The following is a 144,179-nucleotide window of genomic DNA, read 5'->3' on the forward strand; positions in this document are numbered from 1 at the left end:
TTATAATTTATTCTAAATCTACAAATTTGGGGTTTTATTAGGAATATTGAGGAAAATCCAAATGACTGATGCACCCACACACAAAATAAACTTATTTCTAAAGCAATGAAGTGCCATGCCTTAAAATAGCAAGTATCTTCTGGCCCGAAAACTTCCAGAGCCAATTCTTTTTTTTTCTCTGAATTCTTTTGTCTTAGAATTGCCAGCAGCCTAAACATTGTTAGACCTTTTTATCCTGCCTCTCCCTTTGCTGTGCTCTTTGCTGCCTGTGGTCTCTGTCAGCTCCAGCACACTGGAGAGCCCAAGCTGCTCCCTTCAATCCAATTAACCCCACACAATTACAGCCATGTTTGGTGTCACATTTGCAACTTTTTATTCTTTCCTTATTTAAATGACCAATTTGATTCCAGCATCTCCCTAGTATTGCTTCTCTCAGATAATTGGTCATTATTGCAACTTGCTTTCAAATCTTTTCCCTTTTGAAGTTTACCTATTGCAGAAATATAAAGAATTTCTGTACCTTTTACCTGCCATTTTAATAAATTTAATCTAATAGTCTTTTGCCTGGTTAGAAAGACAGCCAAAATTGAATTGCAGAAAGTGATTATAATATCTCTTTTCACCATCCTTCTAGGTACAAACATACTAAAAGCTTAAGCAATTGTAAATAGGAAAAAAATAATGCTTTGCCACCTCAACAGCTTTCTCAGGTGGATTGATTTTGCAGGTATGCCTGCACACAGAAGATGCAGTGATTTGACTGTTCCACACTAGTTTTGTCATTGCTCCTTTAAATAACAATCTTGTACTGTGTGCCTTTCTTTTTCAGGTGAAAAGATTTGTGACAGAAAATACAGCTCTTCAAAGATTTCTGGTATTGACAGAGGTGTTTGAGAGGAATAAAGCATGCACAAATTATCTGGGTTCTTCAAATTCAGGTACTGTGCTCCCCTTTCTAAATTTCCTTTCTTTCTTTCGAAATACGATGCAAGTCAGCAATTCTTCATTGGCATTGAAGCTCAGACCATAACTTGGACTGTGTGGGCATCATAATCGTGATTGATCTCGTGCTGCAGCCAGCTCTCAACTCAGACTGGAATTCAGACACACAAAGAGTAAATACAACCCTCTTTAGTCAAAAAAAAACCCAGTGCAGAGATCTGGGAAGGAGAGGAGAGAACCAGAAATGGCGATCCCATTACTCCTCAGATGTTTCTTCTGCTCTTCTGCATTATCAGCAAGAGGTTTCAGGACTGTGTGGTGGTTTTATGGATGCATGTGAGGGAAATTCTCCTTCTGGGGAACAATCCTGGGTGCACAGCTGTCAAAATGGATTGCCATTATGGCTTTGAAAAGTAAGTAAATATTATTTAATGAAATGAGCAGAGTGGAGCAGAGACGGTTAAATGTATCCTCCAGAAAGTTATACAATATCTGGAAAAAATTATTGGGTGAGTTCCCTCTGACTGCTAATTGCATACAGTATTAAGACATCATTTTCTTTCCTTTCTCATTTGCTCTGTGCTTCAAGGTAAAAGATGGAACACGGGATTATGACAAATTCTCCTCTGGGATCTGTGTAGTGGGGCTTGTCTTTGATCTTCCTTTTCTCCTGCCCTTGGAGACCAAATGGATTTTTGCACATGGCAAATGCACAGAACTGTGGGGCTCAGAACTGCTGTGCTGATCAGAGAGAATTTCCCTGAAAGGTCTGTGCTTTGCAATATTGAAACATTAAAAAGTATAGTGCAAGTTCTTTGGACCTTGAATCAGACCTGGCTTTGTGTCCTGCCCTGGAAGCTGTGGTCTGGCTTGGGATGAGGGGTGGCCCCAATTTTGGATGTGACCTGTGTTGAGTCATGAGACAGTTAGATTATTTTTTTTATTATTTTTATTTTGTATTTGCTGCCATGAACTGGTGGCTAATATGGGAGATCCCTGTAATTTTTGTGAGCTGTGCTCTCCTGATAACAGTTATAATGTATGCTAAGGATTAAGGCTATAGTGGGCATATATTTCAAATAGCTTTATATTAGAGAAGCCAATCCTGTCAATCAAGTAGTTGATAGAACAAACTGGATATTGAGAACCTCAGCTTAAAGATATGGGAGCTCCCTAAAGCTGTCTGTACCACGTTGTGCTGGGTCAACAGCACAAAAAAGCAGCACTGAGCTGTGTGCAGTGGAGATAAAATGAAAAATAGAGCTCTTCTGCAGCACCATTGGTTCACTGACACTGCTGTGTGCTGGGTGTCTTGGAGCTGCTAAATTTAACATGTTTTGTGCAAGGTGTGTCAGCACCCTCAGAGAGCTCTGCCATCATGGGAGATCTTGGCAGGGTGGTGCTGAGTGAAATACAGGATTAGGAAATGTGGGAGAGAACTGGAGATGGACATGGTCCATTATGGTCATCAACGATACAGGGCTTGTTCCACCACAAAGTGACCTGGAGGTGTACTCGCTGTTTATCTTAAATTGATTGAGTAAGGGTATATTTGGGAAAGACAGGACTTTACTGAAGACTTGTTCTGTGGGATTTTCTTCATTTCCCTGGTATTCCTTTTTTTTTTTTTCCTTTTTTAAACGAGGGTAAAGGAAGGAAAAGATGACCGAAGGTTTTTATTAGATTTTCATTAAATGTATTATATCTGAGCAAGGAGAACTTGTATGGTGCTATCATGGTGCAAATAAACCCTATAGTATCATTTGTAACAACCAACAAATAGATGGTACTTTAAGTTTTTTCAGTTTGCTTCTGAAGAAGGCCCAATAATTGAACAGGATTTGTTGTAGAGAAAGCAACTACTGATGCCTCTTTTGGTCGATTTCTTTTTCATTTGCCATTTTTTTCTCTCCACAGTTTACTTATTTTTTGCCCATCTGTTGCCTTCACTTGGAGGCTAGGAGTGATACTGTGTTTTTCCAAGAGAAATGGTTCTTACAATCATGAGTATCAGTTTTCAGTACAGTTCAGATGGGCCTTCAAATGTAAACATTTTTTCTTATGAGAGTGGAAAAAGCAAGTTGTTTAAAATAGCCTGTATTTTGTCTAAAAAAAGGACATGAACACATGAACTATTCTGCCTTTCCTCCCAAACCCCCAATATGGATATATTTAAAAACCTCTTAGGCCAAAGAAGTTCATGGGGATACATTTGCTTTTCAATGCACATATCACTCCCTGATCCAATTATTACTGCATTTTTCAGAGGAAGAATTAATTAGCAGTTTGTCACTGTCCTTCTGACTCCTGGAGTTCCAGTAATGACTTGATTTTTATAGAACTGAGCTTATTACATGCAATAGACAAGTCTGGACAAAACAACTTATTTGGTGCAGCTTCTGAAATCTTACTGCTATTATCAGCATCCTCACTGTGACTGCAGAGCTGACAGATTTTAGGACTTAGAACAGGATGCAGAATTCACATTATACCTTATTATTTCAGAAAAGGTCTTATATTTTTCATCCACCTTCATCAATTATCATACTACCAAAAAGTATGATGGACATATTTCTGGTTAAGGAAAAATTAGCAAGGAGAAGTCCACACTTGAAAAGTCCACACTTGAAGGAGAGGTAGTGTTAAAATTTAATTTTCAAATCTGACAGCTTAGTTCCGCAGGGGAGCATTCAGCTTTTCATATGTTAAGAGAAATACCACGAGGATATTTTCTTCTCTGTAGTACACAATAGGTTCATGTATGGGTTTAGTAGTGCTTTCTCTAGTTAAATGGAGATTTTTCTCCTTTTCAGTATGTATCAGTTTCTGATATTTTCCCTGAGGTCAAAACCAGTACGATTTGCCCAGTACTTCTATTTTCCAGTCTTTTTGCTACCTCTGCAGCAAAGCTAAAAATTCCACACATTCAGACTTCTGCCCTCTTCCAAGCCTCTTCACCTTTGAAGAGGTTCACAACTCTTCAAAATATTACATTTCCCAGGACAAGGGGACTTTTGGAAGGCCCGTGACATGTGAGCTATCAATAGCTACTTGTCTTACCCTGCATATTGCATTGTGTGGACACAGTGGAAGCAGATTTCATCTGAGGTGTAGCAGTGAGTAATCTCTGAGCAGGAGAAATTCAGAGCAGAAGACCAACAAGTCTCAAGCAAGAAGCAAATGTTCTTCACCAACCTCCCATCTTTGGGGGTTCCCTGTTCAAATTCCTCCCACCTCGGCTTTCTAGGCATCTAATATCCTCAAACACCTTTGGGAACTGAATACCTTTGATGTTCAGATGGGAATGGAATCCTTTGTAGAAATGATACATAGAGAATAATTTATACAAGAGGTTTTACTTTCCTGGTTTTGTGATTCTAAACTTGTTTTTCTAGGTATTCAGTCATAATTAAGAGTTTTCTCTTTCCAAATTGTCTATGGTTATTTGCAAAGTGTTGAAGTTTGGTAAATTGTGTGTAAATGTTTCCAAAAGGAAAGACAAAAGTGTGACAGCATGAGAATGATTTTGCCACAAAGGTAAGAACTGTTTCTCACGCATCTATTTGCAACTTCTAGAAAGTATCACTTGAAAAACAAGGAATTCCTTAGAAAACCTTAGGGGAAATTACTTTGATTAGTCATCTTAATATCAGACATAGGCTGCTTTGGACATTTTATACAAGAGATTCAGATCCCATTCTACTGCCTATTCAAAATGGATCCACATTTGTTGAGTTTTCTAATGCAACTTCCTGAATGGGCATTGTGCTTAAAAAGACCTTTTTCCAAAGAATTTGGAGGAACTTGGGCTTCTCTGAGGAGTCTTTGTTCTGCTTTTTTCTATGCTGAGCTCTGACACTGATCCACTGATCCACTGTCCAGGAACTGGACATTTATTTCAAAGAATTCTCTATAGTCTTTGGTATGTGCTGCATAAAACTATTGCAAAATGTTTGCCACCCCACAAAACATCCAGACAAATTCAGTGCATGCAAATAAATGCAAGAAACTGCAAGAAAATGAAAATAATACCCACTTTAACTTTGGCTAAATCTTTAGAGTCTAGATACAGTATTTTGTTAAGTGCTTATGTGAAGTAGTAATTTTATTTCTCCATGCAATAATCTAGGACAACAATATGTTATTTTAGTCAGTTTCTGCGTGAAAAATAGCAATACGCAAATTATGACAACTGTACATTATTCCTTCATCATTTTATTAATTGTATTCATCAACAGAAGTTATCTGTGAGTTCATCTCCTGATCCAATTAGCAGCATGAATTTAGAATAGTAAGTGAATCTGTGGGTTACAAATTGATTCAATATGGTATATCTAAGAAAACTCCCTCTGTTATGCCTCATTTAATGCAATATGTTGTGTACTTTCTGTTCATCATGAGCACAGAGTTCACTTACCTGGCACATTTCATTTTCACGTCACCTTGGCAGAGCATGGCTGTGTTTCAAGTAAAGCAGGACAACAGATGGTTGTGGAGTGTGGGATTGCAATTTTCTCCATGGTAATACTCTGAACTTTTACTGCCCTAGAGCTTTCTCAGTGCTAAATATAGTGACACTCACTTGTGATTTAGTCACTTGAAGGTAAGCATGTGGTTTTTTTCTATGCTGCACTGCATCTCAAATCTCACTGTATGTCAGGATCTGCTGCTGCTGATCCAGAAGGGCAGAGGTCTGCCTGCAGACATCACTGCTGGCTATGTGCAGGTGTCTCAGGTGCTCCTAAAATCACCCTGGACCCCTACCTTCAGGCAATTTAGATCCTGTCCTGGAAACACACACACACACATGCACTTAGGATCTTGCTCTCGCACCCTGGAGCTTTGAGTCCACACAGTTATCTTGGAAAGTGCAGATCCAAATATTTTATTATGATTTACTAATGTCTGGAATTTATTAACTATTTTTATTAGAATTGTTAGTTGCTAGAAATCCCTTTTATTGCATAAAAATTTAACATTGGTTTCTAGTTTATTGACACCAGTGTGCTGCTCTTGTGCATGAGAGCTTTGCATACAACAGCTCCTGGGGAAGAATAAAGGAAACCTTAAAATCTCTTTTTGCTTTTGCCTTAACAAGATTTGTCAGAAATTCCTTGCACCATAGAATCTACTTGTACATGTCCTGACACCTTTTAGGGATTTTTTTTTTTTCAGCATCTTGTCCTGAAACTAATTTTCCAGCTCAACTACCTTAAGCTAAATTATTTTGGAGATGCTGATGAAATATAGAGAAGGGATATCCTCAAACTCACAGTTAGGAAATTAAGCATCCTTCATGTTTTGTTTCTGTGGCACTGTTACAATTCTCTAGGATTCTTTGGGCCCTGGCCTGTCAGAGTATTGCTGTTTTAAGAGTTGGCTTGAACTCAAAGCCTTTCAACCACCCAAGCATAGTGGGGCAAATACTACTTTTTGTCTTTACAGTAGTAACCGGTTTTCACTAATTTTCTCACTGGATTTTTTACCCCAGTGGTGGCAATATTCCCAATAATTGCAATTAAGAAAATATAGGAAATACAGGTAGAGCTACATTTCTCTGTGCTCCGATTTCTAATGCTTGCAGAATAATTTCTGGTTTCTGGCTTTTTTTTTTTTTTTTTTTTTTTTTTTTTAATGAGAAATACAGAGGTGGATTAAGAGCTCTGTGAGAATGTGCTGCCATATATATATACAATGTTGTGTAATTTGCTTTGGACAGAAGCCTTTGCAAACTCATTCTTTATTCTTAAAGCAGGTATTAAGGTATTAATGCATATTTTGTATGTGTTTGTAAGGCAAACTTACAGACAGCTTGTCAGTGCCAAATTTGCAGTGGGAAAGGACTCTTGTACTGTCCCTCTTGTAGAGACAGTGACTGATACAAATATCAACTCCCTCTGATGACATTTCCACATCTCCAGTAATGCTAATCCTCAGGGCTCACTTTTCCCTATCTCATGCTTTTACTTATCTTGGCTTTTATGCTTGACAGGAATTTACATTACCCATACATTCACTCCTCATTTATTCTCATCTTTTACAGGAATGTTTAGGTTTGGGGTTTTTGTCAGGGAGAGCTTGGCTAACTGAACTTTTTGGTTTTGAAATAAAAATAGCTCACTAGGATGATCAGATGTATGTAACTTTAAATGTTTTGAGACTGGGAAGGCTGACATGAAAAAAATGTAAACTTTCTTGATGATAACTTGAAGTCATTCAGTAGTGGCTACCTAATCATTTTTTGGAGTGGTGTTAGAGTGAAAACATATTATCATAGCTGTGGAGGACAGATAGCAGTAACAGTGACTCTTGTTTACATGTTGGAATCTGGCATTCCACACATCGAGTTATATCTAACCCCCTTCAGCACCTGTCAAAAGTAATATTCATCATTCTTCCATAAAGGCCTAAAGCGACTTAATCAGCTGAAGTTTCTCTCAGTTTTAGCTGCCTGCTCCTGTTAGAGGCAAGGAGAGCCTGTCTGGCTGCACAGAGGCATTGTATGTCTTCGTTAAATAGATCCACAACCTCTCTGTTCACTGCCCCTCCTTTTCCATCCCATCATCTCCCTGCTCCCTCCTGACTCTCGATAAATAAAACAAGCTCAGACCAGACAAAGCTGATAAGCTGCAGCCAGCAGAGAGGGATGGAAGCTGTCTTTGGAGTCATGAACTGGGCTTCCCACTGATGTGACAGCACTGAGTGCAGTCAGGCAGAGGAAGAGATCAAATAGTGAGCTTTTGAGTCCTCTTGCTTCCCAAATGCACAAAACAAAACTGCTGGTGTGTTACCTGGAGTAAAAGACAAGTCAAAGATAAAGACATAAAGGAAGTAATAAGGAGAGGAGGGATTGATGGACACTGCAGCAGCTCATCTTACATGTATATTTAATGCTGCTGGAAAGTGTGGATGGGAACTAATGAATTGCAGGCGTGTGTGTGCTCTGTGCCCAGTAAAAGGAACTGCTTGAATTATGCAGGACATGTCATCCTGTTGCCAAATATTTAACACCATTCCTACACAAAAGAGACAGCTCAGGGGATCCTTTTTTAAACATCAGTAATCAAATCCTTCTCTTATCATGGCAAACGCTTTTGCATAATTTGTGCCTGCCACATCTAGAACTCACACACAAACCAATCCACAAAGGGGTGGCCTGGTGTTGCTTGACAAAACTTACTGCTTCAGTGACAATTTGTGCTGCTCCATAACTGTGGAAGTGAGTAAAAATAAACCTGTCTGGATCCCCATTTGCTGATTATAATTGTTGTCTGTGTCTGCATATTTTACAGTGACTTATGATCACTTCCTGTCCTGGGATTGAGAAAGAATGTCTTTACCTCAAAAAATTGCCCATTCTGATTCAAAAAGAAAAATGTTGGAAATGCAAATGTTTTCCACAAGTGAAAGTCACCCCAAGCTCTCCATATCTCTTCTGAAAGTAATGCTTTCAGCAGAAACTGGCTGATCTGCCTAATGGGTACAAATTGTTCCTGCCTGAAATGAATTTTATTTAAAATTCAGTATCTTTCAAAATTTATGGTTACCAGTCTGTGGGGGTTTCTTTGCTTCTGTAAAATGCACAAAGAGAAATAACCCAGTGCAACATGTCCTCATAAGAGTTATTACATTATTTTATCGTGGATTCATGGAATAGTTTGGGTTGAAAGGGGCCTTAAAGATCATGTAGTTCCAACCCCCTTGCCATGGGCAGGGATAACTTCTTCTATCCCAGGTTGCTCCAAGCTTAGTCCAACCTGGCCTTGGACACATCCAGGGATGGGGCAGCCACAGCTTCTCTGGGCAACCTGTGTCTCAACACAGTAAAATATTTCTTCCTCAGATCCCATCTCACCCTGCCCTCTGTCAGTTTAAAGCTCCTCCTCTTGTCCCATCATTCCATACTCTTGTCCAAAGTCCCTCTCCAGCTCTCTTGGTCCCCTTTAGGTACTGGAAGGTGATAAAAGCTCTCCCCAGAGCCTTCTCTTCTCCAGGCTGAGCAGCCCAAACTCTCCCAATCTGTCTCCATGGCCAAAGGGCTCCAGCCCTCTGAGCATCTCCCTGGTCTCCTCTGGACTCACTCTGATGGGTCCTTGTCCTTCTTATGTTGGGGATCCCAGAAATGAATTCCAGGTGGGGCCTATCAAGAGCAAAATAGAGAGAGAGAATCACTTTCCTCAACCTGCTGGTCACGTTTCTTATGGTGCATCCCAGGACAGGGTTGTGAACACACATTGCTGGGTCTTGTGGAGCTTCTTGTCAATCAACACCCCCAAATTCTCTCCTCTGGGCTGCTCTCAGTCATTCTCCACCCAGCCTGTGCTTGTGTTTATTAGTTCTCTCTTATCTTGTTCCCATTTTGATTTCCTAAGAGGTTGTGATGTGCTGACCCCTCTGTGTTTTGCCCAACTGAGTGCATTTGGGTGCTGATAACTTAATAAGCATGGGAAAAGAAAAAAAAAAAAAAAAGGAAGAACAGCAGTGAAAACCTCAGGCAGCCAGTACCTTTGATAGTAGCAGATGAAGTTTCAGTGGGAATTACAAATGAGGATATGGAGCAGAATTTGTAATAAAGAAGCACGAGGCCATGCAAGTAACTGAACTTCCACCTACATATTTCAAACTTATTTCCTCAGTGCTTGAAATTCCATAATGTTAATACTGACCTTTAGTATGCAGGAACATTAGGGAAAGGAAGATGTGTCTTGCTATATTGTGAAGGCACAAAATTTAAAAAAGATTTTGAGAGCATGATTAGGAACTAATTAGTATCCTCCATAAAGTCTACTGTGTGTTTGATATATGAGTTATAAGATAGGATTCCAAATTAAACCACTACAAAATTTTAATGTGCTGTTATACCATTTTGTTAAAACCTGGAATAGAAATAACTGAGATTACAATGTGAATTTATAGGTCAAGAGTCTTGGAGTAGTTTCATGTGTCTTGAAGATTTTTAAGCTTATAAGTTCTGGAGAGGAAATATGTACCATAGACAAAAAAAGCAACCCAATGTCCAGAAACATTACTGGAAGTAAATCTGCCTCTGAAGTAGTAAAATCCAAATTCTCACATCTGATTGTTTTTGTAGAGAGTTTCTGGTTACTCAAAAGCACTTCATGTTGGTTGCTGATACACAGCAGTACAGAGAGCACATTGCTGTGTATCTTACTGAGCATTATACAGTATTTAGAGAATATATGCTATTGAGATAAATACATAAATATAGAGAAGTCTTCTCCCAGGATGTAACCTTCTGGCTTCCCACCATTCTGCTTCAAGGATTGCCTGAGCCAATTGCAGCACCAGCAACCTGATGAATCTATTTGTCTTCCATTAATCTGAATAATTTTTTTTTTGTTTTTTTTCAAGATTTTCTCCTCTAGCCACTTGTAACTCCCTGGAATTTTAAAATTTAAAAGTTATTCCAATTTTATTTTCTATTTTGAACTTCAGGCCTCATGTCACTGTACTTTCCTAACTCAGTATTTCTGCCCTTGTCTAGATACTTGCTTTGTTTTCTGGAGGGCATATATATATATATATATAAATGAAATGCTCTTTTTCAGCTTTGAAACAATTGGCTTTGGGTTAGTGAGTAGACCTCTTCTCTCCCTTTCTGTCACTTCTCCCATCTTCTCCTTCCCACATGGTGCCTGGCATATTACCCCTTCTTGTCTGATTTCTGCATCTCATTCTTCATAGCTGTTTTTCCTTCCTCTCATAATTTTCCACTTTTTGCTTTGGTCTTTTATTTTCTTCCTTTTCATTCTGTTCATTTTGACAACTGTACTCTTGCCTTACCATAATTCCTCACTGAGTTCATTTCATGTTTGATAAAGAAAAATCAAGCTTCATTTGCCAATACATTGCCTCTAATTTGTTTCAGGAGCAGTGACTGCTGCTGTTTCCTCTAGAACCTTCCTCTTTTATCCACCTCCTTTGCCATTCTTGCAGCCCTGCATGTTAAGGCTGGTGTTTGCACAAAACCCTAGTGAATGAGGATGTTTGGCACCTTGACTCTTGGTGCTTTGGTGATGAAGCACCAAATAATCAATTTACTGAACCTCCAGGTGGCTACAAATCTGTGGTTTGAGGAGTAGCCTTTCCTGCCATTAGACATTTCAGTTTTACTTGATATTTATCCAAATTCTAGCTCTAGGCACCATTTATGGCAAAGCTGCATGGAAAGCAAGCCAGGTAGATGAGAGGAGCTGTCTGAGATCCAGCAGAAGGGCTTTGAAACCAAGAAATGTTCTTTTCCAAGGGCTTTTTCTTGTCCTGCATTCAGTCAAAAATTTGATCCAGTCAAACAGGACTAATGTGGATCTGCAGCTTGCAATGACAATACAGCACCAGGGGCTGCTCTCCAGGGCCAAAAACAGAGATAAATCTCCCAGTGATTTGCACGTTATTTCTTAATCTAACCTGAAGTACAACCAGTGATCTCTGGAATACTTTATCATTCTTTCTTCAGGGACAGAAAGTATTACAGGATGAAGCCTGAGCTCCAACTGTGCAATAAAATAGCTTTGACTTGCTGGTAATGAAGGCAGAATTAAGTCCATTCTATCTAGTGGGTGTGAAATTAAGTCATTTGGTGTGACTCTATTGCATTTTCTAGAGAGCATAACAAAAGGCCTTGTTGAGAGGGACTATGAAGATACAAATGAACAAGAGATGGTTTCTTGAAACCAAATAAACTGGATTTCTGTGTGAGCAATGAGCAGCACATCACAATAGCAACTGAAGTATAGCTTTTATTGGTCCTTGTCTTGAAACTAAACTGTTAATTAATATAATGTGGTGTTAAGAGGTTTGCAGAGTACAGGTGAACAGAGAATTCTCATTTTAATCACCACACATTTTCCTTATGCTCTTACCTTTAATAGTGAACTTTAAATACTTCCTAGCACCTCTCTTTTCTTTTTTTTTTTTTTCTTTTTTTTTTTTTTTTTTTTTTGTTTAAATATTTCTATGTGGAATTAGATAAAATTATTTCAACAGCTCTACATTGGCTGCTTCATTTACATGGCAAGTGAATCAGGATGAGATTGAACTCACCTGAAACTAAAGCCAGACTGTAACAAATCTCTACTTTTAGAATGAGGTTAAGCCATACTGAGATACGAATTTAAGGATGTTTCCAGTCTATTTTCCCCCTAAAATACTACATTTTTCTATATCTATACCCTGCTTCAGTGGCAAAAACCATGTAAAAACAAGCAGCATATTGTCTTCATACCAGTTTTTCTCGTAAACTCAGGAAAAAGTGATGTCAAATAGGAGGAAAATCTTTGAGAGAGCCTTGACCAGAGTGTAAATTAACCCATACATAAACACAAAGCTCTGGGAATGAGCTGCTGATGCTGTCTGGCTTGCCTAACTACAAGCTGATATTCCTATCAGAAGGGGAGCAGATAAGGTATTTATATTTGCAGAACTCTTGCCAAACAGTGCTTTATTCAAATGGTATGAGAACTTCTTCCTTTCTGTTATCAGCTCTCCATGTGATAAAATTATGCAGCTGGCTTTCAGAGTGATTATGTGTGTGTTCAAATCTGTGTTATTTTCATTTATCTCCTGAATTCCTTCTGAGTTCTAAGTTTTTGAGTTACGGTGAGGTAATTTTCAAGCTTCCCCTCTCCTTTGCAGAATATAGAAATACTTTTTTCTCTAATGGAATTTGAGATTCTCTATTGTGAATCTATTCAGTAGATAAACCCTCAAAAGAAATAGTAATATTAATAAGCTGATGATTAAGATTTCAGCTCTTTGTGGCTTTTCTTACCCCACAAAATCAACTCCTTTTTAGATTCAGTTGAGGATCAGTTTACATGGGATTTACATGCAAGGTAAATTTGGGATTTTTCTCCTCACATACCCTGTAGAGGAATGAAATACTTGTGTGGGAAAACACCCAAAACAAAAATATGTTCCTGGAAAGACTTTTTTTCCTGTATTCTCTTTCTTCTGCCATCAGACCGTGCCATAGTCAATTATGAAAAATAAGAATAACCTCAGCAGTCAAGTTCATGGCTAACTTATAGGGGAGACTTGTGGGATGCTCTCCTGTTCTTACCTGGGGTCTGTGGTGAGGCAGACACACATTCTGGATTTTCACCTGCCTGTGCTTCAGTGCTGGGGGCTGTAGGTTTATTCACAGATGCTCAACTGCAACAGCCCAGCAACAGCTCCCCTTAAAATGCAATTTTAAAAATCCGCACAATGGAATTGCAAAATAGGAGGGGATAGGAAAATCCCTCATTTTTCTCAAAATTCCATATTTCTTCATGTCTGAGAAGTGATCTGCTGTCCTCCCAAATGCTGTAGTGTTTTCAAGCAAGACATTGGTTCTTGCTGTAACAGAGCAGCCTTCTATGTAAGTGCAGGGAAATCATCTGCACTTGAAGAGAAGCTGTAAGCCATTAGAGCAAGTAAGATTGGTCATCACTGTGCCCCAACAACCCTGTTTGAAGAAAAAATACAAAATTTGCATGTGGATTGGTATCTGTGGGATATTTTTGTTGTGTTCTGACAGTCAGTCTTGACTCAAATAATTTTCTGCACAGGTATTTCTATCATTTGGACCAATAAGTATCTATTCCTCAGCCTGTCATATTTAGTTTTGAAATTATATATTATTGCTGACATGCCTGGGAGTATGAGCAGCAGAAGTATTACATTCTATTTAATTATGTGCATACATACATATTGCAAATTTCACCCCAAACCTGGGCATGTGTCAGCCATCAGGAAAGGCAAGAATATCTGTTTATCAAAGACAGCACTGAGGCAAAAGTGCCTGTTAAATTCAATGACTCACTGACTTTAAAGAGTCTGCTGTGGCTGTGCCTTTCTTTAAATGTGGATGTTTTTTAGTCATGGATGTATTACTTCATTATGCAGGTGGTCTGAATTACTTGGGCTTTCTGAACAGTGCTTAATGCAGAAAGATTTTTGGGACCTGTGACCATAACTTGCACTCTCAATCACCTCTTTACCAGAAAGGTGACAGAAATCTGAAATTTTGTGCTGAATTTCTTTTGAGCACATACTGCTCATTTAGCTAATAATCCAATTATTTTGTATTTAGGAAACAACCCCAAAACCTCCAACTCCTAAGGTACTGTTACACAGAAGGGATATGGGTGTTTGATGGGCTCTGTATTTCCATGTTATCAGGATGCTCTACCAAGGACAGGGAGTGAAGGACTCCTGGATGTTTTGGGGTGTGTTGCTAAGGAAACCTGTGTTTCTGATGAAATGTGCTGGAAACAGCTGGCTTAGAGAGTGTCTCTCCACTGTCAGTGCTGCCAAAAGGGAAGAAGAAGCCCTAAATAGCTGTTTTAGAATCTTTACATGTGTGTGCCAGGGACCACTGGTGCCCTCATGCTTGTGAGGGTTTGTGCTCTTTTGTTGGCCAAGCCCACAGCTCACATCCTCACTGGATTTGTGCAAAATCTGTTTACAAAGAGTAAAAAGACCTGTTGTTAACAAAGAGTAAAGTTTATGAAGAGTAAAAAGACATGTTGAATTTTGAGATAAAAATGTTTGTAGGATTTAATTTGACCTTCCACTGAACTCCAGATTAAATAATGGAATGACAAAATGATCTGGACTGAAAGGGAACCTGAAGATCATTTCATTCTAACCCCTGTGCTGTGGGCATGGATGTCTTTCACTAGACCACACTTCCAGGGATGTCTTTCACTAGACCACAACTTCTCTGGGCAACCTGTTGCCTCACCACCCTCAATATTTGCCTCAGACTCAAGCATTTGCCTCAGACTTAATTTGTTGTGAGTATTTCCCTCTGCTCTTGCTTTCTCACGTTGAGAGTGCTGCTCACAGTGTGTGAGTGTAATGTGAAAAACACTGTTGAAGCTCAGTGAATTCCAACACAGTTTTCTGTGAGAGGATTAGAAGTATAAAGAATCTGCTAAAAGTTCTGTGAGGTCTCTAAAGACCATGAATGCATGTGCAAAATGGATGTTCTGAGGAAAACTGCCTTCAATCACACAGGACCTCATAGCACTTAGTATCATACTATGGCTGAAGTCTTGGGGCTGGAATTCTTCCTCTAGATTTACATAGGAAAGGTTCAAAAATAAGTCATAGCTAAGGTGTGTGTGTGTAGCAGTAGAATTCTTTCTCTAAAGCAAAAACTGTTTTTTGAGGCAGCATAACTCCAAATCACAGCAAAGACATTTTATTATAGTGCATCTGTGAACAGGACGTTGAATGTTTGACATGTTTATTAAAAAACCTGAACATGGCACATTATCCATCTGCTGTGATTGCTGTACAGGTAGGCAGCTGGGACTGTGAATGTAAAAATCTGTGGATTCTGTGCAGCCCATCACTGCTGCTGCCAAAAGCCCTCAATAATTTATCTTCATGGCGAGGCTTCTACTGTACTTTAAGGTGTAGTTGGCATTTTCCTCCTTCCTGATTAAAAGGAGCTGTTTGATATCTTGGCTGAACCCATTTGGTGAAGTTACTTGTGTCTATCAGATTTGGTGTGTGTTTTGGAATATAAATTATTGTGAAGATTCATGGCTTGTGAGCTTATTTGTGCAGGGAAGCCATACGTGACTTTCAGGAGTGGAATTCAGCTGATGGCTTGAATCGTTGAACCAAATATTTTTCTTTGGTGGACTTCAGGATTGAGTTCTCCTAATTTTTAGAAATTTTACATTTCAGAATAAAAGTGGTCACTAGAAGTAATGGTTGCCTTGGTCTGCCCGGTGTTGGTTCCACAAAATTGGATAAAAGCTGAATTCACCCTGCCCTGTTTCCTGCTTTATGCTGTCGCACCAGATGTTTTTGGTTGGTTCACTGACTTCAGAATTTTTAGTAAAGCTCAACCCAGAGCTGGAAGTGCTCCATCTCAAAGGTTTTTTTCTATAGTTTAGGTTTTGTTTGTGTTAAGTACTGTGTTGTTATCCTTTTACTGTGCACTAGAACTGTTTGTTGAAGTAGCAAACTAACATTGCACAAGACCTTTGCAATTGTCTTAACACCCATTGCATCCAACTGTGTTATTCAATACCAAAAATCAAGGAAAAAACATCCAAAAATTCTCGGGTTTTATGTGGCTACAGCCACAGAAGTAAAAGGTAAAAGCTGCAAGAAGATTAATGAGATTACTTATTTAGTAGTCCAGAAAGCAAAAAGTATTCTTCAGACTATCATCCATCATTTCTGTTGCCTCAGGCAAAAAAGATGCTTCAAGCTTGCTTCTAATTTTACTGAGTATATTCAGTTTCCTGTGTAGCTTAAGATCATTACTTGTTTCATTAATTCAAAATGACTAAATGTGACTAAAAAGTAAAAATCATAAAAAATTAAAACTTTGTTTTCAGCTATGGGATTGCATCTCATAGCAGTTGAACTGTCACTCAATTTTTCTGAGTTTTTTTGGTCTTGTTCATATGCAGCTATGAAGAAAGTTGATATTTTCTTCTAATTTATATCTGCAACTTTTTTATTACCTTCAAATATTGTTACTTTTTCTTTGATCTTTCCTAGAAAAAATTGTTCTCCTATGATTTCCTTAATCAATATTTATTTTCGTTCTTTCTTCTTCCCTGTAATTACATTCTGCAAAAAGTGAAAATATTGAAAGCAAAGTTAGGCTAAATCATAGTATCCCCATGCTGCTGGTCCACAGGAGTCTTGTCTTCATACTTCTATTGGTTACAAGGCAGTAAATTAGATAGATGCTCTTTGTCACACCCAATTTTGCAGGTGAGATCCCAAGGCAGTCATGGCAGTGCTGAGTAATTGCAGTCAGCGTTGTGGGAAAATGCACTGGGAGAGTCAAGTGGAGAGCAGGGTGTGAATCACACACACGAGTTTTCCATCTCAAACCCAACCCACAGCCTGCTACAGCAGAGCAATGGAACCAAAGACTGAAATGTTTGCTCTGGGTAGTGTTTATTTGTTGTCGTTGGGTTTTTTTCACTCTCACACAAAAATTCTGCATGCCAACAGCATCATGGTTTGATGATAGTCTCCCTTAGCTGCCACAATTCTAGTCTTTATTAAAATACTACATCAAACTCTGCACTCCTCTATTAAAGCAGAATCTTCATTTTCAGAGATTCTTATAAAGTTGTCTGTCTTCCCTCTAAAAATATCAAATTAAGTTCGTGACATTGCTAATCTAATAACAGTTATTATGTGCTCAAATTGGAAAAAAAGTGTTTTTACAAGTTAACTAACATAAAGCATTTGTAGATTCTACAAGTCAATTTGAACTGAAAATTATATTGGTAAGAACTCATGTTAGGAAATATGAAGGAATGAAACTACAGTCCTCTCCACTGAACTGCCTAAATATTTACTCACTGTACTTCAAAGAATTTTTTTTAGAAATTATGATGGAATGCTTTTCACTGCAATCTCCCAAGGGTTTTAACATTAAAAGTGGAGCCTTCATCTCTTTGATGAATTACAGAAAGTGGTCCATTTTATATGTGGAATTCTGATGCCTGTTTCTGTAAAAGTAGATGAAAATAGGGATCAGATGAAAATAAGAGGGAAAAGCTGGGTTGGGAATTCCTTTTAGGTGTTCAGCCAAACCATATTTCATTTGCTGGTTCTAACATGGAAGTTCAAAATTTATTTCTCTCTGCATAAGGTTTAAGAATTCTACCTACAGCTCTGTATACCTCTTCATAACAATAGTAATACAATGAATTCCTAGTAGAATTAAAAGATCAGTTTGATAGATACTTCTCTTCCTACAAACCCTCCTTTCTGCTCCTTCAGCATGTGGAATGAGACATTTAATACTATTTAATATCAGGCTCTGAAGTGAGGACTTAGACTTTATTTGAAATTCATTCACACCTCATACAGTTAACAAGCTGCCTAGAATCATTGGGAAATTGCTTTTGTGGCATGTATAAAATGATTTAGTGGATTAGCATGTCACAAAAGAGTCTGGCTACAGAAAGCACCCGCTGTTACTGGTGCATATACAAATAATTTACATCTCTTGGACTTGAAAAATTCTCCTGTTGTGGTTTCTAAATTAGTGTATTATATTTATCTAGGCTTGTATAAAAAGAAGGACTGATGTATTTTTAAAGGCTGTTGCAGTTTGTGATTTATCCTCTCACTGCCTTTTGGGGACATTCTCTGGAATTGGTGGACTTTTTCAAAATGGCCCCTGTATTTAATTCTACACAGCAATATAACTTGCTATGTTGTCTCTCCTCATATCTGAGTCTCTTTAGATGTTTTGAAAATGAGGTCTCATTTTTTGGGCAGTGCAGGTACCGTGCAGGTGTGGTGAGAGATCACAGAATGGGTGGGTGGCACACAGGGTTGGCATCTGTCATGCTTGTGGTACACTTTGTGTTCACCCATTTGATGCAATCTTTGTAAAAATCCACCATGCCCACAGGAAAGAAGCAGCTTTATATCACAAAAAATTAATGCCTTAGATGGAGGAGGATGCTTTTATAACTAAAATAGTGTAGACATTGAATATGTGATGTGTTATTAATAGTGTTAGGTACAATTTAACTTCTCCTTTAGCAATGAAAATCTTCAGCTTCTCACTAGCTCTGTATAACCATAATTCTGAGGCTATAACGTGCAACTGAGATTTTCTAAAATGGTACCTCAATGTGAGACCAAAGTCTGACCTGAAGTTAACTGATATTACACAGTCTATCTTCACACTGCTCTAGATGATCTTGTCTGGTTCTGATATCCTCTTCAGGAGAAAGATTGCCACAGAATCACGGAATCGTAGATAGGCTTGAATTGGAAGGGACCTTGTAGATAATCCCATTCCAATGTCTGTGCCCCCACCCAGCCTGTTTTTGAACATTATCTGTTGTATTTACTACTGCTTGTCTTTCCAAATTCAGTGTTGCAACTTTCTCTCTTTTTTTTTCTCTTTTATTTTCAAAATTGATGGATAGGCAACTAGTGATTAATGAGAATAATTTAAACCAGCCTTCAACTATTTCCAGTAAGCATCTCTGCTTTTCTGTTTAGATGAACACTCTGAATAAAAGCCCATGTATAGGGAGCATTAAGTGGGCTTCCTCTATCACATTTACCAAATATGTGAGAAAAGCATATGAAAAAGCTTTCAAGTGTTGCTGTGCTGACAGCTGCTTGCGGGGGAGGTCAGAGCCTTTCAGCGATCTGCCACTCTCCAGTAGCTGTTCAAAGAGCTGCCAAGGCTGCCCGTGAACATCCATTTAGCAGGAAGTGTTTGTCCTCCCCTTGCTCCACTGAACTCAGTAAAAAAAACATCCTTTAATGGAACAGGAGCAGGCTGTGACCTCAATACCCAAATCAAAAATTGATCTTTTGGTGCACTTTTTTGCAGTCTGTTGCTTTAGATTCTATCTATCTATATATATATATATACCTTCATAAAATCTTAGTGTACAATTCAGACCTGACTGGAGAGCTGAATAAGAATTGGAACTCTGTGCTTTAAGATTCTGCTGGTTTGGAATACTTGTTACTTGTACGTGCAGGCTTCCACAGTGGGTTCCTGTGAGAAAATGCGAGTGCATTATTCCTTTTATTGCCTGCCCCTGTGCTCTGAGTTGTGTCATGCAGTAAGGCAGAGGGTGACACAGCCCGTGCAGTGTAGAAACATCAAGCAATCTCATTCTGCAATTCAGACCAAGAAGCCCTGTGGTATTTACAGCAGATGTTAACCCCCTGACCTCCTGGCCTCCCTCTGCATGAAATGGGCTGTGCTCTCTGGAGCTCTCACACCAGCTGAGGGAGCTGACTCCTCACACAAAGGGATGGGACAAATGGAACAGTATTCAGGCAGGCTGAGCTCTGTGTGCTGCAGATCCTCACTGTGTATGGCATTGGCTTAAATTCCCTCACTGCATTCAGATGTGGAAAGGCATAAAGTGATAGCAGGCATTTGAGTGAGAGCAATACAAAGGATTAGCTATCAGAAACCTTTCGGGGCTGTTTCTGACTCCTTCGTCTTGCCTTTTGTGATTTGGCTTTTAAATCTTAATTGTGCAGGGGTGATAAGTCCAGATAAGACTAGGTGATAATCATAGTTGTAAAAAAACTGCTCTGACATAGCTTGCATGACAGCCTAATCCAAAGCAGAGCAGTAACTCTCTGTAATCTTAATGGTAAATGTTGACTTTATCCAAGCTTACAATTACAAATCCTCATTTAGACTTAACAGAAGACTGCTACAAAGGAAAAGCTAGTGACCTTAAACTTTTGTACTCTGAGTGTGTATAAATGGCTCCTTCTATTCCAGTGTGATTTCTGTATGTGAAAAAAGCAAAACCCAATGTCTCTTTTGTTGCATTTAGTGAATGATGACTGATAGCCCTTACATGCATTATATGGCATTTCTCAGTATTGTTACAAATTGCCTCCACTTTTTTTGGTGCTATCATTGATTTCTGACTGCTTCCTTGTTAAACACTGCTGAGGGCAATCTGTCAAGGGCTTCCATGATAGTGATGGGACTTTACAGTGGTGAACTGACATAATTCTTTTAAATTTCCACCAGCTAAATATCTGTTTAGTCATTTTTAGTGCAGCAAGATCATTTCAGAGAACCATTTTTCAGCTGAGTGTTGAATTTCAACTATTTAAGGAGGACTAAACTCAAAGTACAATCAAGTTCAGTAGCTACCTGTTCTTTGCACTCTTGCCTGTCCTTAAGCCTCCCCTAGAGAAAAGTAAAATGGAGCTATTTGGGTTCTTGGAGAGTGGGGGCAGTTAGCATTCAGTGTTTTGAAAGACTCCATGTAGAGAATAAAGTGGCCTTTAATTCAATTAGAACGTGGATATTCTGACCTAAATTTAAAGTCCATTTCTGGTTAAAAAAAAAAGGACTAACATTTGTGCAGATGAGCCTCAAGTCCTGCTCCGTGAGGTTTTGGAAGGTGTTCCATGGAATTGTAGTCAGTTTTATGCTGTCCTGTTACCTTTGAGCACATGCACATCACATTCATGAGTTTTGTTTTGTTTTTACAGAGACTGGGCTTTTTGGATGTCTGTAAAATATAACCCGAAATTCTGCTGGTTTCACTGCAGAATACATTGAAAGATTTCAGCTTTCTTTAGCTTCCACTTAGGAGTTGCTGAAACTTGAAATTAGTTTTCCTAGAAGGCAAAAGAAAAGATTTTAAATATTAAAAAGAAAAAATTGTTGGTAATATCAGAACAAAACTTCAGTGAGGGCTAGCCTGCTATTTAAAGCTAGTGTATCTACTTTGAATTTGCATTTTGAAACAATGGCTTTCATTTCAAATGTTCCTATTGAAAAAATTGATCATCATTTACACTGTGGCTCACAGATATTTTTTGTGCAGAAGATTTTCAAACAAAGCATTTCAAGTTGCTTTACTGGAGACTGAAGAGCAACAGGATATGAGCCCTGGTTCCATTTAAGCCTGGAGCCTAAAGTGTCTGAATATTCCAATTTTAAGCATAGAAATGGATAAGTGCAGGTAGGCACTTCCTTCATCTCCAAGTGTGAGGGATATATGGCTTTGGAATTTTATTCCACAAATATGCATTCAATTAAAAGAAACTCATTTGAGCCCTTTCCCATAGATTAAATTCTAATGAGTAGGACTGACAGGGGCATAAGAGATTTGTCTTTCCCACACAAGCCACTCTGAACCTAGGAAAAAGAATCCTTAAAGTAGTTTATTATAGTAAGTTAATATCTTAATCTATTAACAGATTGTTTTATAAAGGGAAGAACATGATATTTTATAATTCTCTGACAGTTTATATCTGTAGCAAGGAGTTTAATGAAGACAGGCATGGACACAAATGTACCATATTCTTATGACAGTCTTTATGTTGGGGTTATATTTTCTTCATTGAATTCTAACCCAAACACTTTCTGCTTTATTCCAATGAGTTTTTATGAGAATTATCTCTTGTAAGAAAAGTACAACAGAACCTATAGCTCATTGATTTTATTTCAAAATCATTAACAGCCATCTAGTTCAGAGCTTTTCTTTTCAACAGTGTAAAAAAAAATCAAATATTATTGTATTTCATTTTTTTGTAACTTAAGGAAACCAGGCAACAAATTCCCATTTAAAAGTGGTTATGACAAATAAAGAAGCAGTAATTATTTTTCACGACTTCTTGACCTATTTAATCAACTCCCTACTGCTGGAAGAAAGATCTCATTTTTGACTTTCACTTTTCTTTATTTATCTCTTATATATTTATCAGGTGATTAATGTTAAATATGCAGCTTATTCCTCCTTAGAGAAAAGCAATATTGATTTTATTGGCGGGATAATTTAATTTCCATCAGTATTTTAACTTCAGTAGGTTCAGAACTTTTCCTGAGGAATAGAAAGAAATGCTACTGAAAGGAAATGAAGTTTTGCTATTGATGAATCAGAAGGTACCACACATTAATTCATGGCAAAATTAACTGAAATGTCAGAATTTCTATGGATCAGACTTTAAATTCATGCCAGAATTTTGAAGAAGCTATGGTAATTAATATATTAAAACTAAATGTCTGAAAATTTGTAATTTTTTAAATATTTTTATACCCTGAAGATTCTGGGCCTGTAGATTAAAATGTGATTTCTTCATATGTCATTTGCCAGGAAGTTTGACAGACATGCCCACGTCTCCTTATGTCTTACTGTATGAGCATTTACCAGCAATTGCTCTCAGTAAAATGTATTAAGTATGCCTTTTAATACTCTGACAGTTAATAAATTCTCAATTGATTCAGGGACTAGAAGTGTTTGTTCATGTTTGAAGACTAATAATTGAGGTTAAAATCTGTCATTTAAAGAAAAAAAAATTCCTCCCCTCCCCACGTTATTCCAGCCCCTAAACACAACTCACTCCATGGTGTGATACTTTTGAAGTTTTACTTGAAAGCATGATTACAAAGAGTGTTTAGACTAGCAAACTCTGGGCTTTGGAAATTGCTGCAAAGGTTTAATGACTGAAACAATTTAACCCAAATTTAGCGCCTGGTTGTGATTCAGATCATAGCTGCAGGAGAGGACACGTGGCTCTGAGCACCCCCAAAGTGGCCCAAAAATTTATATGGAGAGAATTCTCTCTGCAGCAGCCTCGCTGTTGAAAACCTGCTGCCACTTGAGCAAGGCTGCAGGGACCTGTTGAGAGTTAATTTGGTGCCCTTTCCCTTATATACTTCTAGGGGAACAAAATATGGGTCTGGCTGTATCAAAAATTATTTCAGTTGCTTAATTGCTATGTCATTGTCAGCTGTACATGACACAAGTTACTGGAATCAAAGCGAGCACCAGTAAACTTTCAAATAGATTGGGCTCTCCAGGTGAGCTGCTTTCCTGAATGAACTATAGTGGGTGTTTATAATAGTCATGGAGCTTAAAGTGTGGGAGAAAAAGGAAATGAGTAAGGCTCCTAATTTGAGCAGTGATACAAGAGATAGCAGTGGCCTTTTGTGACTCATAATAAAAGGAATTATAACTTCAGGAGCCAGCTGAAAGCTGTGGCTCAGTCCGAGAGTGTTAAGTTTTCCCATTGCTGTACATCCTCACACCAAGCCATCTTTAATCTCTTGGTGTAGCTGGCAAAAGAGTAAACTGTGCAATTCTCTTGTTTCAGGATGAAAAGTGCTTAATGATTCCTAGACCTGTGATCTCTGGGATGAAGGAAAATTAGGTTACTTGTTAATTTATGTGGGTTTTTTTTTTCCTTGAGAAGTGACAAAAAAGCCCTCTTTAAGTTGTTTGAATTATTTTCTTTCTTCATACAGTGTTAACTGAAAGAAATAATTTGACCAACTGATTTTCAATTTCTAATTGAAAGTAAATGAAAGTGTGGATTGATTCTGACTTAAATAGGAAAAGAGCAGCATTCAAATTTTTACTTGGCTTTTTGGATTTGTTTTCTTTTTTCATGCAGGATTGAATAAATTTTACAATGTATTTTTATACTAAACCTAGATTTTTACATATAACTTTTTTAGTTTTTACTTTACAACTATATTTGGCAGCTTTGTTTTTCTACTCATAGTCTGAAAGAGAATAAAACAAAATATAGCTTTCAAACTGGCAAAGCAGTCCTACCTACAGCTTTTCATTGAGATTATAAAAGCCCATCAAAGCATGAGCTCTGCATCCTTTTACAAATATTTTGTTTTACTCCCTTCCTGTAAGCAAAATATGCAAACCAAAATTTAAAAAATGCTCATCAAAATGAAATGTATGTTAATGAGTCATAACTGTCAAACAAGCAGTTCTTTCCTTTTGATGATTGAAATAATTGACTTTGCTAAAATGAACATTCACACATGAGTGGCGGTTGCTGCAGGATGTTTATTTCAATTATGTCCCTAAAGCAGGACACCAAGAGATAAAGTGACCTGGGTTTAATAGGTTTTCATCCCTCCCTGCTCATCATAAGTACAAGATGTCAAAGTCCTGTGGAACTGTCTAATACAAGTTTTTTAAATTCAAAGTTTGTGTTTGGGAATTTTGAGCAGCTCCTTTCTTCAAGGCCAGAGCTCCCATCAGTACAGTGAGCTCAGACCAAAGCTGAAACCTGTGCCAATGCTTGCTGCAGATCTATCTAATATGTGACTTGTATAGGATTTGATTCCTTTCTCAGAGCCAGGTTTCACCCGTGATGATGTTTATCTGCAGGAAGAAGTGTAGCCTTGTGCTAGCAGTACTTTCCTTTGCCCAGCTTTCCTTCAGTGCTTTTTGGGTTGGGTTCCTGGCATCTAGCCCGAATTACCTGAGTTGAGCAGATCAAAGGGTAAAAACTGAGCAAGGAGGATCAGTTCATCTCACTGATGGATGGCTTTATTTACCTATTAAAAACAGCAGCCCTTTGAAGAGCAGGGCAGGAAAATGACCCAGTGCAGTGTGAAAATCTGATAGCACTGGGGATGAACGGTCCTTCTGCAGTGGGGGAGCTAAAATAAAACCTGCAGCTGTGCAGCAGGAGCCCAGCACACAGCAAGGAGCCCAGGACAGCTCCTTAGCCCAGTCCAGCTGGGGGCTCTCACACGTAGATCCCCCCTCCAAATAAATTACTTTCCCTTTGGATCAGTGAGTCATATTCCAGAAACAGAGGGAATGACTAAATCTAATGTGAGGAAAGGGTAAGGAACACGTCAGTGGAGTTAAGAGGGGAAAGGAGACAGAATTAAACCATCACTTTTGGCAGCAATGCACAGTTTGATGAAATTAGGCACAACATGAAACTGTGCCTCCAGAGAGCCTGGGTGAATTTGAGATCTTTTAGAAAAAAAATTATATGAAGCCTCTTGCTGTGAGGAGTAAGTAGTTGTACAGTGTAGTTTTGAGGCATTTCAACCAAAGGCAGAAAAATCATAAAATCTCTTCAGTGAAGAATTACATCTATGGGGATTTTTAAAAAAGGAATTTACCTGATTTTTGTGTATCAGGCTAGAAATTTTATTTTTCCAGTGGGATTTTTACCAACACCTGACCTGTTCAAGCAGTTTAGCTCTCATTTCCTATCACTTTTGGCTGACATACATCTGCAACAGCTGTTTCTGAATTTTATCAAACTGAGTTTAGTAATGGTGAATGTTAACTGGTTGTGGCTGCAAGCAGGCTGAAGCTCCAGCTCATACAACATTTGATGTCCACTTTGCACTCCTTTTCTTCATCTTCCCTATTCATTACTTTTTTGTTGCAATTCTTGCTGTCTGAAAGACCTTCCCTGTTCAGTTTTTGTGCCGTTTTATTTTTTTTTGCTCATGGCACTGTAGGGTAGCGCGGTTTTCTATAACTCAGACCTTTTTCCTGCAGAGGGACAGCGCGATCCGTGCGAGGCTCCATCCATCTGGTGAGGCACAGACAGCAGCTGACATTGGGGCAGGTCTGTAAGCGGAGCACTGAGAGCAATTAGCATTTGAATTAAAGCTACCTGTGGATAACAACAGGTGATTACCCTATTTAACAGCTGTTAAGTGGTGTTATTTGCCAGCTATAGACCGCGGAGTGAGTGAATTGTGTGCATACAAATGGGAGTTACTGTGAATACAAACGAAGGACGTTAATTAAATAATATTTTTTAAATTGCAATTGTGAAACATAGAGGTGGACTCAGAACCGGTAACCTGCAGCAAAAGAAAGGGGGTTGGAAGTGTTTTAGAATGCAGGACAGCAACTTCATAAAGGCTAAACCCCAATGTTTTGGCAGTCAGCGTTTTTTTCTAGAAACAGGAAAGCAAAGCTTGCCCTTACACTGATTCAGCTTCTGGCAAAAAAAGAGAAAATAGTAAGAAATTAAAGCACATAAGATTATTTTCTCCTTCTGTTTTATCTCTGCGTTTCCGACAAGGCTTCATCCACCTGCGTGTTCCCTGGAAAGCGCAGCGCTGTTCCCTCCGTGCGTGTGTGGGAGGAAACCCGCTCCCTTTTGGGCACATTTGTGCGGCACATGGCTGTGCACCCTCCCCTCGAGCCCGTGTGGGGTCTGTGCCACCGCTCTGCCTCGTGTCCTGCTGCACCATGTCCTGCCGGCTCTGCCTGCACCTTTCCCGTACACCCCCTCCTCTGCTCCAAAGCTTTTCCTGGGAACCCCTTCTCCAAGGGCACCGATTTTCAACGACCTGGTTTTAAAGCTTCCCAAGGCATGTGAAGGCAATGCATCTACCGAGAAAGGCTGATTAGATTTCTGCGTTGAGTATTTGCTTGCACTCCACAAGCAGAATTATTTTATCAGCTGTGATTGGTCTCATTGCTACTCCAGAACTGCTGGAGTTTTGTGTAAGTGCAACTGTCACAAATTACAAGATGAACTTCTTCCCTGTGGCACAATTATCAACTCAGTTAAAAAGCTCTCATGCCTGGTGTGTGCATATTTTCATTGCATTAGTATGAATAGAGAAGTCGAATTAATACACATAAAGATGTAGGCATTCAGTGCTTCTAGAGTACAGGAATTCAGGATAAATACTCCAGCTTAGAAGGGATCACTGTTTTTTATTAATGAGAGCTGCCTGATTAAAGCATTTGCTGTTTTAGGTATTTAAACTGAAACTAAATGCCCGTTAACAGTCTGATTCTGGCCAATTGCATGCTACATCCAGCTAGAAAATTATCATACTGACAACCTTATTTAACTGGAATTTGATGTGGTTCAGAACAGAATCCATCTGCTATTAAGAGGCTCATAATGACTTACAGAATTTTAAGTTAAAGCACCATAACCCCTCCGTCATAGCTGCATTGCAGAAGGCTTGGACTGTTTACAGATGAGTCCTATGCCATCAAAGCAGTTATTTGAATAATGTTCAGTGAGGGCTGGTTATATAAACGCCTTCAAGTATGTCCTTTTGGAGGGTTGCTCAGGGATCATAATCTGAATGGATGATGCCTATCCATTCCTCCCCTGACTTTAGGCCAGAGAGAAGCTCCATATTTGAGGGCAGACTGTACATAAAATATACATCACTCATCTTTTCTTTATTCTTTTGGAAAATGATATATTTTTTGGAAAATACAGGAAATTTTATATTTTTGGCAGATAGCTTCCTGGCACAAGAATATTGAAAAGTTGCAGAAATTTGCTGCCAACCTACCAGTACTTTCTAAAGCCACCAGCCCTAGTGACAAAATCTGCATTAGTACAGACACTTTTCAGCATGTACTGAGCTCTTGTGCTGGCCAGGTTCTTTACTTTGCTGTATTTTACAGCTGCAGGACACTCACCCAGTGTGCAGCATCCTTGCTATCAGCACGTGGGCATCGTGGCTTCTTTCAAGATTAGTGTGATCAGCACCATTTCTCTTTTTTCCTTTTGTCTCCTGTGCTGGGTGATGGGTTTTGTGTTTGGAGTTTGTTGGCACCAACAGGATGGGACTGCTGGGGTAGTTCCTTGAGCTTTATTTGCAGCCTCAGCCTCATTTAATAGTTGAAACAATAGAAAGATGTCAAATGCTCATGTACAGGCAGCAGCAGCTGAAGATTTCTTTGTTTTTGTAATAAGAAATTTTCTAGCCAATAGCATATTGTACTCACCAACAGTGCTATTGTTTAATGTCCTTGCTACACCATTGTAACTTCTATTTTCAGACTTTGCAGCTACAGCCAGCTCCCTGTTCTTTCTGTTTCCTAGGCCTGCTTTTACACCTTTCTGGGAATCTCTTTACTGTTTCCACAGGTACCTTGGGTGGACAGGAGGTCTCCTGCCACAGGAAGAGCAGTGACAAAATGAGAAGAGATGGGTGTGTCACTATGGGACAGGAAATAACAGGATGCAGACATGCAGCTCTTCCAAGGATAAAAGAGAATTTTTAAATTTCTGACTCCAACATTTATAGATTTTTAAAAGTGACAGTGGATTGGAGGGTGACAGTGCCACCTCTCCAATGACACTGGACAGACCAACAGTCCATCAAGTTTCTCCTCCTCCATAAAAGAATGAAAAACACTAAGTTATTTACATAAAGTGTGTGAGAAAACTTGTTACAAAAATGTAAACATCAGAAGGCCTAGAAAAACTTAAAAAATCAGGGTGACAGTGGGTATTCAGCACAGACAGGGCAGCTGAGTGAGGCACAGCACAAGATGAGCTGGTGCTGTGGCGGGGAGAGGAAAGCCTTGCTAAAGCTAAAGCAGCTCCCCATGGGCAGCCCTTGGCAGGGCCTCCCCACGGCACAGTGGGATCCAGGAATCCATCCTGCCTTTCTGATGCCTCCTTCCCGCTAATCTGTGCCTGACAGGATTATTTCGCACAATGCAAACCCAAATCTGTCTATTTAGAGATAACCAGATAAAGTAAAAATATATCTAGAGACAGCTTGAGATTTTTTTTATTATTTTTTATTATTTTTTTTTTTATTAATTAAAAAGGAATTGTTTAAAATGCAGAGAGAATAACAGTGTGCTCTCAATCAGGGACAAGCTTTAGATTCAATATCTGAGGAATCAGAGTGTGAAGTGTGAATTTAGTTGTTTGGTATAGACTTAAAGCTGTTTCCTACCCAGGACAAAACGTCATTTGTCTCTAAAAAGTCATGAGACAAAGGAACCCTCAAAATAACCTTGTTGCATTGCAAAAACGTGAAATTTTTCTAGGGGGAGCAGAGTATTTCAACACGGTGACTGATAAAGCTCTCAAAAAGATTGTCATTTCTGTCAGTCACATATCCACATGACTTGCAAATGTGCAAAGCTGATTCATAAACTTAGTTGTTTCTTAATTATGACATTAGGCTGCAAAGGAAATTATAGTATGTTGTAAATATTTTTATTTGCTCTCTGTTGTTGTGTTTGGCCCATCTATCATAAGCAAAATATAGAAAATGCAGGTTCATATTAACTAACAAATTTCTAATATATGAAAGAAATATGGCAATGCTGGTACTTTATTAGAGTTGCAAATCTTTTTTTATTATTGTTTTGGCTCAAAAACCTAATAAATAAAGGATGAAAGAAACATCACCTAATTAAGGTCCTGCATTGTGATGCTAGAACTACTGGTAGAATAGCTGTTTAACAAGATGGTAATGAATGTTCAACTGTCACAGCTTTGGAAGGTGTTACACAGTGGTTTAATATATTGCTTCTTTTATTCATAATTTCTTTAAACAATGCTTAGTATCAGTCATGTTTGTGTTCAGTTGTTTCCAATATTTTACAGGAAAAAGGAGGGCTCCGACATAGGTTTTCATTATTTAAAATTTAACATCCCAATGAGTTTGAAAAGTGAGAAAACAAAACCTTATTAAGCTACTGGAGTTTTTTTCCCAGTGCAATAAATAAACTAAAATTTATTAGTAAATAATACAGGGAATGCATCAGGCTGAGGTGGATTAAGTGTTCCTTTCAGAATAGAGACACATTCTTCAATGTTCAGATGCCCAGGGGTAATGTTTAATTAACCCACTCAGTTATAAATTTATGCAGACAATTCTTCATCATTATAAAACCCATAGCAGAAAATGCTTCAGAAATGATCCTCTCTCAGACACCAGCTAACATCAACTTGCCAGGTGTTTCATCAGAAAACCATTGCAAATAAGGATGGTTAAGGGCTCAGGAGGTCCTTGGAATATTTTTATTTTCATTTGCTGCTGGTGTGGTGTGTGTTATCAGAGACTTGTCAAGCAAGCCATCATTTTGTCCAGACTCACAGATTGGTTCTAGGTAGTCCTTCCCTCCCTTTCTTTGCTCATGATGTCCTGCCCAACCCCCCAAAAGTGATTCTCACACCAGACATGGCCCACAGAGCAGAGCTGTCCGACAAGAGCACAAACTGGGGACATAAACCCATCATCAACCAGACAGTCTTGGCCATTCTGATTGATTTCTGATGTGCAGAACTGCACCAAAGTTGTGGCCATAATTTACAACTACCCTTTGGATAGTGTGAGCTGGCCATGTTCACAGGATATCTAGCTGTTGAGTCTCATTAAAGCAGGTTTAATATGGGAAGGAGATGGGAAGAGAGGAAAGTCTCTTGTGTCCACTTACTGCTTTCCTGAACTACCCAGAGCCCGCTGTTTAAATAAAATCTAATCCAAACTGGGCAAAGTGCATTTGGTGCTCCCTGCTGAAACCTTCCAGAATCCTTAAACCATCAGCTCTTGTGGTTCACTGAATACCTGAATGAATTATTTTCAACTGATTTGGCACCACTTCAAAGGAACAGATGGCTCAGTCTTTACTGCAAAAACAATAACTGCAGCAGCAACAAAATAATCTGTGATTCTGCCTGGAACCTATTTAAATATAAGGGAGAGCTCTTTGACCATCTTACATTCCTGACAATTACCTCAAGGAAGAAATCTATTTCCAAGAAAATCACATGATAATTTTCTAAGCAAAGTATCACATCCATGGAGCAGTTGACTGAGACTGAGCTGTCATGGATGAGTTTCTAACAGTGCCTCCCCAGCAGTACAGCAGCTGCAAGGAGAGAGATTGTGAAAACATGGTGTTGAGGGACTCTACCAAAGCTAAAAATAAACTAATAGATGTTACAAAGGAAATGGTAGAAGAAGAAGAAGAAAATGGGGGCTAAGATCCCAGAAGCACAAATGATGTGATTAGGAATATGTAGCAAAATATGTTTCAAATAGCCAAAAATTGTCCAGACTACCACCCTCTTTCTTTTAGAGTATGTTTTTCCTGGTCATGGTCTAGAAGTGCTTGTTATAAACCAGTGTGCAGTCTGTCTTTGGAATAGGATTCTCTTGAATTTGCCTTTTAGTCTCTAATATTTCAGCCTAGGAAAAGCAATATAATTGACAAAGTAATTTTCTGCTATTATTGAAAAATAAATAGTCGGATATACAGGATTAACATTAGGGATAAAGCAACAAATAGTGCTCATTGTATTTAATACATACAGCTTTGCAGGTTTTAGGGGAATATATATAAAGATATATAAAAATGGCATTCATTAAAAACTAGACCTGTCCCTGTACAGACCAGCTGTCAAACATTAATATGAAATCTCATTTTTTCCTATGCATTTCTATTTTTAAATCCCAAGTAAATTCTGCAGAATGCTAGTGTATATTACAGAAGAGATAATCTTCTGCATACAAGACCCATGCCAGTGTCAGTTTTCTGTCTTTTCTGGGCAACTCTAATTATTGGGAGTGTGCTACAAGAAGAAATATCTGGAGAGCTACTTTAGCTGAGGCAGTACTTAAACATTTACTTCTTGGCTTTTCAGCTGCTTTTAGCCTGTGCTGTCCCTTCTGTTCAGATGGTGAACGGGGTGGGGAGAGGATCCTGCTTAAATTCAGCATGCTGAGGATTTGTCTTCTGGTCATTTTTCAGCTAAATTTGATTCCTGATCCAATCCATTGCACGGACCTGATGATGAGAATGCTGCACATGGGGAAGGGTAACCCCTAATGAGCACAGAGCCTGTGATTTAGCTCTGCTAGAGAGTGTCAGGCCATGGATAAATGTGTTTCTCTGCTCCTGAGTCAGGGAGAGCCAGGCTCACAGAGTGATTCCTGCTGGACACCAGTGGCTGTGCGTGGCACTGGGGGAGGATTTGGGAAAGGGCTCTGCATGCTGAGGGGTTTCTCTGGTTGCTGCAGCAGGCAGGCTGGCAGGGCAGGCAGCTCCTGCAGCCTGGCAGTGAACACGGGCTGTTCTCTCACTGAGGTACAGCTGCTGTTCAACTGAGGGCTTGGAGAGCCCTGAACATCTGTCACAGAGGCAAACAGGTGGAACCCAGCTGTGGCCACAGTTGCTCTTACAATTCTTGGATTATGTTAAAACCTCTGAGGTGTTCCTTAGATTCCCTGTGGAAAGCACATTCCTGGTATGTTAACATATTGCCCTCAGCCTGTAGCCTGGTCCCTGCTCAGGGAGGGCTGCATTTTCTGTTTGCACAATAGAAGCAACAGCAAGGAGAAAGCACCCCTAGGTTCTAAATAATTATATTTGCTAAGTGTACACAAGAAGCTTGACTGCACTCTCAGCTCTGATCTGACTGATTTCTGGCAGCTGCTTTGCCCTGATGCATGGAGATCAGCCTTAGTGTTCACAGGATTCTTACAGGGGCATTTTTTTTTCCTGTGTGATGAACATGATGGCAACAATTAGCAATCAGCAAACAGCCAGTGGCATGATTACTGACACAGGTAGTTTTTAAAAATATTTTGTTTGTTGAACAGAGCAATTTTAATTTGCTTAGGTGGTACCTAAATATTCCCTATATTCAAATATTCTTGGGGGGAAAAAATGCATTATATAAGAAAAAGGTTCAGGCTGTTCTTAGTGAGATCAATACAGCTCATCTGTTTATATGATTCTAAGGAGGATATGTTGGGTAAAATGCTCTGGGGAAAAGTTCTCTCAGTGAATATCAAATGATAGAACTTCTATTTCATAATTAGTCATATTTAATTGCTCCGAGACCTACATTTAAGCTTACTTTAAGAATCTGTTTTTCTATGGATTACTAAAGAAAGACCAAAGATGTTTAACAAACATGACTTGATGAAAAAGGTTTTTCCAGGACACAGAAAAGGTGATGCAAAATAAAATGTCATTTTTGTCTTTCTTGACAGTTCTTACGTTTTTTTATTTGATACCTTCTATTTTTTTGTCATTTTTCTCATGTTTCTAAATTAGTTGTAACTTTCAACAATTTGTTGTCCATCAAAATCAGAAAATAAGGAAATCTTACCAAGTGAAAACTTTTGTTTTTCAGTGCTGTCTGTTCTGTCATTCTTAGTTCAGCCTCAAATTTAGGATCTCTCAGTGGGAGAAGATGGATCTTTGGTGAAGACTGACTTTATCACAGCTTGACAGCACTTTATTATCTGCCTTAGTTTTAGTGGCTTTCATGTTTTGTGTTTATTTAGCTGAAAATTGAAAGTGAGTTGAAAATACAAAGCAAGTTGCAATCAGATCTGTAGAACAGCTTTGTTGTAGAGTGCTGCACATGTTAAACCCTTTTTGCTACATGAATTTCTTTTTTAAAAAAAAAACCAAACCAGCTAAACTTTCAACATTTGACCTCACTGCTAATGATGATGGTGGACTTAGGCTCTAAGTGCTTTACTGAGAACCCTGGAAAATGCACATGGACAGCCAAATAGAAGGGGAAAATAGCTCTGGAGTCAGTCTGTCTATGGGGTTCCAAAGCTGCCGGGAATCAGCTGTGTAGGCACAAAGGTTTTCCATACTCATAGAACCATGGAATGGTTTGGGGTGGAAGGACCTTAGGGATCGTTCTGTTCCAACCCATGGGCAGGGACACCTTCCTCTATCCCAGAGTGCTTCAAGCCCCGTCCAGCCTGGCCTTGGACACCTGCAGGGATCCAGGGGCAGCCACAGCTGCTCTGGGCACCCTGTGCCAGGGGCTCACCTGTAAATAATCAAGGCTCACTTTGCAAATAATCAAGTCTCCCTAAAAACCTGCTATGTTGAGAAATACAGTTAATAGCAAAAGATGATTTGGAGGGATGATTTGTAATTAAAAAGGCTTTGGTGCTGGTTTATTTCCTGGGCTCAGGAAAGCTCCCCTGCACAGGTGTGAGAGGTCCTGCTGTGTCTTTGGGTGATGCTGATACATACATGGGCTCTGCCTTTTAGGAAAGCTGTTCATTCAACCTCAGCCTAGAGGGCTCCCAAAACTTAGGTTAAACTGCATTTCAGGCCACTATAGCCAGTGTCTGTGGGGTTGTTTGAATGGAAATGAGCATCAGTCCCTTGCTGAGGGTGAAACACTCTGACAGAGAAAGGTTCAAGAAGAGAAACAGACATGTAGAACTCTGAAATCATATAAAAGTATTCTTTTTTTAAAGTAATCTTAAAAATTATTCTTTCTTCTGTTACATAATGACAAGATTAGATAATAACAAGAACTTGCTCTTGTTTTGATCTGTGCTATCTCAGTTTTAAAAGAAAGGTCTAACAATTTTCTCCCCTTTTCTCTTACCTATTGCCCATCTCAAGCTGTCCAGGCTGTTCAAGGTCAAGTGTGCTCTCACACTTTCAGCATGTTTCTGTTACAGTGCTGTGATGTAGGATTGTGTTTAGCTGACAGTCTTGGACAACTCAATTTGTTGTTTGGTGTTTTACAGAGATATAAAATGGGACAATGACATGGCAGGTACATGGCAGGTGTGTTCTGAAGATTGGTCGCTAATTATCTGCAGGAAACCATGGGAAAATCATAAGAAGTTTATATTTAACTTTTAATGTGCTGCAGATTGTTGAAGGAAATAAAGGGGACCAGACAGAAGGGCAAGGAGGTGGGAATTTCTGTAAAGGGTACTGCTGCTTTCACTTTTCTCTGCCTGCTTTGTGTCTTGCCTAATTAGTTTGTATTTAATCTCCTGGAGGAAAGAGTTCCCAGCTCCATGTTTGTCCATGACAATCACAGTGAGATCCTGCTAGAGGACTGTTCCAGCAGTGATAACTGTTTGCAGTGTCACATGTCCTTTTCTTTTTTTTCCTAGTGAAAATGAGCAAATTAAAGACCGTAGCTGGGATGTTTACAGCAGCAACATGGTGAACAAACAGATAAGGTAATTTTACCCCTTCTGTTAGTTACCAAAGCAACACTATAAAGATCCTTTTAATTTAGTTTAGTGCTGTGAAGATTAAAGCTTAATTAAAATGGTGATATTAAAAAAAATTAAAACCTGAAGCAGCATAGGAAAAATAGAAAGATGTAATTATGGTCCAGTGAATGCTTATCACTCGTTATGAAGTTTGAGAGAAGAGGCATTTTTTTCTCTCTATTGAGAGTAATTTTATTTTGATCATAAATTTGAATGACCAGAACAACCTAGGATCATAGCTGTTTATAAATTAATAAGGACAGTTGGAAGGAATGTGTTATTCTTCTCATAAAACAGGGGGTAGTTAGTTTTCCTTTACTGGCCCATTTCCTAAAAAAAAAAAAGATCTTTCATACCCATGAGGGATAAAGGCTCTACAAAGACAAAAAAAAATTCCTGTACTCCAGTATTTCACATGGCTTGCATAGAAATTCAGCTATTTAGTATTAAAAGACCTCTTACTTTCAAATTGTTTAATAGACATACCCTATTGTGAATTTGAGAGGTTAGATTTTCAAGTGGTTCTAACTGGCACCATTTCCTTTTATCAACAGAGCTGCACTAATTTGTACTGGGTGAAAAGATATGTGGAGGACTTGATGTGATATAATTATTAGAAATTCCTCCAGGAATATGACTTTTGTTGGCTAGTTAAACATCTGTTGCTTTGCCAGATTCCTCCTAATGAGTTTAAAATCATTGTGGGGAAGCCATATGTTTGCCCAGTAGAAAGCAAACCAGGACACGGCACAATATTCTTTCCCTGCAAAATTCCAAGTAGGAATCTCTGCCCACGACAAAGCAGGAGCACTGGAGAAGGAGCAGTTCCAGCTTGGCAGTTTTGTTGAGAGGTATCTTTCCAAATTATTCCAGAAGTGAGCTGGGGAGATGCCACAGCTGGTACCCTGGAGAAGCAGCTCCAAATACCACAGGACTCAAAATGCCCTTTTACTAACTCCCTCTGCTCATCTTGCTCAAGCATTTTAAAACTATCTTTAACCATATATCACACATTACTTCTGGGCACAGAATCATTAGCAAAATTAGACATTCAGCCTTGCATCAAAGCAGCATTATATTTATAAAATACTGTGATGTCTGCTGTTGGTAAAACTCAGCCTGGTAGTTTAACTCTGACTTTTTGCCCCAGGATGCTGTGTAAAGCAAAAGGTCACTGGACTTCAAGGACAAACTCATGGAAAATGAATCCACTGAGATTGCTGAAACTGTGTCTGGCCCTGGATGCCTGTGAACTGCAAAGGCCTGGAGGAAGGGGAGCACACAGGTGATGTATTTCATCAGTCTGCCCCGTTCTTGGACTCTTTTCTGATTGCATGCTGGAGGAAAGATATTACATTGTCTGTAGTTTTTGCCCAGGTCCTGTACAACAGTATTGCTACCAAACAATTTTGGCAAACAATTTTAGCTTTAAAAATATTGCCTTTCTTTTCCTAAACAAGGTATAAACGAAGGTATAAAGGCTTCCAGGTTGGCAAATAGATATTTATATATATATATGAGTTCTCCACAGGTCTGCAGCTCAATTAGTTATTCCAGGATACGTTTTTGATTTTGCTGGCAAATATAAATCTCTCTGATGGTGTGATATAAATCTCTCTGGTGGTGTTCCTGAAAAGCTTAAAACCCTTCTAACCAGGTGGCACTCCAGGAAACTCTCCCACACCCACTAGCTTGGATCACTGTCTTTGAGGAACCATAGATAACGGGCACATGAAGGGCTATAGAATTTAGTATCATCCTGGAGCAGGTACAGTTATGGATTATAATCAAATATAATTGCAGTCCTAAGAAAAGTGAAGTATTTTTCTTCACAAAGAATTATTAGTCTCTAATATATGCTTTCAGAAAAAAAAAAAAAAAAACACAACAGAAAAAAAGCCATGTAAATTTATTCTAGAATGCTATTGTACAATTTACCCTGCCAGGGGCTCAGGCTATTTATGTTTTTGACTGCACTGTCTTCACTAAACTTTAAAAAAAAAAATTACCATGGTAACCACTGCATCACACAACAAAGACTTGTATACACCACTTAGATCTTTAAAGAGGCAGAGTCTGGAATGAAATTATGGTCTGCATTTTTTAACAATAATATTTTTCTTAGTAAATGCCTCTTTTGTTGTTTTATCAAATAACTTTGCGTTTAAAAGCAGCAGATAAAATAGAGCATCTAAAATAGTTCTGTTTTAAGAATGTTAACTTTATGAGAGCTGTTCATGCAGCTGAGATCACTGAGCTGTAAGGGATGATAGAGGATAGGTGTGAGATGCTGATATTCTTTAATTCTGTCTTTCTATTAATTTTCCTACACATTACTTTTCCATGTGACCATTTTTATTGCAGTGCAGTGTGGATGTCACAGGAAGGTCACACTGGTGACATATATATTGATATATACTTGCCATATATATATACATATATATATATACACACATATAAATATACATATATATATATGAGACATTTTCTAACTGATTTTTAGAGTTAAAAAAAAAAAAAGTGAAGAAAATAAAACTGGAGGCCATTCCATCTGTCTCCAACTTTCTAACAATGCTTGATACTTTCATATGAGCACTTAGCCCTTTGCTCTTGCTGCTCATTCCTCACCTCTCAGTTCATATGGAACACCCCATCCCAGAGCTGCTCTGGGTGCAGGTAGGGACTGCTACAGGGAGCTGACACAGGAAAGCTGGAGTCCTGTTGGTTTTCCTGGCTGCTGCCTTGGGCTCTGCCAGGGCTGCTAAAGAGCATCAGGATTCCAGAGCAGAATATTCCAGGGCTGTTAAAGAGCATCAGGATTCCAGAGCTGAATATTCCAGGGCTGTTAAAGAGCATCAGGATTCCAGAGCTGAATATTCCTGCCTGCCCACACAGCAGCATCAAACAACTGGGGGGTCTATTTCAGGTAGCAGCAGAGAGATATACTCAAAATAATTCCACAAATTATTTTTGTGCTTCAGAACAGATGTAAGGCAGAGAGTAAGGATCCTGTCTGACACCTGGGGAGAAATCTGAAATTATGAATTAGTCCCATGGATTCTGCTGAACTGCCATGTGCTTGTAGCTTTAGAGTGTGGTCACAACCTTGTGCCATATTATACAGAGTTTCTGGCAAAAGTTCCATGTTGGTAGAGCCCTGCTTATGCTGGAATCACTTTCTCACTGCAATAAGCAGAATCTGAGACTCCCTCTCTCTCCCTGCACTCTGGAAATTCTTCATTTTTTTGGTAAGCAGAGATGCTTGCTAATATTTAGCTCTCAGCAATTTTTTTAACGACTGAATTATAAACCCAGAAAATATAAGTTTATAATGAAAATGACAGCCGGACATTAAAAATAGCAGGAGCAGTGGGCACTGTAACATTGTCCTGGTTTGGTTTCAATCCGTTTCCCAGACCAGTCCTGCTCCCTGCAGCACAGGAGGTGAAGACTCTGAGCACTTGGTGCTCTGACCATGCCAGTGCGGGTGTGTGCCTGTCCCTGATGTGCTGTCTCAGCACACAGCTGAATTTTCAGCTATGCTGCACCACTCCAAGTGGGTGGGCAGGGGCAAGAAACAAAGGGATGGGATGCCGTTATCATGGGATTAAATGCTTCCTTTTTAAAATTAGTTATATAACTAGGAAATTCCGATAATTTGACTTCTCATTGGCACATATATAACCAACTGAGTAAGGAAAGACCAGACTCCTGGTTTTTTTTGGGAAAGGAAAGATCTTTCCTTTTGCTCCTGGTGCCTGCAGCCTTTGGATTATTCCACATTTTTCTGCAGCGCTGTTTGGCTTTTTTTGGTAATCTAAGTATTTCTCAGCTTTCATCTATTGAATAATCATCTCAGACCTAATGGACATAGGATAATCTCCCACAATCTGAAATAGTTCTGGCCAACTAAAAATTGTGGGGCTGCAATAGTGATGTCTGGAAGTATAACTGCCTGGGACAGTGTGGAGGGCAGAGCAGCAAGCAGCAATTTGCCTTTGAGGGAGGGCACTTTGGAAGTTATGAAATGTTTACTTTACATTTCATTCTGCCTTTACCATCCCCGTTTCCCTCATCCTTTCATCTGCATGTGCCTACCTTCTGTCAGAACCTTATCTGACTGAATGCTGGAGTGGAAGATTAGGAAATTAGTAAATTAATGTTATTTAAATGTCTGTTAGAGTGTCACATATCTAAACACAAGGTTGGGATTTCATTGCACCAGCCACTGATTCTGGATGTGCAGGGGGTTGCTGTGTCCATCAGGCAGTCCTTTACAATTAGTCATTCTTGACTGAGAGTTATTATTGTGAGATCTGCTAATGAACTGCTTTTTGAAAGTCATTCTGATGTCAGAGTGCAGGGGGCTGTGAAAGTAAAGGCAAAGTTTACTTCATGAATCTAAAAGAGAATAGTGGAGCCAAGGGAGTAAAATATCCATGGATTAAGCTGGAGGACAAGAGGTAGTAAAAGTAAAATGGAGGAAGACTAAAAAGTGAAAGGAGTGCAGAAAAGTTGAGACATAAACAGAGACAAGCTGTGGCCTGAAGAAAAAGAGGTGGTTACATTTTTTCAGCAAACTTCCTAAAAATTTCAAAGGGCAGTGAGCAAGGAAGGACCTCTTGGAACAATACACTGCTGCTTAGAGCCCTGGCTATGCAGTTTATCCCAGCATTAGAAATACCTTCAGTATATTTAAGTATTTAAAATAACAGTTTACATTACTATGGTAACCATATAAACTGGCCACTTTCTTTCTCTGCTCCAAAACAAAAGGATATAAATTCCCCAAACATTTTTCTGCATCTCACACAGCCCTATAACCCCCTGTCAGTTAGTTCATGGTGGTTACAATTAAAAGTTTGTCTCATTGGCCCTCCCCACTTGTCTGTTCTACTTTTGTTTCTTTTCACCTGCAATATCTCCCTCAGAGGCAGGATCTCATTAATCACTGTCATTCTCAGTAGTACAACTCGACTGATTTTCAGAGATTACCTGTAACATGTAAGCAACACATTGACAAATAAGCCCTTGAAATTTCATGTTTAATCACTGCAGTAAAATGCCATTTCTGTTAATATTGCAGTCTCTTCACTTTAGATAATTGCACCTTTCTTGATTGTCAGATATTCAGTGAAATAAGTGGGGAGAGAAGAATGATTGTAACTGAATCATTTGTGAAATTCCCCAATTGCACCATCTTTATGACACAACATGGAGAAAAGGATGCTTTCCTCTCCAAGAGAAAGGAATAGGTTGGTTGACATAAGGTTGACATTCCCAGCCCTGGTATCTGAATGCTGACCACACCAGCCAGAACAGTCTTAGTCCCTACACAGGATGGTTTTTCAATAAATACCATAAAAAAAAATATATAATAAATAACAAAATATTGAATGAATCCCTTAAATGTCACTGATTGTATTAACAAGCAGTAGTTTTTGATCCAGCCTGTTTTCCTTTGCTCAGGACAATGTTTCTTCTGGCCAGCCCATGCCCGCAGCAGTGACTGGTGAAGCTGAAACAGTGTTTTTGCAGTTATTATAATTTCAGAACAGTGTTACATCTCCATACTTCTAAAGGAAGGTCCACTTCCTAAAAATGATGTATTTACACAGCTGCTGAATCTTTTATATGCAATTTCTGTGGAAACAATGTCTCCCTGACTGCTTGCCTGTCAGCTCCTATTGTGAGCAATTAGAAAAGGGCAGTGCAAGCAAGTAAAAGCGCTCTGGGTTCTTGAGATGTAATCTTTGTGAGAAAAGGACTTTGGGCTGGGAGCAGTAATGCATTGTGGTACAGCAGTGCACAAGCAGTACTTTTTTTTCCCTTGTCCTGATTAATTGGTTCAGTGTTAAGTGAGGTAACAGTTTAAAGAACTAGCTCATTATGTGAAATTACTCTGTCTGCTGTGATACTTAAAGTCATCTTGCAACACTCTGGAGCTCAATGCATAAAATATTACATTGGTAAGTAACTCTCCCGCTGGATAGAGCCTTTTCTTTCAGAAGTTAACTTAGGGATATGAGAAATCCGTCCTTGCACAGAGTGTCTGATCCAGTGCCAGTGCCTAAGGATGTTCTTGGAAGGATTCCCATCTTTAAACCCTGGATTGGGGTCTGTGGTGCAGGAGCTAAAGTGCTGAGGGTTATACTTGCAGCAATAAAATATGGCATTACTGTTAATGTAGGAAAAAGGCTACAAGAACATAGGTTGACAGTGAAATACTGACAAGAGAAAGCAGGAGCTGTGTGAAGGCAGAAAGGGGGACTTTATGGAGGAAAAACTGGGAAATCATGAAGATTAAAACAACACGTGTTTTTCCCAGCTTGTTCTCATCTGTTGCAACCTACATGCAAGGGAAGAACAAAGTGGTTTTTCTCCACTCAGACAGGCAAATAGGATACCAGTTTCAAGGGTGTGAAGGGTAGGACACAGACATCACACAGTGAAATGGAGGGTTGTTATTATGGAATAGCCAAGGTACCAATGTTGAGATGCTGTGCACTTGTTCCCCAGGCTGGCATAATTAGATAGCTGCAAGACAAGATATTTTTGCCCAAAATTACAGAATATGGTGGGAGCTGGTAAAACAGCACAAGATCTTGAAGGCACACTCAGCAGGTGAGGAGACAATTCCTGCAGGGAGTTGTAGTAGGTTTTCTAAGGTTTTTGTTCTCATCTTTACCAGCCTGAAGACAACAGGCTCATCTCTAGCTTACACCAGGGGTGCAGGAATCAAAGCATGGTGCAGAAGCTTACGTGATAAGCCCAAGATCATGTATATTATTTTGGTATTCCATTAGGTAAAAAGGCTTTTTGCTCATGTATTTGCACATTTTGTGCCATGAGTTTTGATCCACGTATCCTTGTCTCTCTGTAATTGTGACTGTATGATTTTAAAACTGACGTCAGAAATTATGAGTTCCTGGTGCCCAGTCATGTGCTTTGAAGAATAAAGCATGCATAAACAAATTAATAAAACCAGTAACCTTTCTGGACATTGTGCAAGAATTGTGGTGTTTTGCATTGGAGCAAAGCTAGAAGCCAACAAAGTGACTGGTTTCTCTCCCAGAGCTACAGCGAATTTGATGGCATTGCACAGACTTGGACATATATTAAACAGAGCCATGTTTACTTGTGCTGCATAAGAATCACAAGGGGAAGGAAAATCAATGTTTTCCAAATGGAATAGAAAGGAGCTGTGAGGAAAAGAAATGGTATTTTCAAGCTTCTTTGAAAGGTAACACAAACAATGCACAGAGTAAAAAAATCTCTGAAGAAAAAGCACTTGCCAATGTCTTCTTTATTCTGTGTTTAACTTGTTTTGGAGGATTAAGGGATGGTAGGTCCTTAGTATTATTTTAAAAGGTGGGGAGTGACTGCATGAGAATAAGACTTTGAAATTGATATTTTGAATTGGAAGCCGCACAATGCATCTATACATCTTGACAGCAGCAGAAGACAGTCAGATTTTAGAGGAGCACTGAGATGACACTGAGAGTGCATGATGCAGTGGTGTAATGAAAGAAAGATCAATGCTAAAATGAATGTAACACCACTGAGGAGTACACACAGATCAATACTCTTGTAAGCCATGGAGTATAATCCTGCTATATAGGTCCTGTTAGATAGTATACTCAATTCTGGGAAGACAAATTTTTCTGCATTTCTTGAATGTACCTCTGACTTGAATGTACCTCTATCCTAAAAATAGTTCTTCTTTTGGAATGTATAAGCTTGACTCTTTGTCTTCTCACCCATGCGTGCTAAGGAAAAGATGCAGTGCTATTTGTAAACTCCCAATCCTCAGAAATGTGGCACAGGAAGATAAGATGGACAGTCAGCAATGAGCTGTGTTTCATCAAATCTTTCAAATATTGCTTTGTTCCTGTCCCCTCTTACTGCCCCCTCTTTTTCATGAAGGAAAATATTTTAAGCACATTTATTGAAAATGCAGTCTCAAGAGAAAGGGGGAGTTCAGTCTTGCAACCTTCACTTATGTTGTGTGAAAAACTTGCATAAAATTTTTTTCCATCTCTTGATATTGAGAGCTTAAAACCATTACAAAAAGATCATAAAGTTTCTCTCATTTCTTGATGCCTGGACAGCCTTAGAGTCACTGAACCTTCATGGTTTGTGTCTAAAGTTTGCCAACTCATGCTATCCCTGCCTGGGATGTTTGTTAGTGTCTGATGGATATTGTAAAATAATTTTTCTTAGGAAGGAGTAGATTGAGGAATGAATGGGAAGATTCTCCCTCTGAATTTCATCTTTGGATCCTGCAGGGCCATGGGACACATCAGAAGCACAATCTGCCATGTTCTTATGGAAACCTGGTACCTGCTATGGAGAGAGCAATGGGAATGGCATTCCTGTCTCATTTTTGTTCTATCTTGTTTGAAAGCCAGATTTCCTTGAATAGACAGAAGTTCTTAGAATGAACAGCTCCTTGATTTAATATCTGCTGCAGATCTGACTGGCACTCTCTGTAGAAAGGGAAATGTATCTCAGCTTCTAATTTTCATCTGCCTTCTACTTTTCCCTAACGCAGGTGGGTTTTTTTTTCCGTTGCAAATTCCAAGAAAAGCTATGAATTCTTGAGTACTACTCCTCTGTTTTAGAGTTCAGTTGTTTTTACCCATTTCCTCAATGAAATGACTTTGTTTTGAATTTCTTTGCAGTGGAAAGCATGCATTTTTCTAATGACTGGAGCAGCTAAAGCAAATAAAGATAAATTAATAAATACATAATTACAGTGTTGCTTCAGGGAAAAGTTTCTAGGCATAATCTAATAACAATGACTGGAGATACTATTAGTATTGTGTGTTGATTCTGGATCCCTTGGGATAGTCAAATAATTAAGCTTGTGTTTTCCAGTCCCTTTTGGCTTTAATAGCTATTATGATCATTAAGTGTAACCTGCCATAGACTCTGGTTTCTAAATGCCTTTGTGAGTCCAAGACCAGCTCTGTGTCCCCTCATGAGGGAAATGGTTTGATGAGAAATAGAAGTCCCTCAAGACACTGTTCTCACTTTTGTTCCAAAGCTCTTTTCCTTCCAAATAGCCACAGCCAGCAACTTTCCACAGCTCTTGCTGAGCTGCAGTTAATCTTTACTCCTTCTGACACTATGGCAGCTCTAAAATGTCATTGCACTTGCCTGCATTTGTCCTCCTTTTTCCCAGTGTTTGTGACTGACCCCATCACCACAGTCCTGGCTGTGTGGGTGCTGAGCTGGAAGATTCAAACTGAATTGTCACTGCTGCAAGGGCTGCTCTTAAGTAGATGCTTTTCATGATGCAGCTCTGGATTCAGAAGCTGTAGTCAGAAAGCCTTCAGCTTAGTTTCTTCCAGAATATTGCAAACATTTCTTTTGCTTGCATGGCAAAAAGCAGACACTTGTTGCAGGGGTTGTTCCCTGTCACATTAATTGGCAATGCTGGCAGCCAACGCAGCTCCAAGGGAGGGAATTCACTTCCCCTGATGCAGAAAGAAGCAATGCAAAAGCAATACACAAACAGAGCCAGGCACAGCCTTTTGACTGATCTGTCACTCCTTGCTGAACTTGCCTGAAATTTATTGCCAGTTAGACAGCATTTCCGTCTGTTTACTGATTTGATTGAAAGGATGATTTATCAAGGCTCAGCATCACATCGAGCGCTGCTCTCTGCTCCGAAGGGTAATGAGTTGTGCACACATCTCATTCTCCTTCCCCACGTGATGGAGAAGGTGAGAGCCTGCTGGCTCTGGTGTGACACACACGGCTCTGCTGGCAGGGGCTGCTCCTGCTGCTCCCCTTCCCACAGGACAGGATGTGCTGTGTCAGGAGGACAAACACAGGGACCTGCACAGACACATGCAACCAGCAGCTGTGGCAGACAGGGAGTGCAATGGTGTGGTATTTTGGGGTACCCTGTGCAGGAAGGAAATGATGAATCTGACTCCATGTTCTTAGAAGGCTAATTTATTATTTTATGATATTATATTACGTTAAAGAATGCTATACTAGAACTATACTAAAGAATAGAGTAAAGATACTTGCAGAAGGCTTAACAAGATACTAATGAAAAACCTGTGACTCTCTCCAGAGTCCTGACACAGCTGGCTGTGATTGGTCATTATGTAAAAGCAATTCACATGAAACCAATCAAAGAACCAGCTGTTGGATAAACAATCTCCAATCCACATTCCAAAGCAGCAAAACACAGGAGAAGTGAATCAGATAATTATTGTTTTCATTTTTCTCTGAGGCTTCTCAGGAGAAGAAATCCTGGTGAAGGGATTTTTCAGAAAATATGACAGTGACACAATGGGAAAGGACAGCAGGAAGGATGATGACAGAGGTAAGAAAATAAAAAGATTATAAATACCAGAAAGTGAAATGACAGCTTGCTGTTGTCACTGCTCTTGTCCCTACTGTCTCTGGGTGCCATGGCTTGGTGCTGGTGAACATTTTTTTTTGTTAGCTGCTGTGTCACAGCTCTATCACAGCACACGGCACCAGCACCTTCTCTCTGAGTGGATATTTGTTTTGGTTGTGGGGAGTTTTCCTTAAGCAGCTCAGCTATTTGTTTCAATCACAACAAAACCCATTGTCTCACCTTAATTTACAGAGTCATAACTAGCAGTATTTCTTTTCAGCATAAAGAGTGCATTGGAACAAATACCACCATTTATCAACTGTAATGCAGTTCTTTATAAAGGTCTTACGTGAGCAAAGAATAAAAATGCAATGATAGTCTCACAATAAATACCCTAAATCCTTTATTGCCTATTTATGGTGTAATCTCTCAACAGTTGTACAATATATGACTGTTTAGAAAAATATCTAGAATACAGTTATATGGTTTATTTACCAGGAGATGGCAATGGCGATCTACTGCAGTATTAACTTTTATACAAGGCTCTCATAAGTCTTCCACAACATCACAAACTTCAGTAGGAATGAAACCAAAGTATTCCAATACTGCTTTTTCCTTCCTTGTTTCTAACTTATTTCAGTTGCTGTTATTCATTGTATTTTTTTCCTCTCATTTTTTTTGATTGAAATTGCTGTCACTACATTTTTTAAAGATGTCTAAATACAATCCTCCTGGTATTCTAGAAAACAGAATATTATTTAAAAACAGAGCAGCCAATACCATTGAATAAGATATGCCACGTGTCAGGAAAAAAAAATCAAATGATTGATGAAAGTAAAAGCTTAAAAAATGCATTTAGCTTTACTGTATCAAAATTGAACTTGAGCAGTTAATGAAAAATAAATTATAGGTTATGCTTCTAAAAAGCAGGCTATAATTTTCTATTAAGCTGCTTGAAGTATGATTTTAAAGCATGCAGATGACAAAATTTTTATATAATTTGAAATTAGCTGAGGTCTGCAATGTTGTCTTTGTTACATTACCTTAGCCTGTAGTAAGGTGCCCATCATTCTTTGTGAATGATGAATTAGTGAATTAGTGCAGCACTGATCTTCACATGAAGATCACTTCCACAAACATTGAAAGTTAAAGTTTGGCTTCTTATGGGATTGCTTGATGTTCCTTTATGTCCTTCTCCACATGATTTCTGCTCTTCTCCCCAGAGCTTGCACAAGCTGCACAGTAGGTTTGTGCATGTTTATTAGGTATTTGGCAGATTTCAACCTGAAGCTACAGCAGGTGAGTCTCACTTTGCTCCTCTCCTCAGCTACATCCCTGTCTGTTTGGAGTGATCAGGGGCACTGCTGGATATCTAAACCTGCTCTGAAGCAGATCTGGACCAATTATAGCAGTGACCATCTTTCACCAGGGAACTACTCCCATGGCTGCCTTTTCCTCTGGTATTCTGAAATACACATTGTTTGACATGTCTAAAACAATCACTGTGGGGCTCTCAGTTGGGAGGGCTATCCACCCTCAAGTTAAATAAATGCTTAAACTGAATTTGCTGTTTGCAACATCAAATACCAGCATTATTGCCTTTCCATTGCTCCTATTATAGTGTTACTAAAAAGCCAGCCAGGACCTTGGATGTGTGAGACTGTGAGAGGAGCATGGAGTAGGTAAGGAGTACTTATCTGAAGCAACAGATGGAAAAACCCCATTGTTTAACTCATGTGAAAGTCTTGATTTTCTACTGCTCTTACTGTTTCAATTGCACTTAATTTTCTAGAGTTCTTCTTCACCACAATGTCTACCTTGCTCCAATATCTTTCCATCCTCTGCTCTGCATTAAGTGGTGCTCAATCAAACCTTATCTCTACAAGGGAGAAAAAGGAAATTTAGAGCATACAGAAAGTATTTCTCTGAAGTCTGCCCTCTCCACAGCTTCATATCAGGTAACTTTTGTGTTGGGATCTGTCTGCTCAGCATTCATGATGTAGGGGAAGAGCTGGCTCCACCTAATGAGTAACAGGAGACCCCTGTGTCCACAAAAGCAATCACACATTTCACATCCACAATATCTTTCCCTCCACAGACCCTGCAGGGTACAATAGGAAGACAGAGGTAAGAAGGACCTTTTTGAGTCTTTTTTCCAATAAGGAAATCGATCCATGAACTGACAAAATGAACTGACTGAGTGAAAGCAGCAGAAGAAATACGGAGTAGAGTTTAGCGTCTATTGGCTGCTGGTTCCTGGCTGTATCAACCAACCAAACTGTTTCCCTCTCACATTTCTGTATGTCTTTAGATTCCCCTACACAACAGCACAAAGCCAATCAATGCAGTGCTGGATTCCTCCCTGTGCACCAGGGTGGCCACAGAATTCACCTTATGGAGAGGTTCCTCAGCAGCTCTGGTCTAGCACGGCTGGGAATCACGCCAGTGGTACTCATGCCTCTTCAAAGGACAAATTTTGAGAAAGGGTAAAATGATGTTCAAACTGACAGCTGCTCACACAGAATCCCTTTTCTCCTCTGCTGGGTCTCTTACTGTGAATACTCATGCTCATGTCAGCTGTGTGCAGGGAGGAATTATGAGTTTCCCTTTTCCTATCTCTTACTTAGCTCCTTTGTTTTACCAACATAGATTGTGCTTACATTCTAGTACAGACTAGAGATACCAATGTTAGCTTAAAAGGAATTAGCTCAGCCATTTCTTTACTTTGCTAAAATCTGTCCTGTAAACATGCCAGACTGCAAGCTCTTGAGAGTGGGACTGTTTACAGCCTTGTTTTTACATTGTTTAGTACAACAGGGCCAAAGAATAGATGCTTTGGGTGCCCCTGGAGTTCCAATAATTTTCACAGTGACCCAGAGGGAGAAGAAAGGTCAGACTCAGGGGTGAGTGGTTCATAATGGGTCAAGAGAAGTTTAAATTTCTGAATTATAAAGTTGTAAAAAAGATTCAGAGGGAAGTAAGGGCATACTCAGCCCACTCTTTGATAGTACAATACATAAAAACCGGATTTTGTAGGAGTATAATAAAAGATTGTATAGGAGTATAATAAAACCCAGACACAAGTCTGAAAAATTCATTAGTTTCTGCCATGACTAAAATAAGCACTGTCTAGGAAAACTACTTTGCAATGGTAATGAAAAGCAAGTGGAAAAGCAAGTGTTAGCACCAGTGCTGCAATGTGAAATAATTTCTGTATACTCAGATCTGTCATTGTGAACAATGTTGTTGATTATAAACCACATCAAATTCCCAGTCCCCCTAGACATGTGTTTTATTTTGCAGTTTTTCTAGTAATTATGAAATCAACAGAATACTATCAAGTTTTACCACAATTAAGCTAAATATATACTTAAATGATATAACATAGTTGGTAATTGCAATATCTCTCTGACTTCCTTCCAAGGAACACTCGGCATCGTTTCTGGAGCATGGGTGGCTGCTAATGGTAATGATGATGCTGAGCTCTCTCATAATTTTATACTTTCAAAGGTACTTTAAGCCAATTTAGAATCAAGATTTGACCTGCAGAACTTCAATTCTTGTGAGCTCATAAGACAAACCTCCTAGGCTGAGTGGATTTTATGGCCTCCTCAGCGTGTGGGTTTGATGGAGAGAGGGTGATGCAGACTTACAGCCCTGTGAGCATCTCACTGAGAACAGGCCTGGATCCAGTCACTTGTGAGACAGTGCTCACCTGTAAAGCCATCTCCATGCCGTTGTGCTGAACACCTTTGGGCTCCAGGAGATAAAAATGTTTGTCTTGGGCCCTCAGTGAGGGGACAGCTGTGTGCTACAGCCCTTCAAGCAATTGCTGCTTGCTCAGGGTCTGGCCAGGCTGTGGTGTTGGTGATGGGCCCGGGAGGCAGGAGGTTTGTTCCAGTACTTTTCTCAAAGTTTGCCAGATGCATAAATAGCTCAAGAGACTGCTCAGTATTCCCCACTAAAGTGGGACTCTGCCTACGCTGGCAGCTCTGTCTTCCTGTAGCTCATCATTGTTGCCATTCTGGGCACCGGAATTGAGCGCATGCTCCAAATTTATGTTTACAGACACTGGAATCCACTTTGTAAGAAAAGACAAGGCAAGTTTGTTTGTACTTCTACCATTAACTTAACATTTATATATTTCTTCAGAAAGATAAAAACTCAATGAACTTGATGTTCTAGGAGGTCTTTCCTGACCTTATTGATTATAAAATGATTCTTATTACCTCGTTTTGAATATCCTGTCTCCATCTAACCTTGCTTACTGTATATGATACCATTTGCTGAGAGGGAGTTTTCTGTCTAACTGAATACTAGCTTTTAAATAATTTGGTTTAAGAATTGACATTTTTTTTAGGTCACTGAAAGGCAAAGGTCAGAAAAAACAAAGACAGATTGCATGTACTTCAAATGCTGTTTGCCCAACTATAATTAGAAATTGTGATTGATATGGCATAAAGAAACTATTATGACCATATATTAAACAGTGTTTATTTACTGAATTAGATAGATTAGATAAGTAAAAGAGTTTATATAAAAGAATGCAGAGTTTTTAAAGTTTCTTGGTTTACAAGTGTAATGAGCCAGGTTTAATTTAATGTTAAGTAATATGCAAGTTGATATATTTCGGAACATGTGATAACGTGTTCAGATTCCTTCTAGAATATGAAATTATCACCATGATTTAAAAGCAGCTCTCACGGGTCCAAAACCATTGGAAGAAAAACCCCTTGGTAAAAGTGCACTACACGAAAAAGAAGTGCTTCCTCTATGTCTTTTAAACAACAGTAAAGAAAGGAAAAAGCATTTAATCTTTCCCCTTTTTATAATGCCTTCTGGAGGCACAGTATCCTCCTATCTATTTCCCAGTTTGTGGATATATAGAGTATCTTTTCCTTTTGCTCTTGCCTGCTAAAATCAGCCAGTGCAATTAGGTTGTGGATGTAACCACCTGGGGATTTAGTATGGTAAATATAGCACTTAAAAGCTTTTTGTTTTCTCTTTTCTTTAGAAAACAGTGAGATCTCTGCTCTTAAGGTTGTCTTCATGAAAATGTCCACTGGATGACTACGTTAAAGAAATGAAGAATGAACAGACAGAAAAGGTAATTATAAGAAAAAGTGAATTTCTAACTATATGCAGAACTACATCTATCACAGTGGATGTGTATTTTTCATTACCTACATGAGATAAAGATTTCTCAGCTCAGCTGCATGAAAGGAATTGTTTTATGTCCATTGAAAGATGTCTATTTCTATTGGACTTTCTGATTAGTCTGTGATGTTCCCTGGGTGATTAGTTCCCAAGACTTCCATATTGAGAGCTCATCATTCATACCCTGTGCATGTTCCAGAACCTCTCCCTTGACCAGGGGTAAACAGCTCATTTTTTGCCAATTATTGGCATGCACAGTCCAAGCTGAAGCTCAGAGTTTTTGTCTCTCAACCACTACAAAACTTCTGGGCAAACAGAGCTTTGTTTTAAAACCATTTCAAGCAACACTGAGTTCAGCAGAGGTCAACCTCCTTGGTTTTTTTTCCAGTTTTCTGAATTAATTTTACAGCTTGAACTGTGTGCTCTGTGCTTCTGAAGGCAGACTGCTGCCATTGGAAGTGTGACTGCTTTACATAAATTTTGGCTACACCCCTGTTACACTGCAGGGACACTCTGCTGTCCAGGGATAATCCACGGGATTGCACACTGGGACTACAAACACCCATCACTATGATTATGAAGACTTAATCATCAGTTTTGGTGTCTACCTTACATGGACCTATCTAAAACTATTTTTGTGCTATACTTCCAAAAAACCTCCACCCAGGTCCAGTTCTTTTTTCTCTCTGCTTATCTCACTTTCCATTGTCATGAAATAAGAGCAGAAGCCCAGGCACTATTTCACCCAGCTTAATAGACTTGACAGACAATATTATCCAAGAAAAATCTTGACATGTTGCATTTGTAGGAGAAATTATTTAGGTAGTCAGAGACTAGGACTTTGAAATCTTTCTCTGCTGAACATAATTTTATATTAACTAATTCTGCTAGTGCAAGAAAATATGTGTAGGCTGGTATAAGCCTTCATTTCTTTGCCATAAGAATGTGCTTTGCTTTGTGTGGAAAACCCAACCACAGTGAGCTGGGACTGCTTGAGGCAAACTTACCAAGTTTATGCTGTGCTGTCCCTCATGGGAATGTTTCTCTCATGAACAAAATTGTCTTTACTCCTCCATGCAGTTATTTTACCATAGAGATTACTGTGAGTAAGTAAACAAAGTGAACCTCTTCTTTCACTATCCTGCCTGATAAATAGGTTCCAATATATCTGCAAAGTTAAATGATAGAATCAGGACAAACAGAAAATGTTTTACATTTTATAGGCACAGAGACAAGTAGCTGGCCATTTCTGGTGAATTTATTTTCAACTTCCTTGGGAAGATTAAGCTAGCTGGAGAGTTTTCAGAAACATTGAGCCACTCAGAGGGGCTTTCTGCCTGTTGTTTTCTGTACTGAGATATTGGCTTGGGCTTCAAGAGCCTCCACACCATTTTCTGCTCTGCCTTCCTCAAAGCAGCAGCTTTCAATCTAAAGAGTCACCATTTAGTCAGAGCAGAGACTGGGCTTGTCTTGATTGCCCCACATGTGTAGTTCCTGTCTTCTTCCTAAGAGTTTTTTAGAAACCGAAAATATTTTTTTTTTAGAAAAAATAAGAAATATTGAAGAAAGAGAATCTCAGTGGGAATGGTCCAGCTACTTCAGTTTTTTGACAGCTTAACCAAGTGTAGCTGTCAGTGTGCGGGGTAACTCAGTAAAAGGCCACCTCTAAGTGCTCTTAGGTCAGCTGGGAGGAGTCAGGTGTAGCTCTTGAAAAGCAAAAAAAGGACCAAATGGGTCCAATACATTTGCATTTAGCATGACCATACAACTGTAAAATAAAGGGAATTCCAAAAGGAAACCCTTTTTGTCACACAAACACTGAGCCACTGCAAACAAATCGGCAAGGCTGAGGGTCCAGTTCCCTGGGCTGGGCCTCACAACACCATGGGTGATGTCAGCCTGTCAGATACTGCTACTGTCACCACCCTATTACTGAAAATATCTGTGAATTTCACTAGTTTGCAGAAACTGTCAATGAATATCTTAATCCATAAGCATAGAAAACACAACTATTTTACCATACAATTGTGGAAGCTAATCCCTGGCAAGGTCATTACTTTCACCACTTCCCTTGTAATCCCCCTCATACACGTACAAAATAAGGCTCTGAAGCCTAATCTTTCCAGTGCTGAAAATGAGACTTTTATGCAAACTGATAAAAGTTCTTTGTTTGATTTATCTGTAAACCAAAATAGTCTGGTAGTTTGCCTTGAAGTTAAAAGAAAAAAACATACTCTGTCAAATCCTGTGCATTCCTTTTTATGTATTTTGTCATTTCCCCTTTATTAACTCTGTCCTAAGGTTGAAAAGAAGAGTGCACTCCAGCTTCCATTTACATACTGTACTTTAGCTTTGACTTTTTTTTTGCAACCTGTTAAATTTATTGACTATAAGCCCCTTGAGCTATTGAAGAATATGCAGCTTACATTAGATATCTTTTGAAAGATGCTACTGGTAGGCTGTTTTAATGTGTTTGCTCTCTCCAGATACAATTTGTCTTACATATTCATTGGTTTTTAGTGCCAAGACCAGTTTCTTCATTGTAGCTGTTGTTTGGAAGTCTCGCTCAGATATTAAGGTTTAGTAATTTTTCAGTGCTGCTCAAGGGATCTGAGTGTCAAATGAAATAATGAGTGGGATTTTGGGCATTGAAAACCCCTAAGCAGCTGGCTTTGGAGATCTCAATAAAAAAAAAAAAAGGATATAATTCAAGATGGCATGAAAGACACTTTGGGACATCTAGGATGTTTTATATGTACAAATAGAGCTGGCCAAAAAGTAGTACTTTCCATTCCCTGACAATTATATTTCATTTTAATTTCAAGATTTCATAAAGCCTAAAAGTCAGAGAAAATTTCATTTGCAAAATGCTAGCACATGGAGCTGGGAAAACAGAATATGTTCCCTGCATACTGCAGCTGCTTTTTCTAGTGATGGAGCTGACTGGAATACTGATTTCATTAAGCAAGGGCTCTGGGTGGGAAGGGTCTCCTTTCAGATCAGTCAGGGCTTTCAGGTGCTCACTTTCACAGAGAGAGTCCAGAATCCTGGAGAGAGATCTCAAGGCACCCAGACTTCTCCTGTGAGGCTGGTCTGCAGTGTGGGAAGGGGATGCTGTGTGTTCTGGGGTTCTGGCTCTCACTGATAGGAGCCCCATTCCTGCTCCATGCTCTGATGAGAGCTTTGGAATATCATTTGTTCCACAGTACAGGTGTTTGCACCTGGAATCTGAGCAGGCAGGACACCCACACAGCATGGATTTCACAGGACAGAGTAGAGACAGCTGGATTGGGATTTTCAGATTTGTACTGCCATAAGTATCCTGCCTGATCAGCTTAAACATGAGCTGTAACATTCCTCAATTGGTAGCCAGCACCCCAAAACCTGTTGTGCCTTGGGACAGAACTTGGACATCCCTTCAGATTGTCTGCATCCTGCTCTGTGTGCAGTCACTTGGCAACAGTCCTTGTACACTTGTGCACCTGCTGTGGTGTATTTGTATTTCCAGAAAATCCATACCAAAAGTCAAACTCCTTTCTCTCTGAAACTCCAGGCACTGCCTGTGTCTCCAGTGAGGTGCAGGTGAGGTCTCTGTGCGCTGCAGCCCACGCTCCACGTTGTTACCAGCTCATGCCAAGCTTCCAGTTCTTCCATCCAGATGTTCATACCTTCCAAATCTGTTTTTCTGAGGAACATTTGTGGCCCCAACAAGGACAGAAAAAGAAAGGTAGTTCAGTGAGTGTTTCACATGGAAAATACTAATTATACTTTGGCTTTCAGTGAAAAAAGGTGGGGAGGTCACGGTGTCCCCATCCCCACTTCTTGGTTTAAACCCTCTGTGGCCACATCATTGTGGGGGTGATCTCTCCCTACAGGGAAACCAAGAGAGCCTAAAATATTTCCATGCCATTGTTTTCATAGCACCTAAAAACTTTTACAGGCACAGATGTTGCAGCTATTAATGAAATAAATGTAGTTTAAGTTACATTTACTCTATAGTAGGAGTGGAAGAGAGATATCTTTTGGCTTATAGTACACATGTCAAGTAAATGCAATTGTCTATTTCTGAAGTCTTATAGTTCCCATCATCATAATTAACTTAAGTAAAACTGTATTTAGCTTGCATATGACTTCAATTTGCTGCAAAGTAAATCACCAAATAAATCAATAATTTACAACCTAGCAAACAGCACAGAGTTCTCCAAAAGAAAAAAACAAACAAACAAGCAAGTCTTTATGCCTAGGCTTTTCTGAATGCAGCACTGCTCCTTGCCTTGCTTCTCTGAGAGAAATGTGACAATTTCCAACACCAGACATTTTCACTCAGGCAAGCAGGAATCATGTAAAACCAAACAGATAATGACACAAAACAAAGCTTTGATTAGGAGCCCGTGAATAATGATCCTTTTCACATATTCAATGTCTAGGATGTTTAACATTTATTTTACATTTAGAATATATCAAGCAAGTTGCCCTGATTAGAATTTGGTATCAAGAGAAACACATTTTATTAGACAGGGAGCGTGTCAGGGCTTGGTGCCAACCGGCTGCAACGAGTTATGTTACAAACACATCCAACACCCACATTTGGAGAAGTGCAAGAGTGAACATGTTTCTTATGTTCCTCTTTCCTGCTCTGTTTTCCTACAAAAATCATAAGAGGCAAGTAGAAGTTATCTCTTGGTTCCTACATAGGAATAAAAAGGTGAAAGAAATTTTCCATGGCATAAAGAAATCACAGGTTTACATTGTTGAAAATTGCTGTTGGGCTTGGATGCTTTTGTACAAGTCATTGCTATGGAGACTGTATTAATTGGCTGCATTTCTCATGTGGGGGTAGGTAATACTCAGTGAACTCAAAAGGTGGAGAAAAATAATTTTGATATGTGTTAAATTAGTTGGTGTTTCGTGTTGCCTGGAGTGTGGCAGGGACCAAAAGCATAACAAAACTCTGAAACTTAGGGATATTTAGAATAAAGAGAACATCCATAGGTGAAGTATTTAAAATGAGTTTGGGACTAGGGGCTGTTAATCCTGATTTCAGAAAGCAATAAAACTCCCTCATGTTTCATTTCACAGCATGAGCCACATATTTTCCTGATGAATACTGGAAAGGTATTTTGACTGTACATATCTAATTCCACATTTATCACAGAGATTTGGCACCTTGCTCTAGAAGTTCTAGTTCTGGCTAGCATTGGGGAATAGTTACTAGAAGAGATGACCCACAAACACTACCCTGGTGAGTCCCTTCCTTGGAGGAAGGATTTTATACAGCTGCTACACTGGTTGGTGCCCTTTGTGTCTTTCTCAACGTATTTGCGGCAAAAAGCTACTTATCCTACATCTGTGGTACTTCACATTTACACTGAGGTCTCATGTGGTATTACAGTAATCATTGTACTTTTAAGATAAATATTTTACAGAGGATCAATGTGAAATTATATTGATATGTATGTGTCTATAAGCAATGAAAAGACATCCTTTAGAACATGTCACATTTTGTTTTCTGAACTATATGCTAACGTGAAGAAAAATTGTGACTGCATGCAATCCCCTGAAGTCAGAAGTAGGAATATAATTATATATCAGAAGGAGAACATTTTAAAGGTTAAAATTACATTGTATTTCCATAGATAGAGATATTTGTATTTCATTAACTAAAATGACTCTTGTCTCTCAACACTTCAGGAAAGAAATTATTTTTGCATTTGTTTTGGGATGAGTGAATATAATCCCAAATATTTATTTGCATCAGTGTGCAATGTGCCATTTTCTCAAATGAGGGCTGGGTGTATTTGCAGAGCAGACACAGAAGTGTGTCTGATTACCTCACCATTTCTTTGTACCCAGCATAGATGGAGGCGAATTAGAACTCATCAGCAGGAGGGGATTTTGTTTTCTTCCCAGCCAAAGCATCAAAGAATCCCAGAGCCCAGTTTAAGCTATTCAGACTGAAAATAGACTGAATTTTTTCTTCCTCGTTCCAGTAAATACTTGTGTATTACTTACAGTGAGATTCTTTCAGGAGAGATGCTGAGAGCTCTAAACACCCGTGTTGACGATAATGCTCAGTAACCAGACTCAGGCCTTTCATGCAGCTGCAAGATTTGCTGAGCAGAGCTGTAAGAAAACAGCAGTTTTTGCAAAAGCCCAGGTATGGATACAGGTATACAGGCAAAAAAGTCTATTTGCCAATACATCTTTCTGTTTAGAGACCTACAGTACATTCCAGTGTGTGCCAGCACAGCTCCACCTGCAGACAAAACACTTCAAATATGAACAAGGTGAAAGATGGCTAATTAATTAGGCTGTATGTCTCAGAGCTTTACAATTTGGTGTTCCTTATCCCTCCTGGGGTGCAGGTTATTGATACTGAGAGATTTAGTTCCTGACTCTGCAATTTTGATTCCTGCGGTGTACATGATGCTAAGCCATGTCCCTGATTGCCCAGAGCAAAGAGAGTTTGAAGAAAGCCAAAGGAAACAGCTGGAGCCACCTTAGGGCTGGCAGCAGGCAGTGTGCTCTGAATGCTCCATGAAATGAGATTTGGGTGCATGCAGCATTTGGTGCTCTGCCACCATGTACCAGCTCCTCACTAACCAGGACCTGGGCAGGAGACACAGCAGAAGGTTGTGCCTGGTTTCTGCTGATAGTTATGAGCAGCTTGATATTTTCAGCATTTTTTGTCAGAAGTCTGTTCCCTGGAGAAATTATGGGTGTGTCTAATCAAAAAGTGATCTCTTAAAGTGATCTCTTAAAATGATCTCTTAAAGTGATCTCTTAATTTCCCAAGACCTTGTTTTCTATTGCAGAGGTACTGCCCATGGTAATAGTTAAAATTATCTGTCACAGATCACTGAAATCCTCATTTCCTGTGGAAACACACTGGTCCAGACAGCACTTTGGCAGAAAGCATTTCTTTCCTTTGGCATGTGGTGTAAAGGGGAGAGAGAAACAGGGATAGGAAAATAAATGAGATCTCAAGTTGCTAAGGTTGCTCTTCTAGAAAGCCAAGATGTGGGTCACATCTTTGGTGTGACCTGAACAGAGCAGGGGTCATTGAATTATTGATTCAGAGAATTGTGGAATCATAGAATGGTTTGGGGTGGAAGGACCTTTCAAGGTCTTCTAGTTCAGCTCCCTGCAATGAGCAGGGGCACCTTCCCCTACATCAGGCTGCTCAGAGCCCTGTCCAAGCTGATTTATCCAGGGATGGGGCAACTACCACCACCTCTCTGGGCAACCTGTTCCACTGTTTCACCACTGTAATTTTGAGGTGAGGATGTGACTCCAGCTCCTGCCTTCTGGTCATCTTTCTCTTCAGTGGAACTTGGCCATGTTAGGGGTAGTGTAGGGTAGTATGTCATGCTTCTTTTTTTTGGTTTGTTGGTTGGTTGGCTGGTTTTTGGGTTAGATTTTTAAAATTTTTTTGTTTAGCTGTTGTCAGCTTTCTGATAGAGATGAGGAGATTTTGTATCTTTAATAACTGTTGCAGGCAGGAAATTCTGCTGCCTCACCCTGGCAACCTCACTAACCAGCAATCTGCTTATTCTCTGTGTCATTTCTGTGGTGTAATGGGCATTTCTTTGTGACACATACAACATTTGTTGCTACTTTCTTGCAGCTGTGTGAAGCTCCCGTTTGACATATGTTTCCATGGAATTAGTTAAATTGTGCAGCGAACAGATTCTCTGTTTCTGCTCAGTGTAGCAGGGAAGGTAAAGGTTATCCCCACCATAGGACACGGGGAGGAGTGGTCACTCCTCCAAGCTGCTTCTGGACCTGCACTGATGGTGTTTGGTGAAGCAAATCTGCTGCAAATTACAGCATGTGGTTATAGATCAATTTATGCTCCTGCCTGCTGCCAACAATGTGCTGTGCACCAATGGAGCTAACTCGGTAAACATGCACTCTAGTAACTGAAAATAACCAAGTGTTGTTGAAAGGAATAATTAATTAATGTTTGTAAAGCACTTAGAAACTGAAAAGCACCTTATTAGCGCTAAGTGTTCAGGGGCCTGGCTTTCTCATCAGAAGGTAAAGTCCTCGTCTTTGTAAGTCTTAACTGAACAAAGCATTAAGGGTATAGAGCCTTTGTGTCTGATGTCCTCAGTCAGGTGTTTTTGTGCCTAGCAGTCATTAGGATGCAGTAAGTAAACAAGAAGAAACTATAAATGGCCTGAATCAGCTCATTTCCACTGATGCCAGCAGAATCAAGTTGATTTACATTAGCTGAAGATCAGCCAGGGAGAATCCAAAGCACAGCTCCTCTCCTTGGTGTCAGGCTCAGCCAGAGCCAGTCACTGGTTTATTCTCTGCAGCTCCTGCTTTTGTGAACCCAGCTGCCAGGAATGAGCACAAAACTGTACCAGGGCACAGGGGTCCTGTGCAGTGAGTGAGGTGGACAAATTGGATGGCTCAGATTTGCTCCCTGGGGCAGGCAGCATGTCAATGAGCAGCCTCTTGGTGGAGAGAGGGATTCCTATTGATCAGCTGTGCCACGCAGGGCTGAAAGGGAGACACCTATGGCTGACCCTGTTCCAGAGCTCAGGAACATGGAGAGTAAGAATCTCTGCCTTTACTTCAAAGGTGCCTTGGCTCCCTCAAAACAACCCCAACTCTTCCTGATGTAGAAGCCACTGACTGAAGGGGGGATTTACTGGGAAGGGTTAGAGGGATGTGAGCCACCCAGAACAGAACCATCTGGGGAGATGCGGATGTTCCTGGGAGTGTGAGCCAGCCCCAGCAGCCCTCAGCTCCTGCCACACACCGTGTGTGACACCACCCCTTCTGTGCAGCCATCCAAGGGCTGCTCTGCCCCTCCAGGAAGGGGCAGCCCACAGTCAGCATCCCTGTCTGCCCAAGAGGGTGCCCATCTGTACTTCACTCTCTGTAAATAGATCAGAAGCTGTGGGAGCAGGAAAAGAAGGGGAAGGAGAGGGGAAACACTCTTATGGCACACAGGGAGCTGCAGGAAAGGGTTTAAGACTAATTGGCCAGAGAGCACAGAGAAAAGCACTGGCCTGCCCATCACAGCACACACTTTTAAGATTTTTGTATCCTTTTACCACACAAGTTTCCTTTCTTCAGCCAGAATTTTTCAGGCTAAATATGATTATATTGGGTATCTGTTTCATATTTATGAGTATCCAGGACCTCCATCACTCACACTTAACTTCCAGATGAATGAAAAACCCAATAATGTGGCCATTTATGGTGCATGAGCAGTGTGCCCACATATGCATCACACACAATCACTGCCAGGAGTGCTGGGAGAGGGAATCCAGTCTTTGATCACTTGGGTGTTTCTTCTCACAGGAGATCAGTAGCCCCTTTTTTTCTACTGGGCTAATTGGCAGAGTAAGAAAGGTTACCTGCCAAGAAAATCCAATTAATCAGCCCTTGCTGCTCCTGAATAAAGCTCCATGGCTGATAAAGGGTTGCAGTCAGAGAGAATCAAAATAAGCCACCAGGACATCAGATATTCTGTTTTTTCAATCTCTGCACCAGCCTAGGGCAGAGCATGTTTGGCTCACTTCAGTGGCAGTGCTGGAACACAGTGTGCCAGAATTCCCCTCCATGATGTCTCTGGAAGAGCTGTGCATTACAAGGATTGGTTGACAGTTCTCTTTGTGATTAGCCATCTGTTACAGATCCGTTTATTGAATCTGAGAGGGGAGAGAACCCTTGCACGTCCTGCTTGCTCCTCACTTTGCTTGAGCTCGCCATAGGGAGTTTTGTACAAAATGCATAAAGAACAAAAAAAAAAAAAAAAAAAAAAAAAAAAAAAAAAAAAAAAAAAAGCAGCTTATTTTAAAGGGAAAAAAATTCTTGTGGCTCTGTGTATAGTAAAAGTCATTATCATTTGTCTTTATCAAGATCATAGGATTAGAGCACTGGATAATTTCTTTCTGGAGGCTGGAATAAGAAATTGAGAGGTCTCTCAGAAGTCCAAGCAAGATTCTGGAGCTGCTCACTTGGTCCCAGTAACCTCCTGCCCCACAAATCCATAGCTATGGAAGGGAAAACTTGGTGTCAAGTCCTTACATACCCTGAGTCTATTTCAGCCAAAGTATCCAAGTTCAGAAATTTAAGAGAGCCAAAGGCTTTGTTTCTAAGTAGATCTAAGTAGATTTCTGAATCCAGATGAAGTGATTTGGGTGACACACAAATGGACAAAGAGTCCAGCACAGGCAAATGACCCAATAGAAAGTTCCACAGATGTCAGGGCAGAAGGTGAATATGTGATAATTAATTCTTTCTCCTGGGTTATGTGATGCTAATTGACTTGGCAGCAGCACCATCACTGTGATTCATTGGCTCTTGGATTTTAGGCCAGAAGCAGCAAAGATGATGGGTTGGTCCTACTGCCTGCAAAAGAACCTCACCTGGTGCTTTCTCCACCAGCCCCCCAAATTCTGCTTAAATTACCATTTTTATTGAAAATCCAAGCTTATTAAATAGCTATAGAAAATGCAATAGAAAATGCATTGGGTGCTTGGGTAAGTAGATCTATAGGTAATTGGGTTTTTTTAAATTTGCAGCTTATTTTTGGTATAATATTTATATTGATATTTCCATATGATTCTATTTTTTTTTTGTCTATATGAACCCCAGGAAAATTAGGAAAACAGACAAAAAAATTTGGTTTTGTTTTTTAATTTTTAAATTAATCAGAGGCATCCTCAGTGCATGAAGTGGAACAGTTTAGCTCTCAAGCAGTTATGATACAGGTATCCAGATGAGGCAGCAGTCACAAAGATGTTATTTCCTTGTTATGTCATGATCATATCACGTACCTGTGTCATCTGTAAATAGAGTATTAACCACCATAAACCTTCAGGAGCTGAGAGAAAACATGGTGAGTTCCCAAAGGTGTAAGTGGACTTGTTTGTGTTTATAAATAAGCCACCAAACTGATGTGATTAAACAGTCTCTCCATCAGTGTCTTGGCCCTTCTTTTCTCCATCTGGTGGGCAGGCAGGCAGAGTAAATATATGCCATGTGTTTGTTTTCTACAAAATGAGCTGTGTTAGTATTTCTTGTCACTATGAGGTGGTACCTACCAACCATACCAAATATATTGATTGACGTTAAAAAATGAGGAGTTACCAGGAACACAATGACATGCCACCCAAAGCACAGCATTTTATTAAAGGACATGGCAGCAAACCATAATTTTTATTTAAAAAAAGCTCAATTACAGACTTTGGAGAAAATTAAATTTATCGTTGAGCCTCAGTGTTTTGAAGCTACCAGTTGATTCCTGGAAGTGACTTTGAAATGAGTTTTGGGAAATCATTTTAGTATTGACTTGGGCCATAATGGTTGGCTGTTGCTTTTTTGTATAAGATTGATTAAATTACTCTGAACAAGCTCCAAGTACGTGTCCCTCTCTGAGGCCAATTGTGAATATAACCATAATACACTCTCTAAAACATATTTCAGAAAGTAAATAATCTCTAAAACTGGAAGAACATCATTGCACTTTCCAAGACTAAGCAAATGAACTTGGTTCCTTGTCTCAACATACATCACTTCTTTTTTTAATGCTTCCTGCTTCCTCTAGTTTCAAAAAACTGGCGTTATTCGCTAGATTTTCTCTGTGCACTACAATAGGAGTTAATTTTTGACAAGGCCTTAAAGAAAGAACTAGTTAAGAAATAAGTGTATAATATGAGATTCCATTTTATCATTGTCTAATAAGAACTGCCAGTTGTTCTACTGATTTCAGCCTTTATCTCCCCTCTGAAATGTAGATATTCCTTCATACATCAGCAAACTCAAGGGAAATCAGAGCCATGTTGTAGCAGGTTCTATACAAGCACATGGGAATGAATGATGTTAATCTAAAAAAAGTTTGAAAATTAATGCCATATATGTGAAGATAAGACTTACCCACAGCTGCTGAGTGGGCCTGGTCTGGAGGCAGAAGAGGAACCCAGGTCTTTGAAGACCCAAACCCTATCCAGTGAGCTCTGCTCCCAAAACACTGGCTGCTCTGAGTTTTTATCAAATCTAAGGTATGTACTTCAAAAGCTAAAATTAAATGACAGTGAGATACATCACCAAGAAAACCCCAAGAGGTCACTGGTGCATGGTTGCCACAAGGACAGGAACAAGAGAGACAGCAAGTGACAGCTAAAGAATAGGAGCCAGAGGAAGGAAACAGCAGAAGTTTTGGGAAGAATTTAATGTGATCAGCTCCACAGAAAGATTCTTGAATGGTGACATGGCATTTTCAGGCAAGATTCAAGAAAAACAAGTTTGTGGGAAACAACCTTCCAAAGAACAGCCTGCTGCACTTCCCAAATTGTTCTGAGTTCCCATCTGAGATGGAGTAGGCTATTTGGAGAACAAAGCTCTTCTAAGGACATCCGGTTCAATAAGGGTAAGGATTTCTAGGGTGCTGATATGAAGGATTTCTCTTTGCCTGGCATGAGTTTCCATGCTAGAGGTGCTGCACTGGGATTTAGGCCAAAAGGTCTGGGCAAGCTTTGGTTGAGAGGCAGATGAGGTTGGCTTGCAAAGGTTGAGATTTTCTGTTCTTCTTAAGTGTCTTTAACTCCTGCTGACAAGAGAAATGTGAGTCCTCAGAGGCCTTGAGTAAACAGGAAACCTGCAGGGACCAGGGTGAGCTGGAGTTGGAAGAGTGAGTAACTGCAGTATCCTCTAATTGCTTCCAAAAATGCTCTCCTTCCAGTAGTCTCTTGTTCAAGGCAAAAATATTTGGGTACAACTCATGGGGGGAATTGTTATCTACTTCAACAGCAGAATCTATTCTCTCTTTCAGTACCTGGTGTGAAAGTTGTTTACCATTCTTCTTGGCCTCACTTTCTTTCTTGCTGAATTAGACCCTTTAACAAGACCAAGTGATGTGTGTTCTATACAGAAAACTTTGAAATGAAGCAGGATTGTTGTACCTTGTTCAAAGCCTCCTTTCAGGAAAAGCTTGACTAACACAGGGAGGCTTCCAAGAAATTTGTTCCCCAAACTGTTTTTGTGAGAAAAGAGTTTATTGTTTCTTTGATTGTTTGTTTTAATGTTTATTGTGTTTTCATTTCAAAATATCTGCTTTTCTTTTTAATATGTGCCTTGCCCACAAATATTGCTATGAAGGAGCCCAGTATTATGGTCAGCTTTACTCTACAGTGATCCAGGGAGGAACAACAGATGCTTCAATGACATTCTTTAGGTGTATTTTTCTGGTTACTAGGAGTCATTTCAATAGAGGCACTGCAATATTCAGCGTGCTTTGCTCAGAGCCTGTGCCTGCCATGGGAGATCATCCAGCTCTGTGGCTGTGAGAGACAACAGAAAAGCAAAAGGAATAGAAATAAGAGAAGGAAAGAGGATAAATGTAGGCAAGGAAAGCTCAGAAGAGGCATTTCTAGTTCTTTAAGGGATTTCCAGTGCTTGATCTGTGGAAAATTTTCATCCACTTCCAAACTGGGCAGAAATTCCTTTCAGGAAATGCCATCGCTGACCCCCAGCAGCTGAGATAGCACCATGGGCCAGGCTGCACCAGGGACTGGGATCAGACATTAAATAACACACAGACCTTACTCTGAGGAAGAAAGCGGAATAATAGGCTGGATATCTTCCATTTTTGTACTTCTGGCAGTGTCCTGCTAATGAAGGTAGTGAATGGCTCAGGCAGGATAAAATATCAGCATGTGCAGATAAATATTGCTTGGACTTGGGGCAAGAGGCATGTAAGCGATAGAAGTTTAATTTCTGGTTAAACTATAGCTTTTTTCTGGGCAGAAGAAGCAGGAAGGGTATTTCAGAAGGCAGCTGAATGTGTCCTGTGTTTTTACTCTCTTTTGCCATGTAGTCATTCATTCTTCGACCTTCCCCTATAACTTCCCATTATTTAATTTTTCTAGGCAAAAATCTGTGATCCTAGCCAGAGTCACTCCCTGATATTCTCTTTCCTCTTCAGAATTTTCTTATTTTCTGGAGAACAGCTTCTCAGTCTTGCCTTTTCATACCAACAGCATGTCACTTGCTTGGAGTTAATGCTCAGCAAAACCAAGGCTGCAAATACTCATTCCGTGTTTAAAGGATGTGTTTGAAAAGATTAAATAACAAAGAACTTGGTGTTGCTCAGCCCAAACAGGCACTGTATAAACCACTGAGACACCCAGGAAAGGGTTTTCAAAAATTCCACCAGAAGGTAGGGATATTTCCAGAGGAACAGTGCTTAGGTTATCAATTCCAAAGCTTTTCATTAAGACCAAAATTCCTAAATGCTATCTTCGTCTTTGAATACCTTTTGCCTTAGCACTCAGTGGTTATGACAGCTACTAAAGCAGTTCTGTGCTTAACATTTTGCTCCAAAATCCACCTTAAATATCTAATTATGAGAGCCCATAGGAATTATGCACTTTAATTTGCTTAGATCTAAAAATGAATACCATTTACATTTCCACCACTGAGGATACAAGTTCTCCAGTCTTTAGTCAATGCCACTGTTAAATATACAAATCAGACATGTTTGAAAAATGAAAAAAGCCCCCACCTTGGAATGTTAGTTCAAGCATTTTTTGTCAAATCTAATACTTACTGCTTGCCTTTATTAGCTATTAACTGAAAACTCCTTAGAATATGTCAGCAGAGATATTTATTGCTGTTAACAGCATTACATGGGATTCAGCATCTAAAAGCTCTTAGCCTGCATTGTGTGCCAGAAGTGTGGGAAAAAACAGCTGGAGAGAATTTTGTGGAGCTGCTTGTTTGAGGGTGGATGCAATTTTAATTCTGGTGTCTTGTCCTCAGTAATGAGAGAGGTTTTGTAGGTTGAGTCACAAAAAGGAAATAATAGTCTTTGTTTTACTATTGTGGCAAGTGTCAAACCTGGTGAATAATGCAGATAATTTTTTGGAAATTTGAAGTGGAGACTAATGTATGTTTAATGTCAGCTCCACTGTTTTCCTTCTTTGTTACTCTGCACAAGTGCCATAGTGTTTCTCAGAAGTAATAAAAGGTACAGAACAAGGTCTTGAGCAAGGACTGAGTACAGTTTTTATCTTGCACTTGTGGCTCTTTGGTTTTAAACTCATTTTATATATTTCCTAAGCAAAATAAACTGATCACAGTCTTCAGCCTTTTGGGGTTGGTTTGTCCTCAGTTGCATCTTTAGATATTTTATGGAGTATAGATTAAAAATGTACTCTTACTATCAAAATTGTAATTATTCCATCTCTCATCATCTTCTTTTCTCTCTCTCTTGTTTGGAAACAAAAGAACAAATGAAAGATGTAACTTATTCCGTCTTTATGCAGAGATGTTTGTTAAAACTCCTGTTGTTCTTGATGCTCCTCAACTCCTGCCAATTTTTCTACAGTTTTTTGTTTAGGTTTTTGGTTTAGTTTTTTTTTTTTTCAAGATACTTTAGTCCTGAGTGATGTCCTCTGGATGAAACTTTTATCAGTGCCCAGCACCAAAGAATAAAACCTCCCATGTGTTTATATGTGCCAGTGGTGTCACCAAGGAGCAAGATGAGATGTGCACAGCCCTGCACTGTTCACAGGCACTTCAGCTCTGTTCTTCTCTTGTGATCCTGAGCAGGACATTGCCACTTGCCCAAAGTCATCTCCTTGAATCTGGACCATCTTTCCAATTTATCAAGATCATTTTGAATCTTAATTCTGGCTTCAAGAATGCTGTCACCCTTGATGGTTTAATGTACACTGTAAATTTTACATGAGTACATCTTCCATCATTTAAGCTAATGAAAACACTGACAGGCCTCTATCTGATATACCTGCCTACCTTTAGATAAAGTATTCAATCTTCTGGGAAAGTGCATTTTCAGACACTTTGGTACTATTGTGGATTTGTGTGAATAGATATTTTTTCACCTAGATTTTATGAATGCTGGATTCTCAGGGTAAATAGAGAAGCTCCCTTTTGCATCTATCCTCTAAACAGTTATTTGGCCAAACAATATATTGAGTCTTTTGTGGATTTTATTTTTTTTTTTTTTTTTTTTACTTCAGGTGCTCAGGAATAAAATATTTTAATGAAATCCCTGAGTATTTTTGTTACAAAGTCTCCTGTCTGATTTCTGTGCCATGGTTGCAGCAAATAAGATGGAGGGCTTGAGGGTTTTACTGTTGTGCCACTTTAGGTGATTGAAGATATGAACAAAAAATGTTCAAAGTGTCTGTATAACCACCCACGAAAGAGGCTTAATGCATTCATTCAGGCTGCTTTCCTGAGAGTTAATTTACATTTCATATATTTGAGAGTCTCACATGGAAAGATATTTTTATGATGATTTTTAATACAGTAATTTGATGAGATCACAAAGATTTACTTTGGAAGGATTTATAATTAATTTCTGCATATAAAGAAGGCATCATTCCACAAGTGTGAAATTTATATTTATTTGTTCCCTATAATATTTCATGAAGGAGACAGAAGAATAGGTACAATTAAAGAGCCATAGGATCTTCTGGTCTCTTCTCTCCCTGTCTTGTGACTGCTACTAAAAATTTTTCAGTGGAAAATCTGTGAAGAAGGAGACAGAATCCATGTCTCTTTAAGAAGCAAGAATTAAATTATGAAAAAAATCCTGGATTCCATACACTGTGTTAAACTTCCTCTTGTCCTTTCCATGTTAATTTATATTCTACCCTGTCCTAGATACAAGATCTTTTCCCCAAACTGCCTTCAATAATACAGAACATTGTTCAAGGGAAGATTTTGCTTCCTTCTTTCTTTCTTTCTTTCTTTCTTTCTTTCTTTCTTTCTTTCTTTCTTTCTTTCTTTCTTTCTTTCTTTCTTTCTTTCTTTCTTTCTTTCTTTCTTTCTTTCTTTCTTTCTTTCTTTCTTTTTCTTTCTTCCTTCCTTCCTTCCTTCCTTCCTTCCTTCCTTCCTTCCTTCCTTCCTTCCTTCCTTCCTTCCTTCCTTCCTTCCTTCCTTCCTTCCTTCCTTCCTTCCTTCCTTCCTTCCTTCCTTCCTTCCTTCCCTCCGCCACTTCCTTCCTTCCTTCCTTCCTTCCTTCCTTCCTTCCTTCCTTCCTTCCTTCCTTCCTTCCTTCCTTCCTTCCTTCCTTCCTTCCTTCCTTCCTTCCTTCCTTCCTTCCTTCCTTCCTTCCTTCCTTCCTTCCTTCCTTCCTTCCTTCCTTCCTTCCTTCCTTCCTTCCTTCCTTCCCTCCTTCCCTCCTTCCCTCCCTCCCTTCCCTTCCCTCCCTTCTTCCCTCCCTTCCTTCCCCTTCCTTTCTGTTGAACATGTGATGAAAAAGTGGAATAGCAGTCAAGCAAATGCATTTTTAGGAAAATCTTGTGGGGGTTGGAGGACCAGGCATTGAAATCCACCTGAGTCACTTCCTCCTGCCATGTCAGGTGTCCTCAGGAACCCAGAAAGTCCTGCTGAAGGCAAAACCTGCTTCACTGGTATACCACATCTGTCTGGGGCATCATCAGAAGAATTCCTGACAAATCTTTGGGGGAAGGACAAGATAATTAAGGAGCTGACTTTGGGATGTGAGCTGTTAACTTGCGCACTGAGCTCAGAGGAGCAGGAGACTTGTAAATGTCACCATCAAACCAGATATTTATTAGTAGGAGCTGACACACTCCAACTTCCCAGTAAATGGTGAGAAAATATTCCCTGTCACTTGAGACTTTTGAAACTGCAGCAGATTGAACGTGGCCTGAAAAAAAAGTCCTTTTTGCGCTAGGGCGTACGCGGCCCTATGTCCGGCTAGCTGAAGGGGTGAGAATGGCCGACGCCCCTACGCATCAGAGGCCAGCCCCCCTTGGCGTCCTGGCCTCGGGCTGGGCTGGATCTCAGAGTCGGACTGCCTGCGCTTTAGTGGACGAATAAGGAGGCGACCACTTGCTCGGGAAACACGTCGGTTTATTGAGGAATCCCACTGCAGTGGGCAACCAACTGATGGTAGAACCCCGGGCAAATGGCAGAGAACAGGGGGAGTAACAAGGTTTTAAAGGGAGGGGGTGGAGAAGGGAGGGAAACCCGGCAAACCAATCCATGAATAGGTAGGGAGGTACATAACATAACTGACATGGGGATAAAGCCAATAAACGTAAAACAGAGGAGGGGCCCCGGGACACCAGCCAACCACGGCCCCCAAAGAGAAGAAGTTTCTCGAAGCTTGGGAGGAGTGGGGGTGATTGACTGGGCCCAGGGAGGAGAGAAAACTTACTTATAAGGTAAAATCTGGGAGGGGGAATTACATAACACAAAGGATTGACAGTGGAGGGGGGAGGGGTTACCCATGGAAACTAACCAATCGGGAAGGCAATGGCGGGAAAACCAGGGGAGGGAGGAACCATTCCACAGAACTGGGGGGAGAATACATAAAATAGGAAAATAACTGGGGAAATCAAACAACACAACACAACATCTCCCCGTTTCTTAACAAATAAAATAAAGGAACATAAAAGTCCATGTAAACTCAAGCTTCGGGGACCCGCGGCTGGTCCGGCCAATCCTCGCCTTCTTCGAGCTGGGGCTCGTCCGCCCAGGGATGGCAAACGGGCGACACGGTTGACCCCTCCTCTTCTACAGCTTCCCCGGCCTCCGAGGAGAGGTCCCCCAGCTCGACGTGCTCCTCGACGGGCACGGTGGCGTGACTGACGTTCGGCGAGGTGGCTTTTGATACCAGTCTTTGAACCAGGCCGCGAATCACCATAACGAAAACTGAAAGGACAATCAAACTCAAAACAACTTTAATAATACTTTCAATAATGGAAGTGGCCCACCCGCTCAGGCCCCAACCCTTGAAGAGGTCCCCCAGCCAATCAGATGTCTCTTGTTTAACTTGATGTACAAGGTCTTGAAGTTTTCTGATGGAGTGTCTGGCGTCCTCAGCTCGAGAGGACAGGTTCAGACAGCAGAGGCCCTCAAACTCCTCACAACGATGGTGATGGAGCAGCAATAGAAAATCTATTGCTGCTCTATTTTGGAGCGTCGCCTTCCTTGTTATTTCCTCGTCTGTGAGGAGGTCGTAAAGCGCAGCTGATGTAAGATTTGCTTGTTTAGCTACCCAACACTCTAGGCGGCCCAATTCACCTAGAGCCTTCGCTACCGATACCCAAGGCAACAGAATGGTAAAGGCAACGGATTTTGAGTGAGACCAATGCGTAATTTCATCATCACAGTCTTCGGTGAGGCCCTTCAGGTCTCTTTTGGCTCTGTCCAATTCAGCTGTGATGTTCGTTCTTTTCCAATTAATAATTTGGGTAATGTTGGGAGTAAACAGCGTCAGCCGGCCAAAAGTGCACGGCCCTCCGACCAGGCCAGAGGGGATGCCTGCCCACGCTCAGTCGCCACAAATTAAGAACACGCCTCTTGGAAGGGAGTAAGGGGTCCGTCCAGTAGTGGTGGGGCCAAGGATCTTGAGAACGGCCCGGCACCACTGTTTAGCTTGGTACTCTTTCTTGGACTGGCGGACCACCTCACTACCCTTCTCTATGGGGGTAATGCCATAATCAAACTGAAAACAAACGGAGGCGTTGGCTGACCCGAGGAGATGTAATTCAGTGGGCTCGGAGGGTGCAGGATCCAGCCTGACCACTCCGTCTCTCCAGGCGTTGGACGAGTCAAAATTGGGGAGAATGGTAAGACTCTGGGATAGGATTGGGGAAAAGGCATGTCGGAACGTAACAGGGAACTCGCCTGGAGAGGAAGGGATCCCCACAAGGCAAGACGACATCGGGTCCTCTGCTGCGCCGGTGTCTAGGCACATACTGTCCTGTCCTAACGATTGTGCCAAGGCACGCCAGACGTTGACCTTTGGCTGGGGGATGACCCACGGCTCCGAAGGTGACAGCAGGAGTCCGCAGGTCAACATAAGCATCATCAGTGAACCAGGGTTGGGAGACAGCGATGTTGATACCAGGGCCATTGGGGAGGTGCAACTAAAACAAAAGAGACAAGGAAAAGTATCACGAAATCACAGGAATGGTTCCTCACCAAATAACCAATTTAAATAAAATGCGCGGGGGGTGCTTTCTGGAGCCGGGGGAGATTGGGATGCAACATAACACAAGAAATCCAGGGGTGGAGGTGAAGAAGGAGGGGAGGGCTCCTCAGCTACTGGGAGGAGATCAGGAGAGAAAGACAAAGGATTGTTGTGTGCCTTCCTTCGCCGTCGCCAACAAGCCTGCCGGACCTGTGGTATTGCCTCCTGCTTTGTCCTCTGCTTCGGGACGAAGGGCCTGACCCATTTAGATGGTATCCACTTGGGGCCTGAGGGAGTGGACAAGCAAGCATATCCCCTCCCCCAGGTCACCAGGTCAAAAGGGCCCTCCGTCCGCCAGGTCTCCGGATCTTTTACAAGAACCGGGGGCCTGGCTTTCGGCTGCAGCTGCTGGTGACTGCCGAAGTGCCGGACCACCGGAGGATTCTGGCTGTCAAAAGAGCAGTTCAGGAAATTAAGTGTGTATAAGGCTCTTGCCAGTCGGACGTGGGGGGTTTCCACCTTCATCGCCGATTGTTGTCGAGATAAGATCTTCTTAAGGCTCTGGTGGGCCCTTTCCACCATGGCTTGGCCTGTCGGGGAATAGGGGATGCCGGTCTTATGCACTATTCCCCATTGCTGCAGGAAGCTCCGCAGCTCCTTGGAAGTATACGCAGGGCCATTGTCTGTTTTTAGGGCCCTAGGGATGCCCAAGACAGCGAATGCCTGAAGCAGATGCTTCTGGACATCCGCTGCCTTCTCTCCTGTGTGGGCGGAGGCATAGATAGCCCCGGAGAAAGTGTCCACTGAGACATGGACGTAACACAGTCGACCAAAAGACGGGACATGTGTTACGTCCATCTGCCACACCTCGCAGCTTGCCAAACCTCGGGGGTTAACCCCCGAGGTCACAGTGGGCATTTGATCTTTCTGGCACTGGGGACATGTGGCCACTATCGCCTTAGCCTGGTCCTGCGTAAGATTGAATTGCCGAACCAGGCCAGGCGCATTCTGATGGAACAGTTGGTGGCTGATCTTAGCCTGACCGAACACGTCCTTGATCTTGCCTTGAGGATCAGTTCGGCTACCAACTCTTGTGGCCTTGTCATTCTTTTGGACCGATGGTGACTGAGGAACACCCACTCTATTATCAAGAGGGGGTCACCCAGCCCTTGGTCCCTTCTCTCAATGTCCCATTGATGGATGATGCCATGGAGGTGTGGCAACTTTCCCAGAATTATGAACTTAAAGGGCAGGCCTGGGTGATACCGGTGGGCCTGCCTGGCCGAAATGGCCTTTTGGATTTTCTCCAAGGCTACCCGTGCCTCTGAGGTGAGAACCCTAGGGGAACTAAGCCCCTCTCCCCCTTTCAACAAATTGAAAAGGGGGGCTAGGTCTTCGGTCGAGATGCCCAGCCAGGGTCTCACCCAATTTAAGGACCCACACAGTTGGTGAACATCCGCTAGGGTCTGGACTTTTGTCCTGATAGCCAATTTTTGCGGAACAATGGTCCGCTTAGTAATTTCAAGGCCCAGGTATTTCCAAGGTGGCATCCGCTGAATCTTATCCTGCTGGAGCTCGAACCCTGCAGCAACCAACGCATTGGTTGTCAGGTCAAGCGCATGGGCAAGCAGACTGTGGTCGGGCGCACACACGAGGATGTCGTCCATGTAATGATGAATGATGACAACATCCCCGAGGGTTGTACGTATTGGAGACAGCAGCGAAGCGACGTACCATTGACAGATCACAGGGCTGTTCTTCATGCCCTGTGGTAATACCCGCCAATGATAGCGCTTGGCTGGGGACTCACGGTTGATGGATGGAACCGTGAATGCAAAACGCGGGGCATCGTCAGGGTGAAGGGGAATTTGGAAAAAGCAATCCTTTATATCTATTACTGCCAATTCCCAGTTTTGGGGGAGCATTGCTGGGGAGGGCATCCCTGGTTGGAGAGACCCCATATCTACAATTTTATCATTAATTTGGCGAAGGTCGGTCAGGAGCCGCCACTTATCCTTATTGGGCTTTTTGATGACGAAGACTGGAGAATTCCAGGGAGACATTGTCTCCACAATGTTGCCCTTCAGTAGCTGCTCCTGAACGAGCTCGTTGAGCGCCTTCAATTTTTGTTTATTAAGTGGCCACTGCAAGACCTGTACTGGTACATCAGTCAGCCAATCCAGCTTCCAGGTCTGGCGCTCCTCAGTGGCCACTGCCCGAAAAACCTGAGGAGCCTTCGGGAGGTCAATTCTGGCTCCCCATTGGGCTAGTAGGTCTCTCCCCCAGAGAGGCTCTGTATAGTCTAATACGAACGGGCGAACAGAAGCCAATTGCCCGTCTGGCCCCGTAATTTGGACAACGCCCCTTGATTGTTTAGCCAATTGAAGCCCTCCAACACCCTGAATCGTGCCAGCAGCGTTCTGCAAGTCCCAATGTGACGGCCACTCCCGAGAGGGAATGATCGTCACATCTGCCCCTGTGTCCAATAGACCCCTCACGATCTTCCGATCCCCGCCCAACGAAAGCTGACAAGTTAGGCGGGGCTTCTCCCTCCCCACTACCTGCGCCCAGGCCACTGTCGGAGGCGATGTTTGCTCCTGAGTCTTCTTTCAATGATCCTTTCCTGGAACCGGAATGGCCTGGGCGATAACCTGTCCTTTGGGGAGGAAGAGAGGGGGTCGGACACAGTACAACCCTACCGCGAAACGGTCCCGGTCGGTAGTTACCAAACCCGGGACGATGTAAATGTCTCGCGGCGTGTGCTTTGTATCTCCGACGACGGTCCACCTGCAACGTCCTAATTTCCTCCAGTGACCCGGATGTTGGAGGTCGACAGACACCAGCTTTAAATCACTATTAGGAAGGTGTACGTCCCTAGTGAGCTGCAGCCTGTAAGGAGAAGCAGAGGACAAGGTGTTAAGCGCAGGTGTGGGCTGAATACCACAGGTGTAGGTCACATCAGGTGCTAAGTAAGACAAGTCCGGCATGGAGTATGGCAGCTCTCCTGTATCTCCCTCCTCCCCGCTGGATGACACTCGTCCCGCCGCACTTTTATCATAGCGCAGGGAGAGGCTGCGCTCCTGGTCTAGTTTTTTTGAAGTTTGTTCTCCTCCCTTTCCCGCTTCCTGCGGTACTCCAGATAATCCAGACGCATCGGGCACTGAGGCATCCAGTGCCCAATTTTTCCGCAGAGATGACAGGGGTGGGTGGCCGCTGATCTTCTGCCGGACCCAGGTGTTGGGGGTCCAGCAACGGGGGCAGCTTCCAGCTCTGAGAAGTCCGGCTCGGGGCATTCCACAAAGGCCACTGATGACCTTTTTGGTCGTGATGTTAAGACGACCTGGCCAACCACGGCCTCTATCATGGCCTCTACCGTGGGCCGGGGACTTCGAGGGAGGGCCTTGATGGCCCTTCGACACTCCGGATTGGCATTACTGAAGGCCATTCTCCGAAGCATCTTTTCCCTGTCTTCGTCCCCGGTCGCCTGCGCCTCCACGTATCGGTAGAGGCGCTCGATAAAGGCCATGTAAGGCTCTTGTGCCCCTTGCCGAACCTCATCATCCTCCCACTGGGAGGTTACCACATGCAGCTTGTAGAAAGCCCGCTCGGCTGCTTTTGCGGTCTCCACAAGCTGCGACGGAAACAGAGCTTTAGCTTGAACTGCCCCCTCTGCCCATTGTCCCTCGCCCAGCAGATGTTCCTGGGAAATTACCAGCCCATCCGCATCATGAGATGTTGAAGGACTCCCCCAAAGACTTGGGAGAGCCTCCAAGATCTCCCTCCTCCATTCTGCCACCCAGACCCGGAACTCCATGGGTCTAGTAAGGCTGGTGAAGAGGGCCCTCAGGTCTGCGGGCACCAGATCTCCCCGCGCAAGGGCATTGCGGAGCATCCCCCGGAAGTACTCGGACTCCCGGGAGTAGTCCTTCTGCGCCTTGCACAGTTCCTTGATCTGGGCCTGTGCAAGTGGCACCCAGTGGGCCTGAGAGGTCCCCTCCCCGCTGAGGTGGTAGGTAACCGGAGCGGCTTCCAATGAAGGCGCCTGCTCCGGCTTCCGGTCTCCCACCCCCCCCCCCCCCCCCCCGGAACACAAAGCGTGGGAACCGGAAGAGGGAGCGTGGGAACCGGAACTGGAGGAGATTGAGGCGGGGTCTGGCAAAGAGGCGGGGCGAGGGAGTGGGCACGGCACACCCACCTTCTCCGCCTCCTTGATGGAGTTTGGAGGCGGAGCAGAGTACAGAGGCGGAGCGGGGGAGGAGTCAATGAGGGGCGGAACTGGGGGAGGAACCTGGGGAGGAGCCGAAGGAGGAACAGAGGGCGGAACCGGGGGAGGAACCTGGGGAGGAGCGGGAGGAGGAGCAGAGGGCGGAGAAATGGGTGGGACGGAAGGCGGATATGAAGGGGGGACAACCGAGAAATGGGTGGGGTCAAGGGAAAGGAAGGGGTTGGCGTTATGGAGGAAGGGGTTAGGGGGAGAAGAAGGAGCCCCGGCGGGAACGGCCACATGGCCACCGCCATCTTGAGCACCGAGGGAGCCATTTTGGGAGTCCTCAGCAAACCGAACAACTTTGGGATTAAGAACTGGGGACTTGGGAACAAGGGCTGAGGAAGAGGAGAGAGAAGGAGCCTGGCCAGGGCTCCTCGAAGGGGGAGGCCGAGCAGGTCGAGGGGGAGCGGGGGCAGGATGGACCCCCTGCCTCTGGTCGGCCCTTAAAATCCCCCTCGAGGGCTCCTGCCTACGGGATGTGGGTGAGGTTCGAGGGGCAAGGGCAACAGAACGAGGAGAACGAGGGGATAAACTAGAACCAGCAGGACCTTTCTTAAGCTCCCCAAGCGCGCGGAGTGCTGCATGCACTCTGCGCGCCCAATAAGCCACGGTGGCCAACTTTGCCTCCCCGGAATTTATGGCCTCGTCTAATTTGGCTATAACAGCTGCCCAATATCGTGGCTGTTTTACAAGTTCCGGGGAGGTTTCGGGGAACTTAGAAAAGATCCATTTAACCAAACAGTTCAACGCTGGCTTGGGAGGCTTCTGCCCATTCCCAAGCAATAAACCTTTAATAACATAATAAACCTCCTTTTGGGATTTCCCCAAGCCTGCACCCATGGCACCTTTCTAGCACAGAAATTACTGCCGCTAGAAAGGGGGAAAATCCTCTGATGGTACAACCACCCGCCAAATGTATAACACGAACTAAAACAACAATTCGCCAACCACCGCCCCTGCACCCCCCCACCGCCCCAAAGTCTGGGCCAGCCGGAGGGAGAAGAAAGAGATTGGGGGATGGGTCCGGGCCCCAAGTCTGGGGAAGCCGGCAGCCACAGGGAAAAGAAAACAAAAAAAGCACGGGGATGAGGAAATACCTCAGGGAAAGAGGGCAGGGAGTAGATCCCCAAGGCAGGGCATGTACTCCCAGGGAGAGATAAAAAGGCAGGGGGGGAAGCCCGGAGAGTCCCCAAAGCACGGCCCGGACTTACCAACCCGGTGGCGACGAGAAACAAAACTTGGCGGTGGTCTCCGTCCCTGGAGTCCTCCTCTTGTGGTGCTGAGGGCTGGGACTCCAATCCCCGGGGAGCGCTACCCCTAGAACGGGGTCTGCTACTACCCGAGGTAGCGTAGCGTCCAAAGGAAAACTATAATTCCGACTCCGAGGGGTCCGGTCCGTGGTCAACTGTCCAGATGTCCACTTCCAGGCCCCACGTTGGGCGCCACGCTGCGCTAGGGCATACGCGGCCCTATGTCCGGCTAGCTGAAGGGGTGAGAATGGCCGACGCCCCTACGCATCAGAGGCCAGCCCCCCTTGGCGTCCTGGCCTCGGGCTGGGCTGGATCTCGGAGTCGGACTGCCTGCGCTTTAGTGGACGAATAAGGAGGCGACCACTTGCTCGGGAAACACGTCGGTTTATTGAGGAATCCCACTGCAGTGGGCAACCAACTGATGGTAGAACCCCGGGCAAATGGCAGAGAACAGGGGGAGTAACAAGGTTTTAAAGGGAGGGGGTGGAGAAGGGAGGGAAACCCGGCAAACCAATCCATGAATAGGTAGGGAGGTACATAACATAACTGACATGGGGATAAAGCCAATAAACGTAAAACAGAGGAGGGGCCCCGGGACACCAGCCAACCACGGCCCCCAAAGAGAAGAAGTTTCTCGAAGCTTGGGAGGAGTGGGGGTGATTGACTGGGCCCAGGGAGGAGAGAAAACTTACTTATAAGGTAAAATCTGGGAGGGGGAATTACATAACACAAAGGATTGACAGTGGAGGGGGGAGGGGTTACCCATGGAAACTAACCAATCGGGAAGGCAATGGCGGGAAAACCAGGGGAGGGAGGAACCATTCCACAGAACTGGGGGGAGAATACATAAAATAGGAAAATAACTGGGGAAATCAAACAACACAACACAACACCTTTTGAGCTGAGTGCTCTTATAAAAGGGGCGGGGGGGAGTGATGAGATGAGCAGTTTTGGTCTTTCCCTCCAGATTCTGCCCTACTTTCCTGCCACCACCTCCAAGAGACTATTGGTTGTTTCTACAATCAAAATTGTTTCCAAGGCGCTGTGGAGTAAGTGGGACACTTGACTTACACAGTAATGAGTATTGGCCAAAGAGCAAAATAATGGGAACACTTTAAAAAAAATAATATTGACTTTTTTCCTCTCCTTGCTTACCAGCTGCAGACTGTGCTGTGAGGGAAACCAATCACAGACTCATTCCTAAACTGTCCAGATGAAAAAGACCTGCAGGCTACTTTGCTTATTGCCATAACTCTCTGGAATTGCTTCCTGCCATATATCTGAGTACTATATTCAGGCTAATTTGCCATAACTTTCCACTAGAAACCCATTCCATACCCTGATAAATCTCATCTCTGGCTCTTCCCGCAACTCCCATCCTGAAGAACTCAGTTCATGTTTTCATTTGTCCATTTTCATTCTGAATCAGAGATGCTGCCTGAAATATTTAAAGGCTAAGGACCTCAGCAGGCACTGGAGAATGCTGTCGATGCTTTCCCTGTCATTTTCTTTGCTCTGTGGAGGATCTAGCACTGCAATAAAAATTCCAGACAGGCAAGAATAATGATCCATATTACTGGACAATCTGCTACCCTTATCTCCTGCAGATCATGACCTTTTTACCTATAGCTCAGGAAAGCATTATTTAAAAAGTATGAAAGGAGAACTGCCTTATTACATAGTTGGTTCTACCATGCTGAATTAAAGAAATACCTTTATAGAATGTAGAGGACAAATTGAATTTTAAAATAATCTTTCAGATATGTAGATATTCTCCTGGGTCAAGAGGATGTAGAAATGGTTCAGGCTTTATTCTGCAGTGCAGAAGCCAGCACAGACTCAAGTACCCCACTTTGTGTGGTGCCATTTCATCACTCTTGCTGAGGGGGAGTTTGTGTAATGTAGGTGTGGCTGTATTTACTGAATTATGACCTCAGAGGGGACAATCCCAACTGGAAGGTAGGACATATCCTCATGAAAATCATTCTCCAGGTGCTCAGCATTTCCATTGGGTACTATATATTACCATATCATCCCTTTGTGACTCAGGAATGCTCATATCTGATTCTGTGAATGCTCATTTATCTGTTTCACCTTGTCCATGACACCTCACTTAGCCCACACTGAAATGAATGGAAAGTTTTTCTGTCCTTTAGAGGGGAATTGAATCAGACTTAGCTAGAAGATAAAATGAGGTTCAGATTCAAAGATATTGAGGATAGGAGCATAAAAGTCCTTGGTTAGAAGATATTTTGAATTTTTTTCTTATATTGCAGCATTAATTTTGTATTGAAACAAAAACATTTTTCCATTCTCAACCAGATCTTTGAGCTCTTCATCAGCTTATTTTCCAATACTGCAGCTTTAACACAGGTACTGAATCCTGCTTGTACATCTTTTAGCAGGAACTTTTGTAAGTGTCACTAAAACATAAAGAATCTGAGCTAGTGGTGATGAAGGTGTGCTGTTTTGGAAAAAATAGCACATTTTTGTGTGTGTATTATCACTTTTGAGCCCTCTCTTGGTTATCTCTCTTTGTTTCACACAAGGATGGTATTAGTAGCCTGGAGCAATCTCTTTGTGCCCTTTCAATCAGAAACACTTCTTGATTTGTATACTTATGTAGCACAGGCCACGCTGAAGTGAGAATTTATTTCCTGAAGAAAACAGATTTAATGTGAAAGGTGATCCTCAAAAGCTTCACAGCTCCAGTTGCCTTGGATAAGCCCCAAGAAAAGCAGCTGCTCTCTGAGTGAGTCTCCCACGTCTCAGAGCTGCAGACGAGGTGGGGAATGTTCTGTGCACAGCCCCCTCTCCTCAAGGACAATGCACATATTACAAGTACTAAAGGAGGATTAATGTGAAAAACAATAAACCCAGGCTTTCACTTCCTCATTCTGCATGGCATTGCTGTTCTGAGAATCTGCCCAGCACAGCCTTCAGTTCCTGCCCCTCACTAATTATATTCTCTCTCTACCCACCTTTAACTTTGCAATCCTATGACTCTCATAAAGCCAGACCTTTCTAAACTTCATTGTGTTTGTAGGGAAAAAAAATAACAACAACAACAAAAAAGAAACAACATCAGTAAAATATTCACCATCTTTTAGACCACGTAAAAGAATATGGAAATAAGAATGTTTATTGGCAATTTAAGACTGTTATTACATTTGTTAAATTAATGCGTGCAAAAATAGAGGGAAGACAGAGTAAGTAGCTTATTGTTTGGAGTGCTGAGAGCTGCCTAAAAGGACATTGTGCTGAGAATACTCTGCAACAGGAAAAGGAGACCCAGAGGCAAACAGCTATTATCTCAAGTAATCTTCAGTGAAGAGGATGTGTCTGTGAAATAACTTTTGAAGACCTTGGGTAATTCAATCCCTCAACCTCTGCTCACCAAGCTACTAGATCAGAAGAGAAATGTTCATAAACCCTTTTGAAGTGCACCAAAACATATGGAATATGGTGAATGAAGGATGGGTTAGTGTGTGACCTAATGATGAGATGAACAAAAGAGGGGAAAAACATTGCACCACCTTTTTGCAAGTTCCATTTATCCATGAAATAAAAATTGCATTTGTATTTGCATTTCCATTACACAGAATTGCTATCTTCTGATTTACCAGTACAATGGTATTGTTTTATTTATTTAAACTGGATGGTTTGCTTTCCACAGTATGACCAGCTGTGAGAAAAATAGGATTCAATAATGTGAACATTTCACAGTAAATAAAATACATTAATACAACAATATAAAAGCTGTGCTCAGCAGTTTCTCTAGGACAAAGTCTGTTCTAGAACTATGCATCCAGCTTTCTAAACACTTGGAGAACTATAAAGGTTACGTCTTGTTGTGTGAAGTAATACAAAAATATATAGAATTTCTGCTTAGGATTCTGCTAACTCACATCTCCCCATTTGAACAGTTACATGTTTAATTGTCTGTTTCAAGCAGAATATTTCTGCATCTCTATTTCTTGCTCATATTCATTACTGCAAGCTTCTCTGTAAAATCTTGCATTCTTGAAGGAAAGCAAACAGTGAAGTTATGCCTTAGTTTGAAGGGTAGCAAAACCAAAATGAAAATTAAAACATTTGCCTGCTTTTAATGCCCCCAGTAATCCTTTTTCCCCTTGACTACTTTGTAACAGCTGCAATCTTTCTGATCCAGTATAAAGGAAAAAGAAAACCCTCTTGAAAATCCAGTGCTTGATTTTGGATAAGTACCTATTTTTCTTCAGAAATTACTTAACTGTTCATATGTTCATAAAACCACCTCAAACACTTAAGTTAAAAAAACCCACACATTGTGTTTGTAACTCTTTATATTATTCATTGCAATGGGGTAGTTCAGGATGATGAAATCAAACATTTAATCTCATTGTGAACTTATGAACATAAAGTGTTAGTTAGAGTGATATATAGGTATAACAGTGTTTTATTATGAAGCATTTTTGAACTCTTTTTTAATAGATAACACTTAAAATGATTGAAATTTTAAAAGCATTAATATTAAAGTCAAGCCATGGCTGACATTTTTTGAGAATATATTTCTGCACACTTCCACAAGCATCTGGAGCACGGAGCCATAACCAAAATCTGTGGCAGAAAGGGATGGCAATCACTGTCATATTTTGTTTCTCAATAAAAATAAAAAGCACTCATACATTCTACACCTCTCATTTCTACAGTGCACACACACTGAAATACTCTCTTTATCTTTCTTGAGAGATACATTTTACATGCTGTATACATCCAGGGTGAGATAAATGCATAAATTGAACAAAAAAATACTGTAGCTATATTTATATTTAGCAAGACAACTACAGCCTGCATCCTCTGCTGATGACAATTAGTATGAAAGAGTAGAAATTATAGCAAACAAAAAACTTCTTGCACATTATGCATGAGCATCGAGCTGATTTTATTCTAATGTTCCCCGACATCCTCACAGCAGTCAGAAAGCTTGAAATGATTAAGCATAACAAAGATCTAAATACTATTTTTTCTTTTCATGCCACTGGTAAATTATAACCTTAAAAACATTTGGAATTTCATTGGTGCCATTATTTGATGTTCTTAAAAAAACCCTGAGGAATTTACATATCCAGTTCTAATTATATATGATCTTTAATTCTATTTTCGTGCATAAAAATAGAAGCTTTGCATCACCTCTTCTGCAAGGGTGAAATGCAGATTTTCTTCATGTTATTGTGTTTAAACACCCCTTAAGTCAGAGCAGAATGGATGCTTGAGCAGAGCCTTGAGCTGGGTAAGAGATGGCTTGGCTTCCTTTAATGCTCCTGCAGCTGTAATAGGTATCCTCAGGTGTGGGTCTGGACTCCAGGTTTTGGCTTTTGAGTTTTTGCTGGTTTTTTTGGTTTGGTTTTTTTTTGGTTTTTTTTTTTTTTTTTTTTACAAGAAGCAACACAGCAAAGGTTGCAAAGCACTCACTTTGAAAATCTGAGACTTCCTGCAACAAATACTTTTTTTCCCCTGTTGCAGTATCCTCCTGCCCAATGATTCTTCTGCTGACAGTAAACTAAATATTGAACAGCCCTTCAAGGGGTTTGGCACTTTACTTCTGAGCTTTTCAAGAAAATTATAAAATATCTAATTATTTGAATAATCAAGGCAATGAGTATTTGATCACTCACATCAAAGATAAAGCTGAGGTATATGCTTAATATTGCATTACTCATAACACAAAGAAAGTTATAATTCCCTTGAAAATGTGGTTTTTAAAGGTTATTTGGAACAGTGGAATGGAGAAATACTGGGAATTAAATTATATATATTTATTTAATTATCCAAGACTTGCCATTGTGTCATTTGCCAAGCTGTTGGACGAAAGAAATCATGGTCAATTAAGGACATTACCTTCAAACTTGGATACAATACAACAATGATCTGAAGTCCAACTAGACATTGTGAATAATATTCATTTTTACACACATATATTTTTATTATTATATTTCTTATTACTATTTTTTATAATAATCCAGGCGTGGATGCTGGATTATCTGTTTAGTGTCAATGAAGTAATTTTGTTTTTGTTTCTGATGGAGATACACTGAAAAGTAACCATGGAACATTATCATTGCCACTCCCTGGTCATTCCTGCTTGACTTTCTCTTTCCAGCATCCTAAAGAGAAGCCAATTTAGTCCTGATCTCCCCTTTCCCACACCATTCCTCAAGGCTCAGCACCCCAGCTAGCACTGATCATTAAAAATGCACTTTGACTTTGATGTGACCTAATGCTCAAGCTGGAGCCAGCCAGAAAACAAAGCAACCATTTCTATTTTAATATTTCAAACATACCTTAAGCAGTTTGGAGATCTTCCACCAAAAGCAGTAGCTGCCTAGAGAGCCACTGTCAACTTTATGAAGCCTTGTGCCATGACAAGTTGTTCCTATCAAGATGCCCATCAGATTTAATTAGCTGGTTGCAGATAATTAAATAATCTATTGAGACACAGGGAACTGCAAAGGCAGAAAGGCCACTTGATTGCACTTGGGCTGATTGAGGAGTGTGGGTTTGGACCCTTTCCTCCTTCTGCAGCCCCTGGAACAAACCCTGGTTAAAAAAAACCAAAGTGGCTCCCTCAGGTGTGTCCAGGTACAGGGTTTCAGTCCTGAGTTTGCCACCCACCCCCTTTGCTGAGGCAGAGCAATGAGTGCCACACTGCACAGAGAGAGCCCAGAAACATGCTCAGAGCTCAAACCCACTTCCCAATCCCTCTTTTTACACATTTCACCAGTTTCTCCTTCACTTTGTTGTGTGTGTTTCCACTGGTTAGATCTCAAGTCATGCATCTCCCACTCACATTTAATCTTCTTTGTTAGTTAGATCCTGAGTACACCAAGCAGGACTCTGAGCTTCATTTATTCACAGAAATGTTATGTATTTTCAGCAATATATCTGAACATTTTCTGCTGTGAATGTCCTCCCTGTGCAGTGCTCAGGTGTCTGAGTGATTGCCCATGCTCTTTAGTGGACTGCAGACATCCTGGTATTAATCTGAGTAACTGCTCACCACTCATATTCTCAAGAACCCCATCACTTCTGCTGCACAGCAACAATAGTTGGGCTTTTGACTTTCTGAAACGCATGTAGCAATATTTCACACCACGTGCTAACCAGGTTCTCAGGCAGAAAACAGCTGCAGTTATGCAGTTAAAAAAAAAAACAAACCCAAAACTTCTGTGTTTAAAAGTGACTTGTGGTTATTTTTTGGAATAAATTTTAATGGAAATGAAAATTCATAGCCCCACATAGAATATAAATCTTACCATACCTTCTAAAAATTTACAGCTGGACAAAGAAAGCCAGGTCATTGCCTCATTGCCCTTAGTGACATCAGGACAGTGGTTTGTGGCAGTGTCATTTGGCCACCAACCCTGTCTCAAAATAGATGTGAAAGAAGGAAAAAGGCCAGCTGTGTTATGTTGCCCACATTGTCAGTTTAAAGAATAAAATATTGTGTGGGTTTCATCTCAATTATTAGATCTATAGTGGATAAATGATCCAAGTGAAAGGCTAAGGAGATGAAAGGAGGTTTATTTACCCAAAGAGCTCTCCAATTCTATGATAGTAGAATTCTTCATTGTAAAGAAACCCCACACTTTCATCTGAGGAACAATAGCACAAATTGCAGATATTCACTAGCAGAGACAAAACTTACTTTAAAAAAGGCAACACAACTACTATTATAATTTCTGCTGTTAAGAAATATTTTAAATTGTACTTGTTCCCAAACCTCCACTTGGAGATCAAAGACCAACTTTAACAAGAAATTATCTCTTATCAAAAAGAGGCTCAATTCTAAGGAATGCCTAAAATAAAAATGGGCATCCAGACAAAATCTGTGTACAGTCAACTATCCTAGGGCAGCAAGAGCAACCCTGGAGTTTCTCACAGAGCTGCTGCTGCTCTCTTTTATCTTAGCATACCTTAAAAGCAGCTTTTCTTCCTGTCTGTGCCAGCTCTTCCACAAAAGAAGCTCAGCAGGAATCCTCAGGTTGTGATCCAGCAGCTGCCCATGGACATCTCAGTGCCACAAATCCATTGCTGATGGGAGAGAGGGCCCTGGTGGGGAGAGGAGTGGCAAAGCACAGCATTAACACACCCCACAAAAAACCTAGCCAAAGAATTGTAAGCATTCACATGAGATAAAAAAGAAATTTAAGGTAATTTAGATGTAGCTTGGCTAAAACATAAGGCAGGGAAAGCAGCCAGCAGATATTTTAAGGCCAGGTTTGCAGAGGAAATACTTAGAACAGGAATACAAAGAACTGTGAAACATGGTGTAAATAGGAGAGATCAAATGAAGGGAAAATTAACAAAATGTATTTGACAGCAAGGTTGTGTGGCTGCTTCATTGTGATTTTGTGAGGGAAGCACTCCAACCTGTTTCACTGGGTGCAGTAAAACACAAAACGAGCCGGGCAAAAGCAGAAGAAAATGTACTGCAGAAAATGTAAAGGGCAGTGGTCAGAGGTGCAGCATGAGAGCATTTCCATCCCTTATGTACCATTTTCTGACTGTTGTTTCATTGTGATTCTTTTCTTTTTTCCCTCCTGGAGCCACTAACGTCCCATCACAAAGTGATCCCAAGCCTTGGGACAAACATCCAAAGATCTGCTTGGAGCACTGATACCTCTGTAATTTACCTGTCTGTGCCATTTGTACCAAAGTCCTGCCTCTGGAAAGAGCCAGCAAATGGGGTTAGGTCCTGCAAGAAATAGCCAGAACTGCTCTGTGATAAAATATAAAAATGCAACCCAGTCCTGAGAATGTATATAATTTCTCTAGTCTATTTTCATAATTGCATAGAAAATATTCTTGAACATTTCAGGTAGATTATTAGAGAACACTTAATTTATGCTGCTAAGTACTGCCTTAAAATACCTTTACCAGTCTTCAAAATGACAAACACCTGTCTTATCATTCACACCAAGAATAGGTTTCCACAAGACCATAATAACAAAATGATAATTTGTGAGGTTCTGAAAGAAAATGGGAGTAGCAAAAATCCTCACAGAATTAATGTTTTAATATCCCAATATCACTACAGTTTAAGAAGAATGAGGTTTTGAGAATGAACTTAAAGCATAAATCCCTAGAAGAGACTTTCAGAAGCCTAACATGTAAGTATTTCATTTTTAAAAAATCAGTTGTAAGGTTTTAAATGTCTTTGTCAATAGAAAAGCAAGGAGAGGATGTAAGCACACACTATTACAAACAAGAGCAGCTCTGCACTGGAGATATTTAGGGAACAGAATTCTTTGACAATGTTCAAGGTCCAAAATTGTTCCATCCAGCATAGCAGTTTTATTAAAAAACCCTCAAATTAGACAATGGTTTATGCAAAGATCCCCCTTTGTGGAAGGCAGACTAGATGCTTAGTGAATCCTGGATGTTTCCAGATGCAGGGATGATTTCCATGAGACTTCAATTTCTGGGAAATAGGGTGGTTTATCTCAAAAGAAGACTGTTTGTCTGATGAGGCCTGACCAGCCCATTTCTGCTTCATTTCTAAAGGAGGTTGCCTAACATTGGTGATTGTTTTATTTGTATAAACTAACATAAAAAGAAAATCAAACTTCTACTTAAAAAAAAAAAAATAAATTGCATAACTGAAAGCAAATGGTCAGTTGTGTAGGAAATGGGCAGAATTTTCTGATGGTGAGTCAGAAGTGTGTGCACCATGGCATGGAAAGAGATGCAGCCGCTGTGGCTCAAGTGTAGCAAACAAACACAGAGCTCCCGCAGCATCACCAGTTTGTGTTTCACAGCAAAAGCCAGGCAGGAGACACTGAGCTGTTTGATGGCTCACTGCTGTGCTCAGCCCGGGCTGCCAGACTCATTCAGAGCAACCTGGGTGTCACTGGCAGGTCCAGAGGTGCAAATTGCAGCAAAAAGCTCCTCCGTTGGTAGAGGTGAAAAGCTATTTCTACCCCAAATCTCTCTTCCTGTGGTGGGCCATGAACACCTGCTCAGCAAGTGAACTCCTGCAGAGTTCAGTGATGTCTCCAGGCTTTGGATCACTTTTATGCACTTGATAAGCAGAAATTTGATCTCTAGACACACCTCGGTTCAAACTACACAGATACTGCAAGGTGAGATGCCATAGTTTCAATTACTTTTCTTCAACTGGGTGTGTGTAAGAGAAAGAGCAAATGAAATAGACAAAACTGCTGTTATTCAGAAGCCACCCTGAGAAACAGGGAGACAGGGAAAGATTAAATGTGACAGGGACTCCCTGGAGGGCTTTGTGAGAGTTAGAGAGGACTTTTTTTAACCCTGGCACATCTGAAACTGAGAATCTGAGGCAACAAAGGAATAACAGTATTTCAATAGCAGGTAACTTTATTTTTAATTCATCTGAGAAATGCTCTGGAAAACTATTTAAAGCACAGTGGAACATTATACAAATAATACTTCCTTGGACAACAAAAGAAAAAGGAAGGCATGCCTAATTTGTGAGAGGAAATTGCTGGAGAAGCTCAGATAATGCTGTAGCCTTTTGTTGATTTTTCTTAATAGTGACTATAATTGCAGAATGTGTCTATGTGCTATGAATAGATGCTGTGAATGAATTTCAGGTACCCTGCTAGTCAATTTTTCTTACCAACAAATGCACACCCCAGAAAACATTTCCCTGTGTGGCAAGTAGCATTTAATCAATATACTTTGCACAGCTGATGGAATTTCAGTGGGGATTCATTAGAGGCTCCCTTAAATGTGTATTTGGCACAGCTACCAGCCCAGCTGTGGGTCAGTCAGAGGAAGGATGAAGCCAGAGCCCAGCTGGAACACAGGTGTGCTGGAACAGAGGTATCAGAATTCTATCCACAACCAGAATTCCACAGCTGGACAGACACCCATGCACAGAGTTCTCTCTCAGCTTGGAAAAGTGGATGTGGAGCAGAATCTCACAGGTTTTGGTCTCTCTAAAATGAAAGGGGAAGCAGATCCTGTTTAACATGAGAATCGATATTTAGTGACTCTCAGTGACATAAAAACTGAATTTATGAATACCACATAAAACTGACTTCAGATGGCAGAGCCACATTTGGTTCAGCTGATAGTCTAAGCAATGCTTCTGCTTAGTTGCCATTGTGCTTGAAGCCTGTCATTCTTCCCAAAAACAGCTGGGCAGTTGGGTGTTGCATGGTCCCAAGTGGAAAGGGAAAGACACTGAGCTTTCTTAACATGACTTGACTGTGAATTTATTTAATTGTGTTGGATTCCACTATTTTCGTGTCCTCTCTGGATGAGTTACTGCTTAATCTGAGTTGAAATCTAAGAAACCAGAAGTGTGAGATGATGCTAGAAATAATTTTTGAGGAATCTGACTGAAAATAACACCCTGCCTTGGTTTAGCAAAGTCATGTCTGGAGAACCGTGCTTACCACCTTTGCCAGGAGCTGAGATGGAGCAGCTGTTGAATGATGATTCTTGGAAAACCACACAATTATTTCAAATAAAATTTCTAACAGTTGTTATTTTAAGGTAATGAAAAAACTTGCAAATAAATTTTCTTAAAACTTTACTGGTTATATTCTTAGTTTTCCTAAGGTCCTTCCTTTTTACTGATAGTTACAAATACATAGAGGCTCTCAGAATAAATCTGCATGGGTCATGTGACTTCAATGGGTTCCTGACAATTGGAAGGAGTTAAATTTCCAGCCTTGTGATTTAGAGCATGAGAAGATCCATGTCAGGTCTGCTTTGGGCCATCAGCCACTCTCCAGCAGTGCACACCAAGGGAGAAATTACAAAGGATAAGACTTTGCAACTGAGGCAGAAATTACATCTACTAAGTCCTCAATGGAGTTTTTTCCTTCCATCAATTCTGCTGCTGGAGTTTTAACCTCAAATATATTTCTGGCTCATAGCCATGAATTTGACTAGTTGTTTAACTAGTCTAACTAAATGGATCATTAAACTGGATGTCGGAAAATGACCTTGTGATTGTCTGGATCCTGTAACCCCAACAACCCATTTTCTGTCCTTTTGTGCTTCTATTTTGAGAAACAGAGAGCAATTCCTTTCTCCTAATTTCTTTATTTATAATTGCACAGACCTGTGCCATATCACCCCCAGTCATTTGTTTTCCAGCCCTAGGCTTGCTTGGCTGTTTCCTTTGACAAAGGAGCTATTCAATATGTTTGCTCATCCTTCTCCCTGACTGGAGTTCTTTTATTTTCTCTTTCCAGATGAGAAAAGATCTAAATAAATACTACCCAGAGACCTCTTACTTTCTTTGAAGACTGCAGTGATCTTTTTAACAGCGCTGTGTAAAAATGACATATGTGAAATACAATGAAATTTGTCGAGAGTTCCAACGCTGAAGATTAAGTAAATATGATTTTACTCTCTGTACTAAATCTGCTGATGAAGAAGCTAAATTCTGATCAGCAGCAGTTACAGTAACTAGCTCGCCTGCTTCTCTCATGCTTGGGATAATTCTGCCTCGGAGATGCCATTTGCTGATATCTCTTTGCCATGACAGATGTTTAAGCTGATACTTCCTCAGATGACAAGACTGAAAATAGACTTAACTCCATTTGATGGAAACCCCCCAGCATCAATGGAACCAGTGCAGACCTCGAGCCCTTTATCTTGCCTCTCAGACACTACTTTGGCAGCCCCATATATGATAATGTAAGAATAATTGCTTATTACATCTCTGCTGTAGCATACAAGCATTGTGTAATTCAGCATTAATGTCTGACAACCCAGCTGTCATCTTTCCAAAAATACTTGCTCTCTAACTACTGTAGCTGCTGCTGCTGCTTCTACTTCAAACCAAGGCAAGGGATTTTGCTCTGGGCCATTTTGACAGGGTGTTATCTTTTGAAAAGACAGATGTTTGTGCTGCAACTGTCTGGTGGTTTTAAGGCTCATGCACATGTTTCAATAAATAAGTGCTAAATTACTTGCCAGGTTCTGAAATAAAAGTGGACTTCTAGAGAAATATGTAGGTGAAACCCAAAAGTAAGATGTGCATGCTCACAAAAAACAGTTTCAAGTCACCTTTGAAAAAACATGAAAAGCCAAGAAGCTCTGGCTTAAAGGCTTATGAATGTGAAAAGACACTTAGAATTTATAAAACAGATGGTGGTGCCATTTTCTGCCCTTCTCCATTTCATTTCCCAAGAGAAATACTTAAAAGGGAGGGCAAATAATTCCTCTCCTTATAAGGGATTTTATTATTTGAAGTAGTACGTAGGTCCTTATTGACCCAACTTTGATTTGTAAGCTGATGATGAAATTAATTTGGCCTTTGGTGTAACCACAATTAACTTCTCCAGAAAGGAGGTGATTCCATGTCCTGCAGTAAAAAAGTCTCTTTGGAAGGAGCAACGTGGAGCCTTTGTGTTGTTGGAGGCCTCAATAGACTCGTGCCAGCTGAAGTGGATTCCCTGCCTCTGGCTGCTCCTCTGCCCTGTGTGGAAACTCACCTTGGCAGATAAATTATGGAAATTCTCTCTCATCAGAATGACTGATTATTATCTGATAGGGGAGTTTAATTCCTCATTCAGATTCCCCACAATGGACCAAAGAAAGAGCTGGAGAATGGCACTGACTGAACAGAGTCCAATACTCTTTAGAAAGCCTGGTTAACCTGTCACTGCTAAATGAATATGTGTTGTGTCTCTGTGTGCTTTAGACTCTGTCTTGTATTAATAAATGGAAGTAGGATAAACTACTTGAGGTTTAAAACAACTTACAAGGAAATATATGAGACACTTCCCTCCCTGTGGTAATCTGCAATTTCTTCTGAATAAAGAGTGGGGAGGAAGAAAGAGAAAAGAAAAATAGGGATCCCATTTTTTAAAGTATTCTGAAAGAGTCTTCTGCTATTAACTTACCAGAATGTCAGTCTGAGGACTCTGATTCTGGGAAATTTGTTCAGTCAGATCACTTCAAGTCATTCTGGAATCAAAGATAAGCAAACATAGGACAAATAATTCAGAAAATTCATATGAAATGTGGGGAGCCAGTTAAATGTACAGATCTGAAATGTTAAATGTACTCCTCCTCAGGGACTTGCTGTGCCAGCCATGCATCTGCACTGCCCTGCATCCCATCCCCATCCCATATTCCCCCTTCTCCATCTCCTCTCCATCCCACATCCACCCCTTCTCCATCCCATCCCCATCCCATCCCCATCCCATCTCCATCCCTTCCCCAGGGGTTCCCACAGCTCCTCCAGGGATGATGACTGACAGTGTCCCAACAGCAATTCCTAATAATTTTCCAGCTTTGACAATTAATGACTAATGATCCCTATATAATCAAATGGGATTTCAGGCCCATGGTTTAAACTCAATTTACTGCACTTTCATAACTGTAATTTTTTTTTCTCTTTTCCTTCCCCTGAAGGCACCCTCTTCGTTGAATTCTGGGAGGTGAAGATTAAGCTGACAGATGGTATCAGCAGAAGAATGATTATGAGTTTTAAAAACCTTGATATTTTGGCTTAGTGCACCATTTTTCATGCAAATACTGACATGGATATTAGCATCCAATTAAGAAAGTATAAAAGTGTGCCATTCTGTTACAGTTTACATTACAATCATTTAATGTTTCATTAAAAATACTAAGAAGGGCTGCTCTGAAAGGGATAAAAATCAATGATCTATATATCACTTCTGCTGCTTTGCTCTTCTGGCACAATGTGGCAGTGAAAATGGGCTATAAATGTCTAAATTATTCTGTTAATCTGAGTTGCTTTTTGAATTTTTTGTGTTCTGTCTTTATCAAAGGATTGATTCATATCAGGACACACTCCCTGGTGTTAAGGGAGTGTTAGTAACATAAAATGTCAACTCTTCTTTCTTTATAGGGTATTTCCAATTTATTTCAATAGGTTAGGTGATGTCTAAACATTCACCCTTTGTTATTTGGACAAGGACTGTCAGTGCAGTTTAAACACCAAAACCACTTGATTGTCTCACAGACAAATGTTTTTAAATGTCCTTTATTTACTGTTTAGTTTTGGTTTTTTTGAGAAAACCTATTTTCTTGACACTTCTACTGAATAATAACACACTCTGTTATTAGAAGAAATGCTCTGACTTGTTGAATATCACCACATTCACATCACGTTTTAAAATTAAGGAATAAATGGAAGAAAATTTCCCAGCCTCAGACTGCTGTGAAGTAATATATGAAATAACCTATTTTTATTATTAAAACCTCAAAATAATTATTTCACAGGAAATCTTTTCTCTGCAAACACTATTACCTAGTTAGCTTAAAATTAAAATAAATTTTGCAATGTCTTAAAAAGTTTTCTAATGAAATGCTTTGAACATTTTGAAACATGTCCCACAATGGCATTGGGACGAGAAAATTCAATATACTATGCTTATTTTCATAAATTTCAGGGATTTAATACGCTAGATTTTGTTAGTTTAACCAAGAAAAATGTAACTCAAAAGGTTTCATCCAAGTACATGTACATTAGTTTTCTTCTTTCTCACAGACAGTGACAAGGCATAAATCTCCTCCTCATAATATCTTTTATCAATGAACAAAATATGAAAACAAAAATCATTAAAATCTCATTAAATTCTGGTTTTGTGAGAAACTTTAAAAATTTTGGACATGGAGCCACATTATTTAGTTAATTTTGTAAGTGTTACATCATGAGTAAACCAGGGGCAAAGTTGTGTACACTGTGTTCAGAGATAATAAAATAACACAACTGATCCCTTCCCTCACAGACTGACCCTCAGCTTGGGGACAATCACCTGGACAGGTGTCACTTACCCAAATAGCTTGATCAGTTTAAAAAGCATTTGAGACTAAAAACCTGTGACAATCCTCCTTCCTGCTTTGTTTTTTTCCTTCCTATTAAAAGTGGACATCCATCCCAACTTTGTGGCTCTGCAGCTGCTGGATCCAGGCAGGATGGCAAACCTGGATGGCCCAGCCTGGAAAAAAGGCAGTGAAGGTTCTGAGTGCTGGAAATCAAAGAAACTCTGCCTGCCAAACAGAATTGCACCATAAATAGCAACAGCTGGTTGCAAGTATTGCTTGCAGATTGTCTTCTTTATTAGGAGATATCAAAACCTCCAGTGACAATTCATCACTTTTCTAATCCTATTAGCAACAATGGAAAAACGCCAAGTCATTTCCCTGAAATTTCCCTCTGCTTTCTTTACATCCTTAAAACACCCAAGACTGGAGTACAGGCTGAGTCCAAGAACATTGGCTGGCTCTTAGTTGACTGAAAAAACCCAACCTTGTGCTAGAGAGGCTTTGCCAAATTGTTTTAGAGGACAACAGAACACCAGAGTTGAGATTCTTAATTGGAAATGCTGAGGCTTATTTGTTTTATTTCATTTGCACATGGGTTGGTGGCAAGACTGCTCTAAAAGGCCACACTTCACCATAACTCCTGATAGTCATTGTCTCAGACACCAAAATTATTGTAAATGCTTTAAGATCTGAAACACTGCCACAATAACCAGTAGCCTGACTGACTTTGCAAACTCTTCTTGTAAAATTTTCAGACTAGTGTTCATTTTTATGGTTGGTATAAAGGGTTGAATATTGTTTAATTTCATGCAATGGCTAGAAGCTAATCCTAAAAAACTCAAATTCAAAGGAGTTTATCACAGATAGGCAGCCAGCAGGACAGTTTACCTAGGAAAGCAATGGATACTTTTACACATCAAATCTCTATTTGTCATTTCATTCAAAGAGCAAATATTTCAGACCTTTTTTCCAAAAGGTCAAAATACCATCATCTGAAAAAGCACGAAGCATCAGAACATTTCTTCTGAAGTGAAATATTTTGATATCTTTTCACAACATTGTTCCAGGTTTTTTACCAGTTCCCACAATGTATCATTGGAGGTTTTGTGGAACATTCCAAGAGCCATGTGGGAACAGAGTGTGGATGAGGCAAAAAATACCCCAGTCTATTCTGTAAAAAATAAAGAATTTCAGGATTCATGCTACAACATGTAGAACCTCCTGTGGTTTTTATTCTTCAGACACAAGGCAGCAGTTTTACAACGTCACTTAAACTAAGTGACCTGCTCTCCTCTGCTGGGATTCAGCCATACAGGACACAGAGAGGGCTGTTCCTCAGCTTGGAGAAAAGGATTTAATGAATACTCACTCTGTGGATCAGCCCAGTGGCAAGAGAGAGAGGTGAGCAAGGAGTGAAAACTTCCAGTGCCTCTTCCCAGATGTGTATGCCATTTATTTACCTCACACTGTATTCTGATATACAAAATTCAAGGGAGAACACATTAGAGAAGAACCAAACTAATGATCTGCAGAGATACTTGTGTTAATGCTATCTCTTTATACTAAAAAGATGGTGTTAGTTAAATGCCTTTGCAGTTCCCTTCCTGGGCACCTAAATGAATAAAAAGGTGAGAATGGCACTTTCATTATTTTAGGGACATATTTACACCTTAACAAAAAAGCTCTTGGGGGGCACAAAACTGAGATGCAAGAGCTTAAATTAATAGGAAAATGTTCGGTGGGTCATGTTTGAAATGAAAATATAAACTGCTATCATCTTCAGCTGAAATAAAAAACCTAAAAATGGCAATGAGATTTATAAAACAGCAGTCAAACTTCATCCCCTCATTGTACCAAAAGTGTGTTTCTGTAAGTTTTCAGGAATAAATCCACAGGAGTGTTTCTTGGACAATCAGGAACCGAGAAATTTGTTTCCATACATTGAATAATGGTTTTCTTTTGTGACAAATATCATCTCTTAAAACAAAACTTCAAGCACATACAGACACCAGCAACCTTGAGCCACCAGTCTGTTTAAAAATTTGGGGCTTTGATCTTAGCAATTTCAAAGGCATGCATTTTTAAGGAAAATTTAAATAAAGTTTATCCTTTGTAAGATATTACTTAAATTTACTTATGAATTATGGAGTGGTCAGGTTCTGGTCTCATATGCTTCTGGACGGTTTTCAGTGCAGTGTCCAGCAAGATGCAACTTCTCAAGACTAACAGAGGAACACAGGAAAATTTCTTCCTCCAGATGGTCCTTCTTAATTTGGCATTTGGTGACTGGAACAAAAAAACCCCTTAATATAACCTTAAAATAAAGAAAATTATGAAATCTGAAGTCAAAATTTAAAGCAATGCACAACACTGAAATATGCCAGCATTTGATCTAAGGATGCTACAGAATTAGCATAGTGAGCATATGTTCATGTTCAAAGATAACAGACATTTATGATAACCCTCCCTAAACTTAGCTCATCTATCATTTACATATTTAAATGTTCCATTTTTTTTTTTAATGAACTAAATCAGGGTCACCTTCATCATTTGTACAGAAATATACACACAGCTTTCATTTATATAAATGTTTAACTACAAATATTGCACCTCAATTTTTAAACAGTAAATCTGTATCAAATTGCTCATTTTCTTAGCCAACAATTTTTGTAATTTATAATTGTATTTTCTTTCTCTGCCTATGTGCCAAAACTCTGTCTGCAGAAATGCTACTTGAATCTTATTCCTCCAGACCTTAGTTGATTATTTGTTGGTTCTGTTTTTCCTCTTCTCAATAATCTTCTCCAATAAACTTCTTAGTAAAGTCCTCCTGGACAGCAGCAATCTAGCTGCTTTAAAGTTTTTATCAGAACTTCTATTTTTCCAGAAAAAAAAATTGGGAACTCATAATTCTAGCACAAGCCATTTCTAATAAACATTTCTGACTAGCTTACTATGAGCCATTTGGTATGGACAGACAAAGAGGGTGACCTACAGCATAAATCACATAATTGCATTAAAAGCACAGGTGAATGCCTAAAAACCCCCAATCACAAAATTATCTCAAGACATTTTGAAAGCATATTAAAAATGCAGATGTTTCTTTCTTTTTCCTTTTATATATGGTACTTGTGGGAACCATGGCGCTCATGAGAATGACACAGGAGCATTCACTATTTTACCTGAAAAGAACAGATTTGAAGTCATGCCTTCCTCCCATGCAGTTGTGTGGTTTGCTGTGAGCAGTTACCAGGGCCTGATGTAACATTTCAGCTGTGATAATTTCTGTCTGATTTTTGGCTGAAACACAAAGCTGTGTTTCCAAGCTGGCCTTTGCTGTAGACACATTTCCATCCAGAACAAGCTGACCCTTCTGGTTTACTCACCTCCAGCAGGAGTCTGGAATTGGAGGCTGGCAGGGCTGTGTATGGATCTAAATCCTTCTTGAAATTGATGGAAAAAGTATCTTCATTTTTTTTTTCTTTTTTTCTTTTTTGCCTAGTGAGTTGTGATTAGGTTACAAAGGCAAAATTCTCCATCAAGATACAACAAATACTCTTATTAGCATGCATAAATCTCACAGCATTTGTATGAGAAAAAGCTGGACATATACTGAGGTCAATTTTGGAGCTGTGTTTGTGTTCCACATTTAATTACCCTCCACAGGCCAGGGAAGCTTGCCAAGGGCACTGCTGTAGCTTTTTACAGCAGGTTATGTACTTACATTTTATATATGAATATCTAAAGGTACTTGAGGGCACTATTGGAGAAGCAAACTGCATTAGCTGCTGTGCCAGTGGATATGCAGCTTCCATGGCTTCAAACAATGTTTTCTCTTTATTGGGAAGCTTTAAAAGCCCTGCATCCATTTTCACACTTTGGCTACACCACTAAAAACCCCAAAATACAGCGCAGAGTGTTGGAGGGTGTACATTAGCTCTGCTATCATTCTTGCTCTTGGTTAAGGAACCCCCCAGGCCATTTGTCAGTGTTGTGAAGCTCCCCCAGCGAGTGCAGCCAGCCATGGCATCCAAGGTGCCAAGTGCTGGGGGTACCTGCCTCCCTAGAAAGGCTTGGGGCAGTGGATGAGCTCATTTCAGGGTTAGAGAAGCATTTTAAGGCTTTTTGCTGTTTCCATCCTCAGTGCCTTGCACTGGCTGCTGGAGGCACTTCCACACTGCCAGCACTAACGGGGATTAGTTTGATTCCTTGCCACTATGGAGATTAGAAAATACACCAAAGCACATCCCAGGGTTGTGATACCTTCTGTACATGCAGTAACTGGGCTTTCAGAATAAAACAACCCCTCCGTGCTTTTCCACTCCCTCCAGCTCCTGGTCCCCTCTAGCACAGCCCTTGCCATTGCAGTTCTTCCCCTCAGCTCTCGCCTGCCTCTAACTCCACATTCTCTGTGACCTCCCTGGTTTCCCCCAAAACCTGGGACCCACAGGGGTGGCTGTCCCTGCTCTGAGGTGGGAGCAGAGCAGCCATCCAGAGGGCAGCAGCAGCACTGGGGACCACACTGCCTTGGCAGCCCACCCAGGGAAAGCCACTTCAGCTGAGAACGGAGGGACAAGAGCAGACACAGGCACCCAGGGGCTGGAAAAGCACAGGTTTTGTACTCAGTTTCCTGGGAAGGGGCATGTGCAGGTTCCAGATAAGAATCACTGAATCATTAAGCTTGGAAAAGACCTCTAAGGCCATCAAGAGCAGTTATCAACCTTACAGGACCAATCCACCACTGAACCATTTGCTAAGCACCTCATCCATGTGTTTTCTGAACACTTGTTATGTGGCACAGCTATCAGAAAGGGAAATATTTCACATCAGGATGTACTGAACAATGTTTGGTATTCAGCACTCTACAGCCCATGGTTCAGGGAGACAACACCATTAAAACCAGAAGTTTAGACCCAAATGAATGTTATACATTATAGGGGAATCCCCAGTGAGACAGGCCCAAAGGACTGCACTGAGAATGGGTTAAAATTTAGCCTGGATAATGATCTTCTGCTGCTATTAATCTAGTATATGGCACAGGAATACAGCACATAAAGTTACAGATTTTTCTTTTCTATAATCACAAAAGCAATAAAATGAGATATTCCCAAGCTTCCTGCATTCATGTAAATGAAAAACAAAATTTTAAAAACAAAGACCTATATTTGAGTTCCAATTTTTTTCAGGCAGGCTTCAAATCTCAGAAGTGTAAAACAACAAAAAATTATCTCTCAACAAAAAAAACCTGCCTTTCATTGTTCCCCTTTCCACTTAGGGCCAAAAGTCTGCTGACGTTTCATTCATCTGCATCAAATTAAGTTTTGGTGGGAGGCTGGGTTTATTTGCTTTCTTTTCTCCTAGAAAAGCTGACCTGGTTATTGAACATATCTCTGTTGTAAAAAAACCTAAAATATAACTTCCTTGGTGCTGCCATTTTCCCACAGATTGCACAGTTCTGCACTCCCAGGTTATCAAAATCTGCTTAAATGAAAACTTTAAGTGGGAATGTAAAATTAAAGAAAAACCTTTGTCTCATTCCCCTGTTATGAAGACCAATTTAATTATTATTTAATCTGATAAATAAGAAAACATTCATTGAATATCTAGTCATTATATTGCTAAATAATTATGTATTTGGCTTAATAATTTAGCTGCCTTCAATCTACCAGTCTTCATTTCTCTGCAAGAGCATATCATAGTCTTCATTCCTTTATCTACTAAATATTAAACATTTTGATGTTTGCCTGGTGCCACCCTATGTTCAGTGTAGAGTTTTATTACAGAAGAACAAAATGGGGCTTGCAAATGTAAAATCTCCCAGGCTGCCCTCGGGTAAGTACAATACTTACATGCAAGAGTTATTATAATGAATCTGATAATTATACCATACACAGAAGGCAAGGAGGAGGATGGTGCAGGAGTGCACTGCACCAGAGCTGTATTTCAGCTGCAAGAGGAATGAAAGTTTAACTCTTGTTTTGCTGAATTCAAGGAAAGATTTGCCACAGAGAGCTAATGAACAGGCTGCTTCTCTCATAACACACTCCTCTGTAAACACCAACACTTGGACTAACTTCAAAGTTGGCTCTTTTAAGCCTTAAATATATGTTTATGCAAGCAGCCACCATTTTCTGCACTAGGTGGGAAATGCTGCAAATGTTGGTTGAAAAAATAGCAAAAGCTCTTGCAGTTGTGCCAGCAACAGACACTTTTCAGCAGGCATTTGATGGAGCTTTCAAGTCTCATTGGTGCTGTATTTCCATGTTTTGAGGTTCCAGCAAAGTGATCAAAATATGTATATTACCGTACTTGAAAACAAAACAAAACAAAGAAAAAATGAAAAAAAATACTAAATACATTGAATAGTTTGCATTTGCAGCAAATTACAATTCATGATATTCCTGCCTTTGTTTTGTTCTTTTTCTGGCTTCTGAAAAGTAGGCATGCTGCTGCCTCAGTAATATTTACAGCACATGGTAAAACTGATTTCTCTGTGATCAAAATCCCTCATATTTTACTTCCCTGCTTATTCTTAAACACAATATTGCTCTCAGTTAGGCTGCATAATAAAAGCATGTCTAATAACAGTGACTTCTTGTTTGTGCTCCTCACATCACTGACATTTAGAGCATAATTGTACAACGGCATAATGGGGCTCATAGAACATTTTCAATAACAGTAGATGGTCACAATTTCACTCCCACCTAGTATTTCTACTGCATTATACATTAATTATACCTTAATTAGAAAATTATATCAACTAGAGTAACAGAGTGCACTGCTTTTGCCTGGGATAGAGATAATTTTCCTCATAGAGCTAACATAGGGCTGCGTTTGGAAAGTGTTGATAGCACAGGGATGTTTTAGCTATGGCTGAGCAGAACTTACACTGGCAGGGCCTTTTCTGCTCCTCATTCCCTCCAGCAGCAAGGGGGCTGGGGGCACAGGGATTTGGGAGAGGGCACAGCTGGGAGAGCAGCCCCCAAGTGCCCCAAGGGTGTCCCATCCCTGATGGGGTGATGGAACCTGGCTTTTTGGGGATGGCTGCACGCCTGCCTGGACATGGGAAGTGGGCAATGAATTCCATGCCTTGCTTTGCACTCTGTGTTATTATTTTCCCTACTGAAGTATCTTTATCTCAACTCATGTGTTTTCTGCCTGTCACTTTTCTGGTTTTCTCTTCAGCCCTGCTGGGGAGCAGCAGATCTGTGAAACTGAATTGCTGGCTGGGGTTGAACCATGACACCATGAAAAAGTGATCCTTTCTTGAAACACAGCGTGAGCATTTTCATCTGCAAAAGGGGCAAGATCAATATTTAATTACCTCAGGAGGAGCTGGGAGAGCTGCCCAAGAACACCGTGCAAAGGGCCACTGACCAGTTAAAGAGAGAGCAAATGCAGCTCTTATTTAAGATGTGTCAACACCTCAATAGGAAGGTGTGACTTGTGCAGCCCAGCCTGTGAGACAGCTCCCCTGGGCAATGGGGACACTGGTTAAGCAGGGGCACTCTGGTATGGCCTTGAGGAGAGGTGAGAACACGAGGCACAGGCGTGGTGCTACAGCATATTCCCCCTGCTCTGCTGGTAAAGGTGCCACGAGTTACCCAAGGCTTCTGTTGTAACTTCATTCTGCTGGCAGGACTTACCTTGATATGAATTTCTGGAATAATTCCAGATGTGTCATGCACATAAGAATTGGAAACAAAGCATTTATTGAGCTACATGGTTTATACACTGCTTTGTGTCCATAAACTAAGTGAATTATTTCTTATGTGCTAAAAATATTCACTGTGTCTCAGATGCCATATACATAGCAGAGTAAGACAAAATTTGAAACAAAATAAAAAATATTTATACATATCATATTTATATACTTTTGAATTTCTTCTCTTCCAACTTTGAAACTGTGTTTTATATTTGCAGTTGAAACATTATGCTAAACTCTCCTTGGCACACAAACTCATATCCTTTTACAAGTCAGTTGGCTGCCTTATAGTGCATCACTCTATTGGAAAATCACAGCTGGTGAGAACTGGCACATCGTGGAAAAATACAGAGCATTTTACAGATATTTTGAATTCTGAAGTGGGCAGTTGGGGAAAGACAGTGGAGAACCCTTGTCAAACAAAAACTGCATATGCAGAAACTTCTCTGTGCCAAGCAGCTCTGGATAACTCAAGAATGCTGCCTGCAGACATTACACTGATAAATCAGTGTGAAATCCAGTCAGATCTGAAGGAAAGACTCACCTTGGCATGCAGTGATCATCCCCCTGCCCCATATTCATGTCCTGTGAAAACTTCAAGGCACTTCCATGTGTGGCACACCCCAGGAGCACTGGTGGGCAGCGACTTCTTGTCTCATTGCATCTCAGATGGGATTTGCAGCATTTAACATCTAACAGGGGATATGGTGGAGTTATCTGTGCATCAAGGACCTGAAATGAGGGACAAAGCAAAATATCAGCCAAAGTCTGGTCAGAAGCATAAAAACCTGAAACAAAGAAGGAAAGCATTTGGTCTGCATTGCAAGAAATCAATATTCTCTAGTGCTATTTCTTAGTGGCAATTGCCAATTCAGTTATGCTTGGAAGAGATGTCAGAAAATCATAAGCCTGGTAGGAAAAGGGAGTTGGCAGTGTTGGCTGTGAATACTTCTAGTCCTGTCCTACAGCCAGCAGTGACACTACCAACACCAGAAGGTAAAAGTCTTGAGTCTGGCAATGCAGTCTAGGAAGACTGGGCTGGTTGCATCTACATAAAAAGTATTATAAGGGCAAAGGCTCAATAAATTGATCATTTCTGGGGAAATCTTCATTCACACAATAGCTGATGGTCACTCTGCAGATCCACACAGGGACACATTGTCACTCTAATGCCTGGAATTCAGCCTCTTCCCCCAGCAAAATAAGGCTTTGAAACCACCAAGATTTATGATGATGCCTCAATGAAATTTTGGCAGAGTTTATTTTAAAAAGAGGTCCCTGACATTACTAAGCAGTAAAGCAAAGCTTTACTTCTTTACTTAAATGAAGCAAAGCTTCATTACTATTAAAGGTAAACTTCTGTGCGCCCAGGAGGCCAAGAACATCCTAGGTCAAAAGTCAACCACCTTTGGGCCAAGTGATGACCTCCAAAGAAACAAAATCCTTAACTGCCTCTGACAGAGCTCATAGCAGCTTTTCACAGACACCAGGAGCAGGACACTGGTGCCTGTGAAGCTGTTTGGGTACAGCCATGTTGGACAGAGCATTTCAATACAGAAAGCCTTTCCCTCAATGGAAAAGGCCCTGAAAATAGAAACATGCATGCGGACCATTCATTTTAAGAACAGTTAATCATAATTGATCCTTACACAATGAATAGTAAATAAGAGTTTTTATTAATAATGAATAATAAGACTGAATTATAATGGTGTGTTTATTAGGCTATCAATAATTAACAGGGATTTGCCATTTATTGTAAATACTCTTGCTCTTTCTGTTGCAGCTTTGGATGGCACAATTTATATGGTAATTTTATATGAAACAGCACCAATTACAGCATGGCTATTACAATAGAGTAGAAACAAATGATGACTTTTTCATTTTATTCACTTTCAGCACAGCCTGCAATGTAAACATGATCTAGAGAAGGGAATAAAGAAGTTTTGTGCAAGTGTAATAACTACAGTTGGCAATTTAACTTCCCCCAGGCAATCACATAGCAGAAGTAAATACAATGGGACACAAATGAAGGCAGGCATGGGCTGGAAAAAAGGGTATCAGAGTTTGTTAACTAAAAATGCCACTAGTTAAAATAAAAGTTTGCATTTTTAATCATTGTATTACTTGAAGACAATTTCCACTAAGCAAGCTGTCCACGGCATTTAATAGAGTCTTGAAAATTTCAAGAAACACAGCCCATCTTTAAAAATATTTTAAACCAATTCTACAATCCTGCCAGAATCTGCAGCTTTGATATTAATAGTCAGTGTTTTCAGAACTGCCTTGGATGAACCTGGGTGGCACACAGATGGCAAGTCATTTACATGATAAAAAGGAGAACTGGCCCATCTCTGCATCCCGAGGGGGTGCCGTGACCCATTAGCAGAGAAAAGATGACCTTTACTGAATAATAATTGAGAACTATTACTAAGATAATTACAAAACCAATTGACTGCCAGAAGGCCTAGACCTTGGCTCTCCAATTTATATAGCAACTGCTGGTTATCTGTACAGAAAAAAAAGACAGGCTTAGGGTTCACAAACACCATAACCTCAACATCTGCCTGCCATCTAAAGATAATGATCTGGTATTAATTAATTTGAACAGTGCAGTCATTGCAGAGGTAAACTGCATCACAAATCAGACACTTAACATAACCTGAAGTTATCATGTTTCCATCCAGCCTGTATTGACAGGAAGAATGCTCTCAGGTAAATTAAACTGTTGCAGGTCACAACATGAAAATGAATTAAGTCAATTCTCTTTAACAGGGAACATGATTGCAACTCTGTGCTGGGTGCTGTACCAGTTAACATGATAAAAGCTTTTTAAAAAACGTTTTGCAAAGTGCTCCTATCATATCATTTCCTAGTGCACTCACCTGCAACTGCTTTTCCAGTTTCCCTCCTCTACAGGAAGGAGGAGACTGAAGTTATTTGCCTTTGTTAATTTTCAAAAGAGGGATTTCAGGGAACAAAACTGTTAAAGGGTGACGCCACCAATTCTCTGTGAGGGAAATCCTGGGCAGCACGAACAATCCATGTAAGATTCTCCTGGGCTTCTCCCATGTCTTCTGCAGGCATATGAGATATAAAAAATACAGTCAGCACACCATATGTGTTGCTGATTGGATTTCCAAAATTATCCTTCCTTACATTTGAAGGATATTTTGAAGCAGCTTTCAAAAGCAGAAGGATTTAACAACTTAGTGCCAAGATTCACACCTGGGAACTGATATTTAGTAATGTAGAACATCAGAAATACCTGGAACTCTAAAAAATCATAGCTAGCCCTCCTCCTTATGATGGAACAGCTGAAATTACTGTGACAAATGCTTTGGATAAAATGTTCTTTCACCTAAAATCCCCTTCTTGATTTTTAACTCCACTACCAAGTCCCATAGTTGGGATTCTTTGAGGACTCTCCACTAAAAGGAGTGTTACAGGTAGTCATTCTTCAAGGGAAATAATTTAAGTCACAGCATGAAATTTATATAAAATTCAATTCACATTTGAGACCTGTAGTAAAAAAGAGCTGCCAACACTGACAGAATGCTTGTTCTGCATGACAGAAATGCTAATAGAGACAATTTCTTACCCAAGAAGTACCTATATAATAGCATGTGATGGGAAAAGGAGATAATGCATTCAATTGACAACAAGATGTGTGAGTTAGAATTCAAATTAATGAAGAGTTTAAAAAAATTAGCATTAGCTGCACTCTAAGGTGAACTATCTATTCCCTACTCAAAACATGTAAAATAGCTGGGACACTTGCTCTGAACTTCAGGAGTCCCACCAGCTGCATGGTCACACACACAAAGTGGACTGATTTGGGATTGAAGGTTTAGATTAGTCAGGATTGATTGATTTATTTTTTAAAATATTTTTTTTACAGGTCTACTTTTCAAGGGGAAGTGTTTTGGGGGAAGTAAAGCACCACTGGCATTTCTGTGGGAGTTCCTTCTTCACTTTGTCCTGAGTGGGACAAAATCTGGATCAGGAGTGCATGGAGTTAGGGCTGATAGCAGCACTGACCATGAAAACTTCCTTACAGACAGGGTTTGGGAAAAGCCAATTGCCAATGATCTATTCATATTCAAGTTTGGAGTAACCAAAGCATGGCATCCTCAAGACCTGGCATCAGAGCTTAGGAAAGTTTTATTCTCGTGTAATGCCTTTGTTTACAAAGACCCTGGCTTAGAAGACAGCATAGTTTTATTAAAAGTCTTGGACAATTTATTTCTCTGAGCACTCCTGAGTCACAGCAATTTATTATATTTTTCTACCGACCTGATATAAATAAAATCTGAAAAAATAGTGAATATATGAATAGATGAATATATCTTCTAGGAGAAAGGACATCAGTGGCAATCAGAAATAGGAAGAAGATAAATACTCTATGAGACAAAGTGAATCAAGCAAAAAAGTGTTTGAAAGAGTGGAATCACATTCTGTTAGGAAGAGCTGCTGGAGGAAAACTCAACAAGGCATAAGAAGGAAGAATGGGGATTAGGGCAGAGTAGCTGCACACATTTTTGTATTAAATCAGCGCTGCAACAGTAGCTGACACTCCTCAGAAAATAATCCTCTGAGTTCCTTGATAGGGCATTTTGGACACAGTTTATGGCTTAACCCCACCCCACCAATTTGTCTGAGCACTCACTGTCACACATCCAACCCAGGGCAATTTCTGACTTGCTCAGGGAGAATAGGGAACATTTAAATCACTGTGTCCTTGGAAACAGGAAAGCATCTTGCTCTGGGATCGGAACTGTTGCAAGTGTCTGGTGGGGAATCTGTCCACAGGAATTGGCACTGAAGTCAGTCCATTCTCGGTGGGTTACGTATTTGTGCTGTAATTCATCTTAGAAAGGTTTGGGTTTTTGAAAATTTCCTGTCAATCACCCTATTCCCATCAATAATCCCTGTGATATAACAGGTTTTCAAGCAGTTTTTTCTGAAAAGACTTAAGCTGTAGGATGGCCCTTATGCAGCTATTGACTGTTGTAATTGCAGTAGAGATCAACAGAATTGGATGCTGTTCTGTCATCCTTGACTGGGCTCCTGGTGCTAATCAGGAGTTGGAAATGGCACATTCAGATGGATTTAGAGACACATAGTATGTGACAATTCAGCAAAGTAAAGAGCATTGTTTTGAATTCTTAAAGGTTAGTGATGCAAGCTGCAGTGACTAAAGATTTTTGAGCCTTGAAAGAAAACCAATTAGGTGTAGGAAACAAACACATTGCAGTAATGTAATCTATATTTTCATACATTTAAGGCCAGGAGAAGAGATTAGTTCATCTACACTGAGTTTTTGTTTCAGATGCTTATATTCCATCCAATTACCTCTGATATTGAGCCCCCCATTACTTGTGTTCAGGCAAAAAATAACTTTCAGAAAGTATACAGACTGTGTTTGAAAGTCCCCAGAGATGACGCCTACCATTTTCTACTGCAAGTTAGCCTGCCCCAAAGTTTAATTACCATCTCTGTGAAACAGAGAGAAAACAGCAGTGCTTTATTTCTAATTTGAAATTGTTTTGCTTTAGCTCCAAGCTACTGGTTCTTGCTATATGTTTCTTTGGTAGATTAAAGAATCCTGTAGTATTTCATGTTTTCTTCACAGAAAGGTGTTTATACAGGCTTAACTTTCTTTTTTTATAAGCTCAACAGAAATCTCCCACTGGAAAGCATTTTCTCTGCCCTCCAAAATCTTCTTGTACCTCCACTTTGTACATATTCTTTTCTTTTTTTTTTCTTTCCTGCAGCACAGTTAGCAGGAACATTCCCAACATTCTGCTATTCATCTGTAACGGTTAGAGACTTTAATATCACCACACTACTTTAAATTCTGTTTTTATCCATAACCTTAAAGGAATTTTTACCATAATGAAAACTGAGCAAATTTTGCCATTGAAATCATGAGGGAAAAGAGATGAGGCATTAAATGCAAGCCAATGTACTGAAGGAAGCAAAAATAATAGGTCAGATTTAGAGCCCAATAGACCAACCTGCAGAGCAAGTTGTATAAGCAACCCACTCATTACAATTTTTTTCCCATAATACTGGAAAAAAGCATTGCCTCCTTACCTGAAAAGCATGCATACATTTTCAACAAATCATATCTTGGAGTGATCTAGAAAGGGAGGAGGAGAAAGATAACTCAGTTGAACATATTATGGCTATGACAGAGCCTTGGTTTTGCATTTGATATTATGATAATAATGGTATTTTTCTAATATCCCAAGAGCTGAAGGAATGACCAAATAAATACCCTGCTCCCCAGCAGCCTAATGCAGACTTTGAAGGTGGTCATGCAATTAATTACCATTTCCTAAGACTTTTTAGAAACATGAACACTTCAGCTTTTCCTGCCATAAAAAGTTAAAATACAAAATTACTGGGTGGGAAGGTGGGGAATTTGTAGAAGCAGAACAAATTCTGAAGCTTATGAAATCACAGCTTAATTTTAAAGGAATACAGTCAATCAAAGAAACATAACAAACAATGCAGGTAACAAATCTTGTTAGCCATGAATATGTTACACATTTGTTAGGATGACCTTGGTTTGTGTGACACAAACTGGGCACCAGATGGACAGCTGCCTGAGGGAATTATTTTTTCTGCCAAAGTACCAATATTCAAATCAATTTTCATACTTACTTTCTTTTGTTCTCATTCTCACGGATTTGGACTAGCATAAGTTCTTTGTTATTTTTCATAATCACTTTTCTCCTTGGGCATCCTTATGCTTATTGGTTTGTTATATTGGTCTCTATCTGTGCAATGATCTGTGTTTCTATGATTTCCATGGATTTATTATTCTTACAAGAATCAGCTTTAGTTCTGCAACTGTCATGCTTCATTTCTGTTAGAAATCTTAAATACCTATATATATTTCTTATGGATTATGAGTCACAGTCCACAAGTATAATTCTGAGCTTATAAAAAATGAAGTGATGTGTGACATACAAACACGACATATAAAACATTTTAAAAAGACCCTTAGTCTACTTTTATAACCTATAACTGCACTTCTAGCTAAGCACAGCTGCCAGTCAAAGACTTAAATGCTTGGTTTTATCCCTCACATGGCCAACAACACAATTAAGTGAAAGCAAACGAGTAACCCCCCAAATCTGACTGAGATAAACAAAAAAAAAAACAACAATTAGGGATCACTTCAGGATTATTCAGAACACAATCAAAGTCGAAACAACATGACAACACAGCCAGTCTGCTGTGAGGTGCTTTATTTGGGGAAAATAATTTTCTGCACATCCAAGTGCACAGGGTCTACCCAAGTGCAGCCCAATTATCTTTTATAAGCTGAGTAAAGCTGAAAGTAAGGAAATTAAAGTTTTAGGAAGAGTCCAGATATGGTATGAAATATGCTTTTCATTTAGGATAATAAAATCATGTTCACAAAAAATGCACTGAAAAAGATGGCAGAAAAGGCAACAGAAGGTGTAGCCATGCTGAGCAATGTGCACATTTAGTTTGTTCATTTGTTCAGGTGTACAGCAAGCAGAAAGCTCATCACTATGCCAACCCTGGGGCACCTGCCTCATTCTTCTCAAGGTATTTTGGAATCCTGTTTCTACGAAGAAACTGTGCCTCATTGTTTCATTGGAATTTTTATGCCTTTGCTGTATAAAAATACTGATTTCAGTGATTGTTCATACAACAGTCTGAGCTTTTTGAAATCAATCTTTTCTTATAATATCCAATAACAGCTTTTCCCAGCAGGCATATTTAATTTTACCAAATCCCACATCAGCTGAAGCTCATTTCTTTCCACATACAAAGCTCAACAAAGACAAATTTCTTACTTTGTGTTCTGATTTATTGAGACCATAACTCATTTTTGACCAAAGAAGCAAAGCCAGAAGTCAGTCCCTTTTTTTTTCATTAAATTGACCCCAAAACTTCTTCAGTGCTGAAACAGCCAGTCAATAAAATCCTAACTAAACAGTTAATTTGTATTAAGAGCTGAGAAAAAAGTATGTATACCACCAATATAAAGCATTTGCAAGCTCCTATGTTTTTGCTGCTTGCATATTTGCAGATCATTTGGGTGCTGAGTTGAACTTCAGCACCTGCTCAGGGACAAGTCTCCAAATGCACTCCTTTTTCTGGGGGGAAAAATACAAACTCACATAGTGCTGGGCCTAATGAGGCCAAGCAACCTGTACACAGCAGTTGGAGAGTGAACTATAAAACTGGAGAAATCACTGAAAATTAATGTTTATCTTGAGGCAATAGCTGAGGCAGATATAACCTCGTGTCATTGTGCATCCCAGGTACTGCAGGAACAAAAGGAATCACCTGTCACCATCTCACAGTGCAATGGTTTCCCATCTCTTTCTGCTTTCCCTGCCTTCTGCACCAGTGCACAGCCCCGGGGTAAGGCTGCTCAAGCAGGAGCTGGCTTTTCCCCAGGAGAATCCCAGTTTAAAACCCATGAAGATAGTCTTTGCTCAGTTCATGGCAAAAACAGTCTACAGGGCACAACGCATTTGACAACCATAGGAAACAAAAATCAGATTATTTTTGCCTCTCCAATAGTCTGTGTAGGGTCAGACTGCAGCATTGGTTACCATTTTTTTCAGGAGGAAAGCAGCTGGAAGGTTGTTAATATTGACTGATTTTTTTGCAGTAACTTCTCATTTCACACTTTCTGAGCACGAAATCAAGCCATTCCACAAAATAAAAAATCTGATGATGAAACCCATTTAAAACAACCTTCTGTCTGTTGAAGCAATTGTTGAAGTTAATTAAAATAAAGCACCCAACCTCTGACAGAACAAGATGGTGGCCTCTTAGATTTTGGTTCCAGCACATGCAAGGAGCAGATTCCAGGGACTGGCTCTGCTGCTTGGATGCAGCAGCCACTCTCTCACACCAACATGAGGCATAAAGCACCAGGCTTGATGCTCTTCTAATGGGATTTAACATGAAAGGAAAGCTCTCAGGTACCTCTGGTTGCTATGGAACCATTGACATTTTCTGTTGGAAAGTAATTTGTCCTCAGTATAGTACTAAATTAGAAAGCAAGTAAATGGTATGTGTGCAATACTGAGGACTCTAATTGCTTTTGAATGCAAGGTAACACCACCTGAGCAGACCAAAAAGCTTAATGCTGCATCTCCCACAGTCCAAGAGCAGCAGTGACTCTGAGATGGCCACTCTGGGGTAGGAGAGCTGCCTGCCTGACATCCACACCCTTTTCCACCAGAAGAGAATCTGGCCCAGAAATTATTGAGCACCTTCCTGTGAATTATGCAGTAGTCAAATAAAGATTTCAATAAATTCCCAAGCACCCAGCTAGGTGAGACTGGGAGGTTTCTCAGAAATATAATTAAGGAAGGTCAGAAAATGAAAGGTGAAGGTTGGGAAAGGCCTTTAAGATCACTGAGCCCAATCATTAACCCAGCACTGCTGGGTTCCCCCTAAGCCAGGTCCAGCAGGAAAGGAGCAGGCTGACAGTAAATAAGAGCAGGAAGCTGAGCAGACCCCTTGGATCAGGCAGACCTGCTTCTAGGAGAACCTAAAAAAACCTCATTCCAGGATCACCCCAAAGTTAATACCATCAGCACAAAAATGGCCTTCAAAAAGTGTCTGGAGAGCCCAGCAAGAGTGCGATCCTAACAAAAGATTTAATTTTCACATTCCTCTGGAATAGGCTAATAGCTTCCATTGCAATCAGCAGCTCGGGTCACAGACCTGAGTGTAAGAATAATCCTTTCCCCAAATTAGTTATTGGCTGCATGGGTCTCAGAGAAAAATCAAGTTGTAAAGGTAATCAGGATAAACAAATAGATACCATGATTTCCTCCGAGCAACAGGGCAGCAAGATGTGTTTGGACATTAAGAACTACACAGCTAAACAATATTATTGGGTCATAAATATAATAGGACAGCATGATTTTGGAAGTTTTCTTGGGTTTATATGAATAATAATATAGAATGTTCTTTTGTATTTCTTTCCTTTGTGCATTGAATTTGGTGTGTATTACCTCCACATGAATAATGCAATCTAGCAAAATTGATGGCACAGTTCTTTTGTTAAAGCAGTTATGAAATGAGAAAACAAAACCTACAAGGAAAAGTTATGAAAAAAACAACATTTCTCCAAGAATAAAAAGATGAAGTTGCCTGACCGTTTACATTTGTCTCCTGTGTCATGAATATTAGATCAGATTCTTTTTATTAATCCATTGATAGTTCTGTAAGGCAGCTCATTTTTGATAAACTCTGCCAGGGCTGCTGTAAATACAAAAAAGATTTATGAATTAATTTTCATACGTAAATGACAAAATCTTTTGATACATTTGAAATATGTGCCTCGCAGTGAAAATAGATATATGGGCATGCATAGATATGTATTAATTTAACATTCAGATCAGCTTGTTCTTTTAGAACACAGCTTAATGTCAACTTTGTTTTTCTGGGGGAAAAGCGGTAAACTAAAAAGGTAATTGACATTGAGGGCATACTAAAAATGAAAGAGATGGACAGTCTGTGATCTGGGAATTGTCCTGGACTAAAGGTGTAGTGGGTTTTATTTCAAAAGCATTTCTGTTTTCAAGTACCAACGGGTTGTGCAGCCAGTATGCTGTTAAAACACAGATATCTACAGCTCATTACTGTTATTACTTGAATTGTCTTTATAGATACAAGGCTCAGTCATGAACCTCTTAGGCTAAAAATAGCACAAAAAACATAAACTCTAAATCAGTCTGCAATTGAAGTGTCCATGTAATGCACCACAGCCCTGAGGATCTGCATAAAGCCAGAAGTACATCTGAGCTCCACATTTCTGTCAGCAGTAAATCCCAGAGCTGGTTCAGCCCCTCCATTTCCATCCCTTGCAGTGAGACAGGGGCTGTGATGGCCCTGCCAGGACTGTCACTGCCTGCACATGCTGAAAGGGCAGCAAGCTGAAATCAAATTTTTCATTTCCCATGTACCACAGCAGTGACTTGTGTACCAGGACATCCGTGCTGACACTGCAGAAGTGTGGCATCCTCCTCCTCCTCTGCATCTTTCAGGCATTTTGCAGAGGAAACTCAGTCATTCTTTAGATTCTACAGATGAGAAGGCTAAGGTACAAAATCATGCAGTGACTTGCTCCAGAAAGATGGATGTCTTGTCTTCTCCATGGATCATTAGTTAATGTAAAATAACACAAGCTTGCATAGCCCCTTGAAATGAACATTTTTAAGTTCTATAAATGAAAGACAGAATTAACCAGCTCATTGCTAGAGAGAAAATGAGGCAGGGATGATACCCATGAGGTTCAGGGATGATAGCCATGAGGTTCAGTCCTGGATCACCTCTTTTGTAATCATTGTTCCTGTCTGGCACTTTGTTGTGTGCTCTCTTTATGGAGCACACACTGTTGTTGTGTCCTCTGTTCTATTTGTGTAAATTCCCTGGAGAAGAAGCTTTTAATTGTGGTACCACCCACAGGCACTACTGATTAATTCATAATAATCACAGAGTAAAAATATATGCAATATCCTGTGAGAAGAAATAAAACAGATTGAACATCATAATCTGCTGTGTGCTTCATCCTCACTGTCTGGGACCAGAATAAATTTCAAAAGCACAGAGATCAGTTTAGCCACCCTTCCTGGTCTGTAGTGTGCCCTCACACTCTCTGCACCAGGACACACTTTGTCCTGTGAATTATTCTGCTCTGACATTGTTTTGACCTAGTGTTAACATTCCTATAACCTGTGGCTTGGTGTAGGGGGGTCAGGCCAGAGGCCAGCAGGGTAATGGGATTTGTAATTCTGAAAGATCTTGTTCCATCATATGAAATTGCCACACAGTGCTCCTGCTTAGCAGCCTGCAGTCGTGTACTAGAAAGCCAAGTAATACCTGAGAGTGATGTAAACCAGCTTGAGCTGCACTAAACCTGGGGTTACACCTGATGTAGTAACCCTGCATTGTTTCAAATAACAGCATAACACATCCTACAGAAACAGAAATGCCCCTGTACATGAAGAGAAAGTAATAGATACACCTAATGAAAACACTTAAATAAGAAAGTGAGTAAAAACTGGTAGATGAGTTAAACATATTTGCAGTCAAATAAAAAGCTTAGATATACTAATTAAAAGGTTCTTTTCAACATGTACTGTATATTTTATATCAGCTGTGTCCTGAAGCCAGACTACAAGTCTACCAATAAAGGCATTTGTCATTTGCTTACAGAATACACCCCCCAAGCTTATTTGGATTACATGAATCCTTTTAAGGTTATACAGAAATGTGGCGTCTGCAGGCAGACATGTTGACAATCCATGTCCAGGAGCATTAAAAATAAATAAGCAGGGGAAAAGATAAATACAGAGAAGGATTTTGTATGTCCCAGTTAATGCAGCATGTCAGGGAGCTGATCTGTCCTCCACCAGCCCACAGAGTGAGCCATGTATTATTTCTTAGTAGTAACAGAGACAAGTATTTCATTATGACTCTTCATTATAGTCTCACAGAGACTTTGCCAACTGTGCATCACGTTCTCTTGCTCTGAAATATATTGGCTTAAATTCCTTTAGTTGTAAAGCTTCCTTATTGACACTATATTTCTTCTGTTTATTTACCTCATTACTCACTTATGTTACTCTTCTCATGTTAGCCTTATATTGATAATCTAACTGTAAAATTGTACAAGCCATTCATGTCAAGACCTGTTCTTGTAGTTGGTTGCAAAAACTGAGTAAGAAACTCTTAGCTCAAACCAAAATATCCCATAATGCAAAAGACATAAAAAGCTTGTAAAACATATGTTAGCTTAATTGCTAGCAAAGATGGTGGAGTTTGCAAAGTCTTAAACTCTTTAAACAGACATTAATAAGGAAAAAAAAAAAGTAAAAAAGTAATGAAATACACATTGATAAATGTTATTTTGTGTTATCAGAAAAAAAATTACACTTTTATGAAAGACAAAAATGGAAATAAATAAGAAAGCTATGAGAAATTAAAAATAATTTGAATAAATCTTACTTCTTTATTTTCCTGACATTCAAATATTTCTGTTTGTAGGTGATCAAGAAACCAGGCACATATTTTGTTGACATCAATAAAACTACTTGGGCTAAATTCTGGTTTAGTTCATGTCAGAATGTGGCTCACCATCAACTTCAGCAGGTGACTACATCCATTTCTCAGGTGACTAAATTCAACATGTGCAATACCCTCAGGACATTGTATTACCTGCAAGCAGAGTCTGAGAGATGGAAGAGGTAAAAGCAAAGCTCTGATGAGGTTTGGGCAGGGTGGGCTTTGCCTACACCTCACTTAAGGAAGCAGTTTAATTCTAATTTCACCACAGCATTAAGGAATACACAAAAAAGCACATTGGTGAATTACAAAATGCATCTCTCCTCCCAGTGTTCCCAACGTTATTTTGCTGCCCAAGGAGCTCTAAAAGGAGCACAGAGATAGAAGGGGCTGGGAGAGCTGGAGCACTTCCATTAACCTATTAACTCACCGCCCCCCAGGCCTTGTTCATCATGGTGCCTATCAAAGTGTCAGTCTTTTCTATTACCTTCTCCTTCAGAAGATGTCTGTCTATCATTGTCATGCTCTTCCAGCAGGATTATCCATCATTTTGGGTGAAGCCAAATCATTCATTTTCATGGCTGTCGCTGTTAGCGAGCTGGGATGGAAAAAAAAAAAAGTGCTTTATTCAACAAAAGATAAATGATGGGATTTCACTCTTAATCATTTTCTTTTATTACTTAATCCAAAAGGTTGGGAGGAGGCTCTGCAGTTTATTATAGCACCAGTCAGAGGCACCATTATATTTCAGGGTGTAGCAATACGTCCTGTTTTCCAGCAGCTTATAAAACCAGCCATAAACATTAACTCCAGGCAAGAGTTTGTCACACTGCTCTTGATTCAGAGCAGTGGTTGACTCCTGTGGTTAGCACTGGGATATCCCTTCCAGGGCTTTTCTGAGTTAGGCTGAGATTGCTGGAGCTCACCATGGCTTGGTGTGATGAGCTGCAGCCTTGTGCTGCTGGACCAAGGGCGCCCCGCTGGGGATTTCACCAACTCCAACTCTGCCTCAGTGTCAGCTCAGAGCTCCTTGGTCTAGGCTGTTATGATTTCAATTATGTCTTGCTTTCTTATCAACAAAATTTTCAAAATTAAATGCTTAAAGCAAAATAATCATGTTGTTTAGCCCCGTCAGCCTCAGCCATTAAACAAGATGGATAGAATAATACAAGGTGAACCTTTGAGAAGTTTGGACATAATTTTTTTGACTGTTCATGGCCCTAACACACTTTTCATTATCTACATGGCTACTAAAATTATCAGAAGAATTTGTACTGAAATATGTAGATATTTCAGAAAATGTATTAAATAAGGCAAACAGCCCAAGTTGCACCCTATTCCATATTAATGTCCTGCAAAAGTCAGTCTCAAATCTTGATAATGTACAAATTAAGGGACTTTTGTAAAGCAAAAGTAACAGTCTCTGCTTTTGGCTTACTCCATGTTGAATAAATCCTCATCAGTTCTCTTTTTTTTAACGTGAATCTTTATGTTGACTCTTCAGTCACAGGAAACTAAGATCCTATTGCCCCTGCTCCTTCACAAATAACCACTAAGTTTACATATTCTGTTTCCCACCTGCCTTGGCTTACTATTATTATTATTATTATTATTATTATTATTATTATTATTATTATTATTATTATTACTATTACTATTACTATTACTATTACTACTACTGCTTATTATTATTATTATTATTATTATTATTATTATTATTATTATTATTATTATTATTATTATTATTATTATTATTATTATTATTATTATTATTATTATTATTACAAGTTTTAGAGACTCAGTGATTCTGAGATAACTTCTGCCATTTTAGATTTGGTAAAAATTGGCTGCACATTCAGAATTTATTGGCCATTGGTAGGTAAACAGCTTAAAACAGATTAGTCATGGGCAAAATACTTGAAATGAAGTGGTAATTGTAGTTGCTGTAATGATAGGAAACATAAAATATTATATGAAGGAAGAAAACATCAGAGAAATGTGACACAGTAAGGACAAACATCCTAAGCTCAGTTGTGTGAATGCCTGGACACCCTAGTCCTGGTGAATTTCTTCTTCTACCTGGTTCTGATTGAAAGACCAATGAAATAAATGGGGAATCACCTTTTCACTGGGATTTGGATTAGGCCATGGGGAAGAGAAGGAGACACAGGCTAAGCCCACATGGTGTCTGGTGTAAACTCCCCACATTCCCAGCCTGCTGGGCACAGGAGAGCTCCAGAGCTGAGCCCCCTTAGCAGGGCACTGAGCCCCAGCTCCCAAAGCCTGTGGAAGGCAGAGTGAGTTATCCTGAACTCAAACCAGCTCTGCTGCAGCCACAGGGCTCCTGGCCAGCTTGGCACTTCAACCAAACAAACATCACATCTGCCTGCTGAAGTGCTCCAACATCTGCCTGAAAAATCCCACATAAATAAACCCATCCCTGTGCAGCTACAGTCATGGAGCATCCCTTAAAATTCAAATGTGACTGCACTGCAAAAGCCTCTAAATATTTGTACAGAACTAGAGCTCAAGAAATAATTACTTGGCTAAATCTTGATAGTCTGGAGATGATGTCTCATTACTCTGCAAAGTCAATTGCTCAAGTACTACTAAAGACAACACTTGAGAAACATTGAGTGTCTTCTCATAATCACACTCCCAAGAGCTGCATTTGTCAGTGCTGTCCATAAGTGGTTCCAGGATAATTGTGCTAACCTAATAAAATCATATGTCAAATTCTACAGAACACTTGAAAATCAGAGCTCTTAAAATGCAAAATTTGTGGTTTTTAAATTAAAACTTGTACTTTTTTCCTTCTCAGACTCCCTTCTCTCCCCAAGAATGTGTGTATGCAATATGATGGATGTTCATTCTATAGCATCATCAAAGGATCTGTAAATGTTCTCATTATGAAGGTGCTGATTATACAGCCTGTGGTCTCAGCATCCTGGTCCTTTCACCTTCCTCTCAATGGAGGGTGAGGAGGTTTTCTCCTACAGATATCCACAGGTACCTGAAGGGATTAATCTCAGACTTTTGAACCCAACGACTGCCATAAATCTCCTGCAGTGCAATGTATTTTCTGGGAGGAAGACAACTACATACTCCCTTTCCTAATTATATTTTTTAATATATTCTGAGAATATTTGTAATTCTTCCCTTGATTCTTTCAAAAGTCCTTACATTTTCCTTACTTTTGTTTCAGCAATAGCACTCAGTACATAGATACCTACATAGCAAAGAAGTTCACCAAAATTATTATCCAGTTTTAATACTATCAAGGACAATAAAGCAAAACTCTGCAGGAGCTGGGTTGGATACATCTCCATTGACTCATCAAATTGACCATACTCCTGACAAGCAGAACAAATTGAAGATTCCTAAATTCTCCAAAATCATTCCAAATCCTGCCTAAAAAAGCACCATTCCCATCTCCAGCTTCAGGCTGACAATCCCAGACACAGAATTCTACCACAAGGCACTAGGATCGGGTCTGCTTTTAGTTAATACAGTAACAACATTCATTAGGGTAAGTAGTTTGCACCCACTGATGTGCAAGAGGAGTGGAAACAGTGTGGGATAGATAAATGCTGGGTGAAGAGCTGGTATCTGCACCCATCCTGGCCCATGTGCAGTCAGACCCAGTGCCTGTGCATGGGATTTTCCCACATTCTGGTTCCAGACTCTGCACACCCAGATCCACACACCCTACACACACATTACATGCAAAAAAAGCCAATTTTTTAGCCTCAAATAAAAAAAAGAGACACAGCAGGTTTTCTAGGAACCTAATTTTCTTGCCAGTTAAGTAATAGCTATTGGGCTGTAATTGGGATAAATGCCAGGAAATTTCCACCAAAACTTTTCATAAGATCTGTTCAGTTCTCTTCAAAATGTAGGGGGGAACAAAATCTCATGGAAAGCTGCCTTTAGTCAGGGGTATGTATTTGGAGAACACTGAGGACTCACATTTGGAGGACACCAAGGGTACCTTGCAGGGCTATGATCCTACAGCACCTTGGGAAAATCAATGCTCATCAAAAAGGAATTCCCATCTGCAGCCAGAGCAAAACAGGAAAGTGTTACACTTGGATTTACCAGACGCGTCCCACACATATGAAGATCACAGATGGTAAAGTTTCAATCAAATATAGGTGTTCTGGGTATTTGCTGCTACAGAGTAAATAAAAATCATATTAAAGTAGACAAAAGAAGCTGACAAGGAAAGTATTAAACTTAAGCAAACCCAGCAATGATGATAGAAATGGATGTGGATTCTGAATTTCTGGATTAATTCCGTGGTTCCTATAACCTAGGGGAAAAAAAGGCAATTCATGAATAGCTTCAAAAGACACCATTTCTATAAAGGAAACTCATGGATTTTTAACTGCAGCTCATAAAAACAAGGGACTATAGCCATTCACTCAGCTTTTGAAACTGCTGGTTAGAATGAGAGCAGGGATGGATATGGCCAGAAGGGTCTCATTTAAATAATATTTAAAAGAAATCGAGATTTATTTCCCATAAATAGAAGAGATGCTTTTTCCTTGTGATGCCTCTTATTCTGCCAACTTCATGAAAAACAGGCAGCTGAAATAGCAAACTTTTTTCTTTAGTTGTGAGTACAAATTCAGTTGTTCACTGTCAGACATTTAATTACAATTAGAGACTCTGAACATCAGTGGAACATAATTTCTCTTTGCTGTTCTAAACAGATACAATAAAGGAAGCAGAGTCTTCATTTTTCAAATATGCCTGAAACTGAGCTTGTCCCTGATCAAAAAACAGACTTGATCCCCTCTCTCACCACTTTCCTCAAAAAGGTTAGAGCAAAAAAATGAAAATCAGATGGATCACTACTCTGAGCCATGAGCCTCATGTACAGGTGACACAGGGCCATGCATGTGGCCCTTTTTAGGGTCTGACAAAACACAGCAGCCTCTGTAGGAACTGATGTCCCCATGGATGGGCGTCTGAGAGGGAGAAGGGAATTTTCTTTCCTCCTGTCTTCAATTTTTCAGCTGAGAAGCTGCAACTGGGACACAGCACCAGCACAGGCAAACTTCCAGTGTTTATGTAAATGAGAGCAGCAGCTATTGAGCAGGCTGTGAGGAGTTTCTAGGAGCACAATCAGAGCAATTAAATGCCTGATGTGGCACGCAGGGTGTGGGATGTGTGCACGCTCATCAGCACACAGCTCCCTGTTTGACAAATTCCCCATCCCTGAGCAGGGACCCACCCCAGCTGATAATGGGGGCTGGCAAGGTGTGCCCCAGGGAGTCACCTTCTGAGCAGCCTGGGAAAAAAAAAATCCCGATAAAAATTAAGGGAATGGGAGGGATCTCTGCACGAGTTTTGTTCCTTCAGCTTCTCCAAAGCAAATTAGAGATCTTGCTCCCTGCCTTCAAGGGGGTTTTGCTCTTCTGTTTCAAAGTTCCTTTGAGTTAGTCTCAATGGTGGAGTTCTTTGAAGAAGGCTCTAAAACAGTGCCCTTTATAACTGAAAACATAAAGCTCTATATTAAATTATTTTCAACAAGAGACTCAGCGTATCATGGTTTTTTCTTTCTTACCCCAGTATTCTACTTTCTTGTCAGTAGTTCTATTTCTTTTATTCTGCTCTAAACTATTTTATTTCTATGGTGTTTCTATACAGCAGCCCTAGTCATATTTTACTGTCATACATTTTTACTACATTGCATAATGCTCTACAAAATCATTTTATGCAACACTTGGGTGTATCTACTCATAATACTTAGATTAGGTTTTCCCTCTTATTGTGTATTCTGCCTCCAGCACAGTGCAATGCACAGGGATTGTCAATGGGAGGATTTCCATTGCCTTAACTGAGAGATGAAGAATGCCTGTAACTGCTGAATTTGAAATTTGTTTTGGTATTTTGCCCAAGTCTAAAGAATTTAATTTAAAAAAAACCCAAAAATCAAAAAACAAACAGCAAATTCCCTCTATTCTTCAGGTAAGGTGCGTTGTTTTCTTTTTCTTTAAACACTTTTCTCCATTGTTAATGTACTGGTGGCAATGGAGGATTAAAAAAAATAATCTCCTTTCCTCCCACCACCCTCCCATTCATTTTATAAACAGGTGGCAACTACTGTAAATTTTTGTCATTTTTCAAATAACAAAGCAAAACATTCTAGAGCAGCAAATTCTGAGAACCATTTAGTTTGTTCCAGTTGTGACAGCTCTTGTTTTTAATTTTGGAGACTTCCAGTTTAATAAAGCTTGACAAACAAGACCTGGTCATTCTGGTCTCTCTGTAATGCATACCTATAGGTAAATCTGTATGGATACACTGATGGGTGAGTTCCTGCACTGATATGCACTTCCATTTATACATTTTTATCCTGGCTTCACACAAATTTAAACTGTTTCCATTGTGACATGACATTTTTAAAAATCAGTAAAATAATTTGCAAAACAGCTTACAGTAAGGGGGGGGGGGGGGGGGAGAGAAGCAATAACTACAGCAATCACCTAAGTTGGGACCAGCTTTTCAACAAGTAAAAAAGTGGCCTTTTTCAGACTCCTCTGCCACCATAAGTATGACTTGCAGCTAAGAATATTTTCTAGCTGTCAGATTCCAACCTGTTATTTGTTGCTGTGGAGAATTTTTCTGTCAGCCTCCCTGTCTGCTTTTCAGGGGGTTACTAAAGAAAGGTGGAATGAGAGGTAAGACACATCCTTACCTTTGTAAAGCAAGTTATTTTTCATAATTCTAAAAATAAAAATTCACCCTAGGACAGACACTTAACTGCCTCCATCTCAGCTGCAGCTGAAAGTTATGGAGTTGTGTGCCAGCAATATCCTAACACTGCAAATTCACCATAAAAAACAAATTCATGGGCTTGAGATGTACAGACCCACAAAAATCCTAATAGGTGATTTTTTTTTCTTTTTTTGGTAGCAACAAGCCAGGTGTGACTGCAGTGACAAAAGCAGATGCAGAAGGTGGAGAATAAGGGCAGATCTGCTTCCTGTGTGCAGAAAGGTTGGGTCACTATCAGGGACACAAGGCAGAAGCAGGAACCAGCTGGAGTCCAAGCTCAGAGCATCATGGAACAGAGCACAGAGGGTATTGGGATGAAGGAATTGTGTGTGAGTAGGGCTGGTGTGGGAACAAATACACAAACAGAAGGTCTGACAGCTCACAAGGGCATGGCAGGAGGGAGAGGGTCAGCAACAGAGGGTGGGAGCAGCATCCTGGTGTGTCAGAGCTGCAATGGAGCTCCTGTGCCCTGGTAGATGGAGAGAAAATGTGAGTTTAGTGGCCTTTGGCTTTTCCTTCTCTTCCAGTCAGCCCTACACTGCACACAGGCTGTTCACAGCAGCACAGCCTTCTGATGGAGCTCAACAGGAAAAAATACTGAGCAACCACCCAACATTAACAGAGAAATAACCCTTCTGTGACAAGACCCTCACAACACAGACATATAGCAATGCAGAGCCAGGGCACAGGAACATTTTACACACTTTATTGGGAGGCACAAGAGGCAGCTCCACCGACAGAGCAGGGCCCTGGGCATGCTCAGCCTCTTGCTTCTAGAAACAGGGACCTCTAAAGCCACAAAAGACCTCATTTATGCCTTGCAATCACACAGGGCCAGATGAGGATAACTCATAACCTCAAGGACTACTGCAGAAGCCAAGGACACCATGCTGAAAGAAAGACACTGGAGTGGGTCCTGTGAGCCCACTGTGATTTACCCTGTGAACTAAATAAAAACACCGCTAAGGGGGAAAACCAAAGAATTAAAAATCAAAACCTCAGGCCTTGAGCAAACCTTACAGATAGAAAGCAGACAACTTGATTTTGGATAATAACACGTCCTCCATCCTCTCCCTCCTTCATTAACCTTTATCTTTTGTTATTAGCAGTCTTGGCACCGTGGTGCTGAGCTGAGCCCAGCAGGCTGCCCAGGCAATGACATTTCAGAGATTGGCAGAGCAGCACAGCCCATGTCAATTTAACACTATCTTGAGTTTTTAACTTCACAGCAGGAGGAGAACTGGCCTGTTCCTTTGGTACCTTTGAGAGGGAGATGAACAAAAATGGTAGTGGGGGGTGGCAGCATGACAGGGAGACAGGAACTTAATTAGAAAGAGAAAACAGACTGGAAAAATATGCCAGTGACATTTTGATAATCTGGAAAGCAAGCATCACATCTCAGGCAAAACATTAGATTATACATTCTTTTCTCTCTAAACTCTACCCTTGTGGAGACCACAGGAAAATAACCTGAAGGTTTTTTGGCTGCTGCATCTCCCTCTTTCATTGAACATTGGCAGTCTATGATAGGTTACTTTAGACAGAGATAGGCATAGGACAAGACAGGACTGAAAGAATTCTTTGAATTCATGCCTTCACCCCAAGACTAAAATTATCATTAAAGGCCATCTTTTATTAGCCTGTCAATGTAATGGTTGGTTCATACTGATGAACCTGCCATGAAAAATACCCACCTGCCCTTAAAATTCATCTGTCAAACAACCAAGCTCTCTGTATTCAGCTGGAGACAAAGCTTTGTCAAAAGACTGTAGGGAAATAAAAAATTTAAGTTTTTTGGGATTTTGACTGCTCTGATAGAAACAACAATAGAGTAATAACTATTACAACTGTGTAACATTTATATCATCAAAGGACTTATCTCAGGTGTACAAGCTCAACAAGCAAGAAATCTGCGGCAAAGTCAAGAATTTTATTTGGATATCACCAAATTCTAGGAGAGTTTTCCCCTCAATACTAATGTATAAATGAATAATAACAAATCCTGTGTAGGGATGTTTCCTTTAAAGATTAAATCAGAGCTATTATGGCTGGAAATAAAACTGTCGGGACAAGCTGTAGGGCCTGTTGTCTGCAACATGAAAAATACTAACTATGTTTTAAAATAGTAAGTTAATTTGAATTTTCCTTATGTCTTATAAAGTCACAACAGTGAAAGAAAAAAAATGAGAGGGGAGGAAGAAAAAAAGGACAATATTTATTCAGCCAAATGCAGTGATAACTGTAAAAGACCTGTTTACCCTCAAGCCTCAGTTTAAAATTTACCAGATTCTCCTTATGGAGCATGAAGAGTAAAGCAAAGATGGAATATCTTTGCTATCAATAGTAAGATCAAAATGGAAAAGGGTGGTGAAAATGTGACTTCAATGTCCTAGAAGCATTTAAACAAAAAATATTTCACTACCAACAGACATGGACTTGAAAGATTGAAACTTAAAAGTCATTCACATAAAACAGTGTTCAAAGACTATTAGCCATGTCATTTTCCTAGCACATTTGCACTATGAATGAAAAATTCTTGCTTTTAAAAGAATTTATTGCATTGCATTGCATGTTTTCATTTTAATTGATGGTCCAGTAGTATGTCTGCTTTTCCCTTTCCTTTCAAAACAGAATTGTTTAGGCAGACAGAAGTTAGACTCAGCTCTTTTGATTAGCAAAAGCTGTTGCCTCCAGTGTTCACTAATTGCTTTCTTGTAATGCAGAGAAGGAAGCACATTTTTTTGCATGTGAGTTCTGGCTCAGCTAATTCTTTAAGTGACTTTTCAGTATGTTTTCAGAAAATACTATGGAAATAAGGTATTTTCTGTCTACAGAACTTACATATATTTGATATATTATAAATGGTTTAGGCCTAAGGAGGGTTTCTGTAGCACTGCTGACCTAGAACTGAGGGAGATCTTGAAAAGATTTTCTGTATGATTCTGCACTCCAAAGTGTCTTCAAGAAATGAGGCAAAACAAAACTCCAGACTTTGCAAGTAGAGTCCTGGTAAATGGTTACATGCATGTGCTTACATTTATATACAGCACACAGGTACTATTTTCCAGCTGCTGAAATTTATATACAGCACACAGGTACTATTTTCCAGCTGCTGATATTTATATACAGCACATAGGTACTATTTTCCAGCTGCTGAGTGAGAACTGTGACAGGCTCCTTAGTGAGACAGATCTGCCCTGTACTGCTCTGCCATTACCTGCCTTGGGAAAGGGAAAGGGAACAGCTGCTCTGATAACGCTGTTTGTTATCCTGGGTTGATACAGCAGGGAGGGATTGAATTATTCTCATTTCTTGTTTATTTCCCACGGATTTGCAATAGGAATATTCTGCTGTATGAGAAGGAATACCCTCCAAGGTCGGGTGTGAGCTGCTGGCCTGGGAGCGAGCACCTCTGTGCTGGAGCCAACGTGCACTCAGTGTAAGGTCCCACACTGCATAAACCTCTGCTGTGCCTTGTTTTTGGACGGACAAAATTCTGGATGTGAACCAGAAAGGTGTTGAAAGGAGCAGGTCTCAATCCTGAACAACCTCAGAGCAAGGACTGTGGGGTGTGCTCCACCCATCTACCAGAGGCACCATGACAGAGGGTCTGGATTTCTCCTGAGTCCTCCGAATCTCACCTGGGGTTTGTTAGGTCAGAGGGCAGACCTGGCCATAAGAATTTCCACTGTTTTTTCCCTGCATAGGAAAGAAAAAATGAACACAACAGCTCATTGGTTAGACAGCTCATTTGCCAGGAGAAGAGTGAAATGTTCCTTCAGTGATTTTAATCTGCTTGAAAAGTATGTGTTCATAACAGAACCCCTGAGCTCTCTATTTCCTCTTGCCCTTCAATGGATATTTCTTGTTAAGGTTCATTTGCCATTCACCAATAATTTTTCCTTGCACCAGAAAGGATGGCTGCACTTTACCAAAGAGGAAATGTTCTTCTCAGAGGGATAACAGCTTTGATTCCCATCTCATCTTTCAAAATCCAGATACAGAAATGCAGAATTGCTTTTCCTGGGGGCTGTCTAACAGTGCAGCAAGGATGTAAATGAAGAGCCACGTTTCTTAATTGTCCTGAACATCCTGAACATGCCAGCTGCAGCTCCATTTTCTGCTCTGATATCCAAATTACAGCCTTGCAGAAGCCATGTTGTTTCAACACCTCCTCCTCTCCTGTGGGCAAAGCAACTCACACCATATTCCAGCAAACTGCTGGACCAGTGCTCCAGAGATAAACAAAAAGGTAACAAAAGAAACAAAAGACACTGCAGCCTGTGCTGATAATGCCAACTATCAGTTTGCTAAAATTATTGCATTGCTTTTTATACAACCCTAATTTGTCTTTTTTATTGTATTTTTCCTGCTTGTAGTAGATCACATCTCCTCTAGGATGAAGGCCACCTGCTCCCTCCTGTCTCAGCAGGACAGAAGCTGGTCCCCAGTGAGGATGGGGGACTATGAAGTTAAAGAAGCAGAATATTTTTAGAGAAAAGTGCTTTAGAGAAGACAATGGTCTCAGTATAAACAAAGAACAACTTATACAGGGATAAAGACTGTAAAAACCAGAAAACAATTGAGGGGAATTCAGCTGAAGAGCCAGAACCAGCACACAGACCCTGACCCAAACTCTTGTGGTGCTGTATTGATAGCTCCTGTCATCACCAGCCCATGAACAATGAGTGCACAAGGCACAGCTGGATCCAGCGAGGCTCCAAAGCCTCTCTGAAACACTTCCTATGGCACGAAAGAAAAAGAAAAATCAACATCATTAACAACTGATTATGGGTTGTAGGTTTATACACAAAGCCTGCATACATGGGCACATTTCTTATTTCATGTCTTTGACACTTAATATTGGCTTTCATACATCAATAAATCCCTGCTGTATACACATAAAAACCACTAAAATCATTACAAGAATCTTTAAATAGACTGAAACCTCTGCTGAGCTATTAAGGCAGAAATAACAATGCAAGCTCTTACTTCTGCTAGACAAAGCAAACCATCTGATTGTAAGAAAAAGAGACCTTCACTTTATATGAAGGGAGGACAATGAGAGAAAGGAGCAAATGCAACTTGCCTGAGAGCCCAGGAAGGGGTGAGCCCCATGTGAACAGGGGACACTGCCCAACCCTGCAGGGCTTGGGGCCTCTCCCAGTTTAAATTTACGGGACAAACAGGCTGAATTGTCTGAGTCCACTGGAACAACACCCTTGTAGAGGCATAAAACAAATACTGCTCAAGGATGCAAAGTACTTCAGCAGATGAAAACAGTCCTGCAGTTTGTGTATATATTTACATACACCCAGGTGTGATACCCTTGGGTCTGGAGTTTCTGTTCCACTAAACAGAACAAATCCAGTGTCCCTTAGTAAATCTGTGGCCTCCAAGTCCCTTATAAAGATGGCCTTGAAAATTCTAGTGTAAAACATGATATAATACAGGTGTAAGAAATTTCAAGAAGGTTTTCAAAAGCCAATACTTTCCACAATTAATATAAATAAAACAACAACAACAACAGCAGCAACAATAGCAACAACAAACAACAACAACAGCAGCAACAATAATAAATAGTTATGAAAACCCAGCAGCAAGCACTCTATTGAAAAAGCAAGGAACTATACTGCTTTGGATCCTGAAAGAACAATAGTTATTTATGTAAATTTGCACTGCAGTAGTTATTTTTAAATACTAATATACTTGTTTCATATTTACTGCTACTTGCTCCCTTTAGAGATTCCAGTAATTGAGTTTTTATTATTGTAAAATAGACCTTTAATTTTTTTGGCTAATTCTAAAATAAGTGTCTGAATGACAGAAGGATGTGATTATATTGGTATAGAATACAGTTTTCTGCCTCCCCAAAGTAAAGATTTCTACTGCTAGCAGAGACTGCACAAATGAGATGAAGGATGGAGAGTGATTACACCTGTTGTAACTAATTTCCAAGTAAGCTTCATGTTAGAAGCTGGGTTTCCAGGGAAATGAGCAACCTACTACAACACCAGGTCATTTTTCTTGTTTCACATGGAATATTTGCAGCATAGTTATACAAATTAAGTTAAAAACTAAATGTAAATACATCTGTGCATGTTATTTTAGGAACCAGTGAAATTCAATAGCTCAGATTCTCATCAACACAGAAAATATTTCAGTAAAGGAAGGAAACTTAAAGCTTCCTGTGTACAAAATTGCTCCCACCTAAAAATATCCCATTCTATATAGAGACTAAAGAATAAGTTACATCTCCAGAGATACTGCTGAGTATGTGGCAAATGCCCCTGCAAAAAGCCCCATTTTAAAACAGAAGCAGCAATAATTCCATGAATTATTATTATCATTATTTTTACAGGTATGCAGAGCCTTGCAGGTGCCTTCCAGACCCATTTCCCTTACTGTCACCAAGGCCCATCTATCTACAGATGCTCCTATATAAGAGTGGAAACAGTCTCAGCCCATCTAAGCCATTCCAGAAGATCAAGAGAGCAGCAGCTCACAGGAGGAGGAAAATGCAGCTGTTCAGGAAAGGAAATGAACACAGAGATTTTACCTCTGGTGAGAAAATCCCTTGCAGGAGACTAAAAAATGATAGAGAATACAATGAACACATCTGTGAATAGGATGAGGACATTCTGTTTGCAGTTTCTGAGAAGTATTTGGGTTACCTGAACAAAGTTAGGTGCTCAAGATATCTGCACTGTTTTTGGCAAGAGGGGAGAACTTCCAGGAGTGAAAATGTAAACTTAGGGAAAAACCCCAAGTCTTTAAAGCCAAATGTAGCTTATCTTCTCTGAGAGACATCAGAGAGAATGGCCTGGAAGCAAAAGCTGTGGGGTGGAGTCCTGTGAGCTGCACAGGCAGGAGATCTGAGTGACCTCCCCTGTCAGCCCCCCTGGCCCCACAGCTGTGTGTGCCTGGATTCACCAGGTCAGCAGCAGCAGCAACTCTCCTTTAAAAAGTCTCTGTGGAACATTTTAATTAGTTTGGTCTTTTGGTTTTTCTAAAACGCTTCTGATAGCACAGTGTACACTAAAGCAGTGTTATGAATGCCTAAAAATATAAAATCTAATTATGGTAGCTCTGCAACCAGAGTAATGAGAAGCAAGTGTGACTGATAAGAAGTGAGACAGGCTAATGAGCTGAACCACTGTAGTTCAAAGGAAAACAGAGGTCTAAAGGAAGCACCTGTGGTATTGCTTGGGGGAAGATATGTGGACTAGGAAATAGGAACATACTGCATTTAAAAAGATATGGTGCTAAATGGATACACAACGTTGTTAATTATTAGAGCAGATACTTAGCATATGGGCAAAATAAATTGTTAATAAGGATGTGTAGGACTGAAGATGATTGCTAACAAAAATACAGCTGGTGTAGTGAACAAGAAATTACCTGCTGCAGATAAGAGAAAGCTGTGACTCCAAGTGCTTGGATTCATCCTGCTGGACAGGCAGAGCTCACTAAGGCTGCATGGCCACCATAGCCAGCCCTGTTTCTGAGCTGTTATCCTGCCTGAGCAACCACACACGGAGTGGCCAGAGAGGCAGAGCTGCCAGGATCAGAGACAGGGAAGAGAAGTCAAAGCAGACATGCTCTGGCCTGAATGAGAAACAGAAACAGTGGGACACAACTGATGATTTTGCCTTCCTTTATGTAAAGAACATACTCTATCACATCAGTGAATGCATCCACAGCTGCAATACATTTCCTGCTGGACTGTCAGCATCTGGCCTGACCCTTTGCACAAATGCTTGCCACCAAACAAGACAGTTGCCCAGTGAAATATCAGTAAATTTTCTGTATTCATCTAGACTTTCCCAAGCTCAACAATTACTGATCAATTTATACTCTGTGAGAAACAGTGAAAGCAGAGCATTTAGTAACAACTTCATTGCTCTACTGCTAGTAACAACTGTATTGTTCTGCTGCACACCAAAATTGCTGAAAAAGCAAACAGCACTTTTCTGTGTTTGTTACAGAGAAGATGGCAAAAGCACAGGAATGTTCTTCCCATTCTGCTATAACCAACACCTCACAGCAAGTTTTGTGTCTGCATGTCTGGGCCTGAGAAAGACATCTCAGAGTTTATCCTCCCACAGAAGTATAGAATCACAGAATCCTTAAAGACCTTAAAAGATTATCTTGTTCCATTCCCCTGCCATGGGCAGGGACACCTTCCACTATCCCAGTTTGCTCCAAGCCCTGTCCAGCCTGGCCTTGGACACTCCCAGGGATGGGGCAGCCAAAAATTCTCTGGACAACCTGTTCCTTCTACCCTTGGATTGTTTCTGTGTGGTTAAATTTTCTATGTGCATACAACACTGTGGGGATGGGGTGAAATATAGATCCTTGAGGAGATTTCCTTTGCTCAGTTTATCCAATTTGCATTGACAATAACGCTTTTTCCTGGTCTTACTGGTCTCCTGAAATGTTTGTCACAAATTAGATAATCAAGTATTAAACAGTGCAAGTATATTTGTTTTAGTTCTCAGGTTGTGATGATGAAGATCTTAACCTTATCAAGTATCAAAGCTGTAGAGACAGACCTATTTAACAATATTCAGTAACTTACTTTCTTACCCTGCTGCCTCCACACTAGTATTTTTAGCTGAGTGCTGATTTTCCAATCTGTCTAGGCTGTCATTCAAGACATGGGGAATACCAGAAATGGTGCATTTGCTTTTGACAGTACCCCAGAATGTTTTTTAAAAATAATCAAGGAAAAGACTTTACAGCTTTGTTTGAAAATATTAAATTTCCATAGGGATCAATAGAGGTGCTTCCCATATGCAATTTATTCACTAACAACTTCCATGGTTTTTATGAGACTATTCACCTTCCTGGTTAATAGAAAATCTGTACTTGCCATGGCAACCCCTGTATCAGATGGCTCTACAGTAATACCCTGGAAATATACCATAGATTTTTTCAGTCTTCATAATCGATCTGGTCATAAACGTCACAGTTACTTGTCATTAAACTCTCCCCTCTAGCAACTCTGGTAGTTGTTTGATCCCTCCTGCCTCTCTGCCACGCTGTTCCCAGTGCACAGCTGCATTGTTCTGCATGCAGCCTTTTCCCAAAGTTGTTCCTTGCCAGGTGTGCCAATCCTCAGTGATCCAGGACTGGGGAGATGATGGCAACAGGGAGATTCACACACCCCTGCTGGTTAGAGCAGTGATCACCTCCAGACTACTCTGATAACCAGGTGCAAGCCAGCAAGGGGAAAATAAAAATAAAAATAAAAATAAAAATAAAAATAAAAATAAAAATAAAAATAAAAATAAAAATAAAAATAAAAATAAAAATAAAAATAAAAATAAAAATAAAATCTTGCCATTTAATAGCAGCCTAAATTATTTGCCTGTGTTCCTCACGTGACTCCTTGGGTTTCATGTCAGGTTCACCAGTTAATGCTGGAGATGCTGCCCTGGGGAATAAGACAGACCTGACCCACACCAACAGCATTTGAAAGGAATGCCCTGTGCAAAGTGAATTGAGGAGATGGGATGGAATTCAAAATTCATCAGCTCCTGACTGTCATGAGACTCCCAGGGCATTGCAGGCCTAATTCTTGCTGCCTTGCACTTTGCATTGCAATCGGAAATGCGAGTGTAAAATGCTATCACATCAAAATTAGCAATGCATTGACATCGACTGCAGAGAGGGAAAAATGCCAACAGAAGGGCAAATGTTGGAACCTCAGAACTAGGCATGTATTTTGAATAAATTTTTTGTAATCTGGAAATACAACCAGATAGAAAATCTGATACCAGACAGAGGTGACATTTTGATCAGGGTGAAAGTTAAAGTCAGTATATACAAGGGGAAAAAATATTTTAAATTATCTGAATGAACAAGGAGCTAAATGAAAATTTTATGCAATTAATTTAGGAAAAAAATTAGGTAATGGTACTGCAGAAAACTTCACAAAACTGGAATATATTCTTTATAAGAGCACACACTGCAAAACACTGCACAGGAAAATGAGGAGGTTGTGGTAGGTCACACTCTAAAAGCTTCTGAAATGTATGTAGTACACTGTAACCCCCCAAAAGCTGTGTAGCAGAAGTAGAACAGATTTCATCTGCATATCTGGGGGTACTGATTAAAGTCCAGACTGCTAGAAGTATATAAGTATTAGCAAACCCTTAATCCAAATGTTAGATTCCCCTCATCTGATTCTTTCTCACATTATTTAAATACACAGCAGTGCTGTGTTATCAATTGCAGCACAGATGTTCTGGAGCCAAACCAGAGTCATTCAGGAGGGAATCAGATCCATTGTGTGCCCAGTGCCCTCTCTATGGACAACTCATTACACTTACATTAACTAAGAGAAAGATTACTAAATATGCAAAATTTTAAATTTCCTTTACTATATTTAGACCAGTTGTAGTGAATCTACCCAAGATTCACAGCATTTAGAAGAGAGACACTTTCCAATGACAGAAAATAAAAAAGTTCCCAGCTGGAAAGCCTTGACTTTGTTTGAATCTTATAATTTAAGGAATCATTTTCTAAAATTACCTCTTGTACAGTAAAATGACAATGATTAGGCTCGCTATGTTACAGTCTCCTGCTGTGCAAAACATTTACTCAGTGGGCTCAGGATACAAAAGTAGCTGCTTTACAAATAATAACACAGCTTAACTATCATTTAATAGCTTCAAAAACATCATACTAGTTACAAACCCTTTGGAACAAGGACAACTAATTTCAGCATCTCAGTTGTTGTCATGATTAATCAATTTCTAATGCTGGTGGCTGTTTTGGTTTGTTTCTTTGTTTTTAATTGCTGGAAATTTTTAATTCCTGGTTCAAACAACTTAATTTCACAGTTTTTTAGATTAATCAGTGATCACTGGAGGGGGAAAAAATTATTGAAGTTCATCAGAATGTAGCCTGGAGAATCAATGTAATTTTGCAGAAAAGCATTTTGATTCTACCTTCCTGAGCAACATGGCTTTAAACTCTCACACCTGAGTGCAATATTGGGAGGATTGTCTGGCTATGTGACTTTCAGGGATTCTGTGCTCAATTTACAGAGCTGATCTTCACTGCCAGAACTGAGGCTGTGTCAGCTCCAGGGCTGGTGTGCTTAAAGGGTGGGAAAATAACTCTCACCACAGCAAAAGTCATCTCCCAGCTCTGAGGTTTCATTTACACTCCAGGGAAATCTGCCTTCCCATCTCCTCTGACTGCCTTGTGCACTAATGTCTCCTTTTGGAAATATTAAAGCACACAGACATCATTTTGGTGAAGAAATTCTGAGAAAAGTGATAGCAGGAATTCAAACCCAACATGAGAGCGTGAGCTACTTCTCCAATAAAATAAATCTGTGAGGAGATTCTGTTCTCTGTTTTCTGCCCAGAATTTCTGCTTGTTCATACAGAATATCTTGATGGTCGCTCTGAGACCATGGATGTGGTGAGAGGTGCTGCCAGGGGGGTGTGTGGTACCCAGCCTGGCAGGGGCAGGGTGCAGGAGAGCCCCAGAACTGCCCTCACCAGCACACCCCGGCTGCTCAGATTGATGAGAGCTTTAAAACCTTCATAAATAAAAACTTCAGCCTTCAATAAGTCAGGCAGACAAAGCAATGGGGTTTCTTTCACCCCTATTTGAAGGCAAATCAAGTGTTTGACCCAATAAATAATTGTGATTTCCCATTTCCTGCACTCTGAGGGATCCAGTGCTTCCTACCCCATTAAATGAGATTGTGTTTAGGGAACCTCTATCCAACAACTAGAAAAGGGGATTTATCAGGGTCATTCTGTCATCTCCTCAGCATTTTTTCAACCATGGCATTTTACCACTGCCTTTTTGTTTTACAGTCTTCCTAAGTAAAGGAGAAAATAAGAGATATTTTCTTGTGGTTTTAGAATAGCACTTTTTTTTTTTTTCAATTTAAATATAAATACAATCTTACCTAAGCTCATTTGCAGGACCAGCTCTGAATTCAAGGTCCATCCAGACATTATTTGAACACCCAACAATAAATCCCTGATTCTAAGCTTCTGTGTGTCCTTACATTATCTGTAATCCAACCAGCAATAAAAATAATCATAAATTTCTTCTGTGAACACAAAAGTACTGAGAACATTTGTAAAGGCCAGAAACTCTCAGATTGAATTTCATACTAAAGCCTTCCCTCACAGGTAGGGCATCCCAACTCCTATAATTACAAGTGCCCACATGTCTCCTCACACCAGCAGCCTCCCTCAGTCTCTCCACCAGCTGCAATCCTTTCTCAGTGTTTTAACACTGTTAAACAAGATTATCTCTATCAAGGCAGTCTTTGTTCACACCTCACCAAATACAGCAGCAGGTTCAGCAAGGCAGTAATCCATATGAGACACTGACTCACTTTATTCTTTGTTAGATAACTTAGCACAGAATCCTCAGTGGACCCTTTCCCAAACAAATTTCTGCACTGAAACCTACCTGGGGATGCTCAAACTCTTAATTGGAGCATTCTATGAAATAGAGAAAACCATGAAGGTATTAATGTTTTATTTAGTCTGAAATGAGTTGTTTCAGTTGCAGCTACAGTGACATCAACCTCTTTGATTCTTATCTCTCTTTCAATTGCTATAGACTGGTTCATTTCTACTGCTCTACTCTGATTTGATATTTATCTGATTTAGGTCAGAATCTGGCCTAATAGGATCTTAGGAAAAGTAAAGCAGCCCAAAATTTACTCCTGACTGGTATATCTCTCATGCCACTGAAAATATGCCTATCTTTAGTCAATGTATTTCATATTTCTGTAACTTTATTTCATTTTTAGAGATTGTCATTGTCATTCCTAGCAGCTTGTCCCCCAAAATCCTTCAGCTATTTTGACACTATTAAACTGTTAATATCTTGATGACCTCTTATATCTTATAGTATTTGCTTTAAAAACATGAGGCAAATGGTCGTGCCTTGATGCTGAGAAAAGCCAAAAAAGCATCAAAACATGGGCAAGGAATTAGATCTGTCATGGAAAATAAAAGCTGCCACCCAGTACTCCAGAATTACCTGTATCCTAAACTAGAAAAATCCAGCATATCCATCCCAGTGAGGAAAAAATAACCAAGAACCAGAGCATCTAAAGAACAAAAGAGAATCCTGCATCTCTAGTTAGTTCCCTGTTCATTTTGAGTTTATATATACTCAAGGGACTATTTCAGTGTTAAAACATAACTCACAGAAGACACAGGAGATAAAAGAAGCTGAAACATTTTGATGGAGTATTTCTCAAAGGGAAAATTTGTTTTTGAAAGTCTCTTTTAAGCCTTCTTTAAACCTCTAGGTCCTGTGCATTGTGCTTTTCCGTAATTTTTCCCCCAATTTTGATTTTCACTGCTCTTTTTACAGGCTGTGAACTCTCTCGAGTATTTCAGATCTGCCTTCTTCATCTTTTTTAACCTGAGGGCTTAAAAACTCTAGAAAGTAAAAAAATATTTAAAAAATAAGCCTGGAGATAGACACAAGAACAAAAATGGCCACAGGGTGTCTGGAAGAAAGTGGGAAAATAGATTATTATAGAAGAAAGAGAAAGGGGGTAACTCCAAGAGAAGAGTGCAGTTACCCACTATTTTCATCATCCAGAAGCAAAGTATTTAAGGGCAAAATTCAGATAAAAATTACTCTGAAGTTGCTTGGATAGTGAATACATTTATAGACCCATGAAGAGGTTCTGTTATTCCATCTTTTGTGCCTCTGAACCACGAATAGCCATATAACTCCCAAACAAAAAAAAAAAAAAAAAAAAAAATCCTTCATTATCATTCAAATTTTGTTTATGAGAATTTGTTCTTTGAATTCTGCAAGAACAGCCATAATCACCTGGCTGGTTGGGGACTAATGTTCCACATCCCTGTGGTTTTGGTGTCTGGGACTCTGGGTCTGGTTTCCCTGGCTCATGCTCCTCTGCTTCAGCTTCAATCCAGAAGCTTTGGCTTTACTCAGATGTTGAATTTTAGCTCTCAACTCCATGGTGAAAAGCTGCAGACCCAGAGATTTTGTTACAAAAAGCAGCACTCTGGAATTGCTGCCTCCATGCTGGGCAGCCAAGAAAAGGCCTTGAGGGTCTGCAGCCCCTTGCCAGTCAAAGATGTTGGATTTGAAGGTTACCCTTTCCTGCAAGGCTCAAGAAATCATGTTTCACACTGGAAAAAACAAGGAAAATGAACAAGGAAATGATGGTGTTTGAATATTTTTGAAACTGTTTTCTCATGTAGTCTTTTCAAAATACTATGTTCTTTTCAAAAGAACTTAAGAGTTTTCAGGAACTTTAGTTAAAATTGACTAAAATTCAAAAGGCCTAAGGTTCAAAAACTCATTTGTTACTCAGCCATCAACTCCCCCTGCTCCTCGGCAATCAGTTTCACTGCAGGTTACTGATACACTGCCTTGATTAAGCTAATGATGAAATGAAGATGGTTTCTTTTTTTGCCTCTATGCTCAAGTGTAGAAGGAACACGTGATAGCTGTAGATTATTTATTATTTGGAGGTGAGGGGATGGCAATCAGTAACTGCACAGTTTGTGCAGATTATTCTCCTCTAAGGTCTAATGTGAGCACTATTTGATTATTTGACAGATCATTTCAAATGTGACTGTGAAAAAACGAGGAATGACTCAATATGGTTCAAACAGCTTGTAAGCTCTACCAAATTAGCTTTAGGACCCCAGCATTAGAAAACTAACATAGGAGTAAGGCAGATTTTCAAAATATGAATGTCAGTAGTAATAACCAACAGTTTCAGAGATATTTTCTTCTTGCAAACACACAAATGATAAAAAGGTATGCACAGAGCAGGAATATTATGGTAGACAGAGTAGAAAGATGATCTCTTTTATAACTTTTATCTCTTTCATAAATCTTGGGCCATCAGCAAATACCAGAAAAGCAATTTTTGCACCAATGTCACTGCTCATCCTGTGCCCCTTGCTTTACCACACTGGGTGTTTGGGCAGCCCCTGACACTGGGGCTTTTAAACATGAAAAATCTACTCCTGTTAATCTTAGGGTGAGTTTACTTCTGAGAAATCAGACATAACCAATTTTAAGTCCCAAGTTGTCCAGTGAAGGACAGATAATGGAAAATTCTGGACTGCTTCTACTAAGAGGTTTTGTAACTCAGTGGCACACTTCCATATATTCATAAATAATGACTGACAGCATCTAACAAACACAAGAGGAAAAAGGACAAGTGAGTCGTAAGAAAACCCAAGTTCATTTTCAAATTCTGCCAAAAATGCCTATAATGGAACCCCCTTTTTACCCAATTACTTCACTATTTTAAATTATATAATATATATAAACACATATATAATTATATTTGCATATTAGTATATAAAATTTATATACAATATATAGTATATATTATATATATAATATGTATATATAATTGTAATAATAAATATAATTACATATTTTAATTGTTATAATCATGTTTCAGTTATTCTATAATTTGGCTATTATATTGTTATTAATATGAACTAATAATATTACTTGACAATTATTAATTAACAATATTAATATATAATATATATAAATACAATATATAATATTAGTATATATAATTATATCTGTATATTAGTATCATTATATTTGCTCTGCACAGTATTAGTGAAAGAAAACCTGGTTTGCTTATTTGGAAGAATAGCTTAAAAATTTAGTTGTCTACAGTAGTTAGATCTAGAGGTGTTTCAGGCAACATATTACTTGGATTCTCTGAAAACAGTGAGATTTTTCACAAATAATGGAAATCTGAATGAATTTATATGTTATAAATCAAAATATTTCCAGTCATTGTCTCAAATATAAGCCCACTAGGGTCATAATTCCAGAATATGCTCACAAGAATACATAAAGAAATAAATAAACCTGGTAAAAAAAATTGACTAATTCATTTCCAGTGGGGAAAAAGTGTTCTAGCACACATTCACAATTTAGTCACCAAGAACACTGATTTTTAAAGAATGTCAGGAGAATGAAGAAAGACACATTTTCCATTCTTATAATTTTTAAATATCCTTGCGTTCAATGCTGATTTACTTTTCAAAATGTTAATAAATTTATCCCTGAAAAAAATTCAATATTACCTAGCACAACAGTTTGCAAAAAGTTAAGATTTTCGCAAGAATTTCAGACTGAAATAGCTGAATATCACAGAAGCAAACAGAACTGTAATTTTTTGCAACAGATCACTTCAAGACAAATTTTGAAAAGATTTCAGTCTGAAAACATAGAGGAGATTGAATGAGCAGGTGAAGGGCAACAAGTACCATTGAGCTGCTTCCTCCTGAAACACGGGGCAGAAGCATGAGACTGAAAAAAGAGGTTTTCAGGAGTTTCTCCTCCCGTATCTGCTGGAAGCGATGCCCTGCAGAAGAACAGAAAGACTCACATGTCCTGCGTCTTCCTGACCCAGTTTTTTTTGAGATGATGCCAATTTTTCAGTGTAAAATAATGGGGGATGAGGGAAAGGGAAGGAAAACAAGCCCTTCTACATCAATGCAAGGCTTTCAGGGAGATGTAGCATGAATATTTCATGCTCACAGTCTCATCTATATGCTCGGCTTCCCAGCTGACACTATGGTTTCCATGATGTCCTTATAAAAATGGAAATGAAGAGCACAAATATAAAACCTCGTCGACTTACTTGGTGCAAGTGCTGCAAAAGGAAACCTACTTGTGAATTAGGTTTACAAAAAGAAATGAAGATGAAGAATTTCAGCAGCATTTAGGATAAAAAAGGGCAATCTAGCAGTGTATTTAGTTTGGGATGAAAACAGAGAGTTTTAGAGGTTTGGCTTAAAACAAAACCCAAACAAACCAGCAAAGCTTCATGAAAAATTGCAGACAAACAAGACCTTCAGTTTAACATTTCTGAAAAAGAAACTGTCTTTATTGCCACTACATATTTTTCCTGCTCTGTGTAAAGCAGAGTTTGATCTTGGATAACCTGGTCAGAAATAAACTTTGACCTGATTGAATCAAGCCTTTCTAGTATGTACAAAAACCAATATGTGCCATTTAATCAATAGAAAGATATAACTAGAATAAAAATACCAAAAAAAATTAACCAGCAAACACATCTATGTATGTACTGCAGAGCCCTGACCAAAAATATTAACTCAGATTTAATTAACACATACTAATGCTTGTATCTGTCTCTGATTTTTCACAGGAAGCATTGCAGAATATAATTAATGTTCCAAAAATAGATGCAAGTTCAGAACACCATTATCTTGAAGAATTTAATTGGTCTTCCTATTCTATGAAGTACAGCAAAATGCCATTTTTTCAGTAAGTTTAAGAATGAAAGACTCTCTTTCCAAATCTAATTATAGATATTTTAAAGGTGAGTCAAAGCTAAGCAGAGATAACACCTGCATTGGAATAAAATATCCCTATTGGTGTATTCAACTCACAGTAATTATCAAATGAGATGAATTCTCAATAAATGGTTAACAGAATGAAAAAAAAAAAAAAAAAAAGCTGAATATTCTTATTGTAGACACTGCATTGTAGCAATTTCCCACATCCATCTCAATCTGACTCTGAAATTAGTGGGACAGATGCTTAAAAAAGGGCAAATGGAGCCAGAGGATGTCCCCTAACTCTGCCTGCTTTTGCCTCTGCTGTGTCAGGACAGATTTGTGGGTGCTCTGCTCTTTGCCACCTTCTCCTGAGGAAATTATTGCACCCCAGAGTGCCAAGCCCTGATCTTGCTAAGCCATACCCAACAGTGGAGTGATGATTTATCCACAGCACTATTCTACATCAAGCAGTGAAATAACATACTACTCTTTTCAAATCCCTCTAAAATGGTATTTTGGCTTCAGTAGTGAAGGAACTATAGCTGCATTAGAATTTTCCACCAGAAATTTTATAACCATTCTTTTCTTCAAAATACTTCAAGCTGCTGGCGTGCCTGTAAAATGGATTGTCCTTGAGAGATGAAAATGGAAATATAAGCATGGTGTAGTAATAGAAACACAAAGAATGATTCTATACTTCAAGATACAGACACTATTCCTGTAGCACCATACCTGGGATGTACAAATTTTTCTGACAAATTGGAATATTAAGAAAATTTCTTGTGCAGTTTCATATATAAAATAAAAGTGAGAAGAGGGTAGGTTCCTGATCCTAAAGAGTTCTTCAGGCAAAGGCAGAACAATATTCAGATTTTAAATACATCCATCTTTTATGTTTAGATGTAAAGAACAGATATTTTGTGTGGATAATTGACTGTTAAATTGGGCATACAATTGGGCTTCATCATTTGATGCCTTGAAAAATCCTCTTTTCTAGCTCAATTAAAAATTATGCTGGTTGATAAAAGGAAAATTTATCAAATTCTAGTGGCTCACACTGAGCAGGTTGTCACACCAGATTATTTTAGAAGGGGATCTGTCATTTGAGGGTATCAAAACCTCTGTGTCCACAACACACAGACTGAACACTTCAGTGAAATATTCTCATAATGCCATAGGGATTCTAGAAATCAGCCTTTGCAGTGCTGTGTCTGATGTTTGACACCAAAAATTCACATTCAGTTGACCTTGGGGTTTCATTTTGTCTAAAGTAGAGTTTGGCTCACTGACATGAGAGGAGACAAGTCCCCATCCTGAAAGGAAAGGCAGAAAAAGCTGTACAGGTGTCCTCTTCATGTCCCCACCTCTGCTGAATGTAATTACGTTGAGACTTTCCAGACAATTTCAGTAGAGTAAAAAGAACAAACTGTCTTTAAAAAAAAAATCAAAGAAAAAACATGGTGAATCCCAACAAAATCCTGAGCAAACAAAATATCATCCCATAGGCTGCAGCAGGACCTAAGTATCCAAATCTCACCCAAATGAGGGCACAGAGAGCAGAGCGGAAAACCCCAAATTCTTCATGTAGGGACTGAATAACTAGCACCATGTATTCACAAAGGACAGCTTGTGGTGTCATAGCAGCTTTGAAAATAACTTTGCTTTTAGGAGAAGCATGCAGAAGACTGAGAGGAAAGGGAGAGTGGGCACAGAAGGACCAAAGTATATACTGTACAAAATCAGAAACCACAAAACTAACCTGTCACCACTATATTGTCTTTAGAAAATTCCAAGAATCTCTTTAAATGCCTATTTATTGCCTCTCTTGGTTGCTTAGTTCAATAGACAAGAGTACTGTGTGCAGATAAAACTGTCTCCCACATATCCCTCCTGTCAGGTAGGAGGATAAAAGGAAACATGAAAAAGGATCAGCAGTGTAAAGTATGGTTTGAAAAACAATGAAAACAGGCTTTAAAACACCACTGAAATGGAGATTAAGGAAAACCTCAATATTGTCTGGAAGATCAGATCTTTGGTGACCATTTGACAACCTGTGATACCATGAGAGGTCCCAAAACACTGCCTGGGATGGTGGGTGCTCTTTACTGAGCAGGGGTGACCCTGGGTCACAGAGAGCTGGAGCATTTTGTGTGTGCTCACAGGTCCATGGCAGGGCGAGGGACAGACCCTGGACTCCCGCTCCAGAGCACTTTTCAGGGACATTCTGCACACTTTTCACTAAAACTGATGACAACCAGGAGTTCCCACTGAACAACAATCACTTTGTGCAATCTATGAATGGTATCTCAGATAAAAAATGCTTTTTCCCCAAAAACCTGAAGTCTCATTCCATGATTTGCACCCCAGAAAAAGGCACACAGTACCCAGCAAGTTTTCACATTAGCTCAGTATCTGTATTGGAATCACCCAGATTGCACCAGTATTTTTGTCCAATATTTTATCAGCTCCATATTTAGACCTAATCTGCCCAGTAATATTGCAATGTGATAAATCAATACTGTGACCCAGCAAAGAATAAAGCATTTTAAAGCTTAAAAATACTGTGTTACTGTAACTACAGTCTCTCATGATATTGTTAGAGGACATTGAAGGAAAACATAGGTGAAAGGACAGCACTTTTTGTTGTAAATTATCTGATCACAGCTGCCCTATAAATCTGGGAGCTGTGGATATTTGTTACACCTGAGAACAGTGAGAAGAAAGCTGTACAGTGCCTCACATCATCTCTTACCACCAGTTACTAAAACCAGATGTCATTCTGACAATGGGCTGGCTGAAACTGAGATACTGAACCTCATTATCACACAGAAGGCTCCTGAATTACCTTCAAGATGTGCACGAGGAGTCACAGAGCACATTGGTAATTACTTGTGCCCCAGCAGTGTGGTGTGTTTTACAAGGGACAGTCAAGGACTCCAGCAGAATACCTGAAAGGACTTGTTTAGATGTGTTGCCAGTTTAGTTGAATTTAAGAACACATACAGGTAAAGAAAAAAAGTTCAATTATCCAGTGGGGATTTTATTCTAAGCTGTGAGAAGATCTGTAATTAGATTCTTGCCACGCCTGACTACACTCCTGGATTTTCCAACTTAGGTTTGATTACCTGATGATTAATAAAATTTCAAATTTCAGTTCTGATCTTCCTCCACAGTTTGCAAGTAGGAAAATTTCCATGACTGCAGAAGAAGCTCAGCTCCTCCTCAGGAGGGGCAATGCTGCTCACAGCCTGCACTGAGAGCAGCTGTACAGGGACTGGCAGGATCACAATCCTCACTGTTCATACCCTCTCTTTAGTCAGTAAAAGGGACTGCTCACAGCTCTAAAATATGCTTCCAGTTTCATTCCTGTTCCTCCCTGCCCCCTGGAGATGCTCAGGAGACATAAATTTTTCCCTAACAATGGTTCCCACCACAAATGTCCCACCCTGCCGCCTAAATGCAGACCTGGAGGGAAGCAGTGCAGCCCTCACCAGGTGAGCCACAGCCGTCAGAGAAGGAAATCCCTGCTCTTAGGAGCAGCCTTTGGGGCACCCTCATCCACCACCACATCAGGAAAATTCTAAACCAGTCCAACAGCAGACACTTGAGAAATCAGGCTAAGATAACTTACGACACCAACCACCACACGACCACAGGTAATGTCAAGAGACATCACTATTTTAGTTGCGTGACTGAGATTTTACTTCATGCCAGGGGTAAGTGCTGTGGAAGAGGCACGTTGCAAAGAAAGACTGATATCCTCAATTTACCAACTTTCAAAGTGTTTGCTAAGGAACACAGAGATGAACATCAAGCAACATCCCTGAAACTTGTGATGTTTGGAATTGCAATGTAACATTAGCAAAAGACAGTAAAGCAAAGGCATAAAAGGCAAATTCTCCCTAGCATGTTGCCTCTTTCAGAAGACTGGCTCTCATTATGTTGAGCCTCCTGTTCTCAAGTTAAGAACCTGAAAAGGCTATTTTGTGCATAAAGAAAGAAAAAGGGACTGTGTTTTTCAGCTTAAAGATGATGAATGCATCATTTGCTGTTAGAGGTAATGAGGATTTCAGTTGCTTTTGGCCCCTGTAGGATTTTCTGAGCTTTGTCAAATTGAACAAACAACAATCTATATTAATGAACAACTCCAAAGGCTTGGATTAGATGCATAACTCACATTCACATGGAACAGCACCACCATAATTCGTTCATGTTGTTTGCAAGAGATGTAGGCAGCAAACAGACGTGCCCTAATGCAATTTTAGCTCTGGCTGCACCATAATTCTGCAGGAAAAAGCCAGAAGCCTTTGGCTGAAGGACAGATTGCTGCACCTTCACCTCCTGAAGGCACTGTAGCACACACCCTGCTCAAGCCCAGCAGAGCTGAGTGAGCCTGCTTGGAAAGGATGGAGCCAAGGACCTGAGGAGAGGAGACAGCCAAGGACATTGGAAAATGCAGCAGCTGGAATGTGGCCCAAAGCAAACTTCCATGAGATGATTTCCAGCATAATCACCACCTGCAAATGAATGATGAGCAGAACCCCACCTCCTCCCACATTCTGAGAACAACACTTGGCGAGAGCGCAACCCCCAGGGGTCAGCAGGTGGGCTAACACCCCAGCACCGAATTTCAGCACTAATCTTTACAACTAAAATAATCCTGTAGGTTCTGCATTTATGCTGATAGAGGGGTTTAAAAGCTGATATGAAATACAAATGTACAAAAATGTCCATGCCAGACACTGCAACTTCCCAATTCCTCATCCTCCCACAGCTAGAGAGCAATTTCTTCAGCCTGCAAACAGCACATGCACCTTTCATCTCAGCCTCCCCTGCTCATGCCACATTCAGAGCTGGATCCTACCAACACTGGGGTGAGATCAGTCACCTGAGGAACAGCAGCTGTGAGCCTAGCAGAGTAAAAGTCAGTGATTTAAAAAAGGTGAAATAAAACTATTATCCAAAAGAACAAAATCCTCCCCAATGAGAGGGAGGCAGAATTCTGATGTAATGATAGCTCTGCATGCACACTGCTCTGGAACTGAGTCCTTGCATGACAGGCAACCAAATAACTTGGAAGCAAGTCAAGCCCAGAATACTCTTTTTTTTTTTCAAGTCACTTATTTTGCATAGTACCACGAGAAAAATGTATGCCCCACTGTTCTCCCCTTATTTTCATGTGATCAACTGGAGTTTGTTATTCTGGGGAGGGGAACAGAAGGAGAAGGAGGTGGCTGACGGGTTAGCAATTTACAGATCCATATTTCTTTTATACTGCAAGTATGTTCCATTTGTTCTGAAAATATGTAATGATCTAAAATGGGGACAATTTTAATGAATTGGGTTCATAATATTTCATATCTTGCTGCCAGACTCTTAGTCAATCAAACTAATGTTATAAAGGAACAGCCAACAGCCAATTTTGACGTCCTTTAAGCAGGTCAGTTATAAGCCAATTAGCTCTACCTACTTGGTCTCCAAGGTCTGAATAAAATATAGCTCATTTTGATTAGAAGCACTACTTCCACCAGTGTGCACATGCCTTAAAATAGACAGCAAAACTACTGAAAGCCCCGTGGAATTGTTAGAGGAAGTCTCGATCCTACTGAAGTCAATTACTGTAATACAATTTCTCCTGACTTCTCACAGATTATGAGAGCTCCCAGATTCACACAGTGTCATTGCAGCTTTATTGGATAGCAGAAAAACTAAGTGCTGCGTTCATCAGAGCCCTTCCATCTGCTGAATACAACTTTTCTGCAACATAAGACAAACTGAAAGCATTGGTCTTGGATCACAGCAAAATTCTTAGTGAACAAACTTCAGCAAAAGGAAGTCAATCAGAATTGCATATGCACTTCACATTAATTCCTCCTGTTTATTTTAACGCAACTTTCACATTATTAATAACTGTCAGATCCTTCTTGACACGTTTGACAAGAAATGCAGTTACTAAAACTGGGTTAAATAAGACTTATCAAATAATTTCAACAATGAGCTTTGCATTAACTTGAACTTACAAAATTTATTTTATTAACAAGCCTTTTTTTTTACTTGTTAATGTTTAAGTGCTGTGGATGTTTTTCCCCAAGAATATCCTTATTTCTGTCCTTAACAATGAGTGGATTTTGTCATTATTTGCCCCACTCTCCAATAAAATATAACCATTTTCTTTGAAACCATACTGATGAGAAGGGAGTGCTAAAAGATTCTTGTTTTATGTGTAGTCACACAAATGCCTTGCAAAAATATTCCTGTCATTCACTGCATGATATACTTTATGTAGCCTGAATTGAAAAAAGCACATCTGATTTAAAGAAAACACCACCTCCAAAACAATAAAAAATAAACAACAAAAAACATGACACAACAAGCAAACCAAACAGAAAAAAAAAACAAAAACAAAACCACCAACATCTGAAATCTCCAGCAGCACAGAGAGAATTTGGCCTAATTTGTTTAAAAACCTCCTATCTGGGAAGGATCCTTAGAAACCAAACTGCATCTGAAACCTTACTATCTTCCTATAATTTAAATACACCAAAAAAGACTCTCCATATAACATACAGGCGTTAAGTCAGGTTTTTGTTTGTTTTCTTTTTTTCTGCACAAGCCAAATTCACAAATAACAGAACTTTTTGAAACCACACCAGCAGCAAATCCATCCTACTGTGTTTCACCATGTTTGTAATCATACAGCCAGTGAAAAAGTTAGGACAAAAGGGGTAAAAAAGTGGGGAAAAAAAAAAAAAAAAAAAAAAGGAAATGGAGAGAAAGATGCATGGGTAATAATCCAAGGGCACAAGCAGCAGTAAGCCCAGGATTCAGAACCATCTAGAACTGCCAAAAAAGCACATTATGAAAAGCTAGAGGGGCCTGACACCCAGCTATTGGGACTGGCACAAGCCAAATGAAGCCAGGTGGATTCCAGCCAGGCTGGTCTGGCCAAATGCACAAAGACATAACATAAGTTTGAATCCAATCTAAGAGGATTTCTATGACAGGAGCTGGAATTAAGATCATACAAAACAGCAGAAATGTAATATTGAGGTTTGTAAAATTCACTCATGCTCAGAAATGTAAATAAGCTCTACTACAGTAATTTAAAATAAAGATACAACTCTTACAGTAAATAAATACTAAAACCAAGGAACGAAAATACAACTTTCTTCACTTAATGGTTAATTATACAGCACCTAATTATTAAAATTCTTGATGAACTGATGAAACGAAAGAATTGCATCTGTCTTCTGAAAATAAAATCTGTCATAAACATTTTCTTCAAAACGCCACTTTTTTAATTTCCAGATGATTGCCTGTCCTGTGTCCATTACCCTTTTGCATTTCCACTGAGCTTTAATTAGAGTTGAAGTAGGTCTTAATTTGCTTATTAAACATCATAAGCAATTTAAAACAAAGGGTCATAATTTTAAATGTGCAGGGAACCAGGAAACTGCATTTAACCTATATCACAAAACATTAATATTAAATCCAGTCATGTATTTTTGAAGAAAAAAATTTCTAATAATTTTAAGGTA

The 144,179-nt window shown here is 40.1% G+C and overlaps 2 long non-coding RNA genes across 3 annotated transcripts; one reads left to right on the forward strand and one right to left on the reverse strand.

Moving 5' to 3' along the window:
- Positions 1–50,363: 50,363 nt before the first annotated feature.
- LOC134423840 (uncharacterized) lies at positions 50,364–91,122 on the forward strand. 2 transcript variants are annotated; one of them, XR_010029212.1, is made up of 3 exons: positions 50,364–50,451; positions 88,188–88,635; positions 90,361–91,122. It is a non-coding gene; the product is annotated as an uncharacterized LOC134423840 (long non-coding RNA). The 2 variants fall into 2 exon arrangements; XR_010029211.1 differs by lacking the exon at positions 50,364–50,451 and adding an exon at positions 63,021–63,156.
- Positions 81,416–114,733, reverse strand: LOC134423839 (uncharacterized). Its single transcript, XR_010029210.1, has 12 exons — positions 114,650–114,733; positions 113,016–113,126; positions 105,545–105,590; positions 102,331–102,522; positions 99,993–100,180; positions 93,878–94,029; positions 93,113–93,216; positions 91,753–91,916; positions 89,847–89,910; positions 84,636–84,697; positions 83,916–84,051; positions 81,416–82,375 (listed from the first exon to the last, which is right to left on the reverse strand). It is a non-coding gene; the product is annotated as an uncharacterized LOC134423839 (long non-coding RNA).
- Positions 114,734–144,179: the final 29,446 nt, after the last annotated feature.

The sequence above is a fragment of the Melospiza melodia genome, chromosome 12 (genome assembly GCF_035770615.1).
Source record: "Melospiza melodia melodia isolate bMelMel2 chromosome 12, bMelMel2.pri, whole genome shotgun sequence".
NCBI lineage: Eukaryota > Metazoa > Chordata > Aves > Passeriformes > Passerellidae > Melospiza > Melospiza melodia.